The sequence below is a fragment of the Chionomys nivalis genome, chromosome 4 (genome assembly GCF_950005125.1).
Source record: "Chionomys nivalis chromosome 4, mChiNiv1.1, whole genome shotgun sequence".
In the NCBI taxonomy this organism is placed as follows: Eukaryota; Metazoa; Chordata; class Mammalia; order Rodentia; family Cricetidae; genus Chionomys; species Chionomys nivalis.
In genome coordinates, this window is record NC_080089.1 from 90,496,252 (window position 1) to 90,640,430 (window position 144,179).

A 144,179-nucleotide genomic window follows, 5' to 3' on the forward strand; every position below is an offset into this window, starting at 1 on the left:
AGGGGCCTTTTCTTGTATCCTTGATTTTTTTTCCTGTTTTTCTATCCTTACTCAGTTTTGACTACAAAGTTTCCTTGGGAATTCTGGCAACTTCAATATGGCAGCCTTGCAGCGTGTGCATCCTGCTGGCTGCACTTGGTACTGATACACCTGCCAAGAATCGCCTTACTGGGATTCTGACCTTTGTTTTCCTACAATGGAGCTCGGGAAATGAAACATTTAAGACTGATTGATGGCAAGGTGCCCAGCTAAAAGTTGGTAGATATCTAAGTAGGGGGAACGAAGATAATAATTATTGGAAATCATTTACTGTTCCCAGATTCTGTGCTATATCTAAAATATGCAATTTTGCTACCAGAAAGGGCTTGGAGCAATAGGAAGTACTGTACAATACTTGATTGGGTCAGGAGTGGATAGAAGTTGGCAAAGAGAACAAGGTGGAAGAGCAAACCGTGGTCAACATATTTTTGCTGTTTGAAGCAGAGGTATTAGGACATCAAAAGAATTCAGTGCAACTCTTATGTTATTTTTAAGGCCATCTTTTAAAACACCATGTGTTCATTTGTGCGGGACTCTTCACCTAGAATTATTCATGGTCCACGCATATTATTAGAGAGACAGCAACTAATGGTCAGGTAGCTACCTATGATCAGGAAAGATTTTTATTTGAATGTTTTTTTTTAAATAGATTTCAGTAAAGCAGGCAAACACTGAACTAAAAAAATGAAAATGATAATATTTTAATCACACCCTAAATCACTTTATATGTTCTTTTAAAAACAGCTTTTATCAATATAAATACAAACTACTCATTCTGGGTTTGGACTATGGGAATTTGAATGAGCTGTTCTATAGCATTATTGCAATAGTATCGGCATACCAAGTTGTAAAATGAGGTTAATAATTAAGGTTAATGTGGGATGTAGGGAGATGGGTGTTTTTCCTCGTTATTGGTTACTTGCTACCTTATGAAGTTACTTCGAACTTTTTACAGGGAGCTTTTGGACCGGTTACTAAGCTGCAACCTGATTGTTCATTACCATCTATCTGCTCATGGAAACTATGAGTGTGGCTTGATGGAACTAATGATGCTGCAGGACTGTCCTAGCCATGGATCACACGGCAATGAGTAAGGTGCTATTCTACAAAATTCCAAAGTATTTTCAACTTTTGCCAAAGGGACAGAGATGCAAAATGAGCTCATGTGTGTCTTTGATTCCACTTCCATCCATGCCTGATAAGCATGTGATGAACTGGGATTGCTGAAAACTAAAAGGCCAACTGCTCTCAAAGATTCCCCCACTGTGACCAAGTTCCTGTTGACTGTTACACTTCTAATACACTGTAATAATTATGTATTTAATTCTCTTTTTTCCCCATAACCTTCCTCTTTCCCAGATTGATATCGATCTTTGAGGTTGCAATTCTTTTCCCATGCCAACTTCCTGAACAGTGGATATACTAGGTGTATACCAATGCATCCAGACCATAATCCTTATGGATACTACTTTTCAAATCTAGCTTATAGTTTTGAATATACAATTTAATCTTATTAAATGTTTATACACATTTTTGTTCATGTAACTGTCATATTCTATTATTATATATTCTAAAATCTATTTTGACAGGATAACAGGAGAAACCACCATAAGAGGGCTGTTTCCTTTCTCATGGGAAAGATCTGCTCAGATACAAACATCTGGATGGGATGATAAGGCAGAATGGAAGATTCAGGGATCTTACACAATGCCTAATTCAGAGCCTCCCACCCCTTGCCCATAGACTGTGAATTTCCCTCTTTATCCTCATGGGTGATGTCAGACTGCTTCAAAGAAGCTATTTCTCATTTCTTTCTTTTGCTCTTCTCACTTTTTGATCTGTTGTCTTTCCCAGACAGTCCATTATTTGCCCGTCATACATAACAAATCCCACTTCTTGGCTGTATGTCAACTTTTATTTATTTTTACTTATTTATACTCTTAGTAAAATTTGTCTTTTACTGTTTTGGAGTTTTAAATTTCGAGCATTCTTTTGTTAGCAACCTAACACAGATCTCCAACACACAATTATCTAGATTCTGTTTGCTTTGGTGGGTACTAGGAAGGTAAGAGTATTAAGTCCATCATTCCTAAGTCCATGTCCATTATAATTTAGTATATAAACCTGGACTTTTCTAGTCATTAAAAATATTACTTAGAGACCAACATCAGTGATAAATGGTTAGATTATCAGCATGCTATTCTTTGCCATCAATGTCTTTATATGGATCATGGAGCCTAAGAACAGAAAAGAAAATTTCCTGGTTTCCAATAAATCTTTTCTTTAAAGATAAAGCAATATATGTGGTTCTGTGTATGTATGACTTGGAGCTATATTTTTATACAAAGTATTCCATAACAGCCTCAGAGATATGTGATTATTGCAGATTATAGTTTTTATTTTGTTAGACCAAAGCCTATTCTTATATTCCCCATGTGATGTTAATACTAAAAAATTAGTTTTTTGTGTTTCGCAACTAAGGATGAGGTTACCACAGCCCACAGGCCTATTGAACAATTTGTGTTTAAAAGCAAATTCCTTTGTATGCCTGAAGTGGTGACAGGTGGGACAAAGGGATTCACTGAAATATTTGCTCACCTGCAGTCTAGAATGCTACCTAATAAGAGAAGTCAGTTTAGACAGCAATTATTTAAGTCAGTCATATGGAAAGTAGGAAAAGTATTTATAAACACCGGCCATTCTTAGTTAAAGGAATGTAGTTATTACGGTTGTGTTTTACGTCAACTTATCATAAATTTTAATCACTAAACCGGTATCTTCATCTGAAGAATTGTCCTGTTTTCCTTAACTGATTCAAGAAGATCCATCCCAGAGGTGGCTGGTACCTTCTGGATGCAGCCCAGATTAATGGGACATGGCAGAATGAAGATTCCTTTTGCCCCTTGACCTCTCTGTTGCCACGGAGTTGATCTGTACTGATGCTGCTGCAGCTATTGCTATAGATAATTTTGCTGATCTCAGGACTAAAATTTTCATGGTTGGTGAAGGACTACGAACCAGTAATTTTCCCTAGTCCTCCCAGGTTCTTGGTGGCGAGGCAGAACTATTGAGATGCACCATCTCAAGGATATAACAACTACTGAGTTCTTAGTCTTTCTGATTGCATTTAGTTGTTGTCACTATTTTAATGTAATATACAATATATTTATGCATATACATATTAGTATATAGTGCATTCTATTGGTTCTATTCCCCCAAAGAAACCTGATAAATACAGTAACCTGTGGAGTTAGCACTTGATTTTCAATCTTCACAATAAATTCTTAAATGGTATATTTGCTTTTGTTTATGTTTTCTTAAAATATACTTTCTGAATATGAGCCAATATTACCATGTAGCCCAGACTTGCCTGGAACTCATCATAGGCCAGCCTAACCTCAATCTCACAATCCCCCAAACTCAGCATCCATAGTGCTAAGATTATACCACAATATTCACCTCTCAAACAAATAGCGCTTTATGCTTTGTGTTTAGTTCAAGTATGTGATGCTTTCAGAGAATAAAAGCTAATGACTAGTAGCTTTGAAAATTAAATTTAATTTCAAAATTAAATTAGTTCATAGCTTTTCTTACAAACTTAAAGGATTCCATCTACCACACTGCTAAGTCATTTTTATTTCACCTGTTTTGTACATTTACTTTAAGGTTGTATTTCCTGAGAAACAGCCTGCTACTACACAGAGAGGACAAAGAAGTGAATGACCAGCCTCCTGGAAGAACACCCCACTCTCTAGGCCCTCCATACCAGGGCAAAGATCTAGGTCTTTCCCCTGCTTGACTCTGCTTCTCTAGCCAGCTGGAAAGAGAGTTTCCTGTAGGTAGGTTGCTCCAATATTCCTATCCCAGCCATCAGACCCTGCAAGCTACAAGTCCCACCCTGCCCCAAATCCACCTATCCCCCTGAAACCTAGGTGGAACTCTGAAATACAACCAACTTCTGCACAGAGAGGACTAAAAGGTGAGTGACCAACCACTGGGCAGGTTACCCCACTCTCTAGGCCCTCCATACTGGGACAAAACCCTGGACCCCTCTCTCAGCTTCCTAGGCTTCTAAAGCCAGCCAGCAGATGAGTTTCATGCAGTTAGGCTGCTCCAAAACACCTGAGACACATACAGTGACAATACACAGCAGACCCAGAACAGTTTCCAAGACACTGACACTCACTGCAAGAATTAGATCAAGACATAAGACACTGCAGGAATCAGTTGAAAAAAGAAATGGGTAGGTGCCAATGTAAGAATTCATCCAGCAACCTAAAAACCAACATAGTAACACCAGAACCCAGTGGTCACACAACAAAAAGACTTGATCATCCTAACCCAGAAGAAGCAGAAGAAAATGATTTTAAGTCTAATGTTATAAAGATGATGGAGACCTTTAAAGAGGAAAAAAATTTCTTAATGAAATAAAGGAAAAGACAAACAAAAAATTGGGAGAAATTAATAAATTTCTCAAAGAAACTCAAGAAAACCAAACAGTGAAGGAAATAATTCAAACGGTTTAAGACATGAAGACCGAAATAGAGAAAATAAAGAAAACACAAACCAGGAAATTGTGGATATGAAAAATCTGTGTAAATGAATGGGAACTACAGAGGCAAACATAACCAACAAAATACCAGAGATGAAAGAGAGAATCTCAGGGGTTGAAGATACTCTGGAGGAAACAGATTCATTGATAAAAGAAAACACTGAATCCAACAAATTCTTAACCCAAAACACCCAGGGAATCTAGTACACCATGAAAAAACCAAACCTAAGAATAATATGGATAGAAGAAGGAGAAGAACTCCAATTCAAAGGCACAGAAAATATATTCAACAAAATCATAAAAGAAAACTTTCCTAACCTAAAGAAGGATATTCCTATGAAGGTGCAGGAAGCTTACAGAACACCAAATAGACTGGATCAAAAAAAGTTCCTTCAGCTTATAATAATCAAAACACAGAACTTAAAGAATAAAGAAAGAATATTAAGAGCTACAAAGGAAAAAATCCAAGAAAAATATAAAGGTAGACCCATCAAAATTACACCCGACTTCTCAATGGAAACTATGTAAGCCAGAATGTCCCTTGTTGGGGGAAGCCACTTGTCCATTCTTGGCTGCCCAGAATCAAAATAATCACACAGAAACTATATTATTTAAATCACTGGTTGGACAATCACTTAAGCATATTGCTAGTTAGCTCTTATATCTTTGGTTAACACATTTCTATTAATCTGTGTATCTCTATGTGGCTCTGGCTTACTGGCAATGTTCTGTCCAGTGTCTGTCTCTGGCATGGCAACATGGCTTCTTCCAACATCACCTTCTTTCTCCCTGCATTCAGTTTAGTTTTCTCCATGAAGTTCTACCCTGACCTTTCACAGGCCCAAGGCAGCATAACCAATAAAAGCAACACATATACAAAAGGACTTCTCACAACAGTCCTGGGCAGACACTAAAAGACCATGGATTCAAGCCCAGACTACTATACCCAGCAAAACTTTTAATAACTGTCAGTAGAGCAAACAAGATATTCCATGACAAAACTAGATTTAAAAATACCTATACACAAATCCAGCCCTACAGAAAGTACTAGAAGGAAAACATCAACCCAAGGAGGTTAACTGCACTCAGAGAAGCAGAGGCAATAAATAACCTCACAGCAACAATACCCATAGAAAGGAAACACACACTACCACCAAAAAATAACAGGAATTAACAATCAGTGGTCATTAATATCTCTTAATATCACTGGACTCAAGTCACCTATAAAAAGTCACAGAATGGATCTAAGGGAATGGATACAAAAAGCAGGATCCAGCTTCCACCATACACACACAAAAAAACAGAACTCAACCTTAAAGACAGATATTACCTCAGAACAAAGGGTTGGGAAAATAATTACCAATGAAATGGACCTGAGAGACAAGGGCATGTAACTATCCTAGACTAGTAACAAAATGACTTCAAACTAAAATCAATCAAAAGAGATGGAAAAGGACACTTTATACTTATAACAGGAAAAATTCACCAAGATGAAGTCTCAATCCTGAATATCTATGCCCCAAATATGAGAGCACCAACATATGTAATAAAATATTACTACAATTTAAATCATACATCAAACTCCACACACTGATAGTAGGAGAATTTAACATCCCACTCTCCCCACAATGAATAGGTCAACCAGACAGAAACAGAGAAATAAGAGAAATAACAGGTATCATCACTCAAATGAAATTAACAGGCATCTATTGAACATTATACCCAAGGACAAAAGAATATACCTTCTTCTCAGTGCCTCACAGAACCTTCTCTAAAACTGACTACATATGCTGTAACAAAGCAAACATCAACAGATATAAAATTGGAGTAACCACCTGTATCTTATTGGAACACCATGGATGAAAATTAGAATTTAACAGCAACACTAATTTCAGAACACCCACAAACTCATGGAAACTAAACAGTGTTCTATTTAACAACCCCTGGGTCAAGGAAGAAATAAAGAAAGCAATTAAAGACTTCCTAGAATTCAAAGAAAATGAAGGCACAATATATTCAAACCTCTGAGAAACTATGAAAGCAGTGCTAAGAGCAAAGTTTATAACACTAAGTGCCTACATAAAGAAAGTGAAGAAAGCTCACACTAGTGACTTAGCAGTACACCTGAATGCTCTAGAACAAAAAGAAGCAGACTCATCCAGGGGGAAGAGATGACAGGAAATAATCAAATTGAGGGCTGAAATCAATAAAAAAGAAACAAAGAAAACAATACAAAGAATCAATGAAACAAAGAGCTGGTTCTTTGAAAAAAATCAACAAGATAGACAAACTCTTATCCAAACTAATCAAAAGGCAGAGAGAGAACATTCAAATTAACAAAATCAGAAATGAAAGGGGGATATAACAACAGACACAGAAAAAACACAGAGAATTATTAGATCATACTATAAAAAATGTACTCCACAAAATTGGAAATGTAAAAGATATGAACAATTTTCTGGATAGGTACTACATATCAAAATTAAATCAAGACCAGGTGGACAATTTAAATAGACCAATAACCTGCAATAGAAGCTTTCATCAAAAGCCTCCCAAACAAAAAAAATCCCAGGGCCGATGGTTTCAGTGTAGAATTCTACCAGAACTTCAAAGAATAGCTAATACCTATACTCCTCAAAGTGTTCCACATAATACAGACAGAAAGAACATTGCCAATGAGGCTACAGTATCCCTGATACCAAAACCACACAAAGACTCAACCAAAAAAGAGAATTACAGACTAATCTCATTCATGAACATGGATGCATAAATACTCAATAAAATATTTCCAAACCAAATCCAAGAATGCATCAAAAAAAGCATCCACCATTATCAAGTCAGCTTCATCCTAGAGATGCAGGGCTGGTTCAACATAAGACAACTTATCAATGTAATTCACCATATAAATAACCTGAAAGAAAAAAAAATCCATATGATCTTCACATTAGACGCTGAAAACACATTCAATAAAATCCAACACCCCTTCATGATAAAGGTATTTGAGAGATCATGGATGCAAGAATAATACCCAAACATAATAACCAATATTCAGCAAGCCGACAGCCAACAAACATCAAATTAAATGGAGAAAAACTGAAAGCGATTCCACTAAAACCAGGAACAAGCCAAAGATGTCAACTTTCTCCATATCTCTTCAACATAGTTCTTGAAGTTCTGGTTAAGAGCAATAAGAAAACAAAAGGAGATGAAGGGAATTCAAATTAGAAAGAAAGAAGTCAAACTTCTGTTATTGGCAGATGATATGACCATATACATAAGTGACCTCAAAAACTCTACTAGAGAACTTCTACAACAGATTAATACCTTCATGAATGTGACAGGATACAAGATTAATTAAAAAAATCAATAGCCCTCCTATATACAAATGATAAAGAAGCTGAGAAAGAAATCACAAAGGCCACAAATATCATAAAATATCTTGGGGTAACACTAACCAAAGAAGTGAAAGACCTGTTCTACAAAAACTTTAAGTCTTTGAAGAAAGAAACTGAAGAAGATACCAGATAATGGAAAGATCTGCCATGCTCTTGGATAGGTAGGATCAACATAATAAAAATGGCAATCCTAGCAAACACAATCTATAGATTCAATGTAATCCCTATCAAAATCCCAACACAATTCTTCACAGACCTTGAAAAAACAACTTCATATTGGAAAAAAAAAAAAAAAAAAAACAGGGTAGCCAAAATAATCCTGTACGTTAAAGGAACTTCCAGAAGCATCACCATCCCTACCAACAAGCTTGCGGGATAGTCGAGATGGAGAAAAATGAGAGCAAGAAAAGAGATATCTTGGTTGAGGGAGCCATATGGGGCTAGTAAGAAAGCTGGCACTAGAGAAATTCCCAGGAATCCACAAAGATGACTCCAGTTAGGACCCTAAGCAGTAGAGAAGAGGGTTCCTGAACTGGCATTGCCCTGTAGTCAGACTGATGAATATCTTAAATATCACATTAGAACCTTCATCCAGAAACTAATGGAAACAGGAAGAGACCTGCATCGGAGCACTGGGCTGAGCTCCCCAAGTCCAGTTGAAGAATGGGAGGAGTGATAATATGAGCAAAGAGGTCAAGACCATGACGGGTACACTCACTGAAACAGTTTACCTGAGCTAATGGGAGCTCAACAACTCCGGCCAGACAGGGAAGGAAACAGCATAGATCCAAACAAGTCCCTGTGAATGTGACTGACAGTTGTAAGGCTGGGGCCGACTGAGGGGACACTGGACTCTACCGCTTGTACTGGCTTATTTGGATGTTTTTCTCTTTGGATAGATACCTTGCTCAGCCTAAATATAGTAAAGAGGGCCATGGACCTTCTCCAACTCAATGTTCCTTACACTCTCTGAGGAGTGGATGGGGGTGGGCTAGAAGAGAATGGGAGGAGGGGAGGGAATAGGAACTGGGATAGGTATGCTAAATGAGAAAAGATAGTTTGTTTTCTTTTAAAAAAATAATAAAAGTTTGTATTTTCTTTCTTAAATCCTAGTCAGAAGTGAATACAGGAAGAAAAAAATAATACAGAGCAAGCACATTGACACAGTTTGTTACTCTCACAAAAGGACAAAGGAAAATCTACTTTGAGATCATTAAAATTCCCTCTTTCATTTTGACATGTGTCATGGGATCCCTTAAAGTAGAGGAAGGAATGCAAATACTTTATTGCTCAGCTGGAGATGTTAAATTTTTAAGTATCTGAAAGATATCCTGAAATGCCCCACAGAATAACCAGTCTCCCAGAGTTTGACTTAAAATTTTATAAGTTTTAAAATGCTGAGTACAAGGATAGCTGAAGCAGGTAGATTGCCATGAGTTTGAGGCCAGCCTGAAATACACAGTAAGAGCCTGTCTTTAGAAGGAAAAATAAAGGAAAGCAAATTAAAATTGAGAGTAGTTATTATTCTCAAGACTAGGTTGTCTCACATGTATATGAATCAAAGTCAGAATGGAACAAGGTGAGTTAAGGTAATACAATAAATCCTGAAAAAAATAGAAGACCCAAAATGCAAGGAAATCAATCAACTACTTTTAAATTTAAGTTTCATTAAGGTGGCATCTGATGCCACATCCATTGGCAAACCTCACAAGAGAGACTGACAAGTATTTGTTACTCCTTAATAAAGAGAATGTTGAAGAGTTACTCACTGGAACATTTGAAATAGGAAGGATAAAAGAAGAGAACTGTATATTTCAATTCAATGAGAGGAGTTCTGAGGCCAATTATAGGATCTTCTGTACTTATGCTCAATGCAACTATCTTATTTGGAGTCTCTCATGATTGACTGTGATAACAGAAAGGCCTACAGCCGTATCAGGATAGCAAATTCTAAGTGCTGGAACGATTAGTTTCAAAAACCTATGATCCTGTTAAATAGGGGCAAATACAGATCGTGGGAACCCCATTAAATAACAGTCAGTAATTCAAACCTTGAACTGTGGGCACCATATTGCCTTGAGCAGCCAGACCTCCTGTAGAGTCTGGGAAGAGGCAGCTTCCAGCCAGCTGTGGCTAGTTAGACCCAGGACAAGCTTAATGATATCGGCGGTGCCAAGCCTTAAAGAGGCAAAGCTCATAAATCATTGAAGAGTCATCATGTGGCCTCAGCAAGACAGGAACTGGTGCTGAGGCACTGATGCCTTCATCCAAATCCAACTGATGAAGTAATAACTAACTGCCTTGCTATGCTAAAAATGCATCATCAAACTAGCCCGTCTTCTAATGGATCATCATTTTATCTAGGACACATGAAAAAAAGGTTATAACATATGCTCAAGTACATTAAAGAAAACTACTTTCATGTACTCAACACATTTTAGAATATCTTACTGAGTCTAGGAAAAAAAATTACTGAAGAGACGTTCAAATTCTGATCAGCATCGCAACCACTTATTCTGAGGGTTACACTGAAACGTTGTTTAAATACTAGTGGCACTCAATATTAATTAATGCAAACACACCATTCTGCTTTTGAAAGAACGCATACTTAAAATTAAAGGAATAAAGCTCATTTCTAAACAAAAGCGATGGTGTGCACACAGATTGACAATGAAAAAGTGTAGCCTTCTCGATCAGAACCACTGGTCTCCAAAGAGAGGTCATCACTAATGTTTGCGCATCCACACCATTAAATGGTCCTATTCAGTATGCATAGTTGAGCAGGTTTATACTGAAGATTTTGGACAAATGGCATATTTTTTTGGATTCAGAAGGTTTCTTGGGTAAGTTAACATGAAGGATGACACCTACATACTTGCTAAACTCTTCAAGGTACCATTCAGTGTGGTTAACTGTAAGCATGATGCTAATGTCTAGATCCACATTTTGAGCACACAGAGGGATAAGGAAGGAAAAGGAGTTTTTAACCCATACTGGATTAAAGTCTAAATACTGCCAAAAAATATTACTAAAGTTAAAATATAGCAAATTAACATTGAGATGAACACACATACGGCCTTTGAATGTATTTCTTTCTTGTCTGTGAGTCTATGCTCTTCTGAGGATCTCACAAGCGAGCCCATGAAGCATATTTATAGTGACTATATAATAAGTGCTATATAAATCCAGTCTTGGTGACCTATGTATGGAAAGAATTCTTTCCATTTTTTTACCTATTATTTTTTTCTTTCAAATCAGTCAGTGAAACTATCAAAGCACCTAATAAACCAACTTATAGTCTTATTTATTAAGGAAAAGCATCTTAGCTGAGCTCAGTGGTTCATTCCTGAATTCCTAGAACTTGAGAAGTTGAGGCACAATGCTTGCAGAAAGTTTGAAATAATCTTGGTCTACAGGGTGAAGACCTTGCCCCAGGAAACCAAACCCACTAAAAATGGGAATTGAGACAAAAATAGGTGTATCAAAATATCTTATTTAGTTTTTAAATCCTTTAAACAACATAACTTTTAAAGCCACTACACATAATGTGTAAAGTATTGTGGAGACATTTCAACTCAGATTGCCCTTGAGAAACTTACTCTAAGATGTGTGCTATCCTTTCCTAAGAACACACTATCATTTGCTTCCTATCATTTACCCTGTTGGAAGTCAAGAATGCCTGATTCTCCCAAGTGAAGTAGCAGCTCTATTTCCTGCTTCCACCAGACCATTTTGTGACTTTATCTTCTCCACTGGGCAGTCATTCCCACTTCCTAATGCCCAGCTCCTCACAATGTCATTCTGCTTTCAGACTCTATGGATCCGACTATTCTAGATCTCTGTCATATCTGTGGTGTGCAGCTAGGTGTCCTTCTGAAACGAGAGTTTTTGCCATGTGGTAGAATAAGAACATAGACTTTTTGTTCTTCATGGCTCTACTCTTATCCAGTATCTCATGCTGAGAACAGCATGTATCTTGTGATTCTCCTGATTCAGCCTCTCAGGGGCTAGGACTACAAATATGAGTCAACATATCAGCATTTTCTTGTTTTATGGTCACTTAGTATTCCATTACCCATATTTACCTCAGTGAATTATTTATCCATTTATATCACAGCAAAGGAAAATAATTATCAGCACAAAATACTACTTGTAATTAGGAGAAATACAATACTGTGTTCATATGAAGTGTTAATAAATTATATATATAAGCTAATATGTAATAACTAATATATATATATGAAGTGTAAAGATGAAAATGAGGAAAGAAAGATGAGTGCATAAGAGAAGGAAAGGAAGAAAGAAAATAAGAAGGAAAGAAATGAAGAGAGAAAAAAGAAAATAAGAAAGGAAGAAAAAAAGCATGACTAATAAAACACTTGAATTTTAAAAAAAATGGACAAAAATTTAAGGAAGTATATTTTCAAAGAAGACATGTAAAATTAAATCATCATTAAAATGAAAAAAAAAAAAGTCTCCAGTAAGGAATGATTTCACACTGTGGAGGAGAGCCGTTCTCCCAACTCCAAACCAAACAAGAAATCTCAAACCTTATCAAGGGTGTGAGCTAACTGCCTTGGTAATGTAAAATGAGGTAGAAGCAGTGAGTACTATGACGTTCCTCCAAAAATCAACCCAGAAACTTCTAGACTGGGGAAATGGCACAGTGGTTCAAACACCTGCTCCCAATGCCAGGATGACAGCCAGCCTGAGATTCCTGTGTTCAGGAACTGGAGAGAAGGGATCCTGAAGCCACCTGCTTGGAATCCAAACAGCTGAGCTTCAGTAGAGAGAAACTGACTCAAAAACAGGTGGAAAGCTGCAGCTACGAACCTCAGGCTTGTGAGCTGTGGTGTTAAGTTCTAGCTCCTGATGCAGCCAAAGTCAAGATATGTCTAAACGTCCAGCTTAAACAATTTTTTCTGGTTTATCTGCAACATTTTATTTCCTTACTTTAGAGCAGATGGACTGAGAGGCAAAAATGAACCCTAGGGCTTTGCTCCCATGTTCATCATTATTTTGTGAATCAATATTGTTTATCCTAAAGCATTGTTTCTCAAATGATAGTTCACTGTGATATTTCGTTTTTAAGAACGTAGCAGTATAGGGACCAACAAGATGGACAGTCAATAAAAGTGATTGTCCACAACCCTGGTAACCAGTTTAATCCCTGAAAACCACATAGCAATTGGAGGAGAGAGTCAATTCCACAAATCTTTCCTCATCCCTCCACACCTGTGGTTTGCATGCACATTCACACACATACACACATGTGCAAAAGCACACACACATGCACATACACAGGATAAAATTTAAAAAGAAACTATCAATCTACTGCCTAGCCATCTGCTGTAGATGTGGTCAACACTAACTGTAGTGTTGTTAGAGAGTTGGTGAGATATATCCTGTGCATATTCATCCAAGTTTGTCCTCTCTTCCTTGTCAAGTATATTGCAGGAAGTGTCCAGTGCATTTCCTATGGCAGAACTTGCCTCACTGACTACTTACTAAAACACTTGGTGCTGGAATCTTGAACCTCACTAAATGGTTGTTGATGTACAGTAGACCACAATATTAAACAGGTAACTGGTTTATAAGCCATTATTTCTTAATGCCCTTTTTTCTGAATTATAAATGGGTGAGGATGTGGAGATCATAGTGATATAAAAATTAATTATCATAAAGTTATAAAATTGGTGAGCTCTCTCTCTCTCTCTCACTCTCTCTCCCTCTCTCGTGTGTATGTCTGTGTGTGTTTAGATGGGAGCTTAATCTGTTTAGGATGTCATTGAACGGTTGCAATCTTCCTACCTTATCTTCAGGAACACTGAGATTGTATACTTAATCCAACTTGCCAGGATTTGTACTTCAATTTTAAATTAAAAAAAAGAGAAAGAGATGACAACATGGCCACAAACTTCTTCACAGGCCAGAAAATTATTTTTAAGGACAGAAGAGAACAAAATTTTAAAACCTTTCTCCATATTCTTCTCTTTTTACTCAAATTCACCCAAGACAAAATCACAACCAAGAAAATCATCTTGATTGTTTGGAAAACATAATGTCGAGGCATATACTTAGATATTGATTACAATGCAATTGTTCCCTTGAACCTGTTCGCTATAGAAGTGGGCATATAGGGCATGCATTCTCTTTTTTTTTCAGTTTTCAAAAGCAAGCTTTTATGATTTTGATTAGCAATAGGAACATAATTAAAAAGTTCTTATTTAGATGTGCAATTTTCTTTTTCAAAAGAATCCTAAATTAAAGAACAGAAACTTGTTAAAAAATAACATGATGTTAAAAAACAATGCTGTCTTTTTATTCCACATAGGCACTTATTTTCTAAAATACATATTTAATAACTTTTATAAAATGTTCATCTAAAACTGGAATATTTAGATAATATAGACATTTTTAGCAATATTTACATGGACTACACATATATTTACTATATTGATATTTTGCTATATTTTATAAGCATTTTTAATTAATTTCCATATATTATATAATACAGGTAATATTAAGTACAAGATACCTTTCATTTCTCATTATGTTAAAGGCAACAAAACATGATCATCTCAATAAACACTTTCAAATGAGAATTCTAATTATAAAAATCTTTTCATTTTGATGAAAGGCAAACTTTATCTTATAGTGTGCATACAAATAAAATGATTCTTATCAGTACAGATTTCATTATTTGCCAAAATATTTAGGACCTATTAATTTTAGAGACTAACATTTTTAAAACTTATGTGTTGGGAGCAGTGAGACCCCAGATACTGAATTTCTTGTAATCCCCTGATCTGAGTGCCTATAGCTGCTCTGAGAAGGAGACCTTCAGGAGTTCCTGTTGGCAGTAGAGTGGTTTCTGGTGGGTTTGGCTGGGGCGTGGCTATCTCTATATAAATCTGCCCCTGAACACAATAAAGGGGGCATTCTTGGGGAATTCAAGAATGACCCGTGTCGTTGTCTCTCTGTCTGTGTGTGTCTGTGTATTCTTAACATCCAGCCCACTTGCCTGAAGCTCGCGAACTGGGTGCCTGTGTACAGAGCGCAGACACGGGGGCGAGGTGCGCAGCAATGATGGTGGGATTAATGTGTCCTGGCCTTCAGTTGCTTTTCCCTCCTAGAACCTTCTAATATAAGTTACTAGAAGCTGTGCCTAGTTAGAGGATCAGAGGATCACCTGTTGACCATTAACTGCAATGTATTTAAGTCTACATAGTGTTAATAAAGAGGGGCTTTTTGAACCAGCGTTTTGGAACTGTGTGTGTCAGTCAATCTCTGTGTCTGTGTTCTCAACCTCCAGCCCCTTGCCCGAAGCTCGAGAACTGGGTGCTAGCGCACAGAGTGCAGACACGGGGGCGTGGTGCGCGGCACTTACGTAAAACAATACATAAAACAAAGCAATTCAAAAGTACCAGCGAAACCAAAGCAACAAGAACCGTTCCAGTTATACACTCCTTACCATTTATCCTCACTATAAAATTATTCCTAAGCAGCTGCTGCAAAGGCAAATAATATTTAAGGATCAATACTCATACTAGATATGAGTCTCATACTTTACACACAGCAAGAAGAGAGTCATGATCTGGGCTTTCGTGATCGATTTTGATACTTGACTTATATGTTACCATCTTTACGGACTGATTCTATATAGCAAAACTTGGGGAGAATACAGATTGCATTCTTGAAGAACATTAACCGTAGAATTTCAGATGTATGACATCTGACTCAAAATATGTATGTCTGGGGACTGGACAAACACCTAGTGGGGATATAGATTCAGGAATGTAAAAATCAAGCAAGCAAACTGATCTTGTGAAAGAGACACACAATTTTAAAACGTAGACATCAGCCTGATGCAGAGTGATAACTAGGAAGATTTAAAATGACGATCTAGTGGGGAATGACAGAACATTTGTTCCCATTATCACTTGAGGCATAGCATTTGAGTTGACCTATTCATGATAACCAGCTGGCTACATGAGGACTTGGACATATCTGTCACTCAGCTTGGCATAGTAACTGAGCAGTTACAGAATTTAAATACATGAGTCTTTCTGATTGCTGTCAATTTGAACTTTACTGCTGAGATTCACCATTTAATCTGTGAAGCGGTTCATATAGCAAATATGGAAGGAACAATTTGAACAAAGTTTCTAACTTTGTACAGGGTAAACAATTTTAAAATCTTCCTTTAAAAATTCCTATCGGAAGGTTCCCTGGGTAAGGCAAGTGGAAAGGACTGGGTGTCAGACCTGAGATGACAGGTGACAGATCAGTTTGCCTTCAAGGCCATGATGATTGGCTTCTGCTCTAATTTTGAAAGAGAATCACTAGAGTCTTTGGAGCGGAGGAGTTGACAGGACCTGCTTTACATTTTAAAACATCACCTTATCTGCCATATGGAAATTGCATTGCAGAAAGATCAAAAGTTGAAGCAGGCAGATAATTTAAGACGTGATGTCTGGGAAGACACTGTGTTCCTTATTAATGTAAGTTAAAACTGGATAGAACAAGTGTGAGAGGGAAAATCTGAGTTCCATATATGATGCCATGGGATAATCTCATGAAGACGTGAGAAACTGTGTTAGAGCATGGAGGAATTACACTATGAGATAAAGGTCATGACTGGTTAGTATAACCTCGGGACATCCAGGGGTGTAAGGAAGATCAGAGCCCAAATAAAAAAAGAAACCACAATGAGATAAAATTATATATATATATATATATATATGCAGGTTTTATCAAATCTAAGTATTCTAATTGGTTGAAAATACAGAGAAATGGGGGAATAGCTTAAGAAAACTGTAAAATTCAGACAGTTTTTTTAAATTAGATAATATTAAAATATTTGAATATATCGATATGACAGATATGGTAGAGAATCTAAAAACAGAGGGTACAAATGAGCCAGTCTTTGAGCAGGTAAATGTGGAGAGCCCTCACAAGAGCACAGAGAGCAGATATCTGGAGCAGAGAGTGCATTCTTACTGGACTCTCAACTGGAGTATCATCTAGTTTGATTTGGTTTTGAGTCTCTCTGAACTACTTGGCTGGGAGTCAGGAATCCGCAAACACATGGGAAGAATGTGGCTGTTTGATCTGCAGTGTGATTTGGTAGCTGTAAGTTCTTGAACACATGACTTTGTAATGCGATGAACCCTACCTGGGCCTCAGCCTGTGCCACTGTACGCATAGATGTTCTAAGGTGTGGTGTTTATTAAGACTTCTAACCTCTGTCCTTTTATGTTAGGAAAACCAGCATGCCCTTTGAAACTGCAGTTTGATTGTGTGTGAAATGGATGGAGTTTTAAAAAGGAAAAACCGCTTAGCATTTGAATTCAACTTCTATCTTCATCTGCATGGAGTGGAGGTACTTTTCTGGGGTTGGATCAGCATTAATGGGACCATGCTTTACCTGTAGAAATGGAGCTGATGAAGATAATAGAAAACTACTCCAAAAAACTTGAAAAATACACAAGGGTGACAGAGCTCAAAGTAAGGAAAGCCCTCGAATAAAAGGTGCATAAGAAGCTGAAGCCTGAACACAGTGCATTCCCTTGGGCATGGAAAAGAAGGAATGGCAGAGAAGCAACAAAGGGTAGGGAGAGTGTGAGAGGGGTTTGGTGGGAGAAAATGCAGGTTATGTTTCTAGCTCAGCTTGAATGATTTTTCAACTCATTATTCAAGATGAACTTCCATAACAATACACAAAAAGTAGATATGAAAGGTGTTTGAGCCAAACTTCCATTTCTTTGGGATTTGTTTGATTGTGTGCAGTTCTCAAAACACACAATTTAGGGGAGACTACATTTGTTTTACTTGATATGATAGTCATCATGTGGAATCTGCTTAAGGAAATTGTACCACCCTTGTCAGGCAGAGGTACCCCTAGTAATAAACACAGTCATGCAAGGTGAAACGCAGAAAGGATGAAGAAAAATGTTATTTATCACATGATATAGAAACCCAAAGGAGTCTGAATTTGCCCTTAAAATAACAGAAATGCTTTCTTTTTAGAGAAAAGGCATAAGCAGTCTTCACTCTAAGAGATTCCAATTAAACTAACATTTATGGTGAATTTTTCTTCTGAACATGAAAGTGTTTCAAATGATCACTGGAAAATATACCATGTGATGGCTCATTTTCACTTAGCTTCTAACAATGCTTAGTATTATAGCAGTGTAAAGCACATCTGTACTATAAAAGAGCAATTATGAAAATTATTTGAACAGAATGAAAAAAGTGTTAATATGATTGTTTAGGAAAAGGAGGGTTAGGTTGTGAGGTGAAAACCTCAGGACTTTGGTTTTCACTATGGTGATCTGCTCCCTTCCCTAACCTATTAAACACTACTTTCTCTCTGGGGGCATTCTTTGTAAGCGTCTCTCCTAAGATCATTTGAATTAGATTTTCTAAAAAGTTAAAATAAATATTTTATATGAAGCACTATGTAGATACATGTGTTTTTTGGTACTTTCTCATGCTAATTTATAGTGAACTACCTTATATCTCAAACAGTACTTGGTATGTAGTACAGATCAAATAAATACTTGTAGGATGAACGGATGAAACAGACTTTTATATCCCTGGCACTATCTAGCATAATGATGCATTGTGTGGGGGATATCCTAAACTATCAATTGATTTAAATTTATTTCCACAGTTCTAACCTATGGCAGTAGTAGAGATGGATGTCAAACTTTAATGCTGAGACCATCTTTCTCTACACAGACCAATGAGTGAACAGTTCTAATTAGCAGTGCTCATAGACTATGATTTTTGCAGAAACGTACGTCTCTCAGCTCATGGTGTCATTTTCTTAATGAGGACTAAGTGCTCATGTTTGCAAAGGAAATTCATTTGAGCACACAAATTTCCAACCTACAGGAGAATGTGAAAGGAGAGAGCAAGGGAGAAAATAGAAAAGAGCTTGCTATGGAATATAAACTGAAGCAAGCAAACTATAAAGACTACAGGAAGTTTTACCAAAGCCATTAAAAATACCAATCCATGTCCTAATGCCACCAAAACACCCCCTTTATGTAAGCTGAAGATTATTTAGAAAAGTCAACCATTTAAAAAGAGACATCTTATTTCTAAAATTTATTTATATAACACACTGAGCTAATGCAGAGGTATGAACATCTTTTGCAACAATATAGAATAAAAATGAATAATTTTAAAAGTGAAGAATTGGAGCTGGTGAAATGGCTCAGAGATTAAAAGTACTTATTACTCTGGAAAAGAATACAGGTTCAATTTCTACCACTTACATGGCAGCCCATAAGCATTTGTAACTTCATTGTCATGTCAAATGATAAACATTTTTGGTCTGCAAGGATATCAAGCACACATGTGATGCAGACATACATGCAGGCAAAGCACCCTAATATGTAAAAAAAATAAAATATTTCTTAATTTTAAATGAAAATTTACTGCAAAGTGGAGAGAAATGATGAAAACTGTTTTTGTAGTCATAAACTGTAAATCACTAATTTAAGAATAAGAATGTCATATTTAGGATTTATCATTTAACTGCAAAGAGTAATTATTGCTGTAGTAGCTATATGCATATTGGGTTTTAACATACTAGTCAATACTTTCAGAATCTGAACTTTTCAACCTACTCCCAGGTCTCCAGAGCGTGGGACTCCCTCTCAGCCAAGACTCAACACTCTTTTCACTCCCTTGTCTGGGTTCTCAGTGGGCAAATTTGCCTCATAAAGCTGCTCTCAAAAACTGGCAATTGATCTTTGAAAAGATTGACCAGCAGGACATTCAATCTACAGATTTCTATGGATTTTATAAAATTCTACCACTTGACAGTCAGTCAGCAAACCTGATTATTATCTGTCTATTCTGTTATTCTTCTGAACTAGTTTTTACAGTCTGTCCTTGGGAATACAATGGATTGATGTTGGGAAAGACCACAAGCATTCTAGGTATGGTCTTTCAGAGTGTTCAGCATGTTGTAAACACAGAGCACGGAAGCAAATATTCTTAATGAGTGACCCTTGTGTTTTCAATTGTGTTGTGTGTTTTCTCATTCTTTATGCCAGGCTTTGAGGTTTAAGGAGAGAACAAGACCACCAGAGACATACTTAGAATGAAAGACAAAACTTTATTTAGGGCACAAACTGCAGAACTGTCTCCAAGGTTAGAGAGATCAGTTTTTCCAAAAGGAGATTTGGGGGTTTTATATGGTGATTCTATTTGGGCTGGAGTGTGGTGTAGAGTATTAAGGAAAAAGGAACCGTTGTAAGCAAAAATACCCACTGTAAGTCAAGTCTTTTTGAGTGTACTTCTGGTTAGTATGACATCAGGGTGTTGTGGTCAAGTTACTCTGCTGATATAAGGGTCAAATAGCTCCTGAGTCATGCAGAACATTCAGTCACCACATGTTTTAGCCATCTTGGTGTCTGTGATGGTGTGAATAAGAATATCCTCCATAGGCTCATATATTTGTGCCACTAGAGAGTGGAACTCTGATAAGATTGGAAAGATTAGGAGATATGTTCTTGTTAGAAGAAATGGGTACTGGAGGTGGCTTTTGAGGTTTCAGAAACCCCTCCCAGACACAGTCTCTCTCTCTCTCTCTCTCTCTCTCTCTCTCTCTCTCTCTCTCTCTCTCTCTCTCTCTCTCTCTCCACTTGCTTAAACCTGCAGATCAGGATGTAGCTCTCAGTCACTTCTTCTTCACCATGCATGCTACCATACTCTCCACCACGGTGATAATGGACTAAACTTCTGAAACTGTAAGCAAGCCCCTAATTGAATGCTTTACTTTATAGAAATAGTCATGATCATATTATCTCTTGTCGGTAATAGTACAGTTACTGAGAAAATGTCTTAGATCACCCTATCAAGTGTCAGCCTAACATCTCAGTCTATAATTGATTATAGGGAGAATGAATTGGTAGTCTTCTCTGACTACTTCCTGTTATATTGTGGTGTAGACTTAGAAGGTTGAAAGACTGGGTGTGGTTAGACTGTGTTACAGGGTGCTCTCTGCTTCAGAAGAGCATACAGGCTGATAAGGGTAGAAGACTGACATGGCAGGAGGAGTTGGTTAAAAGTGGGGAGGATGAATTGGTTTACCTGGTTTTGATTCATTTGGGGAGAAAAGGAGCTAGAAGGAAGGAGATGAAAAAGAGGAGTGGAAAAAGGAGGAGGAGATCTCAGTTAGGAGTCTTGGAAGAGACAGTAGCCAAGGCCGGATGCTGTCAAAGACATTACATGATGCGGAAAGTGATATGCTTTTGCTAGATAGTAGGCAACCAGCTGCCATGAAGGTTCTTCTTCATCTTCTTCTTTTTGGTTTTTGTTCTTTTGTTTATAAATTTCTACCTCTACCTGACCTGATTGGTTGATGTAATAGCCACATTCTTTGTTGAGAAAGAGGCAACTTCCTCTTTTTGATGCAGTCAGGAGATCCAGAGTTCATCAGATTTGAAAATGACAGAGGCCAGGGAGAAGAGCTGTTCTTGTTTCATTCAGAGAGCCCTAGCTGAGATCTTGGTTGCTGTTGTTAGTTCTGCTGAGAACTGTCCATAGGAAACACAGATATGACCTCATCTCCCCCCCCCCCCGCACACACACCATCCCTGCAACATCACAGAGGAAGTCAGCCCGACTTTCACTGTCACAGGGAGGTGAACAGCCCAATTGAGAGCTTTAGAGAGTTTGTGAACAAGGAGAATTCTCCCTCAGTGTAATAAGTCAGGCTTGGGACAATAGTTACTGGGAGAATAGACTGGATGCACATAACAAGAAGGGAAAATCCCTCCTGGAAGGGAATGTTTTTTAGATAAAGTGTAGTTTTTATAGGAATGGGGCCAATACTTAGTGATATCTTGGTGCCAATATTCCATTCACTCCATAGAAGTGAGATAGAGACTGGGAACAGCAAGAGGTGGGGTACAGAGCAAGAAAATATGTTTTCATAGCAAACATTCAACAGGAGCACTGCTCTCCTTAGGGAACCTTTGAAAGAAATGCAGAGGAAGCTAGTAGTGTAATCAGAGATCAGGTTAAGTGATATGAGGAGTCCTATGGAGACATTTAGGGCATCCTTCCAGAATATTTCTTAAAGGGTGAAATGAAAGAGATTGTTTGTAGCTGGTTGCCAGTGCTTCAACTTTTTTCCCTTATACCTCAGTTAGGAAATTGGGGGACTTAGAATAGGTCTGGAGATACCTAATAATTTTGTTTGGGGATACAGTGGTGAGTGTGAAAACATGGGAGATCTTTTTTTCTCTCTTTTTTTATTGATTTTTGTTGAGCTCTACATTTTTTCTCTGCTCCCTTCCCTGCCTCTCTCCTCCCCTTTAACCCTGTCCCAAGGTCCTCATGCTCCCAATTTACTCAGGAGATCTTCTCTTTTTCTACTACCCATGTATATTAGATCTATGTATGTCTCTTGTAGGGTCCTCATTGTCTAGGTTCTCTGGGATTGTGATTTGTGGGCTGGTTTCCTTTGCTTTATGTTTAAAAAACACTTATGAGTGAGTACATGTGATAATTGTCTTTCTGTGTCTGGGTTACCTCACTCAAAATGATGTTTTCTAGCTCCATCCATTTGCCTGCAAAATTCAAGATGTCGTTATTTTTGATATCTTAAGCTTAAGAGTTCCAATGCAGGTGGAGGCATACTAAACTCCCATCAATTTGGAGTATGGCTGTGTAGGTTTGGCCCCTTCAAGCTGAGACAGGCCAATCCAGTTGGACATGCCTTGAAGTCTGGCCACCATAGAAATGGTGAGGATCACCAGATGAGGTCCTGAGGGGTTCAAAGTGATGTGAATGGAATTTCTTAGGTATATCTGACATTCAAGGTTGAGATAGGTCAATAAGATTCACTATTGGCTTGGGGTGAACCTGTCATCATGTTCACGGCAGTGTCTGAGCAGAATAACAGTAGTCTAGTCAACATGTTAGCTAGGATATAGATTCTAGGAAAGGAAGATTACCCAACAGGAAGGGGCACCCATAACTGAACTCAAACAAGAACTCATTAGGTTAGTACCTACTATCCATGCTTTGTGCCTCATCTTGATATGGGGAGGTAGCAGTTGATCCAATGGATGGAACTTTTCCAAGCTGGACTAGACCTTGCTTATGTCACAATTCATTATCTTCTAGTTTTAAACTTCTGGAATCATCTAACACTTTCTCAGAATAAATGATAGCAGACTTTCAGACTGCTTCACAAAGATTTTCTTTGTAAACCCACTCTTTATTATGGGATGGTGGTTCAGGATATTGCTTTGTTTTACTCAACATCTAGAGAGTGTTTAGCTATTTAGATGATATCATGCTAACTTCTGAGTGTTTGTGTATTTGGAAAGCCATTGGAGAGACATCTGGATACAATAGCACTTCCTTGTAACCTTACTGGAGATGGGTTAATTAAAGGGAAAAATAAATCCATAAAGTACACTACATGACTGGAAAACAAGACTCTCTGAGGCCATAGTGTTATTAAATGAAAACCCCAGTGCCAAGTCAGGCTCTTTCTCTGAGTTATTTGCCAGAGAAACCCCTGAGACCCCATAGAAACCATAAAGGCTATTGCTACCACTGTTGGTTGCATGAAATAACTAGAAGGTAAGACCCAGTTCCTGAAGACACCACATGCTTTGACTGCAGGGCACATAGAAATTAAGCTGGGACTGAACTGGAAACTCCCACACTACTGGCTGGATTTCATAGGGCCAGAAGAGGACAAGCAGGCTGCTGGTGGAGAAAGTCATCAACATTGCTGCTTGGCTATGGGTCCTGCTACAATACTGACAAGCCTGAAGTGATGTCCCTGCTTGTGTCGTAATGGCTCAGTCATCGTTGCTAAGACCAACAGCCTTCCAGTTGGATTTAAAGCCCACTACACAAGAGGGTATTCACATCTATTACTGTAAGCCCAGACAAAACCCTGTAGTTTGGGAAGTCATAGGTCTCAACAGGGAAGCAACTTTTATTGTTTTTCTGGATGCATATGACATGTCTGCCAAACTGCTTTCTAAACATGTATTGTAGTAAGGAGACAGACTGGCTATGTCCTGCTACTCAGCTAGCTTAGTCCTGAAATAATTACAGAGAAACTGTATTCATTTAAACACTGCCTGGCCTTTTAGTTCTAGCCTTTTTTGGCCAACTCTCACATCTTGATTAACCCATTTCTAATAATCTGTATGTCACCATGATGTTGTGGCTTACCAGGAAAGATTCAGCATGTCTGACTCTGGTAACTCCATGGCAGCTCTCTCTGCCTGCCTTCTTCCCAGCATCCTGTTCTGTCTACATCACTCACCTAGTTTTCTGCCCTATCAAAAGGCCAAGGTAGTTTCTTTATTTAACCAATGAAAGTAACACATAGACAGAAGATCCTCCTACACCGATGTTTACTTTATCCATAGATTACTGTTGCTGTCAACCACAAGTTTTAAATACCAGTGAAGATTCTGAAAACAAATTGCTATGGCCTAATGTTCTAAGTTTTAGCAATAACTGGGTATCTATGCCATACAAGCTACCACACAAACAAGGCTCAGGGATCATTTTGGAAAAGGAGGCAGAAAAACATAACAACTAGAGGAAGGAGTGGAATGTTGTGTAGAAGTTTCCTCCAAGATTGACATATCCCATCTCCCAAGGAAACTCCTTAAGACAGAAGATAAATAACTCAAAAACCGCTTTAGGAAATTTCTTAGCGTGGTAGAATCATTGGGCTCCTCTATCCCAAGAGTAAACATCAAAGACATCTGAGAGTTAGTTGCTTTCAGACAAAACCAAGCTACAAATAAAGAAGACTCTGAAACCAGACCAACTTCATGGAAAAAAGCCCAAACCAGTCAAGCTATCTGGGAGAGGTTTAGCACAATGAGTTTCCTGGAAACTGTCAGGGTCTGTGGGACGTTCCATAAAAGACCACCTGTGACATATTCAATCAGGAAGAGTCTTTATTCCAGCATTCAGGGGTCAGCTTTCTGACACAGTGGCAAAATGGTGATCCCAAGAAAAGCTCACAGGCTTCTTTTAAGCAAGAATAGGGGAATTCCAGGGAGGGGAAGTTAGTCTACTGACTGATTGGTGGGTTTAATCAAAAAGTTTCTGGGTTGCTAGAGGATTGGTAGATGTCTCTAATGGTTAGGGACTTTTCAATAGCAGAGTAGGGAAAGGTATCTTTAACTACAAGAAGGCTGTAGGGTGCCTGCTGATTGGTTGCTCCAGAGTTGTGGTCTTTCCAAGTAAAAGTTGTTTACTTGTTCAGTTCCAGTAAACCAAAACTGAGGCCTAGTTTCTGACCAGGCTGTTAGGAGTCTGCCATAATGTTTGTTTGGCTCTCTCAGAAAGGACCCTATCCAATCTGTTAAACTGCCTGCAGGGTGAGTAGTGCACACCAGGCTCCTAGCTTCTGTGAGCTGTCACTTTTGAGCTTCGGAGATGTAAATGTCTCTGGTATGTGGAATAAGAATGGCCTCATAGGCTAATATATTTGTGTGCTTAGTCAGCAGCTGATGAACTGCTTGGAAAGGATTGGGGGTGTGGCCTTTTTGGAGTAGATGTTCCCTTGTCAGAGGCTGTAGGTAGGCTTTGAAGTTTTAAAAATCCCTGCTAGGTCCAATCTGCTTCTTGTATGCAGATCAGGGTTGAAAGGTTTCAGTTACTGCTCTGGTGCCACGTGTTTGCTTCTTGTCACAATGACCTCCTGAAACCGTAAGGAGTTCCCAATGAATGGTTTCTTTTATAAGATTTGCCTTGATCATTGTATCTCTTAACAGCAGTAGAATAGTAACTAAGACAATATCTTTGAATCATTTCTGTTCTTGTAAGTAACCCCTCACCCATATTCTTGTAAGTAATACTAATATAACTCATTAGTTCATCATGTTAGACTTTGGTAATATCCCTACTTAGGTCTGCTACAGGCTCCCTAATCTGGCATTAGTAGGTATATGGATTGTGTCTCCTGAGAAAAAGGCTTGTCATAAAACAGGTAGAATCACAAGTCCAGGTCCTTAACTATAACATAGAGAACAATTTCAGAATGAATAGGAGTGAAGCATAGCTATAATGTGTTTTTGTTAGCTAACTAAGGAGAGAGAGAGAGAGAGAGAGAGAGAGAGAGAATAAATTTTGCTCATGTTGACTGGGCCTCTGTCTCTGTCACTCTGGGTAAGAATATTCAGGTAACTCTGCAGCCTTGATTTTACTTGTATGCAAACTAGAAACAAAATGCACCCTAAACTGAGAGAAAGAAGGGAAGTGAAGGTGGCCCGGCAGAGCAAAACTGCTCCTTGTGGGCCACAGGTGGGAGGTGCTTTGGGGTTAGTGTGCATCTTAGAATTAGAAGCAATTCTTATCCATGCTGAGACCTAAAACCTGAAGAATAGTCCTCAAAAATGTGGCCATCATGACACATACCCTTAATTCTAGAGTTTTGGTAGCAGAAGTAGGTGAATCTCTGAGTTTAAGATCAGCCTGGTCTACAGAATTTCAGAACAGCCAGGGCTACACAGAGAAACTCTGTCTTGAAAAAAAAAAAAAGAGATGTCGCCATGGATCTTTTTAAATCTTTGTCCCAGAACATGGATAAAACACCCACTTTTATAAGTGATTAAGAAAAGAATTGGAAATGAGGCCCACGTAACCATTACCTGAAAACTGAATGGTAAAGTGCATGTAAGCATGAAGGTAGACACACCGCAATGGCTAGTCCAACGTGTGTCCCAGTCTAACAGCCCACAATAAAAGTCCACAATATACAGCATTCAGAAAATAACTCAGTGAATTCCAAGATTACTGCTGAGATTCTGAATATTTGTATGAGTAAATATTCACAAAAATTTAGGAAGTAACATATCCTTTAAAGAAAAATATGGGAAGTATTAAAAGTAAGCCTATTCCAGGCTTCCATTTATAAATTGAACATTTTTTTAAAGGCAATGTATTAAATTTTTATTTAAATGTTTTTGTAGGCAAGAGATTTAAAATTGAAACACATTTCAGATTGTGACCAGTTTCAGAGGTTCTTTATGAAATATTCATTATTTTTCAGTGAATACCAAATAGGTGATCTCTGCAAAAAAATAGTCCATTTCAATCAGTGTGGGAAGTTCTTTGCTATTTTTTTTTTTTGAGTCATGGTCTATGTAGTCCTGGATGTCCTGGAACTCACTATGTAAACCAAGATGGCCTTGAGCTCACAGAAATTGACCAGTCTCAGCCTTCTGAAGTCTAGGATTAAAGGTGTGCACCATCACCCTCAGCATCCAAACAAATTATAAATTAAACTGCAGATATGGATGTTTGGCAAATTGAGTGCATATATAATAAAGTGACTTAAGTGAGTATTTCATCATATTTGCTTATTTAGATGAATGGAGGCATTTTTTTTCAATAATAAAATTCACAAAGTCTTTGATACGGATGTAGGAAATCAGTGTATTTCTTTCCCAAAAGAACATTTACAAAGTTAAGAAATGTGATGAAATCTATTTACAATAGACGATTATTAACACAGATACCTATAACTGAACAAGATGTAGCACATAAGAGAGTACTGACTTCTCAGCCCTAAATGGGGCATCTATATCATACCACCTTTTTCCCAAAGCTCCTGGATTATTATGGAAGAGGGGACCAAAACAATATAAGAATCAGAGCTGATGAATAACTATAAGCAAAATCACTCTTCTGTACACAATAAGGTACCCGTATGTCTGAACTCACAGAGTTCATAACAATATACAAAAGAAAGACCTGTGTGAGCCCAAACCAGACCAAATCACAGCCTGGGGAGATGAGTGGGACGTCCCACTCCTCACCAAGGTTTTGCAATTGATAGCTCCTTGAACAAGGAAAGTCAGTTTTCTTTTAGAGTGTAGTCAGCTGTACTACAGTGGAAAACTACAACTATGTGTGTGTGAGTAGCAAATATTGAACTTGTAGTGCTTTCGGGGAAAAAAAAAAGGAAAGAAAGATGGGTAAGTAGGGGAAGGATATATGGATCTGGGAGGTGTTGGGAGGTTAACATGAATAAAGAACATGAAAATTTTCAAAAAACTAATAATATATATATATATATATATATATATAAAATAAATGTGGTAAAAATCTTTCACCATGGCTAATAGCTAACCAATGTCAGACAAGCAGTATGTGCAAAAAAATGTAACAAATCTCTTATTAATGACTCAACTTTTAATCAGCAGCAAAGTTCTTACAGGGAAGAACCCCCAGGGATGTAAAGAGTATGGACTAGAATTTAACTCTTTTTCAGACTTTAATAAAAACCTGTGAATCTATTGTAGAAAGAAATCCTGCAAACACAAAGAGTATGATAAATCCTTTCAATATTCTTCAAACGTTAGCATCAGAGAACGTATCCAGGAGAAAAGCCACACGAATGTGAAGAATATGTCTAAGCTTTGAACTCTCCTCCATGGGAGATGCAAATCAGAGAATTCATGTTGCTGAGATGCGTTGTAAATACAAAGAATATGCACCATACTTCATGAAGTACTCAGCTTTACTTGCACTGGAGATTTCATCCTGGAGGAGACCCTATGAAAGTAATGGGGTGGCACAGCATTGACTGTGCTTCATCTCTTCATTCATTTCTTCATAAGCATTGGAGAAGTCACACTTGGGCGAACTTGACAGTTGCAATGAGTATAGCAAAGCCTTCAACTAGTTTCAAAACTTAACTGACCCTAATGAATCTTTAATGGAGTAAAACCCTGCAGATGCAAAGAACGCCAAGTGGTTTAACTATTTATCTATTTTTCACACCTTACTCAACAGCAGCTAATTCACATCTGGAGTCTTCATGTTCTGTCCCAAGTACCCAAACCATTTAAATTTAAAGCTCTGCTCAAAGGCAGAGAATACCTGAGGATTAATGTCTCTGTCCTAACTAGCATATAAAAGTGTCCTTTGAAAGTCTGACCTGGAATCGTCTTGCAGGGGCATGCCTAAAAGCAATTCGGATACAAGAAGAAATTAAAATTGTCAATGTCTAAAGTTTAGTTTTGCATAGATAAATGTATTAGTATCTATAGCATCTGTGAGGTTTGTCTTATTTCCCAGAAATACTCATGAATTAATAAAATCTATATATTTCAGAGAGTGATTGGATATAGCTTTTAAATAAGACCAGGATCTTATTCAGTTAACTTTCACAAAACACATTTCTGTGATTTATTCAATGTGTCTGCAATAATGATTTCGCAAGTGTGCTGAAATAGAATATAAATATAATTAACTATTGAGATGATGCTTTGCAGAAATCATTGAATCTAAATTAATCTCTTAAACTAAATATTCATGTAGAAGATTTATTTGAAAATGCAGTTTGATTCTGAACAACATTAAGAACTATAAACGAGGTCACAGTATCTCCTTCTCTTGATTTCTTCCCGAATTTATTTTTTCATTGCTGAATGTTTTAAATTCTTTGAGGCAGAAGACAATAGTTCAATAACATAGCACTTATCTACTGTGTGAGGCCTTATTTCCAACACAGCAAAAATAAACAATCAATAAGTCATTATTCAATCATTTAAAATCATTCCCACTTTATCACTTAGGTATAACAATGATTCTCATAGTGACATTTTATATACATATATAATGTATTCCAATCCAATTTACTCTTACATAATTGCCTTCTCTTGTATTCGTATCAAACATGCTTTTAACCTTCCTCTTTTTATCTAAAATTTCTTCTACCTTCATGACCCTTTTGTCTGCATATGACTAAAGAGTTAAACTATGGTTGCTTACAGGAAATCTTTGAGAATTTGTTTATAGGGCATCGAGTAACTTGCCATTGCTTATGTCACTGAAGAAAAGGTCACACCATCTCCTACCAGCTATTGGCTGTAAATCAATCCTCAGAGGGATGGGTATCATAAGCTCTCCCTGTTTCCTAAGAGGGTATTGATAGGCATCTATGTTAAGCAGGGGATGAGGTGTAACCACAGCTTCTGTGAGCCGAGGCATGCAACAGCCTCGTCATACCTGGAAGAGCAGAAGTGGCATGCCACTCTGTTGGCCCACACACGTGTTCTCACAGCTTTCTGATCTTTTTTTTCATGTTCTCTCAGCCTGGGGAGGGGTGATATAGATGGCTTATTTGAGACTGGGTATTCAGTAGTCGTTTATTCTCAGAACGGTGACCAGTTTTGAGTTCCTGTAGTCACCACTGATCACTGCAAAAAGAAGCTTTTCTGACCAAAGCTGACAGCAACACCATTCTATAAGCATAAACAGTTATGCAGAAGGCTCTTGACAGGCTCCATAAATAAATGCCATGTCTCTAGAAGCAATGCAGAATTAAGCTTTGCCTGTGGAAAATTTTACATTAGTCACATAAAAATACAGATTTTTTCAATTTAAAAATCAATACAGCATGAAAAATATGAAAGAAATAAAACTGTCTCTAATACCAAAGTCACTCCAAATTTTAAAATTGATCGCTAGAGAATAGTATACTCATTTATTTATTGTTTATGAGAATGACTTATGAAATAACAATAAAAACACATGGATACCAAGAAGCTCTATAAAATTCTTAATTTTATGTCTTCTATAACTTTTCTTCTATAAAAACTTAATTTTCAAAATAAGTAAAATAATTTATTATGTACAATGTTTAATATAAAAAACACTGGCATGAGGTAAATACATCCTCATTAAACCATGTATTAGTAAGTTGGACATCGCAAAAAAATAAGAAAAAATAAGATCTATTTTATTATCTATGGCTTATCTATGAAAGCACTGAGTAGAGTCATTGGCTTTCATAAACAGAGGATTACTATAGTTTTAAACATATTCCTTAAGCTGAAATCAGTCAAAATCTAGTGTTAATTCTTTGACCCACCTACTCAATCAATTAAATTTTTAAATACATTTAAAACATTTGTGGAGAAAGCTGAGTTTAAGTAGACAAAATTACTGAAGAATAGAAATTTTAATTATCCCTTGAGTATTTCAGTCATCCTTCCCTGCTGGGAAGGTGAATGACATTACACAGTAAATGATTGACTAGAGGCATTATCTCCTCAGAAATTATGTGTAATAGAATTGAGAAGAAGTATAAACATTGTTGTGGTGGTATTTGTCTCATCTCTACTTTGAGAAATCAACTTGGTGCTAGTGAATAAATTATTTTAAAGTGGAACACCAATTATATTACTTTAATTTAGTTCCTTTTTAATTAACATAGAAAGAGACAAGTTTCAATGTGGCATTTTTGAACACATGTAATTTGGTTGATTCTACCTTTACACTTTCCTCCCCTCTTTCTTCTATTACTCTGCTGCCAGTAGTCCACCTTACCATGTTCATGATTTAGATAATCAATTATGCTCAAGAACTGTTTTCCATTCTCATGTTCTCCTTTCTAGTTACATGATTCACAACCAAACTCATGCCCACATTAATACACAGGCACTGTGTATGTGTGTGTGTGATTATAATTAGAAGCTAGATCTCACTTATGACAGAGAAACTTTCTATTTGTTTTGTTTTTCTCAGTCTAAGAAACCCCATTTACATAGTTGAACAAATGCTTTTGTCATATGATAGGGCATCTCTTGGGTATATTCCCAAGAGTGGTATTGCTGGGTCCAGGAGTAGGTTGATCCCAAATTTCCTGAGAAACCGCCACACTGATTATTGATAATTTATAAATGTAAGCAATTTCTGGTAAATATCATTTTTATGGCTGAATCAAATTAAATTATGTACACGTACCACATTTTTATTATCTATTGCTTGTGGAAAATAACTTCCTTCACACAAAATATTCCTATCATGCTTTTCCTTGCCCTCAACTCCTCTCAAATTCCCCCACCTCCCCACCCATCAAACTCTGACCTTTATTTCTTTAGAAAACTAACAAACAAGCAAAAGGAAAAAATAAACTCAAGAAGCATACATGCATAAATACCTACCGTAGAGACATTTAATCAGAAAACATAAACTTAAAATACATAAAAAAATAAGACAACAATAACGCCAAATAAAGCAATATGAGATAAAATGTCTACAAAATACTATTGAGTTCACTTTTATTTTGGCTCCCTACTCTTTTTTTTTTTTTTTTTTGGTTTTTCGAGACAGGGTTTCTCTGTGGTTTTGGAGCCTGTCCTGGAACTAGCTCTTGTAGACCAGGCTGGTCTCGAACTCACAGAGATCCTCCTGCCTCTGCCTCCCAAGTGCTGGGATTAAAGGCGTGCGCCACCACCGCCCGGCTTGGCTCCCTACTCTTAAGGATAGAGTCTATCTTGAAGTTTCTTTCATATACCCAGGTAAACTTCAATGGAGAAAACTAATTTTTTATTTGCAAGTGTATGTCAGTTGCAGGTAACTTCTTGGATAGCAATGTGAGCCTTTGTCTGCTTGTCCCTCTCAGCACTGAGTCCCTTATTGGCTTTGCAGGATGTGTGTGCTGCCACAGTCTTAGTGAGTTCATATATGCATCAGTTCTGTTATTTTAGGAGGATATTCTTTCCTTGGGCTCTTTTATCTCTTTTGACTCTTACAATCTTGCCACCACCTCTTCTGTATTATCTCTTTTATCCCCGAGGAGAAGAAATTGATAAAGAAAACCCATTTAAGATTGGGTGTTCCAAAATTTCTTACTCAATGTGCACTGTCCAATAATGAGTTTCTGTGAGTCCTGGTCCTTTCCTCACTGACTGATTCAAAATTTCTCACCCTTGCATATTCTCAAGTATTGCATTTCTGAAGGTGCTAATAGTTCCCATCTGCTGTAAGAAGAAGCTTCTCTGATGATGGCTGAGCAAGACACTGTTCTGAGTATAGCAGAACCTCAATAGGAAACATTTCATCACTATGTTCCTTTAGCATAACTGTATTTGGTTTTCCCATAGCTTCTTGGCCTCCTGAGAAATGTCAGGCACTGGTTACATCACATGTAGTAAGCCTTAAATCCAATCAGAATAATTGGTTAATTCTAAAACATTTTTAACACTATTGCTCCAGCTTATATCCAAGGAAGACCACCACTTTAGACCACGGGACTCATAACTGGGTTGATGATTACCTTTCTCCTCTAGTAGTATTCAGAGTACCTTCCAGTACCATGAACTGGTAGGGCAACACCTTTGATAAGGCAACATCTCTACTTTCCCATGTTCACTGAGGTTTGTAAGTATTGTCTTCAGCAATAGTGTTTTCTCTACCAGCTTTTAGAGAACAACCATAAATCTAGGCAATACCCTGAGAGGTTTAGTGGTTCTCATGGGGCCCTTTTGTTGAACTACCCTACTAGATGTAACCCGTTCTTGGCAATGGAGAACTCAGTTGATGGAATAGGATGTCTAGTTCAGACATTGTTTTTAACTTTATTTGGTGACCCCATTTTAATTTCTTTCATGTATATTTTAGGAAGCCTCTACAGTAGTAGGTTTCCCTATGCTCCTTCTTAATGGTCCTTAGTGTTAGTTTTCCCATCCCCCAAACCCTTCCATTACTCATCTCTTTTCCCCATTTAATCCTCCTCCCCATTTAAACTTACCACTCCAGGCTCCCTCCTGTTTCTCCATATAGGAAGATTTTAAAGAAAAGAAAAAGAAATAAAGAAAAATCAGCCCCAAATTTAACCTCCACTTTTCTTAAACAGAATTTATCAAGTTATATCAATAGATTTAGTTGGTATGCCTATGGAACTAGATAAAGTTTTTAGATAGGGTAATAACAACACACATAAAAGCTCCTCACAACCCTCTTACTGGTAAGCTCCCTGGAAATATTTGAACTTGACCAAATATAATTTTAAAATCTTGATAATTATTATTACATTTTTCCTAAAAGGAAAATCAATTAGAAAAAAATCTAACCCAAAGATTTAAGCAAATGTTTTTTTAAAAGAAAACATAGAAATAGACAATAGAGATATTAAAAATTATCAATATCATAAATAATTGTGCAAATGCAAATTCAAATACCAATTAAGTATGAAGTCATAGCCATATGAATGGCAGTTATCAAAAAAGATAAAGATTAGAAAATGATGGCAAAGATGTAATTAAGAAGTGAATCCTTGCCGGGCAGTGGTGGCTCACGCCTTTAATCCCAGCACTCGGGAGGCAGAGGCAGGCGGATCTCTGTGAGTTCGAGACCAGCCTGGTCTACAAGAGCTAGTTCCAGGACAGGCTCCAAAACCACAGAAAAACCCTGTCTCGAAAAGAAAACCAAAAAAAAAAAAAAAAAAAAAAAAAGAAGTGAATCCTTCCATACTATCGGTAGAGTTTTAAATTATTACCAACATTTTTGAAAATTAATATGGATGTTACTTAGAAGTTTAACACCAGAAGTAATACTTGATCTAGCCATCCACTCCTGAGTATATAGTCAGGAGATGGTAAATTGGAAAGTTTAAACATTAAATTCCCAAATTCATTTAAACATTCTTCATAATAGACATGAAATCAAAACAACTGAAGTGTGCATAAGCTTAGAAATAAATAAAATATGAAACACATGCACAAGAGATGACTATATAGCCATAATAAATGATGAAACTGCATATTTTATAACAAAATGAATAGTCTAGGAGATTGGAATAAGGAAGGCACAGAAATACAAGTACTGCATGAATTTTTCACAAGCAATATCTAAACCAAACTCATTGAAGTTGAGAACAGAATGGGAGTTACCAGAGGTTGGAGAAAGTGGAACTGTGTGATGAGAAAGGTTGACTGTTATCTATTAAGTGACAGTTAAGTACAAGGCTGCTGCTTCATTTTATTCCTCCAACCTTCTTTCTTGAGCCCCTGTGTTGATTTCACTTCTTGATGGACTGTGATTGGAACATGTAATCCTACATAAATGATTTATTCTCCAAGTTACACTTTGGTCATGGTGTTTTGTTATAGCTGTAGACACTTTAACTAAATCATATTCTGATAAAAGTGAAAATTTTGCTAATAATTTTTCTGAGAGTGATGGAGCAGGTCTGCAATTGGAAAGAAAAGGCAGGAGTTAGTGAGTAGGTACAAACTACTTCACATTGTCAGTACTCTACTTCAAAGGCAAACTAATCAGCCAAACAACAATAAAAACAATATAATACAGAAGTGAGGGGCTATCTAGTCTTGTAAAGTCTAAGGAAATTGTTAAATATAATGGTCACTAATTCAAAAAACAAGAGAAAGTGTTGTTCTTAAGCTGGCTATATTTCAGAGCAATTGTGCAGGCAGATCCCTGAAGTCATTTTTCAAACTATCCCTTGAGAGTAATTTAGTGTCAAATGTCAACTCTCATACTTTGAAGATCTTGAAGTAACCTTGCCACCTGAAATGCAAATTCTCTGGACCTTGTGGCCTATCCACTCTGATAGTTCTTAAGTTCTAAAGCACAGCCAATAAAAATTATCTATTAACTCACTTGTAAAGAGCCATCCATAATTACTGTCTGCAGATAAACGGCATTCACATTCTGATACAGAGATTCAGCACCAATAACTCATCCCCATAGACAGTTTTATGTATTTTCTTCTTGCTAATTCATTCTGGAAAGTTTTCAAGTGATATCTTATTATCGTAGAATAGTTTTTTGAAAAAGTTCTCATGTCTGTTTTTGCTTACAGTGAGTTTTTAGAAGGCTAGATTAAAGTCTACCAAGTAAAATTTCTCAGTTGAGAGGACCTAGCTGAAGTCTTCTGTTTTGATGAATTATAACTATTTTAATTACTATTTTATAAAAATTATTAGTCTGTTTTAGTAAGTAAGTAGGCTCAGTGGATAAAGGCACTTGTTAAGCCCGATAACTTGAGTTAGATCAGTAGGTCTCATATAGGGAAGGAAAGAACAAACTCCCAATAGTTTTCCTTTGACATCCATGTACCATGTCATAGTGCCCATACTCTCTCTCTCTCTCTCTCTCTCTCTCTCTCTCTCTCTCTCTCTCACACACACACACACACACACAAATAAAAAAGTAAATAAAGGGCCAATGAGATGGTTCAGTGGGTAAAAGCACTTGAATCTTAACTCTGTGTCTCACATGATATGAGAGAACTAACTTCCACAAATTGTCTTCTGACTTTCACATATAGGTTGTATAAATAAAATCAATATTCTTAAACTCAAATTAGACATGAGCACATTATATTTTGTAATGTATTCAGAACTAAAATCTAAAAGCCATGTTCAAGTGTTTAGCTTTTCTGACCACACAATGGATGACTATGTGGATGAAAAGAAGTTTTAACATAAGGTTGAAATTAAAACAACCTCAGAGGGAAAAATGCTAAGAAATAGACCCTTGGGAAACAGAATATAATTTGGATTAGCAACAACTGTAATAATTATAACAATTTTCTTCCAGGTTTTACAAAACTCAGCTCATGGTCTCATCCTAAGATTTACTCCCTTTCATTTTGCCTTTTTGTAATTTCTCATTCTCATTCTAAGATTTTTTTTATTTTTCAGCAAATCCCATGTATTAAGATGCCTGTTATGAAGATATCAGATAACATCCTATGTCACCATTGTTAGTGTGGCTGTACCACTGCATCAAGAAGTCATAAATAAACGTTATTTACAGTTTTTCGTACAGTCAAACATATTCCCTTCTGAATTGCATTACAGAGATTATTCTTTAGTGCTCTTACTATTAGTACATCGAACCCTTCAGCAACAGACTCAAGTCAGCTGCTTGGGCACTACTTAATGGCATTATAAAATGCTTTGTGATTTAATGAGGTCATCTATTGTTTTATTTCATCATGATGGCAAATCATAACAATGTGTGCTAAGTCATTAAAAGTGTTGACATACTCAACTTAGGAACTCAAGTCTGTCAAAATATTAGCTGATAAAAAAGAACAGCTGGCAGAACTTATATCGAAAAAAGTTCAGCTGAGATGTGAACTGTGTCAAGACTCAGTGGTAGAACACTGCTATGGGCTGTTTCCGATGCAGCAGTCAAGTACATTTACATTCTGCTTTGATCTTGGTTTTTAAAATGAGATCATTTCTGACAGGTGTTAGAAAGAAAAAAATTTACATGGAAGGCTTCACAAAGCCTTCTAATACTGTTTTCTCTAACTGTAATAAACATTCTTCTTGCATCCAAACACAGACCATCCTATATTTCTTATGCTCCTTATCTACATATTTGGGAGTTTGTACCAATGTCTTTATTGAAAGGAGGATCAAGACTACACTAACTTTATTGTCTTTCTTTTTATTTTTCAACATTTGTGTCTAGTTATTCATATCATATTATAGGAATTATGGATGTGACATGTGCTCACAAACTGAGATCAGGGCAATTGAGCCTCTATTTTCTTGAACAAAAAAAAATACAATGGAGAGCAAAAATCTCATCCTAAAGATACATAATATAATACAACACTCCTCCCTGCCTCCCTCCCTCCTTCCTTCCTTCCTTCCTTCCTTCCTTCCTTCCTTCCTTCCTTCCTCCCTCCCTCCCTCCCTCCCTACCTCCCTCCCTCCCTCCCTTCCTCCCTTCCTCCCTCCCTTCCTCCCTTCCTTCCTTCCTTCCCTTCCCTTCCTTCACAACAGGCTCTAAGCAGTCCAAGATGACCTTAGACTCATAGAATTACTCATGCCTCAACCTCCTCCTGTATACTCCCCAAGTATACTACAATGATGTCTTGTTTACAATATTTTATATCTAAATTACTGCAAAACACATTATGTGTAAAATACCAGCATGTTGAATATAGATTGAAAATGTTCCAAAACTTACAAGATGCAACAGGAAACAAAAACCCAAATGTTTTATGCTTAAGGAGTTTAACAAAATCATTATTGGTTAAAAAAAATCAGAATTAAGAATCAGATGCTATTTCTGAAGAGTTATGTGGATGTTTCAGGGGAGGCTTCAGTATGGAACCATGATGTTCATGTTTGTGTGTGGAGTTGACATGACAGTTGGTAAAATGATACTTCTGAGTTCATGAGATAACTGTGAGAGGGTTTCAGAAGATGGGTGCTGAAATTCATAGGCTGAGAAAAGTCTTCTGTAAGAGCATCATCTAATTCATCGAGTCACAAGAAGGGTGAATCTCCTGTTTGAGCCTTGTCCTGTGGTTCTTTCCTATAGAACTCACAGGGATAGTTAACTACTTCATTCTCAGGTCTCCAAGATTAGACTTTGCTACACCACCTGCTGCCAGGTTCTCATCTGCACAAATCTAATTACGTAAATTCTGCCCCTCCCTTATTATCACATGATATATTTCTCCCTCCCTTCTCCTCCCCTTCTCCTTCCCTCATCCTTCCCCTCTTTCCCTTCTCCATGTACAAGCAAACACAAGCACAAGCACACAAAGAAACCTATTCATGGGAGAGTTTTAATGCAATAAATATCTTACTCGATGGTAAAAAACTATTATTGGCATTTTGTAAAAAAGAAGCAACTTATGAAAGTCTAAAATCAACATAATTATATTTAAATTTCAAAAATTTGAAAATAAAATATTTTACTGTGTACTTACTTCTGTTCAATCATGAAATTATGCTTCTCTCAAAACAAAATAGAAAAGCTGCAGTAATAAGAGAGAAATGTGTTGGAATTGCACACTCACTTACATGTGTATTCTTGAAATTGGTTGTGTGCTTTTGTTATGTACAACCATGTTTATATGTCAGATAGTCTTTATAGCACTGATATCACAATAATTAACATAATTGGTTTCCTGATAAAAATTAAAATGAAAACTATATTGAAGCATATATTAAATGACTATCAGAAGTGCCATTTGGTCATGTATGGTTGTGAGGTATCTTTGGGATTAAAATAACAGAAGTGGGGGCAAGAGAGTCACACCTGTTTCTACAGCAATTTTGAGTAGACTCCTTAGTTTCTGTGAGCCTTGTCTTACTTTTTAATGTACTTCTAGGGCAAAGTTCTGTTAGCATCATGCTCATATAACTGACTTTTCTGTCACCATCTCTTACAGCTTCTTTGGGGCTGTGCTGTTCCACATCCTGCTGATTTCTCACCTGAGCTTTACACCAGCTCTGAGGAGCTCACTCCTCATCTACTGGGATGTCCCCTAAGACATAGTCTCAGACTATTGCAACAGACTTCTCAGACACTATCTCTTATGTGGTCTTTCAAGACACTTGTTCTTATCTGTTCAACACACAGGATGTCCTCCTGGCATGGGGCCTATGTCTGGTTTATCTTTAATTGTATATAATAATGCTTCTCTGTGGTGAATATCTTCTCTTTAAATGTTTTTTATACCTGACTTCCTCAGTTAGACATCTACTGTTCTCATTTCCTTGAGATCCCACATTGTCTCCAGACATGTCAAGTTCACATGTCTACTATCTTCCTTATGCAATGCTCGATACTTTCTATTTTCTAACTCACTAGGCAATCCATGTAATATGTATGTCTGTAAGTTTTCCTTTTTTATTAATATAACATTTAAAGAAATGGAAGGATGAAGAAAATATACATTTTGGTTCTTGTTCTTTTTTGTTTTTTTTATTTTTGTGTTTCTCTGAGTAACTGTCCTGATTGTCTTGGAACTAGATCTTGTAGACCAGGCTAGACTCAAACTCACAGAGATCTGCCAGTCACTGCCTCCTGAGTACTGGGATTAAAGATGTGTACCACCATTGTCTGACTGTTCTTGTTGTTCTTAAGAGGTCACCCTCTGTATCTCTGCTATATGAGTGCAGCAAATTTTCTAAACTTCATTTAGAACTTAAAATTATAATAATTTTAACTTATAAATTGTGTCATGCAATCGAGAACTCAAGAGCATCATGTAGTAAGTTATCACATATATGTAAATTGTTTTATTAAGAAACGTATATTTTCATTAAGACTGCGTTATCTATATGTATCTATATTTGAATTTCTGATACATCCTACCACTATTCGATGCTACTGACTTAATGAAATCATGTATTTACTCTTTATATATGTACATGTATAAGTTTAAACCATAACGAAATGCTGGAATTATTTTGGCAAGTCTTGAAGTTTTTTGAAAATATGAGAATGGAATAGTTTTTGCACTGCATGTAAAAGCATGAGTAAAATGATGGTCAAGGAATACTGCTTAACTACATAGGAAATTGGAACATATCTACATCCTCACATCCATGTATTGATTTGAGTAACCAAAAGATCAATTAATATGAAATTTCTGTAGAATCACATTCTATTGCATGCACAAAAGAATATTCATCAGTCTACTGAGAAAATGTAGTGGGAGATTTTCAAATTCAAGATGATTACAAAATTAAATCACAGATATTAACTTTATTCGAATTTTCCTCCTTTCCCTTTGGACTTCTACCAGATTTTATTAAGTTAAGCTAGGATTTCTTTGCAGTTTTATGGATACATTTTAAATGAAATTTCAAATCCCATTTATAAACATAAGGTTCATTGTGGCATGCTCATTTTATTAAAGAGAGAATATGAAAAGTGTGTGGAGGTCAAAAAATGTGTGCCTATTGCCACCTTGATGTTAGTCAGAGAGTTTGGAAGTTGCTCAAAATGGTTGACAAGTGTAGCTATACGTCCTGACTCAGGATGTGATTACTTGGTTCTTTTGACGTTAAGATGACTCATGCAAGTAGATCCATTTCATCCTGACAGATGGTCAGAATATGCAAGTGTACTTCTACTCCTTCTTTTGTAATATGTGGTTACCTGGGGAATGGCTGCCTTCAGGATACTTGGTCTAGGATGAGTTCCCTGCCTAAACAACAGAATGGTAATGATTTGATGCTTCAATGTATTAAAGCAATTAACTGTGTGAGTTGTCCTTTGTATCATGTTAAAGAAGTCTTTCATTGCCTTCTTCCCCCTTTATACTGGGGTATAAAAGTGTATGGAAAATTAAATGTTGGCAATTTCCACTGTAACATCCTCCCAGAATGATTGTACTGTTTCTGTTTTATTAGTTTTCAGACATCTTTGTATTCTTTACTTATATTTCTAAATTCCCATGACCCTACCCTGATAAGGGGTGTTTTTCTTGAGGCTAGTCCCTGACTAAAATGTAGTTTTATCTATACATTCATACAGACACATGCACAGAGACACATAGAAACATACAGATACAGACATACACAGAGACACAGACACACATACACACACAAACACACACATATATCAGATACTATTTTTATGGACTTTTTGAATTTTGACCTTAAAATCAGAAAAGGCGAAAAATTACCCTCTTTGTAAATCTTTCTCTAGGTTGTTAATATAAGTTCATTACAAAGTTTTAAACGTTTGTCCTCAAAGTAATTTAATTATGAGTTTGTCATGTGTATTCTTAGCATTCAGCCCTACCAATAACAGGTGGATGTTTATGAGTCGTTACTGTGTACCCAGTACTCTGGACATGTTGTATTTCATGATATTTCCCTTTATTTCAGGTAGACTGATGGTAGGCATTTTTGGCATTGACTGTCATTCTAACTCTACAAAAATAGGAAATCGGTTTCAACACATTCACCAGCCACAATCTCTTTCAATGTAAAGGACAATAACACCATATCCACCTCACAATACTTCTGCTAAGAACCAAATAAGCTCACTTAAACATAATAAGTGTCTGAAAAATGACACTTCCCATTTCATCTTTATAAAACAGAGTAATCCATGAAAATAGTCTTGTGTTGCCTAGTGACAGAAACACATCCTGAGAAATGCACCCTTAATGGCTGTGTTGTTAGGTGTATTGACTTAAATAATGGTGGTTATAATCCCCCCAGCTCAGAGATCCACATTCATGGGGCACAATCCCATAATGTTACCGCTAAAGCATTGTTAGGAGAGTCATGGTTATGTGGATGAATCATCTTTTGTGTGTGTTATAAAAGTGATCCCAGTAAGCTCTTTAGCTTTATAGGCATTTTGCCATAAATTTTTATCTTTTCTGTAGGATATCATATTTAATTTTTATTTATTCTTTGAAGATTTTCCACCTGCTACAATGTATCATGATCCCAAGCTTTTCTCCCAACAAATCTACCTCTCAACTTCATGTCTTATGTCTTGTTTTGAAAATCTGTTGAGTGTAATTAGTATTTTGAGTATATGCGTGGATATGGGGATTTCCACTGGGAAATGAGAAACCTACTGATGGCCAGAACTACCAAGAAAAATTAATTCTCCTCACCCCCTAGCAGTCATAAATTTTAAGTTGTCTTCAGCTGGATGTAGGGCCTTGTAATTTCATCTTGTGCCAATAACCACAGTTGCAGTGAATTTGTGTGTGCAACAACCATGTTCTCTCCAGAAGATAGTATTTCATAGCCTCATGCCTTGGACCTTACTTTCTTTCTGCCTCATCTTTGATGATGGTCCCTAGTCTGGGCAGAGTTGATATTGATGCCCCGTTTACAACAGTTAATTATTCTTAGAACTTTGACCTGTTATAAGCCTTTACATTAACCTTTCCCCACAGTTAAAAGAAGCTTCTCTAGCTAATGTTGAGAATAACCTGGATTTATGAGTATAAACATAAAAATGCAGAAGGCAGATTGACAAACTGACCATTTAGCAAAACAATAGTAGCATCCCCCTAAAGCCTATGACAATCCAGGCATGAGATATTTGAGATTTACAGTACCAAACATGAATTCCTTCAATAGAGAAGGCTTCAGAAAATGGCTAATTACCCTACAGCAGTCATAGCACTATTGTACGAGTGAGTACATCTGTAATTGCAGACTGCTCGTTCATTTTCTGGCCTCCTAGACTCAAATAATGACACCTAAACTATATTAATTACAACACAGTTTTACCAACAGTTTAGACATATGTATAGCTAGCACTTACATTGTGAATTAACCCATTTCTATCAATCTGTGTATCACTATGAGGCTGTAGTTTACCAGTAGGTTTCCAACAACTTTCTCCTTGGTCAGCTACATGGCATCTCTTTGACTCTCTATATATGTGTCTTCCAGCCTGGCTACATTCTGCCCTGCCATAGGCCAAAGTAGCTTTTCTATTTACTAATGGTAATAAAACATATTCTCAGCATACAGAGGGTAATCCCACATCATCTTCCATTTTTTGTCTAAATAAAAAAAAATGTTATTAACTTTAAAAAAATAAAATTATATATAGCAAAATAGGTATCAAGCAAGAATTATAGTTACTATATTTTATGAGTCTAAAGTTTCATATGGAATTTATCTTTTATCATAACTAAGAAAAAGTATAATTATCTGTCTTCAACTCCATTGAATACCCCAGAAGGATATAATATTACCTAAGTAAACAGGAAGTGCATTGTAAGTAACTTCCAAAACCCTAGAATTCACTGCCTGAACAGTTACCCAAAGTTCTTCTGTAATGTTGGGGTACCCACACTCAGCCTACAGGCCTATCGTATCTGGCAGACTTTTACACAAAGCAGAAAATTTGAAGATCTGTTATACCTTATAATGGCAAAGTTCATCAGTTTGCTTTCTTCTGTGCCCTGGAAAATGTCTGGTAGTTTCTTCTTTGAAGCAGAAACCCTGAAGGACCATCCCATCTTTTGGAAAGTTCAGCGGTCACTTTTCTGTGGGTCCTGCATGTCCAGTTCATATAGCATACCATCAAGCAGTCCAGGTAAAGCAGTTTCTTTTCCAAATGACTATCTTTGTTACATTGTAGGCAAATTCTTTAATTAGTTTCTTTAATACCCATCAACCTCTTGAAGTAATTGGTGCTTCCAGATACAGAAATGTCTCATTATTGAGAAAAGTCTAAATTCTTTTAAAAAAAAATTAAATACCATATTCTGTAGGCCTTTGAAAAATTTGCAGAATATCTATTCATCTGAAATAATCTCTGTACATCTAGAAAACCTAACTATCAGGACTACAAGTTTGACTATTATAAATGGATATCTATTAATCTGTATTTTAATTATATATTTTAAAATGAGTTGTATAAATATAGTACCTTAAAAAAGAGTAGAAATATACATATAACAAAATTGATCTTAAATTTATATCAATAAACCAAGATCTATACCAATGCAAAGTATTCATTTACATATCATATCCCCCATTTAATGAAAACAAACATTTATAAACAATCATTTTGGGAATTTTGGTGCTGTTTTCCCCAAACAACTTTCTTTTGTTTATTTGGTGAAGTATTTTAGCATTCACAGAGACCTTTGTGGGGGGGTGGTCTTGTTCTATCAAACTATAGAAGCCTGGAAGGAATTCACAGGTTCTTATCTTCTGTGGAAACAAAAGCAGAATTTCTTCTCTAAAGTTACTTATGCTTAGACTTAAATTTTGAAGTCAAGATACCATATATATATATATATATGTGTGTGTGTGTGTGTGTGTGTGTGTGTGTGTGTATACTATTTTCAGCTTAGCAACCCCCAGAATAAAATGTCTCTCTGTAGTCAAAAAATTCAAAGAAAACACAGTAATATACATAACCCAGACTCTGTATATTTTCTACCTCTATGTGTTTTTTAAACTCTAATATTTTTTAATATTTATTATCTTTATTCCTTTAATCTATGTATATCTATACTCTTTTATATTAAAAAATCTCTTTAAAGATTTTGTTTTATTTTTTTTTAAACTATTTAGTTCCTTTATAACTGTCTATACTCTTTTTCCTTTCTCTCCCAAGCCTACATACATCTTTTAAACACACTGTGTCTCATTTAGAGGTCTTTTATGTCTGAATCAGTCCTATTGTGCATCTGAAATCCTTTTTTAACAAGAAGCATTTTAAAATAGTAAGCAATGTGGTCACAACAGCCCTGGATGATAACTTTACATCTCTTGACCTTTCTTCTGTATGGTAGAAGATAAGTTTTTCATCAGTTTTTGGAGACATGTTTATCACTCCAATTCTGGGAAGCAGTTGACCCCTGTTACCACCAAGTACTGGTAGCATGCAGCTCACAAATCTCAATCAGGTGCTGTGTACCAAGAACTCTCAAAAGATCCCTCCTTCCTACCAGCAGGAACCAGGAAGTCATTTCATAAAGGAACCACACATCTGTTTGCCACCAGCATACAGAGCCTATCTGAAAAAAGGGTGTGGCTACCAAGAAGCTGTGCTTGGCTTCTTTTTATAGCTCTTATATGAATCTATGTCAGATGGTAGGCATCATTTTGTAAACAAAGACTGCTCGGTTGTTTTCCATCTGCTCAAACCTAAATAATCACACAGAAACTATATTAATTACTATACTGTTTGACCATGGAACTTAGGAATACTTTTAGCTAGCTCTTACTTCTTAAATTAACCCATTTTTATTAATCTGTGTATCACCATGAGGCTGTGGCCTACCTATAAGGTTCTGGCATTCTTTTCCTTTGCAATTACATGGCTTTTCCTTGACTCCACCAACTCTGTATATTGATATAGGTACAGTATATCTCTGTTAGGATTTCTTGCCTGAACTTTTTTTTTAACTATACTAAGCCATTGCCCCAAACAGCTTTATTCATTATCCAATAAATGCAACTCATATACAGAAGGATATCCCACATGACACATATTGCTGACAGTTGAACCCTCTAGTATGCCAAGTCCAGTCTAGGTAAGACTATTGAAGTCTTTTCTCTTACTATGGCCTACATAGCAACTTCTTACAAAACAGAGGCTACTTAACAGGAAAAAAAAATGTTACCTGGTTTGTTCAAGATTGATTCATCTATTTCCTGACACCAAAATGTGTGCTTTTTTTTTTCATCTTTTTTTGGTGGGCAGCAAATAGCAATGGCTAGCATGTAATTTTTCTACCTGGCTTTTGGGCTTTTTTAAACAATTACTTGTAGGACAGTAGCCAGTGCCTGGCACTGAGATTTTCATTTAATAATCCATGTCTTCTGAGAGCAGCATTGTCCAAACATAGAGAAAATATCTGTTCAAATGCTTTTTAAAATTACATTTTTAATTACATTACAAAATAGGGGTTTTTCATAAGACTTCATTAGATATTCTTAATTTTGGTTAACCCAATCCCTACCACCTCATTTTCTTAGTCCCTTTCTATCCCCACTATTAACCCTATTTAGAAAATTCCTCACATATATACCCAAAGCATGTCTAAATCCAAACAATTCTTCAATGAAACTGGCTTCCCAGGTGATTTGACATTTTGTCAAGTTGACAACAAACACTTAACATCTTAGTAGTTCACTCCTAATCCCCCTGCCTCAGTATGAAATTATAGGTGCCTGTCATCCTAACTGGTGGTTGATATACATTCAGAAAATATAAAAAGAACTCTTGGCTGTTCATTGTGTTCAGATAAAGCATTCCAGTATGGATCAATAAAATATTAATGGACAGAATCCTATTGTTCTTCTACTTTATAAAATAATATACATTCCTTGCAGCCAAATGGGTTTCCAAGGCCCCATAAGCTGCAGTGATTCACTCACTTTTCACTTTGCAAACAAGAGTGGTTTGAATATAAATAGGTCATTTATTCCCTAATAATAATTTTTTACATGTGTTGTCAGGCTCTAATTATTTCTGAAAATTAACTGGAGAAGAAAGCAAAGCAAATTTGTAAAAATAGGGAGAAAGTGATGTGATTTTTTTTAAATTGCAGTTTTTTTTCATTTTACCAGCAATTTGTTCATGTTTTCTATCTCAATCAGCTACATGAATTATGCTTATTAGATCTTAAACTAAGGCTCTCTGACCTTTGCTTACAAATTATATGGTTTTACTTAATGTCTTTCTGCTTCTAGACTGCAGTTTCCAGCTTCCTGTCAAAATTCTGAGCGCTTATGAGTTAGTTTTGTTGAGCCATATCTTCTAATCATCATGAACCCAGCAGGCATCATGACAATGAATGTATTAAAACCCTGCTTCCTCTCATTACTGCAGCAGTCTGATTCTGTAAGATATTTCTCACAAATGACTTACAATCCCTAAACAGGAATTTTTGGAGCAGACATGTATTCAACCCTATAATTTGTTCAAGGTTCAGAATACAATATGAGTACATTAGGGTGATAAACATTTGACACTTAAAAAAAAACTTTACAGGGATCTGGAGAGTTGGCTCAGCAGTTAAGAGCAGTTTTTGCTCATCCATGAGACCTGGATTTGGTTACCATCACCCAAATGGCAACTCACAACTGTAATATCATTCTAGGTTATCAAACATACTCTTTTCAACTCTGTGGGAACTGCATACACATAGTACAACAAATATGTGCAAGAAGCCATATTTACACCCATAAAAATAATAAGTAAAAGATAAAAGTAAGCAGAGTATTTTAAAGAGAGAAGAACTTTCGCATCAATGCCTTCTCTATATTTATTCCTTTCTAGGACAAGCTGCAGTGCTATAAATGAAATGAACAGTAATTTTGTTTCATTATGCCTTTTCAATAATTTTAACTAGAATTCATTGAAAATGTTATAGTTCTATTGACCACATGGGACACCAGAAGTTTTCTTATGTTGTATTAAATTAATCAAGGTTATATTAAATTAATCAAGGTTATATATTTAGTTAACAAAGTAGTTCAGGAAAATTAAACCAAAACCTAAAAGGGCAAACATGAAATCCTATAGCATCATGTCCTGTGTCAAAGCTTAGATGACTCTTGCCCTCCAGATTTGTTACCTTCTACATACATCTTTCTCTTGAGCTCTTTGCATGCAGTTCTTCTGGGCAAATATCTCATGGTTCTGGCAACACAAAGACTTTGTAGTCTCTAACTCATTCTGATGTTATTGTCCACAATTTCTGCAATGACCTTTTTCCCTCTCAGATTCCTCATGCTCGGACTCCACAATCCTCTGAAACTATACAAGAACACTATACAATCCCTTTAATCTTGTATATTCCTGACTTTTAAAGGGATACCATAAGGGTGATATTGTTAAATTTGGATACCAGATTGGGATGTAATATTGAATCACATGAGTAACTTTTGATTGCACTTGCTTTCCAGGAACAGAGACCATCTTTTTTCTTCTCTCATAAACTGGAAGCTTAGCTGAGAGGGGTATTTTCCTTTATTCCAGAGAAGATCAGACCTCTCTTTAAAGCAGCTAACTAATTTAATGATTACAGCCTCTCTTTAAGTACAAGCCTTGACTGTAACATGAATCTTGACAGTGTTATTTTCCTCTATAGCTTTCTTTGGTATTTCTTTATGCTATAGTTGCTCTTATGTTGTAGACCTGCAAGAGAGTGATTACTAGTCACTACATGTGAGAACATACAGTAAACAAACTTCTGGCATCGATTCTCCATGACATGATTAAGAAAAGGGGTTTTATTATAAATATGAGGGAGAAAATACCCAGACACATCTAGGAAAGTCCAGAGTAGACAGAGGAAAAAGTAGACTGAACAAGGCCAATAGACTCTACATGCCTAGGAGTTATCTGTGCAAGAAGGAAGAATAGCAAAAGATAGGGAATAGATAATACATCGTGAGAATAGTCATGGCAGAGAATAGTGAGAATAGCTAAGTTATAAGAAGGATGAGTAGCTGGCGAGAGGGAAAGGCCAAATGGCTATTGTTGGGTATAACAAGTATTTATGAGTAGGTACTCCTAGAGCCTAACATAGACCTTCATATGCTGATAGGCAATACAGGTACACATTAATTAGAGAGACATCTGCCCCTTTTACAGTTATACTAGGAAATGACTACTTTTTGCAGACAGGGCTTCAGCTTTACAAATTCCTGAGGAACGCTGGCTGCTGTCCAGATTGAGCTTATTTTAAATATTTTGGCCTTAACAAAGCTAAGCTATCTTGAAATTTCTTGCACCAAAGAAGTTATTCCATTACTTTACATTTATCCCCAGGCAAGTTCTTAGGACAATCGCAAACATCAAGCACATTCTTTGCCAAAATATTACAAGAACTGTTTCTAGCCCCTTTGGTAATGATGTTTTTCCTCTAAAACGTACGACTCCATAGTCCACATTGTTCTCAGCACTGTCTTCTGTGCTCCTAGTAAGACAGTTCGGTAAGCCCTGCTTAAAACATTCAGGCACTTTTCTAGCCCAGAGTTACAAAAACTAAATTTCCCAATAAAAATTAAAAAACAAAAAATAACCAAACAAAAATCACTGTGGTCAGATTCTTCACTGCAATAGCCCACTTTCTGGTGCCAGCTTCCGTATCTGTCAAAAATTTATTGCTGTGATAAAAATAACATGTCCAAAGCAACTTATTAAGGTTTGTTTAGGTTCTCAGTTCCAGAGGGTTGGAGTGGAGGCCATAGGCGTGAGCAGGAATCCAAGTGCTCTCAGAAAGACTGCCAAAAAGTCCAATTTCACACTCCTGGTTGTTGCGGTGGCTCCTGAGGATGTCACTTCTCCAAGTCCCCATTAAAATCTTATAATTGAGCATAAACCTAACTTTTGGAGGACTCATTATCACCTCAGCACTTACAGGGTATTTGAGTCCCTCATCCAGAATGGCCATTTGATTTATCTCTGGGTCCCTCTCCCAGCCCCAGGAGTGCTTTTCCCTAAAAGCATAGCCTTTCACTTTTTATTTCAGCTTGATCTGGTTTAAGGCATTGGCAGAGAAAACTATTATGGGGGCACGGAAACATTTCAGTGAGGACCAAGTGTTCACGTGCCCAAGAATATGACATACCACCATTCTAACCAACAACTAGTGGGAAATTTGTAACTAAGTTAAACTTCAACTCTTTATCCATCATTTCAATTATAGTCAAAATATCACTAAAGTAATTTTAAAGGCCATGTTTTCTCAAAGACTCATGGGTCTTTTGACAAACTTTCCTGTCCTAAAGTCTATTTGATTTGGTTGTCACCATCTGAATGGATGTTCTGGCATATGACAATAAGTGCATAGGCCCATGAAGAAAACCTTTGTATGTGTCATACATCACCTGAGATGGTGGGGATTTACATGCTCCACAAATTATGCAATTATCCATAGTTTTCTATATGTTATTACACTCTACATTCCTAAGTCACTGTTTTTCCCCATCAAATGTTATCCAATTATAATGAATTATGAGCACTAATTTCAAAAGCAGACATTCTTCTGAAAAATATTTTTCATTGAACAAATATGTTTCCCATGCAATTGGAGTTACAATTACAAATATGTCTGGTAATTCATTGAGAATGTGTTTTTGCCCAACTTAAGTCTTTGAACACCAGCAAATTGTGAAAAGATTTATATAATTATTTCCATAGGAAGACTATAGATTTTTCAGGTAGCTTTTAAGATGTTAGTCAGTACTTATTATTATCTAAATAATCAGATAGTGTCACTGGGAAATTGAAAGGTCATAGAATTTAAAGTCTGCAAATAAAATACTGCATCTTTAATAGAACAATATATCAGGCTCTTGCATGCAGCCCCTCCAAACCCCAGGTGAGAAAATCTCGTTTCATCCTTACAAGTGCCGTGCTTTCTTTATACTCAAGAAGAGAAATGCTCTCTTTAGAAAAAAAATTACTTTGACCGATGTCTTCTCTGATCTCTGAAGTTTCTAGCCTCTGTTTTATTCAGGCTGTCATTGTGTATGCTTGAATTTAATAGATAATCTCAAAAGTAATGCTTAAAAATGGGAACCATTTAAGATAGAAGGAGAAGACAGAAACGTAAGATACTAAATCTTGATGAGTTGAAATAATTACAATGACCTTTATCATTGTATTGTTTTGAATATGGAGCTTCCTACAAAGGTAAATATATTTAACCACAGGGGGCTGTGGTTGGGGCAGCAGGGCTCTGAACTAATCATTGGATTTATGCATTCATAGACATTTTGATAATGTCCACAGGACATTGTCAAAAGTTATTAAAAATAATAAAAGATGGAGACTAGTTGGAAGAAAGAGATCAGTGGGTATGGATTCTTGGGCTATACATGTGATTCTCTGTCTCTGTCCCTTTTTCTCTCTCTCTCCTCTCTCTCCTTACTGCCTTGCATGATGTTATTCTATGAACAAGGACTGAAAGCAATTGGTCTGCTGGATATTGGTACAAACCACTGAAGCCATGAAGCAACAGAGGCTCAGAGAGAGGTTTAATGGCTTGAAACACCATTGATCTAAGTGGATCCTGCATATCATTGGTAAACAACTTTGCTCAAACCATTAATCACTGCTGTAAAAATGCAGGGCAATACCCCTAAATGATACTTGATGAAAAGGTCTTCTATCTACTCTTTTTTTATTGTTAATATATTTTTTTATTCTTTTTTAATTACAATTTCAACCTGCTCCTCGTTTCCCATTTCCCTCCCCCTCCTCCCACATATTGCCCCCTCCCCCCACTCCCCTCCCCCATCCCCACTCTTCTTCTCCTCCCCCCACTCCATTCCCCCTCCCTCTCAATACTGAAAAGCAGTCCAAATTCCCTGCCCTGCAGGAAGACCAAGGTCTTCCCACTTCTATCTAGGTCCAGGAAGGTGAGCATCCAAACAGGCTAAGCTCCCACAAAGCCAGTTCATGTATTAGGATCGAAACCTAGTGCCATTGTCCTTGGCTTCTCATCAGCCTTCATTGTCCTCCATGTTCACAGAGTCCAGTTTCAACCTACCCTTTTATGGGATATGCAGTTTTCGTGGCAACAGGTGAAACTAGTAAATGATGTTAGCTGTTCTAGTGCCTTACTTACCTATACTACCAACACTTGCTGTTCTAAGGCTATATACAGAACTTTGACATGTCTGTGACATAGAGCAAAATGCTGTAGGGATTCTCTGCTTTGATTGTCATCACCAGAGGGGCCATGAACATAGCCCTCAGAGCTCCTGGGATTTCTTTCTTTATGTGTGTGTATATATACATGTGTGTGTACATATATATATACATGCATACATAATATATATAATATTTTTAAAACAATCTTTTCTAATATTAGATACCAATCCCATTTACCCCTTCCTTCCTTCCCCCACTCCTCCTACCTTTCCATCATCCCACCACCACCCACTACTCAGAGAAGGTAAGGCTTCCTATAGGGAGTCAACAGAATCTGGCACATCATTTTGACACAGGACCAAAGTTATCTCCCCTGTATGTAGGTTGAGAAAAATAACCCTCCAAAAAGAATGGACTCCAAAAATCCAGTTCAGCACTAAGGATAGATCCTGGTTTCATTGCCAGAGGCCTCACAGATTGCCCAAGCCACACAACTGTCACCCACATTTAGAGGGCTTAGGTTGATCCTATGCAGGTTCCTCTGCTGTTAGTCTGGAGTCAGTGAATTTCCACTAGCTAAGGCCAGCTGTTTCTGTTGATATCACCATCATGATCCTGATCCTTTTGCTCTTATTATCTCTCCTCCCTCTCTTCAAATGGACTCCCAAAGTTCAGCCCAGAGCTTAGCTGTAGATCTCTGCCTCTGCTTTCATCAGTTGCTGAATGTAGGTTCTATGATGGCAGTTAAGGTAGCCATTAATCTGATTACAAGTGAATGCCAATTTAGACACCCTTTCGGCTATTGTTTAGGATCTTAGCTGGGGTCATCCTTGTGAATACCTGGAAATTTACCTCATGTCAGGTTTTTTGTTAGCCCCATAATGGCTCCCTCAATTAAGATATCTCTTCCCTTGCTCTTCCTCTCTGTCCTTCCCCCATCTCAACCATTCTGTTCTTCATGTTACTCTCCTGTTTACGTTCTCCCCTTCCTTCTCCCCTTCTGCCCTCTTTTCTACCCCATGCTCCAACTTTTCTCAGAAGATCTTGCTTATTTCATTTTCCCAGGTAGATCCATATATGTCTCTCTTAGAGCTATCATTGCTGCCTAGCTTCTCTGGGGGTCATGGTCTATAGACTGGTTATCCTTTGCTTTGCATCTGACAACCACTTATGAGTGTGTACATACTGTGTTTGTCTGTTGGGGAAGGGAGGCCACTTGTTCACTTGTTCTTCCCAGCCACCTGGATAGCTTAGACCCAAAATATTCACACAGACACTGTATTAATTAAAAACTTCTTGGCCCATTAGCTCTAGTTTCTTATTGGCTAACTCATACATCTTAATTTAAATCATTTCTATTAATTTGTGTGTCACCATGAGGTCATGGCCATTCTATCTCTGGTAGCAGATGATGACATCTCCCTAACTCTGCCTTCTTCCTCCCAGGATTCTGGTTCATTTTCCCTGCCTACCTAAGTTCTGCCCTATCACAAGTCAAGACAGTTTCTTTATTCAATAATGGTAATCACAGCACACAGAGGGAACTCCCACAACACCTCCCCTTTTCTATTTAAATAAAAAGAAGGTTTTAACTTTAACAGAGTAAAATTACATATAACAGTTATCAAGCAAGAATTACAGTTACATTATTTATATCTACTTTATATGTTATCATAACTAAGGAAAATGATAACTACAAATTCTTCAACTTCATCAAAGACTTCAGAAGGATATAATAATACCTAAGTGAACAGAAAGTACATTATAAGCAACTTCCAAAACTCTAGAATTGACAGAGACCTCTCACTGCCTGGACAAAGTTCTTCTGACTAAGGATGTTGAACAATTCCTTAAGTGCCTTTTGATCATTTGAGATTTCTGTTTAGATCTATACTTCATTTTTAATTGGATTATTTGGTATTTTAATGTCTAGTTTCTTGAGTTCTTTATATATTTTGGAGATCATCCCTCTGTCAAATGTGTGGTTTGTGAAGATTTTTTTCCCATTCTGTAGACTGCCATTTTGTCTTGCTGGCCCTGTGCTTTGGCTTACAAAAGCTTCTCAGTTTCTTAAGATCCTATTTATTAATTGTTGCTCTAGGTGTCTCTGCTACTGGTGTTGTATTTAGAAAGTGGTCTTCTGTGCCCATGCATTCAAGGGTACTTCTCACTTTTTCTTCTATGTTCAGTGTGGCTCGACTTATGTTGAAGTCTTTGATCAACGTGGGCTTGAGTTTTGTGCCTGCAGATAGATAATGGATCTATTTGCATTCTTCTACATGTCAGCATCCAGTTATGCGATCACCATTTGTTAAAGATGCTTTATTTTTTCCATTGTAAAATTTTAGCTTTTTTTGTCAAAAATCAGGTTTTCATAGGTGTGTGGATTAATATCAGGGTCTTCAATTCAGTTCCATCGGTCATTTTGTCTGATTTTATGTGAATACCAAACTGTTTTCATTACTATAGCTCTATAGTGCAGCTATAGTGGCAATGCCTCTTGGAGTTCCTTTGCTGTACAGAATTTTTTTGGCTATCCTGGGTTTTTGAAGTCCTGTGACTTCTTGTGGGAAGAGATTTTGGGAAATTAGAGATCATAGCTCGTTAGCTTGTTCTACAAGTATCTTAAATTACTCAAAATCTTCTTGAACCTCTCCATCCTAATTCCACATAGAATTTCTTATGCAGAGGAGGGGTAGACTGAGCAAGGTGAAGTATACAATTCACCAGTATACTAGAAGTCCCAAGAATACCTACCAAGTTCTAGTTTTTCCTAGTTCCAACAACCCTCATCATGAATATTCTGATTTCTATAGTCTCCTGCATTGGACCATTTTTAAGACCTCCATCAGCATATTGGATCAAAAATTTTCACATTCGTTGTATTAAAGGTCATACTTGAATGGCAGTTGTGGTCACTTCTAGGTCACTCCCTTTCTCATTGTTAAATGATTTTTCCCAGAGACTTTGGTGTTGGATGGCAGTTACCACTTGGTGGTTCCTGGCTGCCTGGCTAGCTTAGACTTGAAATAATCACACAGAAACTGTATTAATTAAAATCACTGCTTGGCCCATTAGCTCTAGCTTCTTATTGGCTAGCTCTTACATATTAATTAAACACATTTCTATTAATCTGTATATTGCCACGTGGAATGGCTTACCAGCAATGTTTCATCATGTCTGACTCTGGCAACAGCTCCATGGCTTCTCCCTGACTCCATCCTTCTTTCTCCCAGCACTTAGCTTTCTCTGCCTACCTAATTTCTGTCTTTCTATAGGTCCAAAGCAGTTTCTTTATTCATTAATAAAAGTAATCAATAAAAGCAACATATAGACAAAAGGGCCTCCCACACCATTCTGGCATTGGGGTCCCAGAAGGGACTCTGTATATTGGTTTGTTCTAGGCCCTCTTACACTTATAATCCCCTAGCTGTGAAAAATCAGGAGACCAATTTCCATTTTCCTGCATTTTTTTAACCTGGTAAATAGGCAGCCAGTATTGAAGCCACAAGGCTCATATCTCTTTCTTGCTGCAAATCTCTGTTTTTACTTGTAATCCTCCTCACCTGTTTTCTTGGCCTTGGATATAATTCTTATTATCCATAACGACAGCCATGCTGCCTCTGCTGATAGTTACATATTTAATGTGCTAGTCCCAGAGCTTGTAATGCCCTTTAATGTTTTCCAAAAAATCTTCATACTCTAGGACAGACAATAGCATCAAGCAGTCATGTCACTTGATATAATACGGAAGAAAATTACCATCCTAGGAATTCCCTGAACAACCACTCCTACCCAAGTTTCTGTATTTTAGTTACAAATCCCACTACTCACTGTCTATGCCCATGACACTACCACCAGTCACAAGCCACTATGTCAAAATTTCAACTGCATAACTCCCCCCACACACACTTTATACATTGCTTCAGCTGTTTTCTTGATTCCCCATATCAAAAGCAGCATCCCTATTTTCTCTAAATTCATTCCAGCTTTTAATATCTTAGCATCTATAGCAAGTGTTGATAAAATTCCTTCCCAGAGGGAGAGGTAATCAGAATCTTCTCTTGTGGTCCCAATGACAGTGGCTGACATAAGCACAATTTTGTCAAAGTTCACAGAGATTATTGGCCTTATTTATAGGGCACAATAAGGGGTTACTGATAGGGATATAGATGCTTGCTCTCCACCACCTCACAGGCTATATTTAAAAAAGATTTACTCAGAAGGAATGAAACTTCCGCATAACCACATAGACTAAACCCCTATCTCCTAGTACTCACTCTCTTAATATACTCTAGCAACTTTCCAATGCCATATGCAATACAGGCAGAGTTCTGTTATAGGAGGTCCTTCTGTATTTGTGTTGCTTTCATTGGTTAATAAAGAAACTGCTTTGAGCCTGCTGGTAGGACAGAACTTAGGTAGGCAGGGAAGACGGAACTGAATTCTGGGAGGAAGGAAGCAGAGTCAGAGAGAGCCACCATGGAGATGCCAGGTCAAACATGCTGAATCTTTCCCAGTAAACTACAATCTTGTAGTGATACAGACTAACAAAAATGGGTTAAATTAATATGTAAGAATTAGCCAATAAGAGGTTAGAACTAATGGGCCAGGCAGTGTTTAAATGAATACAGTTTCTGTGTGATTATTTTGGATGTAAACTGGCAGGGTGGCTGGGACGACAAGCCTACTCCTCCTATTACAGAGTTCCATCTAACAGGTGGTTAGGAGCCTTTGGATACTCAGGAGAGAGAGGCTAATGACCATACTTTCCCATCATGAGGGAGTGTAAACTGTCAAAAGCTAGAACAATATCTTTTAAGGAGGTAATGCTAAACTCCAAAAAGATTGTAATTGTTTGGAATGGAGCATAGTCACTCACAATATGGACTGATATAGATGAGAAAATAGTTCATATATATTTTAGATCCTGTAATCCAAAGCATGGATAGGTATTTTTACTAAGTTGGCATTGAACAATATTAAGTGACTATCTATTTAATGTATTTAATTACTAAGCTGTGAAAACAAATATGAAGTTTAGGAAAAGAAAATTACATAGATGTATTAAAACAAGAGAATGAAGAATAAAGAATTGATTTCTGTGGGAAATTATGGAGAAAGTGGTTATAGCCTATTAAAGAATTTGAAAATAGTCACAAAATAATTATATTTATACTGGACTTTGATACTTAAGCCTATTTAAAACAGAAATTTAAGAGCTTTCATGAGCAGAGGAATAGGTAAATCAAGTTATAGAGAGCTGGAATTGTAGCACTCATATTTATAAGATGGGGAGTATGTCTATGACTAAAGTATGGAGTTACTCAGGGTTAGTCAATAAATGGATCATGTGAGCTGCTGACATCATCATCTGCAAATACTCAGATTACAGCAAGAGTTGTGTGCAGCTAATTCATGAATCATTAAATATCATAAATTTGGCAACTGGCCTACTCCAACATAAGAAAGTAAAAAATATCAATTAATTACCTTGATGCATTCCTGCTCTTTCTGTTTTCATAGTGAAAATCACAGTATGACCAAGAAATAAGATACAAGTATTTATTAATACTGGGCTAATAATGTATCATGTAGATTTTCACTGTCTGCAAATATTTTTAGTTGACTAGACATTTTACTAAGAGGGAGGAAAACATGTTTTGAATCACAAGACATTATTTTGGTCTGCTTAGTATTTACCATTTATAAATGTGGGCTTTGGAAAAAAATAAGAGTTGTGAAATCAGTACACACTTAAATTAAAATCTACATTTTTTGAAAATGAAATATGGGTTTCCATTCACCTGTCTCCTCACCCACACAAAAGAATAAACAGGAGCACAAAAAATGGAAAATGAAGCCGGGCGGTGGTGGCGCACGCCTTTAATCCCAGCACTCGGGAGGCAGAGGCAGGCGGATCTCTGTGAGTTCGAGACCAGCCTGGTCTACAGAGCGAGTTCCAGGACAGGCTCCAAAACCACAGAGAAACCCTGTCTCGAAAAACAAAAAAAAAAAAACAAAAAAAAAAACAAAAAAAAAAATGGAAAATGATATAAATACTCAATATTCAAATGGACTTATTAAGTTTTATTATGAAGTTACTTAGGTTATATAACTGATGTCTATAAAATAACGTAATTTTTATTTATATTGATAAATTCACAGAAGAAAATCAGGTAGATATTTCAATATATTTTATACTATGAGCAGGTAAATATTATAAACTACAAATGTTATATATTGATATGTATATGTAAGCATGGAAAGCATGCAGGTGTGTGCATGTGTGTGCATTTGTGTGTGGCAGAGGGGAGAGAAAGAAATTTGTGAAAGAATATATAAAACCTAAATATATTTTTGATTAAAACACAACAGCTATATAATTTTAGACTAATGTAACATGAGTTGAATAACTATGTTTACTATTGAATAATATTCAAAATTTAGTGAAAAATTAATGTATTTTTATCCCTAAATTATCACTTAGATTTATAGTACATTGCCTTGAGTGTTTTATATTTTTCCCCTGACTTAAAATGCCTCACAAATACCAAGGTAACAAGTACCTGAACACCTATTCCTCAGAGAAGACTTTAGTGAACATTTTCGCTGTAGGAGGTTCTCTCAGAAATCTCTGCACGCGAGTGCCACATTCCTAGTAGGAGCCACAGCATAAGCCTCTATTTAATCTGTTGATGTCTCATGTCATTTCCAGCAGACTGCATGTACTTCAAGGTCAAGTACCTGAATGCAGTTTAATTCCACAGCTCAAAATAGATTCTTGAACTCCATAAAATATAACAAACATCTGTCAAATAAAAATGTTATTTTCTCTAGAAATTCAATGCTTTCATATGAGAAAAGACATAATCATGTAAATGAATGTTTGTGATGATATATACAAGGACCTTCACACATATACAATGGCACACATGTACACACACACACACGCAAATGTATACACCACATACATACACTTGGGGGAAAAATTTAAATTTCATTTTTTTATTCTCCAGTTTGTGAATCCACACTATGTAAAAGGCACTGTGTTAGCTTTTATAGGAGATCCAAAGTTTAGGAGTTGTGATTCTTCATTGAAACAATGGATAATTTGGTTCAGATATAAACTAGGTAAAGGACCTGGAATTCAAGTCAGGATATGACAATTGCCATTAGAGATTAGCTCCTGCAGTCTTTACCAGCTGCTTATAGCCCCCAGTGCCTTCACTTGTCTTCTGTATCTATGCTTATTAACAGGGATTCACTCATTAAGTACCCTTCACAGAACAAAAATAATCAACAACATAAAAATGGAAAGCTATGTGTTTAAGTAGGCACAGTATGAAATAATCAATCAAAGCCACTCCATGGAAAGAAAAGCAGTTTATGAAGAGCAAAAACTGATTGGATAGTGGAAGACAACACCAAGCTATAAAAGTTTATTGGATTGTGTGGATATTTGGCAAGGGGAAAGCTGCTAGAAAGCTGTTGTAACCAGGTAGTTAGTATGAGAACTTTTCAGACAAGAGGGGCTGACAGTAGCAGGTAGGAATATTCTGCCAGTCATTAATGGCGTCTGAGAAATGCTTTAGGTTTCTGTTTCCTAGAACAATCTAACTCACATAGGAGTTGGGATGACACTCTAAAACTTTATCATCACCACTGGCATTTTGGGACCCACATTGTAATATAACCTTTCTTTTGTTGATGATAAAGGTAGATGGTGGTCCTCCAGCTACTTATAGATATAAAGGGATGTCAAAAAGAAGGGTCTCGAATGGTGGTTCAAAACAGGACTTCAAGCCAAGAATCAGTATTAGAAGGAAATTCCATCAAAAGTATTTGGTTCACTAATCACCAGGTCAGGGCATTCATTCTTTCCTGGAATAATCTGAAAAGACAAGGAGCAACCATTACTATGAGGAGGATAGAAATCAGAGGACCAAGGAAGGGCATATGCCACGAGCCCCAAAAAACCATATTAAGAGTTCTGCACTAGAGTCATTTCCCAGGGGTCGGATTCTGCATTCCAGCAAGGAAACTTTAATTCATTTTCTACCAGACCAGATTGATTTACAATTGTAAAAACATTATTGAGAAAGAGATGAATGCTTCCTTTTTCATCAATCATCAAGTCAAGGACCCTTCAGTTATGCAGGTCCATGAAGGCTGTGGAGGTGAGTTGTTTTTGGATTAGCAAGGCTGAAATAGATTCCTGGATATTGTCTCTTATCTGAGTGGAGATGTGCTGAAATAGTTACAGACTATGACACAATCCACCCTTGGTCAGGACAGTAGTAGCCACCAAGAGTGGCAGGGTGACTCCAGTCATAAGTGGAGGTCTATTGCCCATGTGTGTCTCTGTGTGTGTGTCTGTGTGTGTTGTGATGAAGAGTATATAGTTTTTCTTCATTGTATAGGGTGAGCCAAGGAACTAATTGTTGGAGAAGGGTGCCGCTTGTTCATCCCAGCCACCCAGCCACAAAATAACCACTCAGATAATCATATTATTTGCAATACTGTTTGGCCAATAGCTTAAGCATATTTCTGACTAAAGTTATATCATAAACTAACCCATCTCTGTTTTTCTGTATATTGTCATGTAGCTGTGGCTTACCTGCTAAAGTTTCCAGCATCTGTCTCAAGTGGCGGATCCATGGCTTCTCCTCACTCTGCCTTCCTCTTCCCATGCTATAGGCCAAGCCAGTTTTCTTTATTCATTAACCAATAAAATCAACACATAGACAAAAGGACCTCCCACACCAACTAGTAAAGTTGCGAATCAGGGATGAGGGGTGAATATTTTTAAACAAAGATAGAGTTTGGAGTGACATTAGAAGAGGGTCCCCTAGTAAGGGTTTTGAAATTCTGATATTGGTGCAATAGATGAGGGAAAGTCTGATGGACCTTGTTGAACAGGAAATCCCTGGAAGTCTCCAGGGAGTTTTGGAGGCTCTGGTATAGATGAAGAGGCAGAAATGACCTTGGGTTTACAGGAAGTATATTTTAGGCTCATGTTTGAAAAGAGTATGGACACCAGAGAAGATTGCTGCAAAGCAGTCAAGAGAAAGCAAGAGGTTGTGTTGAACACCCCTTCTCACTATCATATTGGTAGAGAAGGGCTAGAAAATGATTTAGTGTGGTCATCTATGAGGTGAAGTTAAAAGGGAGGTTTCTAAGTTTAGAAACTTTCAAATCTAGATTAGATCCTGATTGTTCAAAGACCTCAACTGTGGTTTAGAGGGCTGTTTCTAGAGATCTAGAGAATGTCACCCATCGAGATCAAGAGATTATCACCCATCTCTAAGTGACAGTTCCACAGAAGGTGGAATTAAGGATGGACTTAGTTTTGATAGAGTATATCTTAAATGTCCATGTTTGCTGCCTTGCCAGAACGGTTGGAAAACAGAGAGAATTCCCATCAGGAAGGGAAGGAAGGAGCCCATATTAGGTGTCCTTAGGAATAGAAGGAAAGAAAGAGAATTTAAGCTTTAGAGGTCCTGTTGACTGACAATAATACTCATCAGAAAAAGAATCTGAAGCTCATTTAGGCTGCAGCAAATGATCCAATTAGTGACTTCTTGAAGCTTAGCTTCCATTCTGGTATGAAGAGGATGATCAAGTGTGGAACTGTCCAGAATGAGCTGAGGTTCTGTGGGAAAGAGACTTTTAAACAAATTTTATAAAATAGGTTGGTGATAGGGACAGTAGAAGGCCTACCCTGACAAGTCAAAGAGGCACAGTTGACCTTCCAGTGTCCTGTCTGCCTTTCCACAATTTGTCATGATCCAGGGGTAGATGAGGTGAAAGGTAGGTAGTTCTTTACCCAGTGGCTGGCATTACCACACTTAAAACAGGCCTCTGGTAGGGTTTGTTGGTTCCATGTCTTCTTTGGGGTTCTTTTACAGATGCTGGGTTATGTTAATATTTCTGTCTACATGTAAGGCATTTTTGGCATTTTTCTGTTCCTCCCTTCTATTAAGCACCTTATATGACATAAAACAGATCTCTATGAGGGGTTTGTAGACTACCATCCAGCCTCTTTGGTTTTCTTATGAAGTCTGGTGCTGAAAGGAAAGGTGAGCATCGAGAACAAGATGCTCTCTTGAGCATTTGAGCCTATCTTATAAAGTAGAGCTCTGTAATCCAGGTGAGGATTTTGGCAGGATTTTCATTTGGCCTCTATGTGACCTCTCTTAACTTGTCAAAATTGACTAGTTCACAGGAGGGCTTTTGGAACACTGCCAATAGGCAGAGATTTATTTTGTCCCAGGCTTCCATGCCAGAGGACTGATTTTATGCATTGGTTTTAATAGTTTCAGTAGGGATCAATCAATATGAGGAATTACAATTGCCCCAGTGTGGAAGTCATCATTAATATAGTAGACATCATCTGCATGAACCTGTCCAGAGTTTCTCTAATGCATTAACAATAGAAAAAAGAAAGACAGAGATCATGCTGCCAGGTGAGGTTATATGACTGGATAAAATACCTAAATAGCCTGATAAAATTATTGAGGTCATTTGAGAAAGAGTCAAAATGTTTCTCTTTTTTTTCGAGACAGGGTTTCTCTGTGGTTTTGGAGCCTGTCCTGGAACTAGCTCTTGTAGACCAGGCTGGTCTCGAACTCACAGAGATCCACCTGCCTCTGCCTCCCGAGTGCTGGGATTAAAGGCGTGCGCCACCACCGCCCGGCCAATGTCTCTCTTCTTGAGAAGGATCAGAAAACGAGAAAGGGAAAGAATGTAGAGAGGCTCATGAGCATAATACACTTTGAGGAAATCAAGTCCATCAGATCATAACCAGGTGTGAAACATTGGTGAAGTTTATCAGTTCATAACCGGGTGTGAGGCCCTGGTGCAGTAAAGTGAGGCAGCAGTGCTCATGGAAGTTAGGAGGCAGTAAGGAAGGAAGATGATGGAACTTAGAGAGGATGATGTGCGTGGAGAGAGTAAGGAGGGAATCAGTGGTTCAGGAGGCTGAGGAGGAGATTGTGGTAGTACTGATGGTATTGGAGGATTTGATAGAGGAGATTGCCATGTCCTCTATTGTCTAAATCAAAGGGAGAGAGAATCCTGGGCTTGAGATAATGGTATGTTTCAGGAAGAGTTTTTGTTTATTGCCAAGAGGATTCGATGTATATGACAAAAGGCATAAGGGGAAGGTGAGAATGAAGAACAGAGAGGCATGAGTAAAAGGAATTTAGGACCAGTGAGCTGGCAGAAGTCATCAAGGTCAGTAAGAATTTGAAAGTCAATACCCTATTTTCTGGCCATTGAGACTTGATTATCAAGTTTGTACTGAGGTCAAGGCATATTATAGTAAAGAGAGGGGGAGGCGAGAGGGAGGGAGAGAGAGGGAGAGAGTAAGTGAAAAGTGTTATAGAATATCATTTTAGCTAGGCAAAGGTGTGTTACATTTGTTTGTGCTGCTTTTGTTAGCAATGTAAAGATGTATTACATTTGTTTTACCTTGCCTGATTAAGGCATTTAACTGGTCTAATAAAAAGCTGAACAGTCAATAGCTAGGCAGGAGAGGGATACAGGGATATGCAGGGCTGTCAAGCAGAGAGAATAAATAAGAGAGAAAAAAAGGACACGTTCCGGGTCCAAACAGCAGTTTGCCACCAGCCAGCTAGATACAAGAAGCAAGAAAACAGGAGGGGGAGGGGACAAAGAGAGAAAGAGAAAGAAAGAGAAAAATAAAAACTTCCGAGACAAAATGTAGATGAAGAGAAAGAGGTTAAGTCATTAGAGATAGCAAGAAAGGAGCCTAAGCTAAGGTTGAGCATTCATAACTAATAATAAATCTTTCTGTTATGATTTGGGAGCTGGTTTGTGATCCAAAAGTAAGCCTGACACAGAAAAAGAAAACAGCAGGGTGAGATTGATGATATCAAAGAGTCCAAGACAGGAAAGAGTTTTGAAGAGGCAGGTAAGAGGAATGGCAAAATCTGGTTCAACATGGGAAGATCCCAGGGTTAATGGGATAAAGGAGTCCAGAAAAGGAATACCAGTGTTCAGGACAACAGTAGGTAGAAGACACTGGGGAAGTCTTCCTTTCCAAGGCTAGACATAGAGGACTGTGAATAGAAGACCTGCCAAAAGCAGACCAATAGTGTACACAAGCACAAGGAGGTAGGGATTATAGATTATGAGGATGTAGGTGAAACGAACAGTGAGCCATGGGAAACACAGAAGGGGTAATGACATTGGACAGAACCTTGATTCAGAGGCCATCTTCAAGTGGATTGTGGTTCATCGAGAGAATTCCCAGATCATGAGGGGTTGATGTCCTGACATGGTGATGGGGCTCAGGATCATGTGAGATGCCTATCATACCAGCATGACGTTGTGACAAAGTTGAGAAGCAGTTCTGAGAGAAGGACAGTTACCCCAGTTGGTGAGGAGACATGAGTACGTGTGCAGAAAAAAAAAGCAGTGAGAGAGACAGACTCAGAATCCAGAGGAGAATGTGATAGATGGCAGAGCCCAGCAGAAAACACAGGGAAACTGAGTCATCAGTATGGGTTAAAGGAGGAACTAGTTTTCCAGAGAAGGACAAAGGCATCTCTCCTAGATTTGGTTACCAAATGTGAGAAGGCACAAGAAACCACCAAGCAAAGCTTCTCTGTAAATAGATAAGCAGTGTATACGAAAAAAAGGCTGCTGGGTTGCCTTGCATAATGGAGGACAGTGCCCAATTGTTAAAGCTTGTTGGCTTCATGGGGAAAGCAGCTTAAAAGCTTGAACATCCAGGTGGTTAGCTTGGGGACTCTGACATACAAATGAAGGTAAGTGTGTTCAGCCAGCTTTCAAAACCTCATGAAAACACTGTAAGATTCTGTTTTCTTGCAAAACGTAACCCAGGCAGGTTCCCAGGGTAGTATATGGGTTGCAAATAATTTAGAGAAGGCAGTTGCTCAACCTTGTTCATCCTGGCCAAAAACGCATATCACGATGTATCTTTTTAAAGTAATATGTTGTCTATTCATAGTTCCTTCATGTGTTTGGGGAATTCATAGCATATTGCTCAATAACTGAATTAGACATCCCTTGCAGTGACGATGTCCACCTGAGCATGTGAGGTAATCAGGTGAGAAGGGTCACCCCAGGCATGGATAGGCAGGTCCATTTTCACAGGAGTGTTCCAAACACGTTGTCATATTTCATGTTTTATGATGTGAAATGCTTGGGAAATCCTGTCTTCAGGATTATAGTGGCTTTAGAGATACAATTATGGCTCCTACATTCCTCAGTGACGAGCTTAGGGCAGGTGTCATTTTTGGAGCTCTGTCAATCAGGACTAGTGTATAAACTGTGACTCATACCTTGACTGTATATTCAAGCAAAAGTTTTCTTGAAATTTAGAGCATGACTTTAAAATAAGTGTTTCGGGGTACCTACTGTTAGTTTGTGGCTGTTTTAAGAACATTGACAGACTTACTGGCGGTATCTATGATATGTAAATTTTCAATTAAAGTTAATATCGCTGAAAGAAATGAAAAGCAAAGATTTCATAAGCTTCTATCACATGACATAAAATCACAAAAACACTTGCCAAATGTTGATTTGTCGGAAATGCAATGATGTTATGCCATTTTCAAACAGTGAAGTATAATGTGTCATAAAATAATTACAAAGTAAATATAGAATCATCTCTCTCAAGAAAATCTGCATAGATTTTCTAAAGATAATACAAGAAAATCACATGGAAAGATGAATCAAAGCTTATAGATATCCCCACTAATATCTGTGTTTTTAATATATCCCTTATTCAGTAAAGCAATATTACTTTCAGTAACTAAAGAAATAAAGGCCATAAAATCTAAATGGTAGCTCCTACCTTGTATACAAATACTTTCATTTTCACAAATTGCAAGGTGATTTTAGTATTATTTTCAAGTAACTGTTATTTCTTTAATCAATGCAATGCATTGTGTACAGATAACTACATTTTGATAGTCAGGCCAATTCTCATTATCTATCTTCATCTTTAAAGTATAATAAATTTCAGATGAATGGATCAATGAACGAAATAGAAGATGAAGGTTATAGGGAGTTTGCATGAAAATTTAAGAGAATATAGTTGTAGATAATTTTGTCATTTTACAAATTCAATATATTATGCAGTTGATGATATGCTTGCTCGATATGCTGAGATAAGCAGCTGTACAGTATTTCTGAAGTCTCAAGCGAATATCATATTCTGTCTGTCTTACCAATAGCAAAGTATACCAAAAAGCCCTCTGGAAAATGAATGATTTACATATTGTTTGGATCAAAAGCTCATTCAGGATTCCCCAACTCCCATGAGAGTAGTAAGCACTATTTTTGTGCAATTGCATGTATGTATTTTAAAGATCTTGGATTAGAAATTTTAGTTTATCATTCTGACTTCACTTTAAATATTCAACTGAAGGCATGCTTTGCTGAGTCCTCTTCTTTAAAAAATATTATTTTAATGTAATTTACACTGTTAATATCTGTGATGGTTTAATTATGAAATCCTGTCCACAGGCTTATGCATCAAAGCCTATGTTCTTAACTGTGGGGAGGGTCCAGAGGCTTTAGAAAGTGAAAACTAGCAGGAGGAAGGAGATCAATCAACTCAGGTATTTAGGGGATGTCTTACATCTGGCACCTTTCTGTCTCCTTTTTATCTTCTTCTTAGCCTCTACCAGGTGATAGCCTCCTTTTCATGTCAGACAAACCCCCTGAAACTTTGATTATAAATAAACAAGTCATCATTTTAAGTTTTTTACATCAAATATTTTTTTTAAAAAATAATTAAAGTAGTTGGGTATCCTAGCTCTAGCTCTTGTTCCCTAACTATCCATGTAACTATAAACACTCTTTAGGCACATTGACAGAGTTCTTTTCATAGTCACATGACTAAATACATAAAATATTATTTGTATCGACATATAAAAGCCAGTATACAAAAACACCTAAGAACTTGCACAGCTATGAAAATAAATTTCAAACCCACAATTTCCCTTTCAGGTAGCTTATACACTTCACCCCACTCACTGTGTTTTGTTTTAGAACTTTTCCAAATTGGTCGTTGGAATGGTAGCATATGGGGCGTATATAGACATGAATCTATTCACTATTCAACAATAGATTATAATGAGCACAACTGATGAATCAAAGATTGAGAATGAACAAAAAGTATCAAACTCAAAATAGCAGCTATTTTTCTGAGCCTATGACTTTATTATTAAATCAATTTATGTATAGAATGGGAAAACAAAAGTAAAACAAATGGATATCCAAAAATAATAGGTGAGTTTCCTAAGTCTCATTGCATTTGGCCTTCATTTTTTACTCATGATGTTCAAAATGCTGCCTATGAGACATCAGTTGCACAAAAGGAGCTTTGTTCATGATGGATTATTTGAGTTTCATTTTCTAATAATTATATAGGAGATATGACATTCTCTAGCAAGTCATGGTCCCTAAATCCATAATTACGCTTTCATTTATTGTAAGCAAGCTATAAAGCCCAGGTATTCCCATGTGCTCCATTGATGCCAACTATGCTTCTCATCACAGCTACCATCAGAGATATGACTTGACCATTTCTTTCCTTTATTCATAAGACACAATCCTTGCCATGGGAGTAAGATGAAGCACTATTGACTACTAATCATTTACTTTTTATTTTTCTGAGACCATACTGGAAAGCATTCAGATGTCCCTTACATCTCTGTAATCTCAGTAGTCTCAATAGTTAGCAATGAGTAGGTGGGATTCCAGAAGGAAACCTGCTATGGTAAGTAACTCCAGGTTCGTCCATCATTTATAACACGTAATCTTGTAATCCATGGAATCTTTTGGGTGTTTGAACGTAGGAAAAACTAAAAGCTGAAAACTATTGGGTCTGTAAAACTGCTTGTAAATTTTCATGTGGTAAAGAAACTATAAAATATGAAAACTCAACTCTTATCTAGAATGATAACAAGTAGGTACAAGACCTGTATTAGAACTGTTTTCAAATTCTTGCTTGCTCTGTTTTAATTTTTTTTAACAGTGTTCAGAATAGAGTCTAGAGAGATGATTCAACTGATAGAATTACTTGTTCTTGCAGATTACCTAGGTTTAATTTCCAGCACCTACTTAGTTACTCATAATTATTGATAAGCCAACTTCCATGGGATCCAATATCATCTTTTGACCTCTGCATGCACAAGGTATATAGTAGTTACATAGACGTACTTGCAGGCAAAACACTCATCACTGGTTAATGAACTTCCTTGGCCTAGTTGATAGGAGAGAACTTAGGTAGGTGGGGAAAACAGAACTGAATGCTGGGAGAAAGAAATGAGGAGTAAGAGAGAGCCGCCATAGTCAGACATGCTGAATCTTTCCTGATAAGCCACTGCCACGTTGAAATATATAGATTAATAGAAATGGGTTAAATCAAGATGTGAGAGTTAGCCAATAAGAGGCTAAAGCAAATGGGCCAGTGTTTTAATTAATACAATTTCTGTGGTGCTAAACTAGTCAGGCTGCCAGGACAGACAAGCAGCCTCTCCCTGCAACATGCCACTGAGACTCAACTGTCTTTCCAGAAACAACTGGCCAGAGAATAGGAATAATACAATATGAAAACAAAAACAAAACAAAACAAAAAGATGTTGTTGCTATAATCCACATTAGTCTCTGAAATGAAAACAAAAATGGAAAAAATGAGTAAGAGATGATATATTGACTTGCAATTTCTCAGAGTTGGCAGGTAAAAGGAAAAATGATTGTAATTCAATCTGTCCTAAAGACCTCTTCCTTAGACTCAAAATATAGGCAGTCACAGAATGAATGAGATAATGATGAAGAAGAGACCAAGGTAAAGGTGATAGAAGAGATTTCTCAACTCCAATCTTCAAAACAGAGAAAGAGAAGTTTCATGATTCACTATATTTATAGAGAACTTAAAAATGGCATGACGCTAGCTAGCAGTCATGAGAGTTAGAAATTGTTGTGCTTCTAAATGGATCAAACGGATTTTAAAGAATGGAAGGTGAATATGACCACAGTATGATTTACAAAAGTCAAGAGCCAAAGCACTGAACTTTAGCCTACCTATCAGAAAAAAGGAAGTGTCTCTAATGTCAAGTTAGCTTTGAAAGTTAGAATTGTAAACCTTGGTCCTGAAAGAGACTAAATAATACAAGAGCCCTGCTGATATCCTCAGGAGTTAGAGATACATGGAGCCCCGCAAGTAGCATAATATCAAGTTGAAAAGCTCTGATGGTTTAAAGAAAATGTCTAAGGATTATAGAAGGCAAGTCTAGAGAATGTAGTGTCTACAATATATTCTAACATATTCAATACTGCTCTATTAATAAAGGAATTGATAAACATAGTGAAATACTTTATAATTCATTATCTCTTTCTAGTGTTTCTCTTTCAGTATTACCTTAGCTCCCCAAGACAATTGTCACTTTATGAATTCGTTGATATTGGACCTTTCTCCCCAATTTCAGTAAAATCAGGTTTTGTTACATAATGCCTATTCTTGAGTGTTATTATAGATTTGTATTGAATGGGAAAGAACAGCTCCAGGATGCAAAGGTTGTTAGACAATAAACTCATTGTTAGGGATGCCTTTCTAATTATTGTTTCCCCAAAAAGATCCCCAAATAATGAGTCCTATGCCACTATGCTTGTTTTCATATGTTCATAAATGGGTGCAGGGTATATACGATTCAGGCCCAGATCAAAAAAAAAAAAAAAAGCTTCCTCCCTTCTGGATGACTTTCATAATGTTCAATGACACCGGGCAATTGTCTGGGGGTTTGTCACCAACAGTCCCACACAAATATATATTCTGCTTTGTACATAATAAAATGAAAAGCAAGATGTGACTATAGGCCCAATAGTGACATAGATGGTTTAGCATAACCAACACTTTCTGGTTAAATTTATGGGTCTTTCTACAGAAAGGAATTCAGATAATGTGAACCAAGACAAAAAATTCATGGCTAGATGAACTAACTACTATTTCTTTGTTAAATGGATGTGATCTACCTTCCAAATTATCTTATATATGTGTTTATACCCATATATCACTATTATAAGTCCCAATTGGTCTTGAAAGGAAACCATTCTTTGAAAATGTGGGGTACTAAAGAGATACATAATTTCTATGGAACTTCCCAAGAAGAAATGATTATTACTATGGATTCTTAACTCAAAGCTGATACTTAGATATCTTTATCATCACCAGCAAAACTCACAGGATATTATAGCAGAGAGGATCAAAAAAAATTGTACTAGCTGGAGAAATGTGTTAGGGTGGTATGTAATCATTTCCTCTGAATTGAAATACTTCATTTTGGAGAGAAACTTGTTAAGACTCAGGAGGTTTTAAAGGGAAACTTTTAAAGATTAAAGAAATCCTAAAGGAAGACTAATTAAGACTCAGATAACTTTGCAGTGAACTTCATCTTGTGCAGAGGGCTGCAGGGATGTACTTTCTGAGCATCAGCACCGGGTTGGGGGTCTACATTTCAATAATTCAGCTGCCTTTTTATTATCCTGCTCCTGCAAGAAAATCTCCACCCACACTCCTTTAAGTAGCCACAATAAGCTCCTTTTATAATATGATTTATCGTACATATGCTAATTAGAGTGGATTGACATTTGTTCATGTCTTACCACAAGTAATGTCATATGAAAGTTAAAATTAAGATATATGTATATACGAGGGTTTATTTCTATTCCCTCTATTCTATGTCATTTATCTATATACTTATTTTTCTGCCAGTAGCCTTTTTCCTCTTTTGGTATGGCTCTGTTCTTTCTACGTAAGATTGTTTTGACTACTTAGGGTTCCATCTGTTCCATCTCTGGTTATATAGTATAAAAGACTTGCTTATGTTAAGACCTGCAGAAAGTATGCTAGAAACCAATGTTTATTATTGAATTATTACAAAAAAATCCCTTAGGAAATGGATTAATTCCAGATGAAAGTATAGAAAGAATATAGCACATATATGAAAGAATCATTTAACTGTAAAGAAAAATTACATGACATTAGCAGAAAAATCTGTGGAACCTGAAAATACTATGTTAAATAAAATAATACAGACACAAAAATTTAAATAATTCATGTTTTCCATCTTACAAAGATTCTAGGTTTTAACACACACACACAAATACACACACACAATTGCTGGGTAGAAATGGAGCTAGAAAAAGAACCAAATGATGAGAAAAAGGAGGTATTTAGGAAGACAACCCAGGAAAAATATAGAGAACAGAGTAATAAAATTGGCAAAAATAGAAGGGTATTCTATTTTCATTTCCACTGTGATAAAATACTAAAACAAAAAGCAACATGGGGGAAAAGGTTTATTTCAGTTTGCAATCCCATGTTATACTCTATCACTGGATAAATGTGAAGTCAGGAACTTGAAATACCTAGTAATGTCACATCCACTGTCGAGAGCATAGAGAAATAAATAAGTGCATGCTCTTGTGCTTCCTTTCTTGTACTAAACTTGAGTCTTCCATGCTTATATAATACAGGACCCACTTCACTGAATATGGTGGTGGCCACAGATATATGTGTGTTACACAGATTAAATAAGACAATTTTCCACAAACATGCTTGTTGGAGATGTGAAGACTAGCTTTGGACCAGTATATGTGTGCTTGTCCAATCATCCCTATGTCTGTAAATGTATTTCGAACAAGGTGTACCTGCTTCCATATTTGGTCAAGCCAGCACAATGATTCATTGTTTCAGTGTAAAGATATTTTGATGTAAATGTAGGGGAAAAAAAGCTGGATGTTAACGTTGGAAGGATAGGAAAACCATGCTTCCTAGTATGGAAAAACAATTTGTTTTAAAATCCATAATGAAAGCTATTATCTTGTGGATATTGTCAATACAAGCTAATGAAAAGTGTGTAAGTAAAAAGTAAGTAGAAAGGAAGGCAAATTAACCAATACTAATTTGGAAAGAAAGGATATAATAAAGCTCAGTATTAGAGAACATGACTAATACACAGAGGTCTTGTGGTCTGAGGGCAGGCAATGCTCAATAAAGAGAAAAAATAAAGAAATGGAAAATAAATTGGAAAATAAAACTATCTATGCTAGAATATTAAAGCTATAATTTGAAAATAGATGGAAAATTGTGGAAGACTTAACAAGGAAATGAACTATTAGTTTTGGATTACATAGAACTCATGTAGATTGAGTTCTTAAATCTGTTCTCAATTCTTATTTGGCTACCACTAATAGAAAAATCATCCACTTATGTTTTCTTGTCACATGACCAAACATAATAGCAAAAAGGAATGCATTATTCAAAATAATCTTTCCAGAATTTCACTTTAGGGCTATCTTCTCTCTCTCTCTCTCTCTCTCTCTCTCTCTCTCTCTCTCTCTCTCTCTCTCTCTCTCTCTCTCTCTCTCTCTCTCTCATCATAAAAAAAGAATTGTACAGAGACACCTAGATAGTAAAATATTTATTAATAAAGAATACACTGTTATGAGAAAGCAATCTGAAGCAGAAACAAAGTTTAGAAGGGTTGGGGCTTGTGGGGCAATTTTCATAGTACAGGCTGTCTGGGTCATTCCTAGGAGTAACTTCCTGGAGCATGCTCTAACTATTCCATGTGCCTTGGCTAGGGTATTTCCAGCCTCACTCTTTGTCAATAAACTTATTTTCTGTTAAATTTGAAGCCCCATGTAATGTCTTTCAAAGTCTCTTTCTGCCCTATTCTCCATCCCCATCAAGAGAATATGAATTTTGAGAAGGATTAAAGCATTCTCTCCTAGTCTCTGGGCTGTTCAGTCTCTGGGTCCTGGCCTTCCAGGTAGTATCAAGTGTAGGCTCCCTCTTGTGGGAAGGAACTCAACCTCTACCAGTCATTGGTTGGCCACTCCCAAAATTTCTGCACCACTTATTCCAGCAAATCTTGTAGACAGGGCAAATTGTAAGTAAAATGTTTTGTGGCTGAGTTGGGGTCACAGTTCCTCTAACATAAAAAATGTGGAAAAATGTGGACAAAATTTATTAAATTTGTCTATATAAACTGTTTTCACATTAGATGAAATAATTCTGGTATTGCTGATTTTTCTAGATTAGTTTATTGGGTTTTATTATTGCTATTATTTTTTGAGATTATAATATAACCACATGCCTTAGGAATTTCTTTTCTTGATTTATCTATTTGATGTTAAATGTGATTATTGTATTTGGACTCCTTAGTTGAAGAAGTTTTGTAATCTTTTTAAAGATTTTCTCTGTGCTATTGACCTGAAATTTTGACCCTCATCTATGTCTATTGATCTTTTCATGCTGCCATGTATTTCCTCCATATTCTTTTCCTGTGTTTCTATTTTTTCTTATATTCTTTGTGTGGTCTAATCCTATTTTATCATTGAGTTTTGATATTCTGTCTTCTATTTGATTTATTCTACAAGTAAAATTTTTTCTCAAGTTTTCTAATTAGTTTATTGAATTTTTCAATTCCATCTTCATTTATGCTTGAATAGTCTTCAATATCTCTATTTCTTTATTAAATTAAGTTTTTAAATCCTAGACTATATTATTTTGTTTTGCATCAAATTTGTTTTGAGAAATAGGAACAAAAGAAACCATGACCTTAGGAAACCCAAGAGTTGTTTAGTAATTATGTTTAGTAAGGATTATCATTCTGAGAATATCTAGAATCACCTAGCAGAAAAATCTCTAAAGCAACCAGTGAAGAGTTACATGGATTAATGTTAGTGTCTAGCATGCCCAAGTGGGGTTATTTTGATTAGGTTAGCTGAGAAGGGGTGAACCAACCTCTGTGGGTTGCATCATTCAAGAGCTAAATATTTAGAATGAAATAAAAAGAAAAAAGTGAGTTTAGGACCAAGATCATCTTTCTGTGCCTTTTGACCATCAACACAATATAAATGATTGTTTTTTTAAGTTTCTGCCATCATGACTTTTCTGCCATAAAAGCTTTTGTGCTCAAACTGTACATCTATACTCAAATTCCTTCCTCTTAAGTTGTTTTTATGGGTTTTATTACAACACCAACAGGATGAGTAACACAGTGATGTAGTATCAAGAAGTGGATTGTTATGATGAATTTGGGCATGCAATTCTTGTACTTTGGAACTGGCTTAATGAGACTTTGGCCAAGAATTCTGCTTCTTCTCTGAGAACTTTAGTGAAATTGAATTTAAAGATAATGGACTAATATGGCAAAAAAAATTCAAGATAAAAGTGCATTCATTCTGTAGCATGGCTACACTCTATAGTATGTGTCTTTATCTACATTGAAAAAGTATAAAATGTTTAGCAGAAAAGTCTAAAATTATGTGCAGTATTTCAGAGGAAAAGAGCTTGAGCAAGTTGAGTTTTGTAGCAAAATCACATCCTGCCAAAGAAGTTATAATTTTTAGGGAAGACTGTCTTGTTCTTACTGGCTGAGCAGGAAACACACCTTTGGGACAATACCACCCCTATGAAAAATTCCAACTTGTGAAGGTAAATGTTTTGTAAATAGTGAGCAGAACCTGTGCATTCAGCTACTCTTCCAAAGCAATTTCTTCTGACTGAACTTGGCACTAATGTCCACATTCTATTGGTTGGTAATGCAGGCCTGAAAGAGACCATTGGGTGATGCGGGACTCTCCTCTGTATTCTGTGAATACCACTGATTAATGAATAAAGCTCCTTTGGCCTACAGCAGGGCAGAATTGAATAAGGCAAGAATTTCCAGCAGATAGAGGAGCAAAGAAGGCAGAGTCAGGGGGATGCCAGGTAGCCACCAGAGGAGAAAGAAGCCCATGTGCCAGTACCAGTAAACCACAAGCCTCGTGGTCAAATATGAAATAAAAGAAATGGGTTAATTTAAAATGTAAGTGTTAGTTAATAAGAAACCTGAGGTAATAGGCCAAGCAGTGTTTTAATTAATACAGTTTCTGTGTGAATACTGAGTCTGAGTGCCTGGGAAACAAATGAGCAAACTCTGCCTACAATTTGGTGATGTTATAAAGACACAGCAGGTATTGCAACAGGGACCCCAGGATTTTGGAGATGAAATGAAGTCACCACTTCTTTAAAGTATACTGGATTACTTAATTCTGTATATTTTCTATTATCCAGTGTCTCTCCACAGCTGTCATTCCTTTCTTATTAGTATTTTGAAAATTCAAAGTTAATACAGGATTATGCAATATATCCCTGGGGGTCTCAAATAAACCTTTCTGCTTATATAACATATCCTTTAGTGTTCAAGTTGCTCTTTCTCTGTTTGCCCTATAAGATTGTGTGGTATACCTGTAATATACTTTATATCCTACTAAGTAAAACATTTGTTTAATTTTCTTAGAGACATATGCTGGTGCATTGTCTGTCTTTATTTGTACAACTATATAAATGATAGGCATAACTTCTAGCAAGTGGGTGATTATTGACTCTGCCTTTTCAGAACTCAAAGCAGTTGCCCATTGAAATCGTGACTAGGTATCAAAGGTGTGGTGTGTATATTTTAATCTTCCAAGTTCTACAAAATTGAATACATGGTCTGCCAGATTTTATTTCTTTGCATACTCTTTCGGATACTTCCTGCAGGTAGTGGAGTTTATTTGTATAAAGAGCAAGCAGAATATTTTCTTATAATTTCCTTGGCTTATTGCCAAGTGATATAAAAGTCTTTTTTTTAAAACCTTTGTTACAGACTTGTTGTTTTTGTTTTTGTTTTTTTATGAAATTCTGGAGGCTCCAGCACATTTTCAATCAATAGTTAATCAATTTCTTCCTTACTTTGTGATAGAGGGCCTGGCAGATCTGTATGGTTTCTGATGTGCGCTATGTATATAGGATAATTCCTATTTGATTGTTTCTTGTAAGTGAATAAATAAGAAAAATCATTTCTATATCATCTGGCATAATTTAAGCAATTTCAATATACAAAACAACTCTTTTTGTAAATTGTGAATCAGAACCTATGCTAAGAGATTGTTGCAAGGAGAGGTGGCTTGTTTGTCCTGACCACCTGGCTAGCTTACACCAAAAAATAAACCCATACAGAAACTGTATTAATTAAAACACTGTTTGGATCCTTAGCTCTAGTTTCTCATTGCCTAATTCTTACATCTTAATTTAACCAATTTCTATTAATCTATGTATCGCCATGTGACTGGGGCATACTGGCAAGATTCTAACCAGCGTTTGTCTTGGGCAGAAGATTCATGGCTTCTCCCACTCTGTCCTTCTTCCCAGCATTCAGTTCTGTCTTCTCCACCTACCTAAGTTCTGCCCTAAGAGGCCCAAAGCAGTTTCTTTACTCATTAACCAATGAAAGCAACACATGAACAGAAGAACCTCCCACACCAAGAGGTTCCCTAAAATCCATTAATACCATGACACTAGCATATAATTCTGACTTTTTGGACAGTAATGTAACAGAACACAAGATTAACTCAAAAAATTTCCCCATTTTTAAGGTGGGAAAAAACTTTCTTTTAACTAATTCTTCCCTTTAAGAGTTCCTACTTCTCTCACCAAATCTGCCATTGATGGCGATTTAGATGAGAGTGAATTGTGAAGCTGACTGCCATTGTAAGGAATAGTAGAAGCCTATATGGGTTTCAAGGCAGCTACCTAGTTTGGCAGTAACCCAAGAAGAGGATCCAGGATAAGCCCACAACTAACCAAGAGAAGAGAAGTCAAAATGTGCATGGGGGGTTGTGCAAAAGTGGTCAACTCCTTTGACATTTGGAGACCAAATGCCTGTGGAGTTTGCTGCATAGGAACTGCAACAGAAAATTCAGACCTTGCACAGAGGCCTTTGGGAAAAAGGGAAAGGAAAACCTAGCTTTGGGTGGTGATTCCAGCTGCTTGTAGTTCTGGTCAGAACAAGAAACTGAAAAGGCACAGGCAAACCTCTGTTTTGTGAATTAGTGCCCCATACTTGGCACCAGATGTAGCACAAATTCTATTTGGCTTTTAATAATAAAAACCCAAAGTCAGATATCAGGACAAATGGTGAAAGATCACAGAGGCAAAAGAGCAAGTTACTGCCACCTCTTACCTCCCAAGTTCTGGTCTCTTATCTGGTCTTATCACTTCTTCTTTCCACCCAAGTATATCATTTCCTGTTTTTTCCTCCCATGTTCTGGGATTAAAGGTGTGTGCCACCACTGTCTGGCCTCTATGGTTAACTAGTGGCTAGCTCACACTCTGATCTTCAGACAAGCTTTATTTGTTAGAGCAGAAACAAAATATCACCATACTAGACAGTCAAAAATTACATAAAAAAGTCTTCTAATAAAGTAAGTGTTTCTATGTGAAAAAGCAGAGAAACTGTTACACTGGCATGTACATCTATAGTCTTCTCATGATTTTTCTAATTTAAAAGATTTTCAAATAGCAAAACAATTTATAAGACAAATCTACATGATTCATGTTATATGAAACAGCTTATCTTTGCTCAGTTTTTCCAAGGACACTACCTAATTTCCTGTATCAAAACTGAGCAAATAAGCAAATAACATATCATTTAATAAGCTGGTAATGAGCAATCCAAAATAATAGAGTAAATAGAAAAGACCAGATATCAAGAGCAATGAAAATGAAATATTTGTTGCCATGTTTGCAAACACGGGCCTATACTCCAGGTTGACAAAGAATTGTTTAGTATCTGCCTCTACTGTGGTTCCTTTGCCCACCAGACAATGAATCATGATTTCCTTCAAATTATTCTCATAGAATTATTCAAAGTGCTTGGGTTATGGTGATCTCAAGCACAATTTCCCCATGGTTTAGAAGATAGGAAAAAATTTTCTTCATTTGTTCTTTGAGTTACTTCATTTTCAGTTTCATAGCCCATATATTTTCCTGGATTTGATACTGTCATCACATGTTATTTTCAAGAGAAACACAATTTTACCAGCTCACATAACAACAGTCAAATCCACCATCCTTGACATGAAGTTATCAGAAGAGCTGAACATTTGTTTCCAATAATCACGACTATTCAATTCCAATACCATGATGCCAAGCAACAGTGAATCATAGGTAACATTTTTCCATTCTGAACATTGGCAAAGGATGAAAAGAGACACCAGCCACACAAATTCTCTAGCTTTAGGTTGCATTTATTCACAATCTGCTGTGACTAAATACTGCAACAAGGATTCATTGTATGTATAAGAAAAAAGCCATATTTTTAGCCAAATATAATCTAAAAATAGATATATAGAAAAAATATGTCCTCTTCACTTGTCTATACAATTCTGATAAACACAACATAATTTTATATAAAAGTAGTCTCATATGTCATTCTAAAGCCACTGGACTTGTGATATTTCTGATCAAGTTCTTGCAGATAGACTGGCACCAAATGATTTCTTTTTGTCTTACATGTATAAAACTAAAAGTCATTTTGTAGAAAAAGCAGTTTGCCATGAATATAAAACTCCAAAATCCTGACACATGATAAAACAAACAACTGCTGTTCTTTCAAAATGACAATTTTACCTTGTAGCCACCATGCAGCAAAACATTACATTAATTAGTTTGTCACAATAAAGAAGCACTGATGGAACTCATGATTCACATCTGTTGTGTAACACCATTTTGGGGTACACATGAACAAATGTCTACTCAACCTAGATAGGGAACCAATGATAGACCAAAGAATAGATTTCATCAAAATTCAAATGGGGGAATATTGGGTTCACTTGAGTGGAATATTGGAATAGGATATTGGGGTCACTTGCGTAAGTGAAAGTGAGGGCTCACTTACAGAAACAGGAATTACTTTAAAGGAACTCTATCACTGAAATCCCACTCCAACATGGAAAACATGAAAGCTGGGACCCTGGACAATTTGTAAGCAATGTGACAAGTCTTTTCTTGGCATCATAGTGTTGGCCTCAACCAGGCAGATTGGCTAGTTTACATTTCTTTCAGACAGTTTTATTAATCTTACCTTCTTCTAGGTAGCTCAATGGGTCTGAACCTCTTCTAGGGTGTTTGGCTAATAATGTGTCTCTTTCTCTTCCAGGAAACCGGTCTTTTTCTCCTCCCAGGAATCTAGGCTTGTTTGTACCTCCCGGAAAGTTTGGCTGCTCTCAATATCCTAAAGAGTTTCAGGGATGATTGAAGACCTCTGAGTTGTTTACTTGCTGAGTTTTAATGAGCCTCCATTTAGAACAGCAGTTCTCAACCTTCCTAATGTTGCAACCCTTTAATACAGTTCCTCTTGTTGTGGTGACCCCCACATAAAATTGTTTTCATTGCTATTTCACAGCTGTAATTTGATACTGTTATGAATCATAATGTAAATATCTGTGATTTCTGATGATCTTTGATGACCCTGTGAAAGGGTCCTTTGACCCTCAAAAACAATTGCAACTCACAGGTTTTAGACCTTCTATCAAGCCTCCCTGCAGAATGGAATATTTCACTTCCCTTAGAATATTCAACAACTTAATGAGCTTCCATCTAAGGTGGAATATTTTTTTATCTCAGAGGAAACTTCTATACAATACCATCAAATATATCTTCATTTATAAACCCGAAGATTTCTTCAGGTTTCTTTTTTCATTGTTGCGTATATTTTTTTCTTTCTTCATTTTTTCTATTTCTTTGTTTCTTCCTCCTTTTTCTTTCTTTCTTTCCTTCTTTTTTTGAGACTTCTATGTTACAACAGTCTATTTTATTTATTCATTTAATATATGATAAAAAATATAATAATGGTAAAATAATTATCTCAGATACCCTGCAGATATTTTAATCAGTCTGTTTTTCATTATCTACTAGTAGTTTTATGATTAATAATGTAAAATACAAATTATTGCTCATGCTTTTAAAGCAAGCCCCCTTCGTGTCACTATCTCTTACAATACTGCCTATCTGCTATACTTGTGAGGAATCTGGAAAACGTGCCATCTTTATGCCTCTCATCAGTTTTATAGCACAGTGGTCACAGCTTGCAACACTGTTGTTACATTTTAATTAGGTCTTTGACATCACACATTTTTGACAAATACATTTGATTTTTGTTAGATAAGAGTATAAGGTGTAAGGTTTTAAAATAGCAATGACTCAAATAGGCTCAAAACCATTATTTAGATCAGATTAAATAGTTACACAAATTTACTTAAGTTTATGTAGTTAGAGTTGACAATGTCTGACACAGGAAACCTGGCTACATGCTTTCTTTCTTGTCTCTGTTTCATGTCTGTGCTAGAATGAACCCAAGGAGACAATGGTTTCTAAATTATCAAATGTTTGTGATGTTTGGCTGTAGCTTATTATATATACAAAGAACTTTGTATATAGCACATGGTTAATACACAATGCTCTATTTCCATTCTTTAGTTTTGCCTATATAAAAGGGATTTTCTCTATTATTGTTTTCAATTTTGTATTTTCCAAAGTCATGTGAACAGAATGGCTCACATTGATTTTATATTAATTTGCCTAAGTTAAGCTATTTCTGCATCCAAAATAGCTTTTGAAAGGAAGTCTTCTGAGAACGGAGCATAATTCATTGCTGGGAGATGTCTAACTGCGCCTATTTTCTGATGAAAAGCCAACAATGAAAAGGAAGCAACTGTCAGCTGTTCAATAGTTACAGAGTTACATGATGAATTAAGAAGTATTCTGTGAAATTTCATTGATTTTATGAACTTAAGGTATTTTTGGTTGTTTTTAAATTCAAGAAATTAAAAATAATAACTATTTCCACTCTGCATCGGTAAACAAAAGAAGTCAATACAGTGGCTCCAGGTAAGCCTTGGCCGGGAACTGAATCTACCTCTTGGCAGGTTTATTTCTTCAAATATTCCCAGTTTATCACCCTTTTTATTCCCTTATCAACTCAAGATGAAGTCTTTTAAAGAAGCAAAGAGCTTGAGGAAATTTGATTTATATGCTGCATGTGTGCTGTAAGATAAAATTAGAAACTCCTGCCACTGCGCCAAGCCAGACCATTCTGGACTTTCTTCTAATTGAGACAGTTACACGATAAAGCCTTCCCTGATTCCATCGTTAAGGTCATCTCTTTGTGTGTCAACCACTGGCAGAACTGCATCAGAGAGCGCTCACTATAGGCAAATGGCTCTTACACAGTGACGGGTGGAAAATAGGTTTCTGGAAAAAGCTAATTCACAGAAGCAAATGTATGCACATGTTTTAACACTGTCATTTAATCTTCTGAGTTTCCCTTAGCTGTAAGTGTGAAGTAAGCTCATGAGGCATTGATTAACAACTTGTCAGAATCCAATGAAACCACACACACACACACACAAACACACACCTTTTACACTCCATTGTGTGAAACAGCTTTATTATAAATAGCCAGCAAGGAAAACAAGTCTGGGATTCAAATAAAGTGAAAACTGAAGGATCAATAAAGCTTTTCAGGGTGAAGTGAGTCTTGTATGCACATACTTCTGTTGCACTACAATTTAGGAGTGCCGTACATCACTCTGTCCTGGGATTTATACCTTGAAACAATAAAAAAAAAATAATAGACAAAATGCTAAAGTCTGTAGTGTTTCTAAGGTGAGAGGACTTGCACTGAGCTTGGTCTCAGGTTGCTATAGCATACTCTACATTTTGTTGACAATTACAGGTATGAATAAAAGAACCAGATCTGCTCAGTGCCACCTAGAGAAGTGGCCTTTGGTCCACTACTTGAGTTAGGTATGCCCCTTGCAAAAACAATCCATTCCATATGCTATCCTACACCACATGTTTTGGAAGTGAAAGTTTGAAAACCTCTAAAAAAAAAAAAAAAAAAAAAAAAAACACCACAGAGCCAAAACCAGAATACATTTCACTAGACCCAGGGGGAAGATATGATCAAGTCTGCCCAAAACAGTCCATGCACAGGCCCCATCAAAGTAATCCTAGTGAGAATCTGATAAAGATGTTAAAGAATGATCCTTTAAGGGCTGTTTCTCTATGCAGCTGGTACCAGTACCAAGTGATTTTTGCATACATTATTTTGATATAGGTAAGACAGAAGATACTGGCAGTTACACATTTTCCTAGTTTAGGTAAGGAATAATCTATAATAATTTCCATACAACTACTTCTTTAGGAAGTTGGGGAGGCTGGATAATAAGAAAGTGGGAGTATTGTTGCCATGTGTTGGGGTTTGAATTACAAGGGCCTCCGTAGGTTCATATATTTGAATAATTGGTCCACAATTTGTGGAACTATTTAGGAATGATTAAGAGGTGTGGCCTTGTTGGAGGAAGTGTGATACTAGGGGTTGACTTTGTGGCTTCTAAATTTCATGTCATTACATGTGAGCCCTCTCTGTTTTACATATGACTCTGCCTTTGAGTCATCTGTAAACTCTTGGCTCCTACTCCACATGCCATGGAAGCCTGTTGTCATGCTCCCTGCCTTAAGCCTCATAGACTCTAACCACGCTCTTAAGCTGTCACCAAGCTCTGAGTAAACTTTTCTATAAGACCTTGCGGGTGAGGTGGCATGGGGCAAAGGGGAAATGGGATGAGAAACATGAGAAGGGGAGGATGGGAGGAGCTCGGGGGATTGGGATGGTTGGGATATAGGAAGGGAGGATACGGGAGCAGCGAAGTATATATCCTATCTAAGGGAGCCATCTTAGGGTTGGCAAGAGACTTGACTCTTGAGGGGTTCGCAGGTGTCCAGGAATATGTCCCCAGCTGGTACCTTGGGCAACTAAGGAGAGGGAACCTGAAATGACCCTATCCTATACTGATGAATATCTTGCATATCACCTTAGAACCTTCATCTGGCGATGGATTGAGGTAGAGACAGAGTCTCAATTTGGAGCAACGGTCTGAGCTCTTAAGGTCCAAATGAGGAGCAGAAGGAGGGAGAACATGAGCAAGGAAATCAGGACCACGAGGGGTGCACCCACCCACTGTGACAGTGGAACTGATTTATTGGGAGCCCACCAAGGCCAGCTTGTCTGGGACTGAATAAGCATGGGTTGATTCTGGACTCTCTGAGCATGGCGGACAATGAAGGCAGATGAGAAGCCAAGGACAATGGCACTAGGTTTCGATCCTAATACATGAACTGGCTTTGTGGGAGCTTAGCCTGTTTAGACGCTCACCTTCCTGGACATAGATAGAAGACCTTCGTCTTCCCGCAGGGCAGAGAATTTGGACTGCTCTTCAGTATCGAGAGGGAGGGGGAATGGTGTGGGGGGAGGAGAAGAGGAGTGGGGATAGGGGGAGGGGAGTGGGGGGAGGGGGCAATATTTGGGAGGAGGGGAGGGAAATGGGAAATGGGGAGCAGGTGGAAATTTTAATTAAAAAAGAATAAAAGTAAATAAAAAGGAAAAAAAAAGACTCCTTAGGCTTGGTGTTTTGGCACAGCAATTGAAAAGTAGCTAAGACACCATGATCAGGAGTTTCTTTTATTTCTCATGCTTACCAACTCATATAGGTTTTATAACACAATAATCCAGAATCATTTACACTTGTGGGCAAGTCCCTATATTGTTAGACTGAAGTTTAAGTTGCTGGTTCAATGCTTTATTTAGTTCTGAGACTTGATACTTAGGGACAACCACAACATACCCCATGTGTGACTGCTCATCACACATAGATAATATTGCTTGTCTATGTGTGGGTGACCTCTGAAATGACCTCATTGAATGATGTAACCCTCAGGTTTACATTGCTCTTCTTCTTTTCTTAATTCTTTAATAGCCTCATTGTATCAAAGCAATGACGTTTACCTTTACCAGTTAAGTCTTACTGATGGTTCAGTTAGAAATATCAACTTACCACACAACATTGTTCATGTAGTCCATGAATACAGTGCTAGCTAGCATTGATGTAGTCCTAGATTTTCCCACTGCTGCTAGAATAGTCCATGTAGTTAGAGGAGTATTGTGTATCAAAACATGGCCCTGCTATTGGTGTTAGTTTTATTGTGACATTTTGCTAAGCACTCAATAAAGTTAAAGCAGGGCTCTTCTGGCTCCCTACCATATGGTGGGGGAAAGATCCTCACTCACTAGCTGAGTCTTGAAATCTATCTGTGACATTAGTAATGCTGGTATAATTCACCACTTGCTGGGTTGGAAGAAAGTTGTGGTCTGTGACTAAGTGGGATTCTGAATGGCAGACCAAACACTTCACATAGTTATTCGTGGTTGCACCTACTTGAAACAATATAAAAGCTCATGTCCTCCCAGCTGTTTATCACCACATCATTGTGGGAAAATCAGATTGACAGGCTCACACCCCACCCCTAACTCTACCTTTCTATGATCTTGGTACTTCTTAACTACTCTTTCTAGGTCCCTGAAACCACACCCTCTGCAATAACCTTTGCTTTCACAGTTTTTAAGAAGATACAGATGTATCCAGATTGATTTTACAACCAACATGTTCTTCCAAACGGAATGTTCTTGCACTATGGCATAGCGAGAGTAGATAAATGAGAAATAAGTAACAGAGCACCCTTGCTTGCCTTCAACAATAAAAGGTGACCCCCATCCATCTCTTAGTGTTTTGACAAGCTGATAGAAATATTGTTAACTATTGTCATTTATGAAGACTCCCCTCACACTTTTCATTTCTTTCCCATGAATTATAGAGGCGTCCTGACCTTGCCTATCTCAATTGCCGAAGTTAATCTTTACTAGCATCTATTCCAAAGGCATAAAACAACTTATCACCATCAATTACCAGGTGAAGTATTCTTGCAAACAGAGGATAGTTCTACCTGCAGCAAAGATTGCTCGAATGTTGAGCATAAGACTACTGAGAAAGTGAATGCCTCCAGCTTGCATCCTATCAAACCATCCACAGCCCAACAGGGGGTCATGGCATCCTTCAAAGGAAAAACAAATACAGTTCGAGTATGTTTTCTTATTCAAATCAATCATGCTTTTAGTGCGAGACTGCCCTAGGCTTATGCTTTTCCATATTTTCCAAGTGTGAAATGAAACAACATTCTAAGGCTATTTTAAATCAGGTCTCACTCTTCTGAGATAAGATTAAATATTCAAATTTTCAATAAGGCAGGATATAACTTAAAGGATGCTTAATTATATAATTAATAAAATACACATTTGTGGTATAGTGAATGAAGTCAGGGGAGCTTGTTTTTCTAAATCCATCATAGCAGAACCTCATATTTTCTCTGAAATAGATAGATGTTTAAAAGTGCAATACCGACATTACATTAAATCAGTATGATTTATATTTGCATGCTTGTCTGACTAAAAACAATATAAGGACAGAGTCAGGGTGGGTTAAATGCATTGAAGTTGAAAAGAGACATTTGTAAGAATAAAAAAGTGTGTTTATGTAAAAGCACTGTCAGAAAACTTAGGATACTGTATGTTTGTATATGTGTCTATGTTAATGTACAATGACATTCATGTTATTATGAGAGAGTTACTCTAAAAACATTTTGCTGTTAAGTCTGATATGTCACACTTTAAATCTCAGCACTTGGGAGGCTGTGATGGGGGATCTCTGTGAATTTTAGGGTAAACTGGTCTACAAAAATAGTATCATGATATCCAGAGCTCTGTTGCACAGAGAAACCCTGTCTCAAAAACAAAACAGTCTAAGACAAAACTACTAAATAATCACCCTCTGTACCATTTTGAACAATGATTTTCTTAATTAAAGGAAAAATAGAAAAATGATAGTGCATGGGGGTATTAAGTAAAGCTACTGCTTGGGAAATTTGCATTTAGTAAATTCCATTAGATGCTGTATTTATTTCTCTCAAAAGAGTAAAACAAATTATGATATTTCTTCCCATGTGTACTCATTCCATCACGGTACATTGCATCTGCAAATGGTTCTGTGACTGAATACAGACAGTAAAATCGGGGTTCCTGTGGCAACAACCAGGAAGCACTGCAAGTTCCTTAGCTTATTGTCCCTTATTTGTTTTATATAGTTTGAGAATTTGTCTTGGGTCATGTCGCTTGGGTGGAAATATGATGAACAACCTTATAAAAGGCTCCGAGTCAGAGGGAATGAAGAGATTTGCATGAACAGGCTGAATGGTGAATTCAGAGGCTCAGAAATGTAGGAAGAGTGGAAAAATTTTTCTCTAATTAGAGAGTATTCAAACCACAGAGATGTTCCTTCTAAAAGAATTTCATATAGGGAAAGAACATTTTATTTTAGTGTGTACTGGATGCAGAATTGTTAACACATGTAGAGAAATGTGTAATTTCACTTTACATTGTCATTTAATTCCCACATCAACAGCCTCCTTCTCTTTCTCTTCTTGTTCTATTCGATGTCATTACAACCATTTTAATGTTGTTCAGTGAGAAATATTGAAGGGAGAACCCATAGCTGAACATGGAAAGAAGTCTTTGTCCACAAGTCTTTTCCCAGATCATAGGAAGAATGTTTTTGGAACAAATACTAAATTCCATGTAATGGAGTTACTAGGAATGACAAAACCTGAGAAATATAATGCTGAAGAGTATCCATTTATCTAAATTCAGATATTTGAGTAATTATGCATCAATAGGCAATTCCTAGAAATTTCTATATGAAATAATATGAAGAAGTTTCAAATTGACAAAATGGTACAAAACTTTAGTCTATTTTAAGTAATTTCATTAACTGATTGTCACCAAATAAATCATAGTTAAGAACATATTATATATTGGCTGGTGGTGGCACACATCTTTAATACTAGCAGTTGGGAGGCAGAAGCATGTGGATCTCTGTGAGGTCAAGGTCAGCCTGGTCTAAAAAGAAAATATGATTTTGCAGACCTTGAAGGAAGTCCCTCCTACTAGATGACCCTATTAATTGGACATAGTGTATAAGAGAGAAGGCATCAATATAGTTGGAAATGAGACAGGTGATTGTTCATTTCTGACACCAAGGGAGGCTAGTTTCCCTAAGGACAGAGCTAGTAATTTCAAATGGAAGAAAAATTTAAATGTATTGAGATCTAAGTAACCTCAAGGTCAAGAACTGGGCTGAACTGTTAGCTTATAAACAACTAGGCAATCATTGGGGGTTAAGGGAGAAATGATCAATTCAATGACAAATGACTAGTGAATTTTCAGTACTAGTACTCAGCAGGCTTTATTCAGAAAGACATATGCCGTCTAGGACAGCAGGGGTCACTGCCATACACTACTTCCCTGTGCACTGAACCTTGAGTCTATGACGGAAACACATTCACGTATTGCTACCATTTGATGTTTCCATCATCTTTTCTCTGCATCTCGTAATTAAATACACCTAGCACTCTCAAGAGGAATGATTTAGTCTTCAGTGACACCTGAATTCATTTCTCAGAATCCACAAAATATAATCATTAAATGTAGCATATACCTTTCTAAATTATGTGACATATTTGACTCCAAATTCATCTTTCTTCTTCCCATATCTGACTAAATGTTTTGCCAGTGAGCTGAAGATACTGTGAAACAGGTTCAGATAGAAGCACATTCCCATGTGGGACTCTGTCTCTGTCTCCTTTCATTGCCTGATGAAGGTTAATATCCAGGAGGATGTCTATATGTTTTTCTTTGGGTTCACCTTCATATTTAGCTTCTCTAAGATCACGATGAAAGGAGACAGAGACAGAGTCCCACATTGGAGCACCAGACTACAACCCCAAGGTCCAAACCAGGAGCAGAAGGAGAGAGAGCACAAGCAAGGAACTCAGGGCCATGAGGGGTACACCCACATACTGAGACAATGGGGATGTTCTTTCGGGAACTCACCAAGGCCAGCTGGACTGGGTCTGAAAAAGCATGGGATAACACCGGACTCACTGAACATAGCGGACATTGAGGACTGCTGAGAAGTCAAGAACAGTGGCACTGGGTTTTGATCCTTCTGCACATACTGGCTTTGTGGGAGCCTAGGCTGTTTGGATGCTCACCTTAATAGACCTGGAAGTAGGTGGGAGGTCCTGGGACTCCCCACGGGGCAGGGAACCCTGACTGCTCTTAGGGCTGATGAGAGAGGGGGAGTTGATTGGGGGACGGGGAAGGATATGGGAGGCGGTGGCAGGGAAGAGACAGAAATCTTTAATAAATAAATAAATTAAAAATAAATAAATAAATAAATAAAAAGAAGCACATTCCCTCCACTCTTTAACTTCCGCTGAGATTGGAGGAAGCAATAAGCTGAAGACAGGCATCTGAGAGATAGGACAGCTGGAGCTATCCTGTTGAAGGAACCGGAATAACACTCACAAATACTTGAGAACATTTGCCTTTGACCAGCTGGCTATGAACTTGACCTTATTTCAGATAGTGGCTTTTCCTTTTCACCCGCAGCACAGCTGAGGTTGAGAATAGAACTCATTTAGCTCAACTTTCAAAAAGAAATTGATTCAAAGCCTACTTCCTTTTGAAGGCCAAATGCCACGAGGGTTTCTTTTCCTCTGTGTTTAAAGATTTATGAAAAACTAATTACCTGGATTGTTCTTTAATGAGAAAGAATGAATCTTTGGCTTTCTGTTTCTAGTCTGGCTATATTTAATTCAGATCTATGAAGTATCAGATGGAATCTTAGAAGTTAAATGATTTTATGCCATCTGATTGTAATACAGTTTTTAATAGAAATACATAATATCTTGAATACAATTATTGTATTGAATGGTTTTTACTGGAGTTATTTTAAAAAGTTTTACTGAGAAGTAAAACGATATCTTTCTATTTGATACTATAAATATAGATATTGACTGAAACTGAAAGACTTGAATAAAACATCACTTAGCTCAAAAGAATAACATTACCTAAATGTATATTTATCCCAGATTAGGTAAAAATATTAATTAATTATTAAAACATGTACATTACTTGCAGAATTAAAGTAATACAACTAGCCAAAATCCTCAGTTTGAATGTCGATTAAATTGAACTGAATGAACAAGACATTGGGAAATCTTGAAAACAGCACTGGAAGGGCCAGTTGGTGCAGCTGATATGTCTAGGAATTGCTCCCATGATTTCAAGTGGAGAAAGAAGTGACATGAACTTCCATAACGGCATTTAGACTACACTGTGTGGTGTTCGTCCTAATCATAAGTACACATGGAATACGTATTATGGCAGAGGAATCTACATTTACCTATCTAATTTGTGTAGTGTTCCATCTTTATCATATTTCTAAAATCTAGGACCATAAACATCCCAATAGCATTCTTCTACCTGCTACACTCCCAGATGTAAACTAATGCGCAGTCCCAGACCTTTCACAACTCATCTGAATAGTTACCAGTGGTCCTGTTTGGGTTGTAATTCTTTATCATTATAGTAAGCAAAACTAACCCATTGGTTATAGTTTGGTCTCTAGGAATGGGCAAGGACACTGTAAATGGTACAGGAATTTCTAAGTAGAGTCCAGCTGCTGACGAGAAGGAAAGAAGAGAACATGACCCAACATACAAGTAGAATGCTAAGATGGTTGACCAGCAGTGCTGAAATACTTACATGTATATTAATTTTTTTTAAATCTGAAATGTTTCATATTGAGGTGGAATTTGAATTTACTTATGCATATATTCTGCTTCCAAGATTATTAATGATGCAATTAGACAAAGACAACATTAGTTGTTTTTAAAAAGGCTGCAAAAGTTGTAGTTGGAGAGATGGCTAAACAGTTATGAGTGTTTGTTGTTCTCACAGAGGACATAGGTTTGGTTCCCAGAAATCTCAGGACTGCTCACAGCTGTCTGTAACTCTGATTTTAGGGGCTCTAGTGTCTCTTCTTACCTAGCCAGGCTTCTGCATACATACCCTGCACATATACACACTAAAGCATAATCACATGCTCATAAAATTAAGTACATTAAAATTATGTAGGGTGATGGTGGTGCACACCTTTAATTCCAGCACTCAGGAGACAGCTGCAGGTGGATCTGTGTGAATTTGAGACCAACCTGGTCTACAAGAGCTAGTTTCAGGACAGGCTCCAAAGCTAAAGAGAAACCCTGTCTCAAAAAAATTTAAAATTACAATGAAAACTAACTATTTCTGAAAGAGTATCCTAAGTGGAGAAGAACTCAGAGAAATTCCATCAAAATCAGGAATGAGGTAGCATGTTTAATAGTCCACTATACCCACCTGTTTTCAATATAATGCTCAAATGAGGAGTGATAAGTCAAAAGAAGGAAATTAAAGGGATACAAACAGGTAAAAAAAATTCCCAATTATCCTTGTTTGAATGCAATGTAATATTATACATAAAATTTCCAAAATTTCCCCAGTAAACTTACAAATTTCAGCAAATGGCAGGATACAAAATCAACTTACAAAATCAGCCTTTTTATGTGTAACAACAAACAAACAAAGAGATCATGAATACACTCTCATTTACTACAGCCTCAGTGAAAACAGTATCTTGGAAAAAACATAATCAATAAGGGGAAAGAATTCTCCAATGAAAAATTTAAATCCCTAAAGAATGAGATGGAGCAAGACACTAGAAAATGGAAAGATTTCCCCAGGCTCGTGGTTAGATAGAATTAGATGCTTTCTCAGTTGAGTTGTCTTTTCTAGATAACTCTAGCTTGTGTAAAGTTGACAAAAAATACAAAATAAATGAATAAACAAAAACAGAAAAGAACAACTGACTAGAACTTGAAAGAAGGACAATGCAGCAGGAAAAGGAGGGTTATAGGATAAGTAACCCTAGGGATATAGGCAAAAGATATAGAGTTTAACAGCTTCTTGCTGTTTGCTAACAGTATGCCACAGCTCCTTTAAGAGAGGTTTTCCTGACTCAGCAGCAGCAACAGAGAAAAAGCCAAGCCATTTTGAAATGCAGGCTTTCCGGGATGTGCTGCCAGTGTGACCTCTTGCTCTTTCAGGAGATCAAATATTTGGATGGGGATTATTAGCAGCATGCTGCAGCTTGCTTGATGGCAATTTGGACCAGCTGTGTGCCTGAAAGTGGGGCAGTGTGCAGCTCAGAGGCTCAAGTGGCTCTGCCATGCTGGACTGGGTGGGGCAAGCATGAAGTAACATATTTGATCTAATAATGCCACAGCTTAAGTTATAAGAAGGGCTTAGTATTTTTAAAAAAGCATTCCTGGACAGTAAAGAATTGCAGATATGCAATAAAGACAAATACAGATGAATCATAATGTTGGATAAATACAGGCTTGGAAGAGAGAAGAAAAAGAGTATAGTGAGTCATAAAATAAAGCTAATGATTTAAAAAAAAGGGGTAAAGTCTTTAAATAGACAGAGTATAGGCATAGATTAAAAGGAGTAAACGAAGAATAAGTAATGTGAAGATGGAAAATTTACAGAGAGTCTGGATTATGTGTATTATTGTGTTTTCTTTGAATTTTTTTATGATGAAGGAGCTAATACAGAGAGACATTTTATTGTATGGACTGCTAAGTTAAACCAAGATAAAGGTAACTTTGGAAAGGAGGTTCTTTTGATTTTACAGAAGATGAGAACATGTAGGTTTCTTCCAGACCTACATGGTTTAATGGAACAAGACCCCCCGAAAGGTTGCCTTGAACACCCCCACATAGAAAAAATACTTCACCAATAAATATCAGGAAGCAGTATGGACCTAACTATGACCATATTCCCAAATATTGTTTATAATTGTTCAGATTTAATAGGGGATATGCTATAGAGATGAATACTTTGCATTGGTATGGATCTTGGTTTATTAATACAAATTTAAGGTAAATTTTGTTATATGTATATGTGTTTCTGATCTTTATTAAGGTAATTTGTTTGTGTAGCTTATTTAAAAATGTAATGTATAATTTAAAACATAGGTTAATAGATAATCATCTGTAATATTCAATTTTGTAATCATGTTAGATTCTCTAGATGGAAAGATATGTATTTCAGATGAATAGGGATTTTTCAAATATTTAAAAGTTTACCAAATACGGAATTTTAAATGTTTTAAGAATTTAGGACTTTTCATGACAATGAGACAAATCTGTTCCTGGCAGCACAATTATTTCAAGAGGAAGATGGGCATCAAAGAGGCTCCTTATGGAGTTTGTTAGCCATTTGGACAAGAAACTGTTCTTGCTTGAACTGCTTAACTGGATATGCAGGACCCACAGAGAAATGACTGCTGAATTTTCCTAAAGGTGAGATTGTCCTTTGGGGTGCCTGCTTCATGGAAGAGTCTGCCAGACATTCTGCAGGACACAGAAGAAAATGACTGACAAACTGCCAATATAGGTAGAACTGTCTTTGAAATTTCCTGCTTCATAAAAACGTCTGCTGGATACTATGGGCCTGTAGGCCAAAGATGGATGCCCCAATGTTACAGAAGAACTTTGGGTGACTTTACAGGCAGGGAGATGTCTCTTTCAATTCTAGAGTTTTGGAAGTTGCTTAAAATATACTTCTGGTTTACTTATGTAATATTATATCCTTCTGAAATCTTTGATGGATTTGAAGAATTTATAGTTATAGTTTTCCTTAGTTATGATAAAAGATAAATTTGATATAAATATTGAAATTGTAATTCTTGCTTTATAACTGTTTTGTTATATTAATTTTACTATGTTAAAGTTAAAGCCTTCCTTTTTGTTTAAACAGAAAAGAGGAAATGGTGTGGGATGTCTGTCTGTCTATGTGTTGCTTTTATTAGTTAATGAATAAAGAAACTGCTTTGGACCTACAGCAGAGCAGAACTTAGGTAGGCAGTGAAGATGGAACTGAATAATTGGAGGAAGAAGGCAGAGTCAGGAAGACATCATGGATCTGCTGCTGGAGATAGACGTGCTGAAATTTTGCTGGCAGGCCACAATCTCATGGTGATACACAGATTAATAGAAATGGGTTGTTTAAATTAATATGTAAGAGTTAGTCAATAAGAAGTTAGAGCTAATGGGCAAAGCAGTGATTTAATTAATACAGTTTCTGTATGATTATTTTGGGTCTAAGCTAGCCAGGCAGCCAGGAATGAACAAGCAGCTCACTCCCACCAACATATTTGAAATAGTTGTAGGGAATTATATTATTTTATATTTATCTAAAATTAGTTTATAATGCATATAAGTGGGTATACTTGTTTATGTGTATATTGGTGGGATTAATTATATATATAATTTTTTAAAATGTATGGTGCTTGTAGTGATAATGCCCCAGTCACCCACTGAAAGCCATACACTATCTAAAGAAAACCTATCACCAAGCATGAAGAACCTTCCTTCTTCGGAGTCATCAGTCAGGGAAGTCTAAGAGAGTCCCAAAACAATAATGACTATTGTTTTGCCCTTGGTTAACATATAGAAGTTGAAGATAAGTCTGTTTTGCTGAAGACTCCATGGCACATAGAACCAACAGGAACCAAGGTAATTCTGACTCCAGTACATTTTGGTGCTGGCAGGTCCTATGTAAGCTGTCAAGAAATGAAATCTTTAAATAGGTCTACCCATCTATGAGGTCTATGAACCACAACAATGACAAGCATCTCAAAATATGTAATGGTGTAATATTGGTTCTCTTATCTTGACAACTACTTAATTGGAATTAAGTCTGGCTTACCAAGAGCAAAATCATACCTTGTACTGTAAACCTACCCAATCATACATTGATCATAAAATGATAGATCCCAGAAAAAAACCAACTACTGTGACTTTCCTAAACCATTGTATTTCCTAATTGGATTCTATAGACTTATTTTCATACCATTAGATATGAAAGGTACTCACCTTTTACTAAAGATACGTTTTTATGCACCAGACACAGAACATTATAGAAACCTCCAACTTGTCAAAATATAAAGAAGAGTAACTGTGGGGTGCCCATCACTAATTGGTACATCCACAACACAACCAGAAGATTTAAAGAACATTGTGGGAGAAGAAATGGAAAGATTGTAAGAGACAGAGGACCATGTCTGATGTAAAAAAAAATGGCTTCTATACATGACAGGAAAGCTACACCCATGAAATCTCATCATATGATTATTATATTAGACGTGAGCAATGAAAATGCTGATGTTTTGTCAACTTGCATGGGAGAAATCTAACATGGTCCCACCTCTAAATGAAGAGCTATAGGCAATTATCAAGAGCTGAGATAAGGAGTGTTATAGAATGTTATTTTAACTCTGCAAAGATGTGTTCCTTTTGTTTATGCTACATTTGTTTAACAATGTAAGGATGTTTGTTTAGTTATGTAAAGATGTGTTGCATCTATTTTGCTTTGTCTGTTTAGGGCACCTGATTGGTCTAAAAAAAAAAAACTAAACAGCCAATCACTAGGCAGAAAAAGGATACACAGAACTGACAGGCAGAAAAAAAAAAGGGAGAGAAAACTAGGCTCAAGAGAGAAAAAAAAGAAGAACAAGAGAGAGGAAAAGGAGGAAAGAATGAGGTACATGCGTGGGACAAGAAGCTAGGCAGACACAGAGAAGCCAGACAAAGAGAAGTAGTGAAAGTAAGATATACAGAAGTAAGAAAGGTAATAAGCCCTGAGGCAAAAGGTTGTTAGAGTGAAACAGGTTAATTTAAGTTTAAAGAGCTAGCCAGAAATGTAGTTAAGCTAGACTGAGCTTTCAAAACTAATAATAAGTCTCTGTGTCATGATTTGTGAGCTGGTTGGTGGCTAAAAAAAAAAAAAAAAAAAAGCCTGGTACAAGGGAGAATTTGTATCCTTCAAGGATGACCTCCCTAAATGGTTATCCAATACTAAAAAGTCAGATCCAAAAGCATATACATACTAGCAACGGACTCAGTGGGTTACTTTGTATATACACACATGTAACAAAAATAACTAAGCAAAAGGGGCCATGAGTTTGAGACATGGTTATTTCTATTATCATTCTTTGTTGTATTTTAATATTGAAATGTTTAAAACAATTTGTCATTTAATTTTCTCTTATTAACAACATTCCAATTCAGTCTCTGCCCAAGAGATAACCATAGGCAGATTGGATACATACCTTATCAGAAATTTTTAATATGTCTATGGTAACTTATGACTCGTTTAAATTGTAAAGTCCATATCTTCACTCCTATCAGAAGAGTTCAGAAAGTCAACGTCACATATTTAATATGAAAGACTCCGGAATTTGCTCCACATGTATTTAGAGGTGAATCTGTTATTATACAACATTTCACCCTATGGATTTAGATTTCCCCATCTCGAAGAGAGATTTTTTTTTTAATTTGGAAATTAGAAGGAATTACTTCTTCTATTCTTTCCATATAAAATTCTTCCCTTTTGAATAACATTTGCTCTGCACGATCTTGTTTTTTAAAAAATGATTTTAGTTGTATTACCTGGGCCTTCTACCTCAATTTATCAAATCAGCCCTAAGCTCTTTCTCATGAAGCACATCTGTGCCTTTATCAAGGGTCACAGTATTCTTTCTTTCTTAACACTTGCCCTGTAGGTAGACGTAGTTCAGAAATCAGACTGTCCAGTGTGCCACATCTTTTGTCAATACTAGGTCAATTCTCACACTAAACCTTGTTGGACATACTGTAAATGTGATTTTAATACTCTGAATCTATTTGAAAAATATAACCAAAGACAAAACTCAATTGAGACCATCATGTTCCATTATATGAGCCATATATTATGCTCCAGTTTTAAATCTGTCCACTTCAACAGTGACCATATGATAATTCTAGATGGAACATGTGGTTTTTAAAGATGTTCAGAAAAAAAATGTATGTGAAAGAAAAGAGTCATGAAACAGAAAATAAATGCAACAGAGAGCAGAATGAATATATGTCTGTACTTATTCTAGCGGTGAATCTGATTACATGCTCTGATAGACTCTAAAGGACAGGCAATGCAATGGTATTTCATTTCAATTTAACATCATGGATGTGATACAAGTCAAGGTACTCTTACTTTTAAATGACTTTAAGCAGAAACTTTGCACCTTCATAGACAGAATCATATGAGTAAATGTATTCCATCCAGCCCCAACTTACTGGATTATATATTGACAACAGGTTCTCTGTTTCTATGTAGACATGTCGTTATAAGCTTCCCCACCAACACACCCAGTAGCAAGCATTATGTTCTGTGAGGATCTGTTAACACAGTCGAATTGGTAATTATCATAGAAACCTTGAGGACAAGAGAGCAGCCAGGCCCAAAAAAAATGCCATAAAGGTGGCTGGAAGCTAGGAGGATGTGCAGTGATTACTAGGAGCACAGGCTTTTCCCCAAGAACAGGGAGAAAGTAATAAGGTAACTGAAAAAAATTTGATGGTGGGTGCAAAACTGCCTGAAATATATATTGTAACAGCAGTTAGAATCTGAAAAACATGCAAGAAAGAATCCTGTGCAGACACCAGGAGATATGACCACAAGTTATTTTAAGAACAGATTTAATCAGACTTTCGTTTTTATAAGATGTATGAGGTTCATTTTCACAGTTGGATAAACCCATGTGATACTTTATTTAATGTCATGAATCAACTCCCAATCAACATTCTAGCAAATTCTATCAGTGAGCACTGATGAGTGCCACCTTTTCCTCACACAGATCAGCTCACTCCTCCCTGAGAAAAAGAGAGGAAAGTCTGTGAGGCCTTAATGGCGTTGGCTGCACTTTATGCACTTCTCTCAGAACCATATTGCAAAAGTACATATTGTTACCTTGCCCAGTTTTATTCACCCCTAGGTTTCTCACATTCCTGATTACCATGTGTTTCCTAAAGGAGAGATGTGGTTTCATAAATTCAAATTTTGTCATAAATTTAACAACAACTAGAACACAAAATCTGGAGACCACGCCTCAAAATAGCAGTCCTAATCTGAAAGCCCATGTGTAGACACTTCCCTGTGACTGTCATTAGCAGCTCCAGTGTAAAAGTTGTAACTAATTTTTAATGTACTTACTCTTTTATGCCTTCTATTGAACATCACTGCAAGTCAGTAAACACAAAAACTTGGATCTGGATGTTTGTCACACAGACAGGCTCTCACTATATAGTTCTTACTATCTTATAACTCACTACGTAGACCAAGTTGGTCTTGAACAAAGTGCTGGTATTAAAATCTTGGTCCATTATACCTACCCCATTAGTTTTTATTTTAATGTATATAGTCAATTAATGAGTGTGTTTTTTTAAATTCTAGAATTAATTCAGTTGTAAACAAACTAAATACAGCTTTTAAAAAGTACTAAAACATGCATTTGCAAATGGTTTTAGGTCAATAAATATTAAAATTAATTGAGTGTGTGTGTGTGTCATGGATAAGATGAACATTTGAAAAGGATTTTACCTTAAACTTTGTGGTGACTCCACTGTCTCCATCTCCTTGTGTGCTCAAATCCTTTGAAAGCTCCTTATTTCAGTGGATCTGGCCCGTGACATGTCACTTCAGTGATCCTGATATATAAGGTTTAAATGACTAGTTTGCCTTGCTCCCTTGTTCTAGTTTTGCTTTCTCTGATGTGGGTAACCACTGAGGGAGGGGGATGACAGTATGCTGAGCGCTGCTCAAAGCTGAGAGAGACTGTGCTTGACAGCCAGCAAGAGCTGGGGCAGCACTCAACAGAAACTGCATTAACCACCTCAGGAGCCTGGAAAGCATTACTTTCTAGGCTGAGCTCAGGGGTGTCTGCAGCCATGACACTCTAGAATGCTCCTTCTGGATGAGATATAAAAGTAAAAGGAGTTCACCAAATCTTACCAGACGTGTGACCTACCTACAAAATGTGAGAAATTGTCAATTTGTTATAAATTTATATTTAATTAAATTGAAAGTAGCAGATAAATAAAATTATCACATAAGTCTAGTTTACTAAAAATTCTAGATATTTGACACAAATGTTAATGCATTAAATTATGATTACATTTTCTGTTATAGAAAATATGTCAAATCACTGGACACAAATAAGACATACTTTTTTTTCCACAAAAACAAATCCTGACGCTGAAACTTCAGAATGAATCTTTATGCTCTATTGTTGTCTCAATATAGTCTCAACTAAAAAGTCTGCACAAGCAGAAATGAGTACGAGAAATAAAAGGAGAAAGAATTAGTGCAAAGCAAGACATTCTGTTGGGGAAGGCCGCTTGCTCAACCTTGTTTTCTAACCACCCTGACTCCTGAAATAATCACATAGAACTATATTAATTAAATCACTGCTTGGCCTATTAGCTCTAGCTTCCTATTGGCTAGCTCTTGCATCTTGATTTAATCCATTTCTATTAATCTGTGTGTCACTGTGTGGCTGTGGCTTACCAGCAAGGTTCTGTTCTGCATCTGTCTCTGGCAGAGCTATGGCTTCTCACTTACTCTGCCTTCTTTCTCCCAGCATTCAGTTTAGTTTTCCCCACCTAGCTCTGTTCTGCCCTGCTGTAAGCCCAAAGCAGTTTCTTTATCCATTAACTAGTAAAAGCAACACATATATAGAAGGACTTTCCACATTAAAATTCTTTTTTTTTGTAAGGCAAAGCATAGTCACCATGAAGCATACTCACATCAGTCTCTTTTAGAGACTCATTCATTTGAGGAATATTATAATTTCATTATTTGGGGAGAAATGGAATCTGAGACTCAAGTCAGCATCTTCGCAAGAAAGCTTAGTTTCTAAAATTATTGAACTTAACTAAAGCATTGCAATAAAATATCAAAATAGGTTATGGACACAATTATTTTCCTGCATTCAGTTTGTGGGAATATGAACTTAGAATGACTTGATAAAACAAGATTAAGTAGTAATATTTAATTTATGGTAATTTTATTATATTAATTTATACCTGTACGCTAATGTCTCTTTGTAAGTTGTCATGGGCAGAAACACTACACAATGTCAAACAAAATCAATATTAACAGCTGAAGATTTATGCATAGGCTTCAGATAGCTTGGTATGAGAAAAAAGTATCAAATTACCAGCACAGTCCTACTGTGTCATGTTTCAATAAACCATTATTAGTAACCATATCTAGATGTTCACTTCACTTACTGCTTTTGAACTGATTGACTTTGGAAAAAATCAGCGTACATTTGACCAAATTAGAATATCGACAAAAACAGAGGGAATTTAAGGAATAATATCTAGCAAAAATACAGTTAGACAGGAAAGCTTTTCCAGGAAACCAAGCAATTTCAAGTTATTGGATAAATGCCACAGTGTTGAATATTATATTGATGCATAGGAAACATTCTATCATGTTTATTGCTATTTTAGTTGTCAAATTTAGAGGCATAAATATTTTTATGCAGCTTTTCTATTTCTAGAAATTTGTTTTGGACTTTACAAAGTATGGTGTTTTCATTGTGGCAGTAGACATAGAGCATAAAATATCAACCACGAACATGTTCAAATACAGACAATTAATAATATGGTTAATTATACTATGCATACTTTTAAAGGTAAGGTAAAGGGCTGGAGGGATGGTTCAGTAGTTAAGAGCTCTTACTGACCTTGCAAAAGACCTGAGTTCAATTCCCAGCATCCTCATGGCAGTTCACAATCGTCTTTAACTTCAATTCCAAGGTGTCCAATTCCTCTTCTGACTTCCATGGGCTCATGGACACATGTGATATACATTCATGTATTCAGAGACACTATACATTAAATTAAGTAAATAAATATTTTAAAAGGTTACATAAATAATTTTTATCACTGGTTCAACAAACAACTTCAAAGTGTTCCTACATTACTGAGTTTAAAATGTGTGGATTATAAGATATAAAAAATAAATCTGGTGACTGGGAATATACATCTGATCATTTTCTGGCATGTGTTACTCTGATACACATACAGAAATATGCTTTGAGGAAGCAGTAATATTAATCTAAAGACTTCATTCCTGCAGTCTATTTTTCATATACCAGAAAGCACTATGAAAGCCATTAAGGGAAACAGTCAATAATCCTGTAATGCCTATGAACTTTAACACTGACCCGTGTGGCAAGATATCCCTGAAGATGCTATAATGGCCTAAATAATGAAATTTGGCAGTAACCAAAAGCTGTCTAATTGGATTTATAGCCTACTCTAAAGGAGGGAAATTATGCCTGATGCTGGAAAGTTAAGCAGCTACTCTTGTCTAATGAGGTCATGGATCACAAACAGAAGCTAATTCCCCTGCTTTTCTAAAATACCATAATTCCCAACTATATTATAAAACTTATTTCTATGCTCATAGAAACAACAAAATTTCTGCACCTAAGTTTCAGGGGACATTGAGGAAGAGAGGGAGGAAAGATTACAAGAACCACAAAATTTTCTGTGAGATCATGTATCTTAGAAATTACAGGGAAACCAAACACATGTTACCACAAAAATATACCTGCCTAACAAGACCTAAACAAAGACATTATCAACAGAAGTGCTAGTGAAAATAAAGGGACTCTTACTGAGTCACATCTGAACAAAAACTACTGGTGACTAGTGACTATTCAGAGAGCCACTACCAAGTATTAGTGCCTAACTAATTATTTAATAAAAAGATGTCTCAGGAAACATCACCAAAATGGGAGGTGGAGGTTCTTTGTGAGTCAGAATACCAGGGGGGGTCTTTGAAATAATTTGCACTAGAAATAGGAGCATAAACAAGACCTGAACAATATCAATATCAATGGACATGTAAATATGAAAGAGGTAAAATTTAATGGGTTCCACCCCTAGACAAAGAACTGTATGCAACTATTGACTAAGCTAGTCAGGTGGCCCGGAAAACAAGCGATCCCCATGCAACATCTCTCGGAGATGAGTTCCCTTATTGGTGGTCAAATGCAGAGTAGTCAATTTTGATACCATATACATACAAACAACAAAAACAACTCAGTAAGACATGTAAATATATAGTATATGTATGTAGATATGTATACGTATACATATATGTATATGTAGGTATATATGTGTGTCTACACATGTGTTTATGTGTGTGTGCAAATGTGTGTATAACAACTATAATCATTGAAAAGAGACTGCCAACTTGAGAGCCATGTGTATTGGAAGGGTACAGGAGAGGGCAACTGGGAGATTCTAGAGGGATAAAAGGAAAATGAAACAATGTAATTTGATTTCAATTAAAATATTAAAAAAATATTTTTAAAAAGCAAGAATAATTGAGCCTTATTGACCTATACAAGACTGAAACTTCAGTATTCCATCAGGGATGGCTCATGAGATCTATACCTCCTTGCAGAGATATTTGCAGTTAATGGCTGCCAGAGGAGGAGGAGGTATTTTCTTCAGTGGGGTAGCCACTGCTCAGTTGCTCAGACTCCAATAATTCACTACTCATGTTCCTAGAAGTAAGCCTAATCAAACAAACTTAATCACTGAGACATACACACATATGAAAATGGGAGCAGGAGTGTGACAGGGTAAATATTATCCTACTATATTGGAAATCTACATGTGATTTTCAAAAACCACAAAACATTGGAGTAAGTTGGGACTTACTCCAACTCTGCGGTTCAAATGTGGAGAGGTGTGCCAGCATAGAACTTTCTAAATGAGTGACTTATTTACTCTTGTTGTTGCAAATCTGTCCTTTGCTTTACATGTAGAGGTTTGGGGATTATATTTTAATACATTTGTGATGCTTTTTTGTGTAATTCTGGAGAAAGTTTGGGGTAATAAGAAAAAATATCAAGCAAACAAAAAACTGCTCTCAGAGTCCTTTGCTTCCCCTTGGAGTCCTGCTTGAAAATCCAAGAGAACTTGGGGTAGGTTGATCCCAAGATCCAGTAATACCACTATTGGGAATATACCCAAGAGATGCCCCATCAAATGACAAAAGTATCTGTTCAACTATGTTCATAGCAGCATTATTTGTAATAGCCAAAACCTGGAAACAACCTAGATGCCCTTCAATGGAGGAATGGATGAAGAAAGTGTGGAATATATACATATTAGAGTACTACTCAGCAGTAAAAAACAATGACTTCTTGAATTTTGCGTGCAAATGGATGGAAATAGAAAACACTATCCTGAGTGAGGTATCCCAGACCCAAAAAGAGGAACATGGGATGTACTCACTCATAATCGGTTTCTAGCCATAAATAAAAGACATTAAGCATATAATTTGTGATCCTAGAGAAGATAAATAAGAAAGTGAACCCAAAGAAAATCATATAGTCATCCGCATGGAGAGGGGAAGTAGACAAGATTGCAGGGCAAAAACTGGGATCTTGCGGGTGAGGTGGCATGGGGCGAAGGGGAAATGGGATGAGAAACATGAGAAGGGGAGGATGGGAGGAGCTCGGGGGATTGGGATGGTTGGGATATAGGAAGGGAGGATACGGGAGCAGCGAAGTGTATATCCTATCTAAGGGAGCCATCTTAGGGTTGGCAAGAGACTTGACTCTTGAGGGGTTCGCAGGTGTCCAGGAATATGTCCCCAGCTGGTACCTTGGGCAACTAAGGAGAGGGAACCTGAAATGACCCTATCCTATACTGATGAATATCTTGCATATCACCTTAGAACCTTCATCTGGCGATGGATCGAGGTAGAGACAGAGTCTCAATTTGGAGCAACGGTCTGAGCTCTTAAGGTCCAAATGAGGAGCAGAAGGAGGGAGAACATGAGCAAGGAAATCAGGACCACGAGGGGTGCACCCACCCACTGTGACAGTGGAACTGATTTATTGGGAGCCCACCAAGGCCAGCTTGTCTGGGACTGAATAAGCATGGGTTGATTCTGGACTCTCTGAGCATGGCGGACAATGAAGGCAGATGAGAAGCCAAGGACAATGGCACTAGGTTTCGATCCTAATACATGAACTGGCTTTGTGGGAGCTTAGCCTGTTTAGACGCTCACCTTCCTGGACGTAGATAGAAGACCGTCTTCCCGCAGGGCAGAGAATTTGGACTGCTCTTCAGTATCGAGAGGGAGGGGGAATGGTGTGGGGGGAGGAGAAGAGGAGTGGGGATAAGGGGAGGGGAGTGGGGGGAGGAGGCAATATTTGGGAGGAGGGGAGGGAAATGGGAAACGGGGAGCAGGTGGAAATTTTTATTAAAAAAGAATAAAAAAAAAAAAGAAAGAAAATCCAAGAGAACAATAGAGCCCCATGAGATGAGGAGACTATTAGGCCTCTGCAGTGGGTGTCAATCAATCACCTTTGGCCTTTCTTATTTTAGTGACCTTGCTGGAGCTGCCATGCAACTTTGGGCATATCCATCAGCTCAGCAATCCAGAGTTGCATTTTAACTCCACTCCTTACTAATCTCTGGGTTAATTAAGTAGTACAAGACATTTTTTATTTTTTTGGAAAATGAGGATGACAATAAATATTTTTAATGAACACCACAATTGCCTCTGTAGTCAATCTAGAGCTTAAAATACCTCCAACCACAGTTTCTGAAAAAGGTCTAGAATTCCAGTTATTAAATTTCCTTAAATTCTATTGGTCATTTAAATTATCAATACTAACACTATACATATTAATTCGAGAAATTTATAAAACAATATTTGTGTAGAAAAGAAAATTAAAATTATGTGTTTCTGAACAATTTACTTTACCACAATATTTAAATATACTCCATTCCAGACTTTTGATAGATATTCAGAATGGATTATTTGTAAAGAAAAATGATGGAAATAAAAAAATAAAAAAAACACTGTAATTCTCAGTTATGAAATGCTTGCAACTCCTATGGATTAATAAGAAAATAATAATTATTTGTTAAGTAAATGAGTAAGAAAATAATGGAAAAGAAATATACTAACATTTCTATGGAAGAAAAGTAGGTAATATGATTTTAGAAGCATTTCTTAGACCTTAGACTCAGAAATTTACTTTAAAATATGTTTTTTTATTTTATCAAAGAGAGGAAGTAAAAATTGAAATTTATTATAAGAATCACATTGATGACTTATCATTGAAATATTTTGTCCCCATTGCCCAGATCAAGAAACAGCATCACAAAATGTTCCTGCAGCCTTTTTATCAACGTTTTCATCACAACGCAGTCTCTATTTTCAAGCTAAATCACCATCGTGGTATCTGTGATCTCCAAAGACTCGTCAAATGCTCAGAATTTGCAAAGGGTGAATACAAATGTCAGGTTTAGCTTTTCCTAGCACTCAGTTCTGCACTTCCATCTGACATCTTCTTTATGCTCAGTAATTAGTGTTACATGTCTAGTTGTGTAACAATATGCATAATATATTCTGCAGGTATATGATATCTGCAAGTGGAGTTTTGAATGGTTTGTTAACTGCATGGGTCTCATTTCAGTGAATATCAGTGAACATCTTCTAATTCTACAGTTTAGATTCAGCTGATAAAATAATAAAGGGAAAAAGTCAGGGCATTTTCCAATGATCTTGCATCATTTTACCAGGGCACTGTATATAGAAAAAATAAATTTAGTTATGCACTAGATTCCCAAGTAAGTTAACATGTTTGGAATGTTATAATAACAAAAGGTAGGGTGGAAGAGACCTCTTCATTTTTCCCTGAGATGGGAGAAGAGCAGATGACCAGCTGAGCAATGAGCAAGAGTAGGAACTGTAGGAGGCATCTGAGGAATACATTCTAACTTGCCTTGCAAAGATATAAACACGGAGGTGTGTCTGGGTTTAATTAGGTTATCATATAGTCAATTTGATATGATATTTATCTATAGAAGATAATTCTTACTGCTGGCTATAGAAAGGTTACAAAAGAGTGATAGTGGCAGGAATAAGAAGAATGATAATAATCTAGACATGATGTTTAGTGGCTGGATTAAGAATCTGGAGTAAACGTTTAACATTGATTATTTAGACAAGTAACTATCTTATGCATTGTTAGGAATTAAGATGTTTCAGAGGTTTTGGGCATGCACAGATGTGATAACTTTGTGAGCAACACTTTCATTTATGAAAATATAATACACAATCCATGAGAATCTTTGTAACAGGTAACAGCATTGAATTTTAAATTATTTGCTTTTATCAAATTACACAACTCATTGACATTCTCTTATTAACACCATCTATCATACTGGTACTGATATTGTTTTTCTTAATTTTCTTTGATTTTACAAACTTTAGGTACTCCCATCCTTCCATGTAAACATATGAGTGAGCAAGTGAGTAGTCGTCTATGTGTGTGAGAAAAACAGAAAGAGGGAGAAAGACGGAGAAAGAAAGATATACAAGGAGATGGCCATGCTTTGTAAAAAGATTCTAGCTAGCTTAGTGACATCAAAGTGACTTCAGAGGTTGGGTTTGTTTGTGGCTAATTTAGACATAGCCTTATTAGATACAAGTATGTCTTTGATATAAAGTATGGTTAAGTTCCATTTCAAAAATAAAATTTAGCTTTACCATGGCATAATGATCAATGTTGGTGGTCTGATTCCATTTTTTAAGAATAACAGTGGTGCTATAGGAAATCCTACAGTCAATAGCCTTTAGGTTAACTGCCCACTGGGGCGTGGCCTCTTATACTATTTATGCCTATGTAAAGCATGCATGTGCCCTCTTTTCTGGCTGCAGGATTCAGATGCTGTTCTCTGTTCCAGCAGAGGATATTGATTTGTGAGTCTACCCCTAAATAAATGACCATCTATTATTCTCACTTCTGAGCTAGTGTAGGATTTCTTTCAAGTGTCCATCTTCACAGTGGTGCTTTAGAATGTAAACTGTAGGTTGAGGAGGTCTTCTATTTATAGAAAAATTATAAAGTCAGATTGGGACAGAATTTCAAGATTATTTTAAGGTTTCTCAAAGTGTTGCCATTTCCAAAAGCAAAGCCAGGAGAGAGGTTGAGAACATTAGCTCTTGGAGTAATCAAATCCTGAGGAATTATTGAAAAGGAAGTAAAAGTAGAGGAGCCGGTAAATGTTAGTGAACAAGATTAACTTCAGTAATCTTCATGACTGATTCCAATAGAAAGATTTGCCAGAAAAGAATTGAAACAAAGGCCTCTCAGGAAGATGTTTAGTAAACAGTTGAACTTGGTGTTAACACTCACAGTCTCAGGTCAGTTGTGAACAGGTCTTGCACTACAACTCTTTACAAATGAGGAGATAAACTAATGTCTTTCGCACAAAGCAAGATGTTGGATCATTTTGCTGTAAGAAGGCAACTACTGCCTAGCATGCTCTTACATTCCTCTGTCTTTGCTTTCCTAAGACATCAAAACTCTTGTTACACTTGATGACCTAATGCAAAGTCCTAGTTTCAGAAAACACATGTATTTGCCACAAGCCCAGCAACAAAACAATTAAGCAGACAAACAACAAAACATTACAAAACCAGAAAACTTTGGTCATTAAAAAATAAAGTTCAGCATGAATAATTGCTCTTACTGGCTTCCTCGTTCTGATTTCATCCTTTCTGGAGACTGGGTTAAAAACCCAATTGACCCATTTGTTTTGTCTGCTAGTGCCTACAACAGTCTCTTCCCCATGACAATGAAGGCAACGCCCATGTCTTTCCTAAATCATATGTTCAAACTGGTACTTTAGGAGGCTGACTGCATCGTGCAATGGGTTCCTCATTAAAGGGATTGATGTTCTTGTCCGTCAACCTTTAAATCAGAGCTGAAGTGGGCTGAGGGAGGATTTGGTTTAGGGCTACTCAGGTAGATGACAAGAGCAGCTATACACAGCAATGTGTTATTTTTCACTGTTCTTGACGAATGACTTAAAGGAAGTGAAAGATTTGGTTACCTGTTCATAATGCGAAGGCATACAACAGAAGGGCAATTCAATCCTCTATGTGGCAGAAGACAGTGACCACAGTGTCACACTTCAGAAAAAAAAGTGAAAAATATACATAATTTGAAGAACCATTTCTTGACGCAAATGTAAAAGGTTAACTGCCTAAATATGGAAGAGATGATGTAGTTTAACATATAAATGTGGAGCATTTAAATGAGCTCCCACTAAAATGCTAATATACATATACTCAGCAGAATTTCCCATGGAGTGCTGAAGGTCCCATTAAGTTTTGAATTAATTAGTTCACTCCAGAGAGGCCCTGTTATAACATTGTCTTTTCAAAAAATGCCTACAAAAAAGTGGTGTCCTAACGAAGACAATCTGAGTGCTCAGAGACTTTGAAAGAGGGTCTCATTGTTTGATTGAGACAACTAGGCATGTTTATACAACTTATTATATAGATGAAGAATATTAAGACTTTTCAAAATATTTTTAAATTCTTATATTTATCTGTAAGATGAAAACATGGGCAGACATCATATATTGGAACATGTTTAATTATCAGACAGATATTTTAAATAATAAAACATTTTTAAAATGCAATGGACTATTTCATAGTAAAAGAAAATGACCATCACAGACAGAATGGATGGCACCTGTGGGGACCTGCCATAGCCTTTTACCCGAGACTCCTCTCTGTTCATAAAGATTTCTGAGTCATGAACAATGTCCTGCACCGTTCCCCTTTTATTCAGATTATGTCAGTTTTACTGAGTATCCCAAAGCCTGATTGCTTTATGGCTTTTATTTTCATGGCAATGTTTCATTAGGATATAAACATGTGTGCTCAAAGTAGAGAGATATTGGGATCTGCCTGTTTGTGGTTACGAATGTTTACCGTTAAGATGCTACAAAGCATCTTCAACAGTTCATGCAATAGTCAGAAGAACTACTCGTAGACTGCCCATCGCCTCTCTGTGCTTTCCTCTCTCCACTATACTGCCCAGTGTTATAAGGTCAAGCTGGGGCCTCACAATACTCCATCTAAAAATATGCTCACTTACATACTAAGCAAACAGTTTTGGAAAATCTAGCATCTGGCAGGCACAGTCAAAATTAGAAAGAGAAGCAAGTTCCGTGGTCCGTCGCTTTAGCTTTTCAGCGCCCTTTAAAATCTTGCTACTTCTTACCTTTCAGCTTTAGACATGCTCTTCCTTTGAGTGCAAAATGTCACCAACATTGATAAGGCCAGCTGCTGCTTCCAGAATTGCTTCTTCTTCTGCACAAGAGAGCAACAATGAATAAGGTTATCTCATCTAAACTATTCCATGCACACAGAGGTCATAAAAGTCATGGAACTTTTAATAGATTTTAAATATTCATATTGTATAGGGATTTTTAAAGTTCTCTGTAGAGTGAACATCAGCAACATAGTGACATTTATAAGTATCTAGAGGCTGAATCTACAATTTAAAAAACTTAAAGTTTTGTTTTTTTCATTAATATTGAGTATGTCAAAATGCACTTAAATACTTAATGTTAGACTATGAAAATTAGTTGGTTCTTTGTACTTTATGATTTCTAAAATATAAATCTTTTAAAACACAAACATATGTATAGAGTTATGTTGTCTTAATTTGGTCTCTTTTATAAAAAGTGAAAGGATGTTATTGGACCAAGTTCCGATTCTTGTCCTCGTTAAGCATGAATATTGTGGGGCTAAGCCAAAATGGAAATAATCAGAGGACCTGCAGATGCTGCTACATCAGAGTCATTGCCACCATGTAGCTTGGCAGAGAATTGAGGCAGGTCAAGTATGAGGGAAGCGTCTGGTGTGATGAACTTGGAAGTCATGGAAGGAGGAAGCTACAATTAAATGAACTAGAAAAAAAGACATCTATTTGGTTGGTTTGTGGAGCATGATCGCCTTTCTGTCTCTGGATCTGAATTCAAATCTCAGAAGCAAAATAGTAAAGCTGGATCCCACTGGCCAAATACAGACTTTGAAAGCAATTCGAGAAGGTAACATTTAGGCTGTTGGGTCTGGTTGCAACTGAATGTGTATGTCAAAAGGAATACATAGCCAGGAAATTTCTTATTTGTATAATCAATATCAATAAGAAATCTAAAATAATTATTGTGATAAAAGACACCGTATTTGGCTGACACCATGAAGTAAATCTTTATAAAATGCTAAAACATAACATCATCACACTGTCTCCCTCCTAACTGCTCCCATGAGCCTCTGTGACATTTTCTCAATTTCATGCCCTCTTTTCATATTTACTTATTCATACATCTTAACTCAGTATATCCAATCAGTGCTGCTAATGTATTCATGAGAGCTGAGTTATCATCTGGACATAGAGAACCTATCAGTGGCTACACTTCTAAAGCAACTTGTGGTGTGGGAGATCCTTCTGGCCATGTGTTGCTTTTTTTTTTTTTTTTTTTTTTTTTTTTTTTTTTTTTTTTTTTTTTTTTTTTTTTTTTTTTTTTTTGGTTTTTCGAGAAAGGGTTTCTCTGTGGCTTTGGAGCCTGTCCTGGAACTAGCTCTGTAGACCAGGCTGGTCTCGAACTTATGTGTTGCTTTTATTGGTTAATGAATAAAGAACTGATTTGAGTCTATGGCAGGGGAGAATAGAATTAGGCAGGGAAAGTTAGGCTGTGTGCTGGGAGAAAGAAAGACAGAGTTAGAGAGAAGCCATGGAGCCACCAGAGACAGACAGAGGCTGGGAATGTTACCTGGTAAGCCACAGTCACATAGCAAATTAAAATAAGAGTTAGCCAATAAAAGGTTAAAACTAATGGGCCAAACAGAGATTTAATTAATACAGTTTCTATGTGGTTATTTTGGGTCTAAGCTAGCTGGGTGATCGGGAACCAACAAGCAACCTCCTTTGCAACAAACTTGACTTTCCCTCCCCTAATAGCAGTCAGCTGTCCATATCTCCTCAGTTAGGGGTGGAGCCTTGGGAGCTGGTCTTGTATAGCTAACCAGAGGCGCTATGAGTTCATATACACAACAGCATGTCATGCCCAGAGACAGCACTTCATAACAACCCCGACCCCATCTTTTGACTTACATATCAAACAGGAATACTGATGCAGTAAACCAAATCAAACCGAATTAGTAAATCAAGATTTATTAAAATAAACAGAGTTGATTGAAACAACTTCGGGGTGACTCTCGGGAAGACAGGAGGGAAAGCATGTGGTGAGTTTGGCCACCGGGTATTAAATAGCTAGTAGGTGGTCTTGAACAGTTCCGGGGGAGGAGCTGTCCATGGTGGGATTACTGAGTGTCGGGGTCTAGAATAGGAGGAATGAAACTGGAGCAGAGCTTCTCAACACTGCCAACATCCTCCATTGTGGTACTGCAATTTGTTAGCATAAGAGTTGATAAAACCCTCAGATTCTTCAGCTTCTCCCAATCAATACTCGAATCTAAGAAATCATTTGATTTGATTCAAGCAAGTGCTTTCTTCCCTCAGATTTAGGAAAACAGCAGACTAGAAGAGTAACATGTAAAAAAGTTAAAGTGATCTTAGAAAAATCATAAAGTAATGAAGATTGCTTTTAATAACTGGAAAGAAATGGAGTACTTAAAAGACAGGCAGGATTAATAAAGTAAGGCTTCTGGCTACGTTTATAAGAGTATAGTGATAAACCACTTCCCCAGGTGCCAGATCTAAATGGGGCTAATCATCAAACCTGGGAAGAAAAAAAGATTCTCAGAAAATTCTCAGATTTAATTTATGTTTAATACTTATACTCCATATTTTTCCAGATCTCAGGGGAAAAAAATAAGTAATTGGAGCCTAGACTGCAAACAACTGGATGATGACTGTCAGCGCACCTGGCAGAACTAAATGATTTACTAACAAGCTGCCAATGTTTTTATCTCAATGAAAATAGAACTAACTAGAAAAAAAAATATCATATGCTTTAAACGCATATGAATAACTCCTCGTGAATTGGGAAATGGGTTCTCATTTTCAACATGTATTTAACGGTAAAAGGTATCTTCTAAATACACGGTGTGACTCACAGACAGTGAAAGAGTGCTGTGCAGAGACCTGTCATCACACTGTCCTTGCTCCTTCTGGAACACTGGTAAATATATTTCTAAGAGGATCTTTTATGTGCCTAAAATTTTATTCTCTAAAACTTTAAAATGAACTTCTTTCCTTTAATCTGTTCAGTGATAACATGAGGCACAGCATAGCTTATTTTGAAGAAAGTCACAAGTTTTGGGTGAAACTATACCACCTCAGGGGTTTCCAATGCCAAGAAACCGGAGAGTCCAAGACAGTTCTAGATCTACCAGAGGACGGTATTGCTCTTTTGAGAGGTGAGGCCACTATACTTTAAACTTCAAGACATGCTTCTTTTAAAAAAATAAAAACTGGGGAATGAAGAATGAATACATTACCTTAAAAGAAGCCAATGAGTACCACTTTGCCTACTGTAGAGAGTAAAATAATTATTTTAAAGCTTTTCCTGAAGAATTGGCGACAACTCCAGACACATATATCTTACTGCAAGAATGAAGAGCAATGTCATTTCCTACGGGAAGGTTTTCAGCTGTTTTTGGACCCAATGCGGATTTGTGGATCTATGCAGAAGATATGGATGGCACACTCAAATTATATTCATATCCATAAGCAAATTCATGTTTACACATGGGGCAGCTATGACATTTCTGACAGTTTAGATAGACTTAAAATTTTTAAAAAAAAAAAGAAAGACAAAGAAGTTAATTGAACCCTGATGTTCTCAGAAGAAAATTACAGTGGCTGACCCCAAAATAACAGATTTGCTTATTCCTGTGTGACCACTCTCAATATGAATCAAGGCATCACCCTGATCCCTAATTAGATGAAGCTCTTTCAGCACACTCAGCATCCCATGTTTCCTCCTTATCATGTTACTCTTGGAGTATGCTTTAGTCTTTGGAGTGGCAGACGCAGAGCCCTCTCTGTAATAGAATGGTCCAGATTGAACCAGATGAACGAAAATTTACCTCACAGAATCTGAAAGCCTTTTGAATGCTGCAATCCTTTCTCATTCATAACACTTGAGCAACTTGGTGACTGACACAGTTACTCCTGAGTAAATAGCTGACCCTGCCCACTCGCTCCATTTATAGACACATCCAGACAAAGTTTTACGTGAAACGGAGCAGATTTTGATTTGAAACACTAAGAGGAAACAACATTTTACGATAAACGCTATTTGAAAACATAGTCCTACCTGAGGAAAAGAGACCCTAAATTCAAAGCAAAGAGTTTTTAAAAAGAGAATGGGAAATATCAGCTTGATTTTCTGCTGTAGAGTTCTATATCACCCCAAGAAAACTAACAAGAGAAAGTCGTAGAAGCTAAGAAGGATTGAGAGAAAGACCTTGGCATGTGGTCAATCAACAAAGATAACACAGAAGAAAGTTTGTTACTTCACAAAGAGTCCGACTTCTGTCTGGGAAAGTTGAGTAAGTCATGAAAGTATCATCTCTAAGGGTGGAAGTAGGCAGAGATTCAGATAAGGCTTGGTACCTAGGGAATTTCACCAAGGAGTAAGAAAGGCTTCCACCAGACAAGCAAAACAAATCTATACAGATGTGACAAATTCTGGAATAAAGAAATGTAGGGCAAGCTGGAAATACTTGTCACTAGGGAAATCAATTGATAGCAAGCTGTGGCTAATTTGGGCGTAAATGAGACTGCTGAACTTGTCACAAGACTATTGCATCCTATGAGCTTGACTATAGTTATATAGGAACTTATTTTTTAAAAGATGTGAGATGCTAGGTAAATTCAAGGCAAGAATCAGCCTTAAACATTATTTGTAAAATCTAGCTGTACCTTTTGATATGATCAAAGGAACAAAATAAAGTGTAGTGTGTAGGGAGCTCAGATTGCTCCAAATAATCAGAAGACACATGATATGCAAATGCAGTGAGTAGTCAAATTTTCAATAAAAACCAGCCTGCTGGGGCCCACCCAAAATGGTTTCACCCTGGTAGAGCGTAAGTCAGCCCCTTTTAAGCATCCCTAGGGAAATTCCAGCTGTGCTTACGTATACTTTGAAGTGGATGACTATAGACCGTCACTGATACAGGAATCATTTTATGATTGATCCATGACAACTGGGAAGCAAATGTGGTTGCTATGTCAGGGTTCTGTCTCACTGAAAATAGCAAGACCAGTTCCTGCTCGTGGTCAGGTAAGACCATGATTGTCTTCCAGACTGGATGTATTTCCTGAGGGTCTGGTTGAAGCCAGACATGAGTCAGCTTAGGTAGGTGGGGTAATATAGGGCAGAAGTCTTAGCAAACTTGCTCTGGAGGAAAAAAAAAAAAAAAACTGGCCCTGGTTCTTTGATTCCCCACTTAGTTGTAACATAAGTCAAATCTCTAAACTTATTTGAGTTCTGTATCATTTGTAGGCAGAGGCCTATATTGACTGAAAAGAACTATTAATTGTACTGATGTCTTCTTTTATATTACAGAGGGGTGTATTAATACATGGCCCCAAAATTAAAGCTAGCAATAGGATTAATAGGGGTCCTGGCAATGCTAATATTAAGGTAGTGTTCCAAGGGGACCATGAGAACAAGGTTTCATGCCAATTAGAACTGTCCCTCCATCCTTTTTCTTTTTTCTTTAACCTTTTTGTATCACAGACAATGGACAGAGATTTATCATCCCTGAGTGTTTAGTGAGGAAGCGACATTGTTCTCCTAAACCGAGGCATAGTCCTCCCTGTTGTAAGAGAAGGAGGTCCAATCTCCAGTGGTTCTGTAACACTATTTCTGCTAAAGAACTAAGACATGATTCTAGATGTGAAATCTATTCTTCTAACCTAGCCAGATCTTGATCAATCAGGACACCTAAAGCTTTGTAATTTTCATGTTGTAACACAAGGGCAGTAATACCTATTCTGGTCACTGCAACTATTGCCCAACATAACCAAAGACTATTAGGAGTGCACTCCGATAAAGGAACCTACTTAAAACATTATAAGAGATCCTCGTGAGAGTTTTTGTTTTTCTTATGTAACTTGATTGTGAGGTTTGCAAGAGTAAAACTTGTAGATGGCACTGTCTCCTTGCAATGGCAAAGGTTTCCTTGTCACAGAATATAAAGTCACCAAGGTTTACCTCCATTCAAAATCTGTATTCTAATCCTAGGGCTCATATATCAGTAAATAAGACAGGGAACTCGATTAAAAATCTATACACTTTAAAATAAACAAGTAATTTATCATAGCATAGATTTTTAAAAAATGCTGGTTCTTAGTGATTATCTGGGCAATGCCAAGATTTCCTTGTATTATTTTCTGAATTCACTTCTAGGGTGTCTTGGAAAGGGGCATCTCAGAGGTGCCACTCCTTGGGTCCAGAACAAAACACCTGGAGCCCATGATCTTCCTAAAAGCCTACCATGCAGATTGGTGTTGGTGTCCCTTCAGTGAAGCCTGACATGGGCCACATGCTGCCCCAGGCACTCTGAGGTGGTGAGATTATTGGCTTTGTTCAGGTCATTTTCTTTAGATTGAGGAAAACAGCTTCTCCACAGTGGATTTCAAGTACTCAAATCAGCAGTTTGAGGCAAAGAGCCCACTGCAGCTTACACAAACAGAATGACCCACTTCTTCCAACCAAGTGACATTTTATTAACTCTGGAAGCAGGAGCTGCAGCAATTTTAGGTTGCATTACCGTTGTTGGTATTTGCCTGGTTGGTTGCTGCTTTTCTTGTGTCCTATCCTCAGTTACCCACCAACCCAGGATTTGATAGGATGAGTTGGAAATAATTTCAGTTCATAGACTTTGCCTTGTTGTGTTCAGAGTTCCCAGGATGGTAACAATGAGTTCCAAAGCCTCCATGTAGTAACTTCACCTCACAAAATCCACTAGACCAGGCAATTATCTAAACTTACTCTACTGCCTTTTGAGATCCTTAACTGATAAAAGCAGGTTGCCTACTGACTTGAATCATCCCAGAGCATTGAACTTGCTAAGCTATTAGATAGAGGGACCAATTACAAAATTAAAACTGTTATGTCAGCTGCTGGCTGCTGTACAGCTTGGTTTAGTTCATAGTTCTTTTTCACGGCACAGGTGGTTCTAGCCTGCAGGCAGCAATTGCCAGTCACTCGTCTGTATACCAAGGACTAGCCCAACTGAGAGACTACAGGGCTAGAAATTCACATTCAGCTCCTTGCCCAGAACTTTATGTAGCAATCTCAGACCCTGTGTTTAGATAATTAAGCCTCTACATTGGATGCCACATGTACATGTATTCTTCTTTTAGCTGCAAGCTCACAAATAATGATGTAGATACCCGTTATTAATTATGCAAGCTTGTCTCTAACATAGGTTTGTTCCTAAGTAGTTCTCTTTAAACCATATCTTTCAATCTACACTCTTTTACCTGGTTCAGTTACCATTATTTTGTACTGTTTTTTTCTGCTTCATCTGTGTCTGTTTGGCAAATCTGCTTATCTTCTGCCCAGAGTCGTCTCTGTTCCCACCTATGTGTTCCTGCCTAGCTATTGGCTATTTAGCTCTTTATTAAACCAATCATAAGGCATCTTGACAAAGACACATCTTCACAGTATAAACAAATAATCTGAAACAATGTTCTACTTAGGGTTTATATTGTTGCAATGAAACACTATGACCAAAACAACTTGGGGAGGAATTTATTTGGCTTACACTTCCACAGCATTGCTCATTTTCAAAAAAATCAGGATAGGAACTAAAATACAGCAGGAACCTGGGGACAGAAGCTGATGTAGAAATCATTGGGGGTGCTTTTTATTGGCTTGCAAAGCTCACTCTGATATATCATCCAGGAACACCAATGTAGAGATGGTACAACTTAGAATGTACCAGGCCCTTCACTGTCAGTCATCAATTAAAAAAATACCTACAGGCCAGCACAAAAATAGGTCTTATGGAGGCATTTTCTTAATTGAGGTTCCCTCCTCTCTAATGACTTTAACTTGTGTCATGTTGACATAACATTATCCACGTCAGTGGGTAAGGTTCATGCCGTGTAAACATGATTCCTAGTATCCACATAAAACTATGCCTTATGGTATGAGCCTGTAACCCCAGCACTAGGGAGGAGAGAGAGAAAGCAGGTTGTGATGCTCATTGGTAGCTAGTCTATCTGAAATAATGAGAGACCATCTCAAAAAGTCAGAGACATACTCAAAATTGAGGTGTGGCCTCTACTGGCACACATAGGAAAGTACAACCCTGGTACAAGTATGAACTTGTTGGAAGCAGTGTGCCACTGTGGGGGCAGACTTTGAGGTTTTCTATGCTCAGGATACTACCGAGTGTGTTAGTTGGCTTTCTGTTACTTGTAATACCTAGAACTCTCAGCTGCTCATGAGCCAAATCTGCCTGCATGCCACCATGCTCCGCACCTTAATGGACTGGACCTCTGAAACTAAGCAAGCCCCCTCAACTAAACATTTACCTTTGTAATAGTTGCCATGGTCATGGTGTCTCTTCACAGAAATGGTAACCCTAAGACACTGAGGAAATGTAGATCATCTGGGAGAAGTCAAGAAAGAAAAAACCAAGGTAAGAATGTAATGCACGTAAAAATATTTTCAATAAAACTGTTCAGCAGCAATTTTCATATTATGTATTTGGTCTCAATTGTTATATTTAAAACCCTCCTTCATAAATCCAACAAAATTTAAATTACATAAAAATATGTATTTTATTTAGTAAATGGGCCAATCAACTCAAGCAGTAGCTTTTGAAGTAGATTTTTCTTGTTGTTGAAATAGCTGTCTTTTCTATAGTTTTACAGTGAAGATATGTCTTCTTGGTTTTAAAGTTTGCTTTTGTACAGTCAGATCATAACTTTACACCTAGAGATTAAATTAAAGAAGAGGCTCAGAGATTTTCCAAGGTTTATGTAAATTATACAGTAAGTAAATACTGATTTGAGACAGAATTGACCTGGCATTTCTTTATTAGAGCTAAAATCTGTGTTCTTTCTACAGTTCACTGCTTCTCCAAAAAAATAATTTTCTGCAGAGGAATTAATTTACTGTGCATCAACGAGAAATTCAGAAATGACCTTGACACTTGGCTTGTCAGATTTTCTCAGCTTCTTGTGAATTGAATCACTTGAAAAGTTTCCTGAGGGACATAACATCTAAAATTGACCAGAGCATGTTACTAGACCATTATCCATTCGTGCCTGTGAGTTATGGAAAGAGAAGGTAGAGCATAAAAATATAAACACGATTTTGATCATTTATCATGAAAATGGCTTTTCTATTGACAAAAAGATGCTCAGAATATTAAACTGCATACATAAAATCATTTCATCTTGCACTGCTGATTACGTTAATTTTTTCGGATGGAGCAAGAGGAAATATAAGCAGATAGACAATGTGGTGACACACAGCACATCATAAGAGTTTCACTACATTTTTCACTTGATTTAGGCTGTACAAATTGCTTTTTCATTCAGTGTTTATTTGGAGACCCTTCCAGCGGGAAGCCAAAAAATTCCCTATGAAAGCAAGAAAGAACTGAGGTTCTGCAAAGGATACATTTCACTGTTTGGTAAGATTAGTGATTGAGGCCCAGATAGTGAATACTTATCTCCCCCTCTTTTCTTAGCAATAAATTTTTCTAGTAGGTAACTTGCACAGATACAAGGCTATAATGCATGATCCCCATGCCGTAAAGATGGCCTGCTAGAAATAAGTAAAAGAAATAGAGAGGATTGGGAAAATCTCATGAGAAAAACGTGAAGTCTGTGTATGTTGCTTTCTAATCCTTCCTCTGTGAAACAGACTCTGTGATTGGAATCCTATTAGGCAAAGATTATCCTAAAGATGCAACTTATGCAAAGAATGTTAAAATGAAAGACAGGAAACCCAGGTTCTTGATTAATATAATTATGAAGCAGCAAAAATAACTCTGGATACATTATTCATAGTCTTCCAGTATGTAAGTAAACACCTACGGTGGTTCAGATGTCATTAGTGTGCTCTTTGGTTTTTACAGCCAAATGAAATTCTACGCTGATGCAATTCCCCACTTTTCCAGAATTCAGTGAAAAACACCACTAATAAGTCCTTGTCTGAGAACTGGACTCCCTCATCCAGAGTACTCACTTTTGCCTCTTTAGTCTTATTACATATGATTTGAAATTTTTATGATTATTTTTCTCATGAAACTGCAATGGTGAAAAAATTGACTATAGGTGATATCAGCAGTCAGCAGGCTATAATGGAAAAAGCTTACAGTTTAGATTCACTGATAATTTCTTTGAAAGTCAAACTCTGAAATTCATCATCCAGGTGCCTGCTATACACACAATTTGTTATTCTACTAGTAGAGTGGGAATTACATCAACCTAATAAGGTATAGCAAAATGTCACGAAACTTAAGGACATTCAATACTAGTGAATAATATTTTAACATTTAATTACTAAAAAAATTATGCAAATGATGATTATTGAGACCACAATAAATGTTTTTAGTAGTATCACTCCAACTAAACCATAATTCCTCTCATTTATAAAGCTTACTGCCATTCACACCTTTACATATGCTTGTCTTCCCTGTACATTCCAAACTCTTTGTACTGCTAAGAACTCTTCAAAAGAGTGCCCAGTCAAGAAAAATTCGCTATGACTTCCATAAATATATATGTTTCAAAAATGGCAGAAAATATGTCAGAGAAAATGGAACGATTGATCTTAGCATCTGAGTTCAGATTTCCTTATCCCTATAGTGGTTAAAGAACCGTCTTCTGCATTGTATTACATTTAAGTAGGCCTTAATCAGACATTACAGATTATTACTATTTAAATCCTGTTGATATATATGTTCTATGTTAAGCCTTGGAACAATTCAGCATATGTATGGTCAACTTTTTCTCCACTCTGATAGATATTTGTGTTCAAAGATTGTTATTGGCATCTTAGTAGACAATGGAAAAATGCAAGCCTACAATTGCAGCTGCTACAAAATTAAATGTAAATGAAACTTAGCTATTAAGTTTCAGAGTTTTCTTGACATTCTTTTTTAATAATATGTGAAAATCTTCCTATAAGTGATTTCTAGTTAGTCTCTATAATTTTAGAATGATTTCAGCATTTCATATATAATTGCCAAAATCTAATGCAATAATAACATTAAGCAATTAGCCAAAAACCAGAGACTATCAGACAAATCACAAATACATTCAAATACTTCATAATTAAGTGCTTCCTACATATATAAGAAATATATGGAATTGTCATACTTACTACATATATATAATTTATGTTAATCCATTAAACTAATAGACTTATGAATTGCTCTGTGTTCACTTATAATGCTAAGTTTGAGAGTTGGGAATAATTAATATACACCATCTACCTCTACCTAGACACCACCTGTATGTCACGGTCTAAGAATGGAGAATTGCAATACAATAGTTTGTTTGTGTACGTGTGTCCTTAAACCTATTTAATCTCTCTCTCACACACACATGCACACTGTGAAATACTCGAGAGTGTATGCAGACTGATCAAAAGGTGTTTTCTAGCGGAAACTCTAGAAAATATTTTGAGGAGGAAAAAGTTGAGAAGGATGCACTTAGAGCATCAAATGCAGACTGATTCTCTCAGTACTGGATTTGTCTTTTGCATACCATTGGCTGTCTAATTTGATAAACTAGTCTTCATTAAGAACTTAAGCAATGTCCTTTATTTATGGCTAGAAACCAATTATGAGTGAGTACATCCCATGTTCCTCTTTTTGGGTCTGGCTTACCTCACTCAGGATAGTGTTTTCTATTTCCTTGGACTTCCCACAGGACAGGGAACCCTGACTGCTCTTCGGGCTGCTGAGTGGGGGGAGTTGATTGGGGGAGGGGGAGGAAATGGGAGACAGTGGCGGGGAGGAGGCAGAAATCTCAAAGAAAGAAAGAAAGAAAGAAAGAAAGAAAGAAAGAAAGAAAGAAAGGAAGGAAGGAAGGAAGGAAGGAAGGAAGGAAGGAAGGAAGGAAGGAAGGAAGGAAGAAAGAAAGAAAGAAAGAAAGAAAGAAAGAAAGAAAGAAAGAAAGAAAGAAAGAAAGAAAGAAAGAACTTGAGCAAGTGTTCTCAAGAAGAGATGAAATCTGAACACAGGTTTTCTCAATATGCCTTGTAGATACAGTCTTTCCATACTCACTTTGAACTGAAAGTTAAAGAAAGGACTAACTGAAAATCATGGCTAAGAAGAAGGAAACAGAATTATAGAAAAACACAGAGAATGATAAACAGATGCTTTAAAATTTTACAGCATATATATGTATACATATATACACATACACACATATATATGTATATATACACATATATATTTATCTATCCTGGAAACCATTTGAAGAAATCAAGGCCATTGAAAAGCAACAATTACACGTAGTTTATTTTGAAGGCTTAAGATGCAAGAGTCTTACTATGTTGAGAGCATTGTTGTACAGCAATGAGTAATGATAAACAAATAACCGCTGACAAACTTTTTGAATTACAAAAATGGATACACAGAAATAGTGTGTAGATAAGCAATACAATGCAATGCTTTAACACATTTGTGCACTGTATAATATCAAAATCAGACTATGCACATTTATCTTCTCAGATCTCTATTTTGTTCTTAATATGTCACAGATATTCTTAGCATTAAATAATATTTTAGTATGTTTATTTTTTATTCATATTTAAGGGGTTTGATGTTTATTGTATGACAAACCTAAAATTTTAATTGCTATCAAGAATTCACTTTTTAATTTAAGAGTTGGTACTTGGGAATCATTTATATAAATAGTAAAAACAATTTTCTTTCTTAAAGGAAGTTTTGACTACTTTAATTGTTAATATCAAATGTTAGCCAGTTTTTTCTGTTCTGAAATATTAAATTTCTATTATATAACTCCGTAAGTAATTTTTTGTAAATAATAAATCAACAAAATGTTTAAATACTAACTTTTAAATGTTAAGTGAAATTAAATAATAAGAGATGACAGTTTAAAATCAGGAAAAATAGTAAAACAAAAATATATGTAAAATATGAAAATATCTTTTTATATTTGTGCAAAAACTTCTCAATCAAATATCCAAAAATAAGATTCAAGTATACAACACATCAAAAGTAACATTCATTCTAATCATGTTGACTTAATCCAGAGACGCAGTGATAATTTAACATATGTAAATCAATGAATGTAATTATCACACAATATTTTAGTAAAAACTCACATAGCTAAAAGTCAGTATTCACTTCAGTGTCTCTTAATCCTCATAAGATAGAAAACCTTCAACATATATACCTAATGAATTGTATCAAAAGATAAATACATATTTCCTGAGTATATATATTTAGCAAAATTCGTTTTTTTAAGTATCTTTATGGTTTTTGTATCAACGCTAATTCTCTTCCAGTGTCTTTCCTTCCACATTAGATTACAGATAAAGCTGAGCTTAATTCGTGTAAAATCTTTCAATTCTAGAGTTTGCACACCTAGCAATCTTCAGTTATGTCCTCACATATAAAAACTAAAATACTTTGTTCTTTTCAGAAGCAAAAATAGTTGCATTATTTGATAAAATTTTGTTCTATGAACTATAATTCCTTAATTATGAAATTCTAAAATGGTATGACAGCATCTAAAAGTACTTTCTGAAGGTAAAGAGCTAGCCATTCAGGGCACATGCTATTACAGAGGACATGATTTGCTTTGTAAGATATTTGATTACACTATGTAAATATGTCACTGTGACTGGTTTAATAAAAAGCTAAACAGTCAATAGCTAGGCAGGTTGTATAGGCAGGACTTCTGGACAGAGAGAGCTCTGGGGAAAAAAAAGAAAGAGTTGCCAGCCAGATACGGAGGAAGCAGGACATGTAAGAGGAGAAGTAAAAGCCATGACCCATGTGGCAGCATGCAGATTAATAGAAATGTGTTACTTTAAGTTATAAGAGCTATTTAGAAACAAGCCTAAGCTAAGGCTGAACTTTCATAACCAATAAGAAGTCTCTGTGTGTTTGGAGCTTGCTGATGGGACAGAGAAAGACTCATTGCAGGTTTGGCTCCCAGCACTCTTGTCATGGGGTTCACAATCACAGGCATGTTGGAATTAACATTCCCTTCCAATTAGTGTGCACATTTGTGTGTGTCTGCTTGTATACATTCATGCACCTGGGCATATGGACCTTGCACACACATACGAAGGCCAGAGGTTGCTGTTGGCCATCTTCCTCTATCATACTCCATCTTATTTTTAGAGACACGTTGATCAAGGAATCATGAACTCGCCATTCCAGATACATTGGCCAATCAGTTGGCTTCTGGATCCATCATTTCTCCTCCAACAGCCATCTGTGGGCTTACAGATACATACCTCCATTCCTAGCTTTTAGCTACGTAGTCGGTATTTGCAGTCAGGTCCTTATGGCTAAACAGTAAGCAGTTTATTTCCTAAGCAATATTCCAAAGCTCCAGCCTTCCAATTGCTATTATTGTGGAAAATAAGGTTTTCTTTGGGTAAAGAATTTATAGTATTCTGCAAGTTGTCAAATTATCATGTGAATAGTTTCTATCCTCTGTTTCAGGCTTGAGTATACCTAAAAATTCTCAATGAAAGAAAAGAACTGTCCAGCCTTTCACATTATTGTGCACTGGTAATTACATAATTTATTTCATTTACTCATAAATGCTGAAGAAATTATACTAGTCATATTTAATATTGAAATATTAAATAATTTTCCTTTTTGAATATTTGCCATGAAACATTGTTGATTTATTAATAAAACAGATTTACATAAATGAATAAAAGAGGGCAGGTATTTTTTTGATTATAGGTGTTTGTAATATTATAAAATAGACAAATGAAGTAGGTCATCTAGCAATGGCACTGACTATCAGGGCTGAATATCTGAGTTCCATTCTTGGGTCCCCTGTGGAGAAATGACACCCACATTGTCCTTTAATGTCTATATGTACAAATAGCAATTACACACACACACATACACATACACATACAATGTGAACACACACATGCACATACACAAGAAAAGTAAGGTATTAATTTGTGAAATAGCCATATAGTTAAAAAAAAAGCATCTGTAAAACACTAAGATACCAAGGTATCTAACACCAACTCTTCATTTTTGTCATTTTGCCAAAAGTGGCAATTAGACAATATTTATAGTTTTTTGTGAAAATACTTGTTTGTTTGTTTGTTTGTTTGTCCCCCCCCGTATAGTTTCTTCCTTCACTTCTTGGGCATTCTTTTTATTTATGGCTTTGTACTGAAGTGATTCTTCCTTGTTACTTCTTGTTCATCATGCTTAAAATATATCCTCATTTCATTCAGCCTTTTGTAGAAAGATTTATTCACGTCTCGCAGTGGTACTATTCATTCTTCCTGATGCGAAGTAACCAGATGTGCCCCCGCATGACCTGTACCATAGTGGAAGCACATTCCTATTACACCAAATAGGTGTCATTTTCTCTTGTACAGATGGAAACTGTAGTTAAAATTGTCTTTCCTCCTCTACCATTAAGTGAAGCACTGGATGATCCTTTTTTAGGATTTTGAAATGTCTTGGACCAGATTCTTCTGAATAATACCTCACAAAAGAAAAGGACAGGCAACTGTTTAAATTTCATGAGAAATCAATAGGGATATACTGGGATTGCATCTGATAATTTTAACAAAATAACTCAAGATATGTTTAATTGAATATAAAAATGAGAGCAAATATATTTATTCTAATATTAGTTGAAAATCATTGCTTTTCTAGTAAAGAGATTCCTCAAATTATGAATTAACTATGAGACTTATTATTAGATAATATATTTGTGTTAATGTTTCCTTTCTGAAATATTTCTTTAAGTGGTTGTGCTTCTAGCAACACTGATAGAGCTTATGATAAATTAATTTCTTCAATTTTAATCAAAATTCTCATTTACTAGACCTGTTATGGTAACAAAAAAATAAAATTTTGTTCTGATAAGAAACAAGATATAATTTGAACCTGCCTAATATAATAAGATAACTATGAATTCAATAATTCTAAAATTAAAATTAAATGACTCCTAATAACAGATATAGTCTATTCGCCTCATGTTCTAGTTTACTATTGGCTGTTGTGAAAGACACCATGAACAAAACAACATAGAGAAGAAATAGCTTATTTTGTACTACCAGTTATAGTCTAGCACTGAGGAAAGCTAACGTATAAATTCAAGGCAAAAATGTAGAAGAAGAAACTGAAGCAGGGACCATAGAGGTTTGCTGCTTATTGTTTTGCTCCCATTGCTTCCTCAGTTGCTTTCTTCCCTAACTTGGACCACATGCCCAGTTTAAGCACCAGCTACAATGTGCTGGGCTCTCTCCCACATCAGTCATAATCAAGAAAATGCTCAGCCGGGCGATGGTGGCGCACGCCTTTAATCCCAGCACTCCGGAGGCAGAGGCAGGTGGATCTCTGGGAGTTCGAGGCCACCTGGTATACAAGAGCTAGTTCCGGGACGGGCACCAAAGCTGCAGAGAAACCCTGTCTCGAAAAACCAAAAAAAAGTTGTGGTGGCGCACGCCGGTAGGATTTGCTGAAGGAGGCAGAGGCAGGAGGATCACGAGTTCGAGGCCAGCCTGGGCTACACATTTTGCCGGGCGGTGGTGGCTCACGCCTTTAATCCCAGCACTTGGGAGGCAGAGGCAGGCGGATCTCTGTGAGTTCGAGACCAGCCTGGTCTACAAGAGCTAGTTCCAGGACAGGCTCCAAAACCACAGAGAAACCCTGTCTCGAAAAAGCAAAAAAAAAAAAATGCTCCAGAGTCATGCTAACAGACAACTCCACAATTAAGGCTCTCTCTTCCCTTGTCACTCTAGTTTGTGTCAAATTGAAAAATACTAACAGCACACAAATATTCTTAAATGAAACACATTTAATAAATTTATAATAAATTTGGTTAGAAACTTGACATGAATCTTTTTCATGTGGCTTATGTATTTTAGATATATCATAATGTAAAATGTTCATATTTTTCTTTCAGAATATTAGAAGCTCCTGTAGGATAAATTCCTTAAACTATATATGATTATAAACCTTTGTGAATTGTATGCAATTTTTTGGTAAATAATTAGAATTATCATTCTCAAGGCCTTTATCAGGCATTTTTAGTACTATTTTATCCTCTTCCAACCCTTTCTTTCTGCATTAACCTTCCTCCCCTGTCTTTAATTAAGTTTATTCCATTTTACACATTTCCCACTGACAAAACTCCAGTTTCAAGTATGGAAACCTGCTTTCTAGTTGATAGGGGAATCCGAGGGACTCCCAAAACAATTAGGCTGTTTCTATTGACTCTGGTTGATTCCAAAAGGTTGAAAGTAAACCCCTATTGCTGAAGACACCATACACTTTAGGAGCAAAATCTAGAGGTCCTGAGCTGGACTTGATTTGAAAGTCTCTTCCCTGAAGACTAGCTTTTACTAATGTTTTTGTTAATTAAATTTGTTCTTAGACATTTTTGTAAATGTACGTAATGCATTTTATTTAACTGACCCCTTCCAACTACCCATCTGTTCCCTTTCTCCCCACAAATCTCTCTCACATATTCAAGTCTATTTTTTTATGACCTACCTGGATTAACCAGAACCACCTCTATGACCGTGGATTTGGAGCTATCTGTTGTAGCCTGGTGGGTTCTAGTCGTTACATAATTAAAGGTGGTGATTCTCCTCACCCAATCTATCATTGGCCAATAGTTCAACAGTTCATAGTAGGGCCTTGGAGCACCCTGCTCCTGCCTTGACTTTGATTGTTGATCAGCTCAGTTTTGTGTGGACCCAGTGAAGGTAACAACAGTTGTGAGCTAATGAATGCTATGGTTCTATAGAGTCTAGAAAGGAACATTCTGCTGTCAACACCCCATTTTCCAGGTCTTACATACTTCTCACTCCTTCTTCCACTTTACTTCTTGAGCCTTAGAGCGGTGGTTTAAAAATCTTGCTTGATTTGTTTTCTGTAGGGAGTAAACCTCTAGAAATTTTTTTTCCATTTGGTATACATGCTTTAAAATTATTCTCAATGGATATTTAAATTTTCATATTTCATACATAAATTATGTCTTCTCTTTCTTTTAGTTAACTTGGCTACAGGTATCAATCTCATCTTTTCTACTGGACAGTTTAATTTAATTGATTATTTGTATTTTTTTAGTCCTCCACTTACTAACTTTTTGCCTTATCTTTTACTCTTTTTTCATTTTTACTTTTTGAGTTCACAATATCTTTGTTTTACAAAGACCTTGAGATTAAAATTAAACTATGTGAGATTTTACAATTATTATTATGAAAGCACTAACAGCTTATGTTTTCCTGTTAGAACTCTCCCAGGGTTTTCCAGATGCTCTGGTTAGTTATTTTCTTTTTATTTTAACCCAAAGAGTTTAAAATTTTTTTTCTGATTTGCCCAGTGGCTTTCTGTTCATTGAAGAGCTTGATTTCAAGTCCCACGTGTTTAAGTTTCTCTTCTAGTTAAATCATAGTTTTAGCCCACTATAATCTGATTACATAAAAGAAACCGATTTGTTTATTTTGTATTTGCTATCAATGTCTCTATGACCCAAAGAGTTTCACATTTTAAGTATATATATATATATATATATATATATATATATATATATATTATAAATCAACCTCAGTTTCCTCTTCCTACTCTCTGCCAAGTTCTTCCCTCCCCTCCCCTCTGCCCTGTCTAAATCCATTCCTCTTCCACTTATATTCAAAAAAGGGTAAGTCTCCATTGATATTAACAAAGCATGATATATCAACTTGTAGTAATACCAAGCACTTCCACTTGTATTAAGGCTGGACAAGGCAACCCAGTATAAGGAACAGGGTCCCATCCACCAGCAAAACAGTCAGAGAAAGCCCGTTCTCACTTCTAGGAGTCTCACAAGAAGACCAAAAGTATACCTGTTACATTTCTGTAGAGGACTAAGGTCAGTCCCATTCAGGCTCCCTATGAGCCCAGGTTAGTGGTTTCTGTGAGTTTTCTTGTCATGTCCTTGATCACTCTGGCTCCCACAGTCTTTCTCTGCCCCTTTAGCAGGATTCCTAGAGCTTGGCCTAATGTTTGGCTGTGTTCTCTGTATCTATTTCTGTCGGTTGCTGGATGAAGCCTCTCTGATGACACTTGAGCTAGGTGCCAATCTATGAATATAGCAGAATATCATTAGGCATTGTTACATTAACATCTTTTCTCCAGTCTTGTTTGAGGAAGCTTCAAGGTTTATAGAAAAATGTGTGTTCTTCAGCTGCTATGTGGAATTTTACATACATGTTATTAAGTTCATTTGATTTTTGATGCAATTTAACTCTTAAATTTGTTGAATTTCAGTCTAGATATCCTACTTGTCAGTGAGAATATGATTATAAAGTTACAAAGCACTGCTACATTATCATTTATGTGTCTTTGTATGCCCACCACTGCTTGTTTGATGAAATAAAAAAATCACAACTCTCAGTGTATGTATATATTTATATATATTTGTAGTTGCTGTATCTTCATGATGGTGTTCTTAATTTCTTCTGATGAATTTATAGTTGTAAGCTACCTTATCAGATATCAGAATGTCTATTCTGATTTGTGTCCCGCTTCCTTTTGCTTAGTTTACCTGATCTGATCCTTTTTGCCTTCAGTCTTAGTACTCTTCCAGGAGAGTTTTCTTCCCTTGAAAACAAAAACATAGTTGTGTCTTTGTACATAATACAAAGAGCCTGCTTTTATCTTTTAACTGGATAATTAAACTCATTAACATAAGGGTTAGTACTAAATGGGTTTGATTATCTTAACAGTTTCTGCCGTTTGAAGTTTTCTTTATTTTCTTTCCTTATTCGCACAGAGGAGAGCTGCTTTAAGGGGAAACACACGGTGCAATAGGAGGTAAAGATGTCAGAGGACAATTTGCAAGAGTAGTCTATTTGCTTCTGCCGTGTGGATGCTGACTCTCAAACTCAGGTTGTCAGGTTTGGAAGTAAGAATCTTTATCAACTGAGCCATCTTACCAACATACCCATTCTACATTTAAATAAATATTTCTATGTGTATCAGTGTTTTCCCTCTCTTATGTCTGTGTACCCCATGCACACACTGCCTGAGGAGGCCAGAAAAGGGCACTAGATCCCATGAAACTAATGAAGAGGGTTGTGAGCAATCATGTGGCTGCCAGGAATCAAACATGAGTCTTCTAGAAGAATGACATTGTTCTGAGCCATTGCTCCAGACTTTCTTCCACTTTTAGTGTGTCTTTTGTTGTTACAGTTTTGCAGTTTGGGCATCTTGATTATAATGTTTTTGGAAAAGATTTTTTTGTCATGTCTGTTTGTGGTCCTAAATTACTTTTGCCTTTGGATGTCTATAAATTTCCTTATATTTCAGGGAGATTTCAGTATAATTTTATTGAATAATTTCTTTATGTCTTTATATTTTATTCTCACTTCCTTATTCTAGTCTATGGGTAGATTTTTCAAATTTAAACATTTCCTTGAATCCTTGGACATTGTGATCACATTAATCTTTTTTTTTATTTCATGTTTTTTTGTTTTTGCATATGAGATAACACACACACAACAGCACATCAGTGGAGATTAGCAGACAGAGCTACTGATGGGAGTTGGCTGGTTATTTTCTTCTATCATATGGGTTGCAGGGATCAAACTCAGATCATAAGCCTGAGTTGCAAGAACATTTAGCTACCGAGCCATCTTGCTGGCTCAGTTTGGGTTTTGTTGTTCTCAGTGATGGTGTTTATATTTTTGGATATTTCAGATATTTTACTATGTCTACTATACTTAATGTTCTTTCTCTAGCTCAATCTAGTCTATTGATGCTTTCTTTTGCATTTTTTAATTTGACAGGATATATATTTCATTTATAAATATCTTCTCCTGTCCCTTCTTTCTGTATAATTTTCCCCAAAATTTCATCTTCTTTCTAAAATGTTCATCTTCTGTTCTGTCTCATACCTATGTTGTGAAGTGTCTCTCCAAGGCCATGAATTGATTTCTTTATTTTGTTCACCATTTCTTCCCTTTATAAGTGAATTTTTGAACTCTTCATCAAGCATTTTATCTATTTTGGTAGTTTTAGATTCAGTAATTGACAAGTCATAGTCATTTAGAGGAGTCATTTTCTTGTTGCTTCATGTTTCTTTTATTTCTTTGTAGTAAGATACATATTTCTGTAGGATTTACTTAATCAGAGTCTCAGGGATCAAATTCAATCCCAATAAAACTCAGACTAGTGAAAATAAACCATGTAATAGACAACCCTGAGCCAATCCAGATAGTGAAATACACGTAAAATAAGTCAGTACCAAAGACTACCCACCATAAACGGTGTACATAAAACTGGAAAAGGTAATGAAGATAATAAAGCTTTCAAAACTTTTGTATAAAAGTGGATTAATTGGGTGAAAGAAAGGACAAGGGTAAGGAAGCAGGAATAAAAAGGAATCTGGGTGTGAAAAAAGAATAATCAACCAGAAAAGAGGGAGAGAGAAAGTGCTAAGAAAAGGAAAGAAGGAAGAAAAGAGGAGAATCTAACAGAAAAAAAAAGAAAAATCTGTGAGCAAATAGATACCCGTAAGATAAATATAGAATTATGCTTCCTTGGCCGGGCAATGGTGGTGCATGCCTTTAATCCCAGCACTTGGGAGGCAGAGGCAGGCGGATCTCTGTGAGTTCGAGACCAGCCTGGTCTACAGAGCTAGTTCTAGGACAGGCTCCAAAGCAACAGAGAAACCCTGTCTCGAAAAACCAAAAAAAAAAAAAAAACAGAATTATGCTTCCTTTAAAAATAAAGACTATTTAAACCCACTTCTGATGTTGCCATAGTTCTAGCATATCATGTACAATGTTCTGTTTGGGACCCAGCGCCACATCTGATGATACATCCTAGTCCTAGTATTGAAAGTTGGAGGTTGGAGGATCAGAAGTTCAAGGTCATGTTTATTTTTAAACTACAAAAGGAGTTTAACCTTGGATACAGGAGACTCTTCTGCACACAAAAAATTATTACAACAAAAATAACTTAAATTATCTTAAAATGGGACAAAACAGTGAGAATTAAGCATAAAATTGGACACATTTGGAAAATTTACAGTGGTTTCTTTCTGAATCTTCTTAAATCTAAGCCTGCTAGGAAGGATGGATAGTCAGTACAGATTAAAAATTCTGTTTCTTCCTTCAAAGATGGGCAACAAAACTTGGGTGGCCCATGGTCACTATAGTAGCGCTAAAGTCATGGGAGGGGGCATTTCTTGTTTGCATCCATGGTAATATTACTAATTACCGTGGTGGCCTGTGTGTCCAGCAGGTTCTCTCTTATTCTAGAGACTCCCCAGATACACACCTCAGGCAGGATCACATCGTGAGTTTATCAGGGTTTAAGTGAAGCAGATGGATCCTTGAGATTGGAAAATGAGTTTGCATTCTAACTTACCTTTGAGAAAGAAAGAGGCTGTAGGGAGCGTCTACTAGATCAAAACTTTAGAATTAAGTCCACTAACTGGAAAAAGTGCCGAGTAAAAGCATCAAATTATGTAGAGCTGCCTGTGACCTCTGGATTGAGAGAGACTTTAGTCTCCATAGCTATCTGATCTTCTCTAACCTCCATGTTTCACACCCAAAGCTTCCCTCGACAAGTGCTTCTCGGTTCCTCTGCCTCCAGCTCTCTCCTGACCCAATGGCCACCTGTAGCCATTTTATACATAGCACTGATTGGGTATCCTCAGACTCCCTAACTTGTGATTCTTCTTTGTTTTCAAGTCATTGAAATAACTTAGTATTAGCTAACATGTCCTGTTTTAAACACATTCTGAATATCTACCACACCAAGGGAAGGGTAACTAACATTTGAAACAGTGATATTTCACTTGGCTCTTATCCTACTTTTCAAATCTACTTTTGCCAGTGATGTATCTGTTAATGACAATTTAATCAGAGTTTGTAGCAGGCTTTCTTGAGCTCCCAAATTAAGACGCAGAGATTTATTATCCATTATGAATGCTCAGCCTTATCTTGTGTTTGTCCCACTAGTTCTTGTAACTTAGTTTAGCATCCATTTCTCTTCATCTGCATTTTGCTGCAGGCCTTTTTGCCTTTTTTTCATTCTGCATGTCCTACTCCATGTCTCCCTGGCTGGCAGCTGCCTGGAAGGCTGGTCCAGGCATCTCCCTCTCTCTCCTCCTCATTCTTCCTCTTTCTTCCTGGAGCCTAGATTCCTCTTCCTACTTATTCTCTTTTCCCACCAACCCTGCCTATCCCTCTACTGTCAGCTGTTGACCATTCAACTACTTATTAGACCAGTCAGGTACCATAGACAGGCAAGGCGAAACAGCAACACACCTTTACGTCATTAAACAGATGCAGCATATCCAAATGCAACACACCTTTACACAGTTAAAGAGACATTCTATAATATTGCTTAAAAGGCAAAAGAGCAAGATAGACAAGCTTGATATGAGTAGTTGGTGGGATGAGAGAAAATGAAATGAAAGAAAAAGGAAACATTCCTCTTTTGAGGAATGGTGGTAGAGAAGGGGCACTGAGTGATAGAAAAATATAGGGAATGTCAGGGCAAGCAGGCTACTGCTGGCATTTTAGCTACTCTGGGCAGAAGATGCTGGAAAAGGTGAGTAGAAAAAAGTCACATCTTCTCAATCAGAACTTAGAAAGTAGGCAGCTTTAAGTAGAAGTGTCAGCAAAAAACTACATTGAGAAAAGGATTTGGGGTACATAAGTGGGCTCCTCATTAAAGGACCAGTTATTTCTCTCATGTTCTCATGTCTCCAAATAGGTTGTGTTTTTCTACCTTTGGGCTTCAAAGATGATCTACTTCATATAACAGGAATTCTCTGTAGGGGACCAAAGAAGTGGATTGTTCCACCTTGACCAAGTCAGAGAGTTCAGGTATATCCTTGTTCCTTCATGGTTATGACAGGAAGTTTGAACCAGGGTGTGGCTACTAACAGGATATTTTGACGTAAGGTGTGCCTATTTGATGGTTTGGTATTGAGAAGATGATTACTTTGTTTGTTCCTTGTATCTAGATAAAGAAATCTTTTGTCTTCCCCCTACTTAAACCTATGAGAAATAAATATGGGCTAATACAGTATTTACTGGATTGCCCTCTTGACTCTATGTCTATGTCTTTCTTATTTCTTCTACCTGCCATTCCTTAATCCCCACACTTCCCTCCAAGCATGAACAAATAAGACAGGTAGAACCCTGTTGATATTGCTTTCCGGATGTGGAATATGGCATTCCTCCTTGACCTTATAAAGGAAAAGCAAGATCTACAGCAAAAGGATGTCATCGCTACTGACCAGGCCATTTGTCTCAGAAGATTCTGACATTAATATTTATGTGACTCAAAGGTAAGACCAAGTAAATGGGTGCAGAGGGAATGTTCACCTAGCATCCCCTATTATTCGTCCCTCCAGGTAAATAATCCTTCATAATCTTTTTAGGATAGATGAAGAACACTCTTATACTCTAGTATACTCTTCCTTCTAAACATATGTGGACCCCACGTATAGGTCCAATATCCCTTGTTAACTAAAAACAGTAATCTATTACCGTGGAATATATTTAGCATAATGCAGTATAGTAGTAAGGGACATGTAAGTAGTCATATCTATCTATCTATCTCAATATATATATATGGTTTCTCGGGGTGTATTATATGCTTTTTTTAAAATAGGCATAAGGATACATTTAAATTTTTTTTCTAGGGTTGGGAACCTGAACATGAATGGTTACTGGCTGACATATCAGGTGTGGCCATTAACTAAGTTATATTGTTTTTCTTCGATAACATGGTGTTAACCAGTGGGCTGTTTGGTTTTGTGTTATTTTTGTTCATCAGGCATTTGCCTTTTTATTTTTTTTAATTTTGTAAACTCAATGATGACTGGCAAGGTTTAGGTATTTCAAATTTGGTCTAGCTTTTTGTTTAATATTATTATTAATTATTCTACTTTTGTTAATATTTTCCTGCTTTTCCAAGCAACATAATTGGTTAAAATTTTACATTTTGCTTTTGGTTTTGTTTTTTCATCACTTTTTTTTTCTGTCTGTCCTTCTGTTTTGTTTCTTGTTGTGGGATATTTTGATCACACTCTGATACTCAGAGAACTTCCAATAAAATTAAACATTCAACTGGCCAGAACTGATAGTATTTGGTGGCCCCAGATTAGGACAGAGAGACACAGAAAGTAATAAGGGGGGGCTTAGAAAGATTTGAAGCCTTTCTCAAACTGGAAATATAGAAAAGCAAAGTCAGCTGATCATTCCTCTGTTGCTTTTTGGATCCATTCAGTTTTATCAAAATATCTGACTCCCGAGTTTTATTTAATAGTAGAACAGTACAAGTAATTGCTTCATCTGGCACTTTACTTTCTTTTATCTGTGATGCTCACATCTGATATAGTGTCTGGTCTTGCTTTTTCAGACTGTATTGTTATGTCTTGTTTACCTCAGACTATTAAATTATTATTATTTACACAACAAGCTGTAGAATCTTTGAAACAAAGAAATTTCATCAGTATCTTTATTTGAGGCTGTGATCTAGGCTTTGCAAACCTTGTGTGGAAAATACCTTGTAAAGGAAAGTGGTTCTTAGAAGTACCCTTCTAACTAACAGGTCTTATACCACAAAACTAAAAGATATGTAAGTAGACAGAAAGGATGTGCAACCCAACACATCTTAAAGCCCAAGATGAGAGATACAGATACAGTAATGTTTCCATGACCTCAGGGTGCATTGATTAATTCATAAAGACCCTTGGCTACTCTCAAAATTCATTTATATTTATGGATATTTTTGGGAAAATTTCACAGTAAGTAGTTCAGCAAACTGATTCCTTAAGGCAAAAGTTCCTGTGCTATGACTTAAAACAGAGGAGTGTGGAGTGTTACCACCTTCCTAGACACTTCCTTTAGTGCATAGAATATTCTGTAGGGTGACAGGAAATAGAAAAATGCTTCAGGTGGATCTACACAAGTGTGTGATACATACTGAGAATCTGAAAGAGGAGACTGACAATTTAGTGGGCAGGAAGTCCTGGAAATAAAGCCAGGTGCACTGAAGGTGACTGTTTTCACTATGAACGATATTGCTTCTTCCAGAGGTCTCATCCTTGGAGATCTCATAAAGAAAGCCCTAGACACTTGGAGCTGAAATTCCATCCACTGAAATGATAAGGCACAGAGTGAGCATTTAAGGATTCCAGCACTTAACCCTGATGCACATTCTGACCAAGGCATACACAGGCATTCTTAATACAGTCAGTGACACCCATGAGGAACCTGGATTTAGTGTTATGGGTAACTTTCTAAGCAAAGCTTGTGTTGAATTCAAGTACACAATCATACATCCATTCTCATATCCTTTGTTTCACATTGTATTTGCGTTTATAAGAATTAAATTAGATTAAAAAGGTGAATTACAGTAAACTCAATTTGGGAAAAAATGAAATATTTTTCCTAATTGACATGATTACGAATAAAAAGCAATTTTTAAATGCAAAAGAAGTATGTTTTGCAAGACTTTAGACAAAATATCTGCAGACAAAACTGATTATTTTCTTACATACTAAAATTAAATGATCAGAAAAATAATTATAACATCTCAAACAACATTACAAATATAAAATAATAATGGGTAGAACTAGAAAGAGTTGCCAGTGGTGAAAACAACTAAATTTGGTTGTTTCTCAAAGATCTTAAAGCTTCATTACTCTTAAGTTTTTCCAGTACAGAGTCTAACTTTTGCATGACTCAGTAGATTTCTTCACCTGTAACTTCTGGAAAACCTATAACATCCCCCATCTTTATTGTGGTCACATTGACTCAATTAGTCAAGAACATCTTTTAAAATCATAGTGTGGCATTTCTATTCCTCGAAACTCAAAATGGGTGTTTGAGACATTGCAATGAGATTGAGACAAGAGGACCCAGTCTTTCAAAAATGCACATTTTCCTCTTTAGATCACAAACACCACCATTCTCATAAAGTGCATAAGAATGTAAAACTAATAACTACAAAATTAATCTTATATGACTTGCCTATGACATTCGCCTGGCCTAACTGACCATCACTCTGCCATTCACTGTGTTGAGTTGAGTTTTTCCCAGGGTGCCAATAAAAGTAAGAGTGATGGTTTTTCTGTGTGTTACTTGTTTCTCTTAGCTCAAAGGCTTACAAGTCCTTTCGTGTTGCCGCAAATTAAAGGTTAACACTTTGAAGGGCAAGTCATTAAATAGGTAGGTAGAAATAGACAGAGGACAGAGTTACACAAATGGACCAAATTTCATTTGCACATTCATACACTGACAGACATTTACGCTGACTGTGATATACCAAATTTGATTAATGGTTGTGATGAATATGAAAGTACAGATATCTCTTTAATGTTCTGATTTTATTTTCTCTGTCTCAGAAGTGATATTGCTCTCTCACATAGTAATATTTTGTTTTAGGCAATTTTCTATTAACTTTCTTAATGACTGCTATCAACTTATTGCCATAGATTGGGCACAAGAGTTGTTCAAGCCTCACACTCCAGCAACACTTACTTTGCATCTACTTTGTAGGGATAAGCCCCACCCATTGGGGGCGTGTTCGCCTCGAGCTAATGTTTACTGAAAAATCTGCGTGGCGTGATCCCAGCAGCCCTTTTTTCTCTGCTTTCCTGTTCTCCGTGGGAACCTGTGGTCCTGTAAGTCTATTTCTCCATTAAAGCTGTATATATTTTTATAATCTGTCTGCATTTATTTACGTCGTTACACTACTTAATACAGAAACTCTTACAAGTGAGAAGTTATATAGACCTTGCTTATTTTTAAAAATAGCCATGTTGAATATATATATCTTTGCTATTTGATTATCTTACAAGAAATATCAATGTAGCTGCATTATCTGTGATGAATTTTGTTCCTTTCTGATTTTTTGAGGGAAGTTTCTTTCATAAATTAGGCTGGTCTGACAATTGAAATGCATCCTACACAGAGGAGTCCTTGACCACCAGATCTTTTTGTCTAGATCCCAAGTACTGGTATCGAAGGCATGTATCACCATATCCAGCTTTACATGATGCTTAACTTGGACTATATGATTCCTTGCTCTAGAACTTAACTTTTTACATATTTTGACATCAGTTCTAAGTCAACATGGTTCCAAACACTTTATCCCCTTTGTGAAAATGGTGTCTCTATGCATTTACTATTTAGATGCTTTTCAGTTTGATGTAATACCATTTACTTTGATTTGCTTTTGTTTTCTGTTGTGTTTGTTTGTTTTTGGTTTTAGGTGGGCTATATTCAAAGAGCCATTGTCAAGTCAACACCATGGATATTTTTATCTACATGTACTTCTAGCAGTTTTAGAGGTTAGCTTTTGACTTCAGGTCTGTAATCATTTTGATGTGATAATTGAACCCAGTACACAATCCTTATGCATGACAGCATCTAGCTTTCTCAATAAAACTCATTTTAAAAATGGTCCTTTATACATTATGCATTCTTGGCATCATTATTGAAAATCAATTCTAGATATTTTCTATTCTATGCAATGTTTTGTTGATAATGAATGCCTTGTATTCCTGTATTTGATATTTTGTTCTACCAGTCTGTGGAACTTTATATTAGTATACTAGTGCCATACTGTGAGATCTAACTAATTTCATGTTTAGATACTGAATTCAGGTAGTGTTACCTCCTGACTTGTCATTTCTCCCCAACTATTGTTTTATGTAATTTAAGATCTTTTGAATCTCCATATCAAGTTTAGGATTGTTCTATGACAGAAAGTCATAGGAGGGAGCTAGAGTCATGGCTCAGTGGGTGAGAGCAAGCACTGCTCTTGCAGGAGACCTGAGTTAGGTTCTCCCATGTTTATCTGTTTTTTAGTGCCTGTGACTCCAGCTCCAGAGAATCTTCTGACATTTTCTGGCCTCTCTGCACCTGTATTCATATGCACATATACACAAACACAGACACACAACACACAAACAGAAAAATAAAAATATTTTTAACATTCTATAAATTTCATGTTGACTGGCATTCTGAGCTACTTGGGTATTGTGTATTAAGAAATGTAATTTTCACACTCAAGAACATAGGGTATGCTTTCATTTATTTTTATTTTCTTCAAATGTTTCTATCTGAATCTCTAAAGATGTTTGTGTAATTTTTCTCTTTATTATATCAATGCATATTTTTTAATTTTGCATATTGAACCCATTTTTACATTCTAATGCTATTAATGTGTTGTTAAATTGTGTCTGTTAAGATTTGGAAAGGATGTTAGCATCTGTGTTTGTCACGAGTATGTGTTTATTGTTTTTACTGACTTGTGCTGTCCTTCTCTTACTTAGGTGTTGGATTGATGCTGAGCAAATCCATTAGAAACAATTTCATTCTTGACTAATCTGAAGATAATGATGATCATCCTAATGGTGATTGTGATTCTGATGTTGGTTTCACCTTCTGGTAGAAATGAACACTGAGACCATTATGAAGCCAGAGTTAGCACTGGTTTAAAATATTTTGGAAGTATTTTTCTCAATGTTTTTGAAATTCTAATACTGTTTTTAATTCTTTATATGTTTGGATGAGTTCAAAGATGAAGGCAGTAGTCCAGGGTTCTTCCCTAGAGGCAGTTTTGACTCAGCCTCTTGACTCATTTCTATTCTGTTTAGATCTTTTCTTTGTGTTTCTGTATAAACATGTTGTAAGTTTATAGAAATATATTTATTCTATATTACTCACTGTACTATTATATACTTGTACATACTAGGCTCTTATCCTCCAGGTTTTTATGGAATAAATGCAATATTTGCTGTGTCATTCCTATATATCAAGGGTTTTTTTTGTCTAGCAATGAGTTTAATAAACTTTTTTTCAAAAATGGCCCCTCAGTTTTGGTGATCATTTCTATGATTTTGTTGTTTTGTTTCTAGTTTATTTTCCATTGATCTCTAGTCTAACATTTGTTGTTATCTTCCTATCATTAAATTCAAGCCTACTTTGATATATTTACCATTTTTTTCCCAGGCAGGGTTTCTCTGTATAGCCTTGGCTGTCCTGAAAGTTAAGGCAGTGTTATAACATCTGTACAGCTTTTGACTTAGGTATTTAGTTTAGCACTAAGCGTTAACTGTAGATAATTTCAATGTTTATTTTGAAATCATATGAAACTAATCTCTGACTGTTGTGATTGGATTGGTAGAACAAGACACTTGAATGATTCAACAATTATACATAATTCTATTAAAATTTTAAAAATAGGAAAACTAAAGCTATGTATAGAAGTAAGTGAAGTATTCTGTGAATAATATAAAGCATATAACTATATGTTTATTATGTACATAAGGAAGATATTTACACATGTCATAAAATGCACTCTGGTAATTTTTGTGAAACTGTTATTTACATTTCAAGGATATTCAGTAATGTTTATGATTTTGAAACTGACCACTAGAAGTTCAAATACCTTTTCTGTAATAACCTGTACATTACACTTTAATATTCTCTAACCTAATGAAATGTTTTAATATATAGCATATGTAATATTCGACCTACCTTTATAGCTTACTACATGGAATTTTGAAATATAATGGAACTTTGTATTATTTCTACCTTTTGATTTCCAGACACATAATTGAAACTGGCAATTTAATGATTGCCTCTAACCACTAAGTTCAGAAAGATTTTCCTTTGATATGGGTGTAATTGGTACTATGGAATCTCCATGAAAGCTCACACCATTTTTACTGACAGCATTTCACAACACATACCATAATAAATGGTGCCCCACCTCTGTATTTCTGTATATCAATAATAATCCAACTTTACTTTCTAGCTATGCTATCATCATGTGTCCTTTACCTATATAATTTATTTTTGTCTTTTGTTTTTCAGCTTACCACCTATTAAGAAAAGATTGGAAAACTAGCAAGTCAGCAAGAATAACATTAAAATATAAAGAACATTAGCCCTATGAAGGGTCTCCAACAATATGATTATTCTAGTTTTTCTTTCTGATAAAAACACACTGACCAAAAGCAGCTTAGAGGAATAAAGTGTTTATTTTATTTGTATATTTAGGTTACAATGCATCATTAAAAGAAATCAAGATACAAATATACACAGGGATATATAGAAAGATGACATGGAAGAAACTATGTTTTTTGGCTCAATCTGTGTCTCACAGGCAATCTCATGCTTATCTAACTTTCTTATGCATCCTAAGACTATCTGCTTAGGTGTGATGCTGCCCATACTGGGCTGGATTCTCTTTAGCCAGTGATCAGTAAACACAGTGACTATAGTCCACTCTTATTCAGGAAATTCCTCAGTTGAAGTTTCTCCCATCAGATGACTCTAGGCTTTGTCAAGTTAATAAAGCTAAGCAGCAAAGCATCTTAATGCTTTTTATCCTGTGTAAATAACTAGCATGACCAATCATAAATATCTTCCCATTCCCTAAAAATGTGAAGTCTTATTATAAAGCATTGGTTTTAACAGCAAATACTTTGAAATTAATTGTATCTCTGGAAATATAGTGGCTCTTAGTGAGGATTTTCTGGTAATGGTTATTTATTCAAATTGCTGATGATGAAATGTAAAGGCCAATAAAGAGAGTAATTATAGCAATTGTATTAGTTTTGTGAGAGCTCAAAACAAATGCTTAATGTTTTAAAAACATACACATTTAATGTGGAATCATTGCCTTGATGGGTAATGTTATGCCAAATTGAGTGGATGAGAAGCACATGGGGCATTAGCAAAGCATACCCCAGGATGTAGTTCTGATTGCTAGACAGGATTAACTAAGTACAAAAGACTCACTCTGAAAGTGGGCAGCAACGTTCCATAGACTGAATCAAATGAGATAGCCTGGAATACGGGCATTATCTCTTTCTATGCTTCCTTGTTACTATGATAGGAATTGCCACTTTCTCCTCTCTTTCTCTCCCTTCTCTCTCTCTGTGTGTGTGTGTGTGTCTGTCTGTCGTCTCTCTTTCTCTGAGACACGATGGACAGGAACCTCTAAAAACAAGAACTAAAATAAAAATTGCTTACCTTAAGTTTCTTTTCCTTGAAGATTGGTAAGAATTGCAACAAAAAGAACCCACTTCCCAGTATAAAAAAGAAGTTATTGAGAGGTTTGAAGAATGGTTCTGTATTCTTGTTCACTCAAACAAATGGCACAATACAGTTCCCTGGTGTATTACTGATGTTCCTGTTTGGTTAATTGTTTGAGGATAAGAACCAGGCCCAGCTTCTAAGGTCACTTGATTTTTGGGTTTGTGGCATCTTCTCTGTTTTCAAAGCAAGCAATCAGGGTCAAATTCCTGTCACACGCACCCTCATATAGTGCCTTGTTTATCTGAAACATTCTTCTGACTCTTTTGCTTATAAGAAGCATGATTTCAGAATGGATTCACCTGGGTATTCCAAAAAACATTCTCCCCATCTCAAGGACTGCCATAATAACCTTATCACATTGCTCAGAATATAACATAACACAGTCCCAGGCTCCACAAATTAACATGTGACTCAGCTTCAGAAACTAGAATTATGGTTGCCATAGCAATTATAAACACTAACAGTATACCTCTATATATCTACTTTACAAGTTTTATATGTGTAAACTAACTAAATTTTAAATGCAAAGACTAAAATAAAATGTTACTGTGACATCAAAGTTGCAGAAGATATATTAGAGTCTCTGCCAGAAGTTAGTCAATCAGAAAGTCAAGTAACTGTTACATAATTCTCAATGAACAAGACTTAAATATAGGCACCAGACAGTCTCCTCTTTGAAACTGTTTTTTTTAATCCTTTATAAAGAATTAAGATATAGCTTTTAATGGAATGATAGGTAAAGAGGGCTACTTCTGTTATTTATTCATCCCAGAATCTTTCAAGAAATTAAAATAAAACTCAGAATTTACAAGCAAATTCCTTCCCAAAAGAAAGAAGAAGGAGAAGAAAAGAAAGAAAGAAAGAAAGAAAGAAAGAAAGAAAAAAGAAAGAAAGAAAGAAAGAAAGAAAGAAAGAAAGAAAGAAGGATTTTCCACACTCAATTTTCAAGTAGATATGTGATTGCCATTTTATCCCTTAAAAACTTCCACGGTAATGTTGAAATTTCAACATTACCATGGAAGCTTTTAAGGATAAATCAACAATCACTGAAAATCAGAATGACTGATCATGTAGGATCCAATGATGATGCACAAATATGCTCTGAACAACTAGATGAAATGGATGTTGGTTTCCATGGGACTGGAACCACAGAAAGCAAGAATGGTAGAGTAGCTCACATGCTCAGACTTCTAAACTTAGAACATGTGCATTCATGCATGTCCATTTCTTAAACCATTAGTAAATTCTAAAAGAGCTAGATTTCAGAGAAAGTAATAAATGTATATTGTTAAAACAAGCAGAATAGTTTCTTCCAATAAATTATTTTATAAATTCATTTAAAAATATTTCATGAAATGATTCCTAATGATATTTTACTATAATCATAGATAGTTGCCTATCCCAATTGTCTTCAAAGAGGTCGATAACACCACAAGAAAACCTACAGAATCAACTAATCTGGGCCCATAGGGGCCCACAGAGACAGCCAATCAGGGAACATGCATGGAATTGATCTAGATCTTCTGAATATATGCTACAGTTGTGTAGCTTGATATTCTTGTGGAACAGTGGGAGCAGGGGGTTTCTCTGACTCTTTTGCCTGCCTTTGAGACCCCTTTCCTTTTACTGGGTTGCCTTGCCCAGCCTTATTGTAGCTTGATATGCCATGTTTGGTTGCTATCCATGGGAGGTCTACCCTTTTCTGAAAAGAAAAAGAGGAGTGAATAAGGGACAAAGGAAGTTCTTGGGAGCAGGGCTGAGAGGAGAGGAATAGGTAAAACTGTGGTTGGAATATAAAAAAAAAAAATTAAAAACCTATTTTATGAATTCTCTAAACATTTCTGATTATGACCTTGATCATATTTACTCCAGTTCCTTCCTTTAACTCTTCTCATATCCAGTCCCACCTCTCTCCCAAATGCAACTTCTTGTCCATTTGTGTGTGTGTCTATGTCTGCGTGTGTTTCTGGGTGTGTGTGTGTCTGTGTGTGTGTGTGTGTGTGTGCGTTCTTTAAATAAGCCATGGACTTGAATTCGTGCTGCCAATATAACTCTGGCATGGGGTGGTCCTCTGGAGCAGGGTTTACCCACTTTTGGTGAAAAACTCTGAAAGAAAACTATCTCCCTCCCAAAAGCTGCCAACTGTCCTCAGCTGTTGCTCCTCATTTAATCTGGGAGCTCATAAACGAGTCCTTCAAACTCCATCCTAGAATGGTGACTACCTTGATATTGTGCCAGCAACAACATCATGAGTGCAACCACCCTGTTATCTCCATAATAGGGTTTTGTGTTTGTCCTCTGCTGTCCCTGACTATAACAGTCTTTCTGCCTTCTTTTCTGCAGTGTTCCCAGAGTCTTGTGGAGGAGGTGAAATATGGATGTCCCCTTTGAGGCTTGTATTACAGTCATAGTCTCTGAACTCTGACAAGTTGTGAAATTCTAGATTAGCTACCTTTCCATACAGTGCACATGCACACACACATTACAACACACACACAAACACACACACACACACACACAGAGACAGAGAGAAACAGAACAATCAAACCACCACAACAAACTACACATGATTAATATTCTGACAGCCACATGGGGTGGAAGACTATTCTATTCTCTAGGTCCACAGCAGTGCCGGAGGTGCCAGGAGATGTGGAAATCCCCAGTGCTAGCTGGCCTAACCCAGAGTCCTCTGTCATCCTTAAAAGCCTCTTTAAATAAGTCCTGAAATATAGTACTCACAGAATTGTCTTATATGTGGTATTAAATACTATAACCAAACAGGCATATTAAAATAATGGATGGTTAAAACACAGAAAATGAAATTCAATAGTTTCAAGGTTAATGGTGACACATCCCACTTCTTAGCTTCTGTCACCACAGTAAGAAAAACATGCCCGAAGGTATTCCAACTGTTTACCTATAAATTGCAATAAAAAGTCCATTACATAGACCAGAGTACACTCATGAAAATCAATGAAGTCAATATAACTTTAAAAATAATCTTGTTTACAAATCCACTTACATTGCGGTATATGAAGCCTATATACTCCCTGATATATAACTAGATTTTAGCTATTAGGTTAGCAGCTGAATAAACTAAATAGTTTGTAGATGAATATATTTGCAAGTGTGAAATCTTTTATTATTCTCTAAGTTGAAAGACTAGCTCTTTTTTGAGGTCCCTCTCCTTTCCTTTAACGAATAAAGAATGTAGAAAAGAGGCTGGATTAGAGAAGGAAGGAAAAAGAAACATGACTTGATTTAACCATGCTGACTGAACATCCCTTGTTTACACTTGTCTCAATTTCCCTAAGACATTTCTATTTTCTTGTATAAAACCACATCCAGTCAAGGTAGGTTTGCTTCCCAAGAGACTGTCTCTTTTCAAAGAATGGACAAACATTTTAAATGTTAAGGTAGAATGTTTCTAGGAAATAAATCTCTGTTTCACTTTTTTTATACTGAATTACCTTAAGACTTGTAGATATTTAAAATACCTTTTTGTAAATAACAGCCCATTCCTTGTATTTCCCTTTTAAAGATTGCTTCAAAAGTCTGTTTGCTTGAAGCCATCACTTTTAATTCTGTAAAATAAGCTCCTCATTTACTTCAGAAAAATAAAGAAAATATTTTGTAGGTCTGCTTATACAGAAAGAAAAATAATTTTCATTAGGCATTCTTACAGTATGTCTCAGGAGTAAATTGGTTAAAGTTCCTAACTAGAGATCCTAAGTTTCTTGGTAGTCCCCTACTCTTTCTTAGAGAAATCTCTCATGGTACAAGTCTGAACACCAGCATAACTGAAAGGTCAGCTATCAGCAAGGGCTAAGCACTGTGATGTTATTTTGTCTCTGAAGAAAGCTGAAATGGGGCATGTGTTGCTCTCAAGTGGATCTAGTGCATCATGGTGTGTGAAGAGGTGAAATTAAAGGTCGGGTTGTCTTTGGGGATAGTGAGAAAGCAACTTGACCTAAGAAGTCATGTTCTACTTCATGGCCCAGTCTGTCTATAAAGATAGATTCCCAAAGGCAAAGCTACTCATTTTCAGAATAAAAGAAAACCTTTTAAACAGCCCACCAGTGCCTGGCTGTTCTAAGGTGTGTCTTTTGCATTTAAGACAAAGGAGTTAGTCCCACATCTGCCACAGAATTGTGTGGCTGTGGACACTTCTCTGCTGTTACGGGTTTCAATTTGTAGAATGACAGAGGTTTGAGTCACTGACTATTTCTAAACCAGTAAATAGAGATATTTCTAGTTTTCCTTTCTAACATTAAAATTTACATGGGTTACCTGCTCCCAAAGGAACACATGGGAGTCTGAAATCACAGGGTTAGCATAAAATTGCCACACGAATTACCATCTATAAGTTTTCTATATAAATCTTACCCCATGTTGTAAGCTCTGCTAGCCTAAGTTTCAGCAGTTATACACCACTTAATCAGAGAACTATGCAGCACTATTGGGAATAGCTTACCAGATACAGACCTACAGTTGAGACTGGTAAATGGAGATCAGTGACAGGAGAGAGGGGTGGGATAAAGAACTTCAAGTGTATGGAAGCAACTGCAGAGTTAGAATGTGGGAAATGTAGAGGAGACTCAGCTGTTACCAGATGCATGAGATGAGTTGTTGAGAGATGCTTAATTACTTTTAAAAAATGATATTTCAGGTGTGAGGAAAACAAAATAAATTAACCAGGTATTTAGAAGTAACAAAAACCAATGCCTGCAACATTTGAGAGACTGAGACAAGAAGA